Here is a 144,179-nt window from a genome sequence, read left to right on the forward strand (position 1 = left end):
GGCTTGGAGAGGGCCAAGGGGAACCACGTGGTGGGTGACAAGAAAACTGTGTGTGCCTTGGGCATGCATGAGGCACCCCTAGGGATTCTAGAAACACTGGGGGCTAATTACAGAGGGGAGGACATCCTGAGTGACCCAGTGAAAGTTAGATCACTTTTACTAATGTGATTGGATGCGAAGGGGCCGTCGGCCTGGGAGGACTGTTGTGGCCCCACCCCCAGCTTCTCTTTTCCTGGTTGACCTTCCCCAGCGTCCTCTGTTGTTCCCCAGAACCCCCCGTTCTGAGTTCCCTGACACTCTCGTTACTCCCTCTGGGAAACCACTCCAGGCTGCCAGCGCCAAAACCATTTGCTGAAAGAATTTTAAGAAGTACTAGGATTAATATGGACTAACATTCTTTTTTTTTGACCAGGTGAACTGAAGGCTTCCAGAGGCTGGAAGTGAGTTGCCCGAACCATATGTACACAGTCAGGGGAAGAGTCAGGGCTCCCCTGCAAGTCACCCGGCTCAGAGCCGGGCAGCAGGTTCTTGGCCATCACTGTCCTCCAGGAGGCATGGTGATGGGGATGAAGTGACCCTCAGTTTGCATGAGGTGAGCACTAGATGACCCAGGACACATATCTCTTTGATATTGTTTAATTTTAAGGACTCAGAAAGGATGGTGGAGAAACAAACAATAACTGGGTGTCTTCCAAATACCAAGCATTTAGTTACAGGATGGCATTTGTTCTCACAACAGCTGTGTTAGGGAGTCAGGTCCCTAACAGGCGTTAGTCTCGTCCCTAAATAGGCGAGACCCTACTTTACAGATGAGGACATGGAGGCTCAGAGAGGTGAAGTCATTTCCTAAGCCTTCCAGCTAGTAAGCTGAGGAACCACCAAACACATCCTGATGTCAGAAGCCCATGCTTTTCCCATGACATCATTTTTTTTTTTTTTTTTTTTTGCGGTACGCGGGCCTCCCACTGCTGTGGCCTCTCCCGTTGCGGAGCACAGGTTCCGGACGCGCAGCCTCAGCGGCCATGGCTCACGGGCCCAGCCGCTCCACAGCATGTGGGATCCTCCCGGACCGGGTCACGAACCCGCGTCCCCTGCATCGGCAGGCGGACTCCCAACCACTGCGCCACCAGGGAAGCCCTCCCATGACATCATTTTGTTGAGCGTTACTTGCGGCAACTTACCTTACAAAAGCGATGATTATTATTTTAAAAATTTTGAAGTAGATCATAAAGCATGCTTTGCAAACTGCACATTCCTCTCTTCCGCCATCCCCTTTCTGGGTGATATGCTCTTCCTTCCCTCCTGTCGTCTTGCCCACAGTTGAGAATACCTCCATTTGATGGTTTAGAATCTTGCTCTGGGTGTAAAATGATTGGAGTCTAAGGATATATTTGTTCTGGAAGAGAGGAGACAGGACAGCCTTTCTGTGTTGCCCGTCTCTCTTCCTGGAACCTCCACCCTCACCCATTTTCTTCTGCCTGGAGCAGTTATCTCTGGGTCCCCCTTAGCCTGCCCCCTGACGCTCCCCGTCTCTGAAGCAGCGGGCGGGCGGCCCCCGTGTCTGAGCCGGCCATCTCTCAGCGCGTTTGCGAGCGCGGTTATCTTTTATTTCTGGCATGTGCTGTTAACACAAGAGTGATCTCGACTTCAGAGATTATCACCTCTCATCTTTCATTCTCCCTTTTCTTCTCTCCTTTTTCTTCCTGCAAGATGATGAAATTACCAGACAAGCCCTCCCTTCCTCCAGCCTAGTCAGAGCTCAGAGATATTTACTTCTCGGGTAAACAGCTGTAATCTCCCTAACCAGACTTTATCTCACAGTTAAGTAAGTTAAATTCTTCTGGTCTAATCCCCCATGTGCTGTGGTTTTTGGAGTATAAAGCATTCGCAGTCTTTTGATATAACATGACAACACGGGACCACTGGATGTGATTAGGCAGCAGGCAGAGGTTTCCATGTAACCAAACGGGAAAAGAAGGGCCCCCTTGGCAAAACAGCTTTGGGCAGAAAAAAAAAAAAAAGCACGGAAAAGTTCATTTGCTCACGAGAGGAACGGAAGAGGGGCATATGGGTGTTTGCAGGGCCCGGACTGTCCCCAGTCATGCAAAAGCTTGGTGGACAGTGAAAATGGAGCCCACCCTTGTGTTTGTGCACTTCCATGCTGTCCCTAATCACGTGACGGCCACCGCGGCCGGGAGAAGACAGGAGAGGCGGACAGTCACTGAGCCTAAGCTTGGAGGTCACGCTGTTCCTAGTGAGAGACACAACACCTGCTCGCACCTCTAGGAAGCAATAGGAGGGCATTTTAAGAACAAAGGCTTAATCCGACTTGGGTCAAATCGTTGAAAGTTCTGGGGCGTGGGAGATGGTTAGGTGATAGGATAGTTAGACAGAAAGGTGTCTGAATGTGGATGGAGACCAAAGCCAGCCTGGGAGACTGGACAGGTCTTGTGTGTGTGGTTGGTGGTGCCGTGGCGGGGACAGAGGGTAGCAGAGCATCTCCGAACGTCGGCATCAGCAGAAGCCAAGGTTGGGAGAAGGAAGGCGCCGGGCGTGCGTGTGTCCGGCGGGCAGGCCTTTGACCGCGGGCCAGGTCTTCACGCCCAGAGGCGACCGTGGCTGCCGAGAAGATGCTCGGCAGCGCTTCCCGTTTCTATGCATAGATGCCATGCGTTGGCTTTCCTTTCCTGTCGACCTTCCAGTCAGTCCTAAATTCGGTTCCCGTTCTCTGCGTCCCCCTGCCTGCCAGTGCCACCGTGCTCTCAGCCAAGCTGTGACACTTCCCCAAGCACCGCCTGTGCATTTTGAAAGCCTGAGCCACACTGTGGGGTTCGGCTGCTCCTGCCACCCTCCCTTTGTGTACGTGCGTGTGAGAGAGAGTGTGTATTTTTGGCCTTAAAGCCCCATTAAAAAGAAGAAGAAAGGAAACTGCCAGGGCCCAGGTCTGAGAGGCAATGTGCAGAGCTTAAGAAGCTGCTCTATTGTCCCCACAGCAGGTGACACTTGGATGGAGGCAGATCCATCAGTCTGTTAGCTCCCCTCCGAGAGCAGCTCCAACACTCGGGTCAGGGTGCGGCGGGGGACTAAGGTGTCTCCCACCCTGTCCCCTGTTTGGGAGAAGACAGGGCCCCAGGCCACCTCTCCAGGGTCCCCTCTCCTTTCCCTCTGGGGGGCCTCGCCCTGCAGAGCCTTGGGAAGTGTGGTCCTCGTGTTTTCCTCTTCCTGCGCTGTCCCCCTCCCGGCAGCCAGGCCTGCTGGGGTCACCGCTGGATGGGGATCACGAACGGATGCCCAGGCCAAGCTGAACCTGGGACTTGCTCTCAAGGGTCCAAGGCACCACACCAGCTGCAGGAACACTTCTAGGCCACGTGTCCCGAATATGCTCCTTGTAGCCCCTCTGCTACCTGCGCCAGCTCTTCAGTCCCAGAGACTTTGGTCCTAAAATAAGTCTCCATCTCCGTGTTTGCCCCGTGCAGAAGCCCCTCGTTGCATTTTGTCAGACTATGGGTGTGTATGTATGTACGTGTATGTAAGTATAAATGAAAGAATGAAAAAAGAAAGGAAAGAAAGAAGGCAGAAAGAAAGAAAGAGAGAAAAGGAAGAAAGAAAGGCAGAAAGTGGGCTTCCCTAGTGGTGCAGTGGTTGAGAGTCCGCCTGCCGATGCAGGAGACACAGGTTCGTGCCCCGGTCCGGGAGGATCCCACATGCCGCGGAGCGGCTGGGCCCGTGAGCCATGGCCACTGAGGCTGCGCGTCCGGAGCCTGTGCTCCGCAACAGGAGAGGCCACAACAGTGAGAGGCCCGCGTACCAAAAAAAAAAAGAAAGGCAGAAAGGAAGAAAGAAGGAAAGAAAGGAAGGAAGAAAGAAAGAAAAGAAGAAAGAAGGAAGAAAAGAGAGAATCAAATAGAACCAAAGGTAAGGTGTTTGCTTTCAATACCTGCCACCAAAATACCAACCCCTGTGCCCCTGCCAACCAAAAAATTCATCTCTTCACCTCTTTTCCCCATTGGTCATTAGCGGGGAGGAGGGGGTAAGGCTGTGCCCTACCTCCTGAGTGTTTAATAAGACATTAGGCATGAATCCTCACTGGGGATTGTCATAGTCTCGGGGCAGCCGGTGGTAGCTGAGTCTGATGAGGCTGTGGGAGGAGGAGGAAGCTGGGGAGACCTGATGGGGAGGCTCTGAGCTGTCAAGGGGCCCTGGACACTGGCCTTCCAAGTGACGGAAGGGAAAGCAGGAGGACATGGGAGGACTCCGAGGAGGAGATGGGTCATTGAAGTCCAGTGCGGCCAAACCTCCAACTCTGGACCTGCTTCCCTGCCTCTTTCCACACTTGTCCTCACGGAGCAGACTTGGGCCGGGGCCCGTGGGGCGAGAGGGCAGAGTTCTGGGCAGGGCCCTGATCCTGCTGGGACCAGCCGAGCTGTCAGCAGGGCGAGTCCCATATCCCCATGTTGGGAGGATCGAGTGGCTCCTCTTCCCAAGGCGAGGCTGAGCATGTCTTACTCTGTGCTGTGGTTGCCTGGCCTCCTGCTGGAATTCCTGACCCTGGTTTGGAGCTGCCCTGTCTGCAGTGCGTCGTGACAGGATCCCTCACCCTGTACACTGGTTTTAAATGTGGTGAAACAAATGTCATAATTTTAAGACTCTAAGTGTCAACAGTCCCCAACAGACGAGGGTTCGATTTATGATTTTTGGACTTTATGATGGTACATAGTGATACATATTTAGTAGAAACCATACTTCAAATTTTGAATTTTGATCTTTTCCCTGCCTAACAATATACCCTGTGTCTTTTCTTGCGATACTGGGCTATGACAGCCACACCATCTCGGGGGTAAACAGCCAACACACATACAACAATTCTGCACCCAGATGACCGTAATGTTTTTCACTTTCAGTACAATAGTCAATCAATGACATGAGATATCCAACACTTTATTCTAAAACAGGCTTTGTGTTAGATGCTTTTGTCCAGGCTAATGGAAGTGTTCTGTTTAAGGTAGGCTAGGCTAACTCATGATGTTTGGTAGGTTAGGTGGATTAAATACATTTTCAATTTATGGTATTTTCAACTGACAATGGGTTGATTGGGATGTAACCCCATCGTAAGTCGAGGAAGGTCTGTAGTGAATACCGAAATGTCGTATATAGCCATTGAAATGATCCAGAATCAAGTGGAAGAATATTCATGGAGCTTTGGACATAGTGATGCCCGTCATGGGACTATGAATGGCCATAACAGTGGTACTGCTGATAGATATTGTTCATCGAGTGCCTTTTAAGTGCCTGGCGTGCTCCTGTATAATCCTGACAATAGCCCTTTATCGCCAACTGACAGTTAAGGAAATAGACTTAGAGGTTGAGTAGCTTGCCCAGGGCTATATAACTTGTGAAGAGGCAAAGCTGGGGTTCAGACTCAGCTCCAGGGCCAGGCTCCAGAGCCAGGAAATATGTGAGCATAGGAACGAAGTCAGTAGAGAAAGGTGTGGAAGTAGATGCTCAGATCTGTGGTCCCGCCTATACATCAATAGGAGGTGGTAAAGAAAGAAGGTCCATGAAAACTCCAGGGGTGACCGAAGTTTCTGGAAGGAGTTGAGGCCTGATCTGGATTTAGGTAAGCAGAGTATTAAGGTGTGTGAGTGAGCATGGGGTGTGTGAGAGTCAGTGAGGGGAAGAGGAAAAGAGGATGGCGGGTTGGTTTAGGAAGACAGCAGGAGCCGAGGCAGCAGATTAATGTGCTTAAATGCTAGCATCCCCACCCTTTCTCTGCATGGATTTGGGAAAATCAATAAACCCTTCTAAGCCCCGGTTGCTCATCAGTAAAGCAGGGATAATGATGGTAAGGACTGTGAGATAATTCATGCAAAGTATTCGATGTCTGGCACAGGCTAAATGCTTCATAAACGTCATCTGTAGTTGAAAATGTTCTTCCTCACTTGATCAACTCCTGGGTTTTTGTGTTATCTTAACTCTACCCCATTCTTTAGGGTCCTCCGGCCACAGAGTCATCAAGTCCAGTTGATTCTCTCTTCATAATATTTGTTCTTTCTTTTCTTTTCTCATGGCCATTACCGTATTCTAGGTCACTGTCGTGACATGTCCAACATACGGCAGCAGATTCCTGCTGGCTTCCTGCCTTCAGCCTTTCTCCACGCCAGTCGACCTGGTACATTAACACCAGATTGTTCCCCAAAACCACTGCTCTCTCTGGCTTCCCTTCCCGCTCAGAACCTTCCAGTGACTCACTCTCGCCTTTTGCTATTCAATCCAGACTTCTTAGCTGAATCACCTACTCCCTACTTTTCCATTTATTGGCCTGTTTCTCAATATGGTTGCTCTTATTGTCTCATAAGCATGCTAGGATCTTTCCCGTCAATGAGGCTTCATTCCTGTTTCCTCCTCCGGGCATAGAGCAAGTTCCCTACATATGAAATTTTAAGTTGCAAAATTTCAAAGATGTGAACATGTGTTTGCATATTCAATCACATAAGTTAATTCACATGTCTGGAGTACATTGTCACATGCATGCATCCTCTACAAGTGGTTGTGCTTTTGTGTACTTTACTGTACAGTACTGTATAGAGTACAGTATGCAGTATCTTTATTTTAAGCCCAGGATGTCCTAAAGCAAGAGTAAAAGCATTGGTATATAGCCGATTGTGTTAGTTGGGTACCTAGGCTAACTTTGCTGGACTTACGAACAAATTGGACTTAGGAACGCACTCTTGGAACTGAACTCGTTCGTATGTAGGGGACTTACTATATACCTCTTCCTCTCCTCCTAGCCAAGCACTCATCTTCCAGCCTGGCTCCTTTGAAAGCCACCTCCTGACCAGCCGAGCTCATGAGATCTCTCTCTTTGGTCGACACCTTTTGTACTCTCCCAGTGCCTTGCTTATTTGGCCAGAAGCTAATAATACACACTCATGAGAAATGGACAGTTTCCCCAGATGGGCTGCAAATCCTCCAGGGAAGGCCATTTCACTTCCTCTTCTATCCCCTGTGGCTCCCAGCACAGGCCAGGGCTGAGCCTAGAGAAGGCACTCCATACATTTAAAAATTAATTTTGTTGAAGAAAGGCAGTAGTGAGAATGCTGATAACGAAGAATAGAAGGTAGGAGAGAAAAGCCTCTTTTCTAGTAAAGTTGGGTGATTTTTGTGATGCAGCAGGAGCTGTGGTTTAGAGTGGCCAGTCACTCATACCCCTGGAAGCCAGCTGTTTCTTTCTCTTGTGTGTCGCTCTGGACCATCCTTATTATTTTCCAACTTTGCTTTCTGCCCTGGAAGCTGCTCTCTGCCCACATCTCCTCTCCTGGGATTCCTGGTAGAGCTCAAAGCCTTTGCAGAAGGCAAGCTGGGAGGGGATTGGTGCTTAGATGTAAGTCCTCTATTGCATACCCCACCCAGGGCCCCACTGGTGGTTCACAATTGGTTGGGAGTGTTTGTTTAATGTCTGAGCAGATGAGTCTAGAGTGTATGAATGAAAAATTGCACATATTGGAATACAATGCAAACCCTTTCACAATAATATGTGGCCATTTGCTGTATCCTGAATGACAAAAACAGCAATAATGGTGATAATCTGATGGGAAGAGCAGAGTGGGATGGATGATGGGTGGGACACCAGGGAACCGATTCTCCGCCCAGGGACTTGGGGTTTCAAGCCAGGCTTTCCATTTTTCTGGGTTTGTGCTCCATACCCAGCTGGCAAGACGCCTCCCTCTGATTCAAAGAGGGGAGAAGAATCCCTCACCCAGGGCTCTTGGGGACGTCAGACTGCTCCTTACGCAAGAGCCTCCTAATGAGTTAAGTGTAAATGAATCAGAAGCAGATGGATTGGATTGTTCTGGAAATACACCCGAGGTTTAAAAATTAAGGGAAAAAGCATTTGGCAAAAGGCATTTTGGGGTTTGCCAAGACCCAGAACATTTGAAAAACAGTTCAAGATTTCTTTTGCTTTTTCTTTTCTCCTTAGTTGTGAAACCCACAATGCTGCCTACAGGTGGTAGAAGGAGACGGCCCCATTCTTCAGACTGATGTTCCTCTTGCCGTGGGGGTGATGGACCCCGGACAGGAGGCACTGGCTACAGAAGCAGGGCCTGACTGTGTCCAGGGGCAAAGCCCCGCGCCCGCCTCTGTTGGCAGGGGAAGGAGGGCCCTTGGGCTTGCAGCTCCCAGCCTGGGCCTCGCCCTCCGTCCGGGCCTGCTCTGGGCTGTTCTCTATGGCGTGCCATGTGCCTGCCGCCTTTCTAAGACTTGACTCACCTTGTCCAAACATGGGGAAGCTCATTACATAAGGGAAGTGGTCTCCAATTTGCTAGGTGAGAAACTCTGGAAGTTAGCAAACGCTAATCCAATAAAATATAAAGTGAAATGTTTATTCTAGAAAAAACCCTTCAAACAATTTTTTTTTATTAGTCACATTTGGCACGGTTGAGCCTTTCCCTGGAGGGACCATCTTGCTGAGGGAAAAAGGAAACAAAGCAACGATCTCAGAGGAAAACTCAACCCAGCAGTTTCTAAATCTGCAACTGGCTGACTGTGTGATTGCACACAAGACAGCAAACCTCTCCATGTTTCGGTTGCCCAATAACCATCTTGCAAGGGTTTCTTTGATTAAGGGCGAATATATGAATCAAATAGGTTGGGGGCTGATTCATGCTGATAATGAATCCTAATGTTCCAGGAGCATTAGGTCTCTGGTGTAATCAACACACGGGCCACTTAGCAAATTCTAGCAGAGTTGTCCCCCGTCCCTCTTTCCCCCAGACACCTACCTGTGAAGTCTGACTCACCTGCACGCCTCTCAGAATTCTGTGCCTTGAAAGCGTGGTGACCTTGGCCCTTCCCCAGGTGGGATGGTGGGAGACACTGGGAGACAGTGGCTCTGTGACCTAGGGTCCTACCCCAAGATTTCTAATTACGTTTCGGGGTCACCCACGTCCAAGTAGAGCTGTCGTCGTGTATGGGCTTTGCCACAACCCTGCCTGGAAAAAGCAATATTGGAGTTTCTCTCTGGTCTTGCTGCTCTCACCCACCGCTTCTAACTGAGGCCCTGTGCTTTGGCGTGGTGAGAGGCTGGGAGCTGCAGGTCAGGCTGTGGGCAGAGTGGGGGCAGAGCACGACTGAACTCCGACCCTCCTCAGAGCCCCCACCCAACCTGTCTTTTCATCCGTTGTTCATTTACCTCTTCATCAGCTGTGTGGGTGCTGGATCTTAGCCTGACCTCCAGCGAAGATAGGTCTGTTCGCCCCTGTCCACGGTGACAATGACAATTGGCCATTGCATAAGTGGTTACCACTTACAGACAGCTTTCACATATATCATCTTGCCTCCTCTCAAAAACCCACAGCAAGTGCAGGGGCCCTCAGATCATCTGGTCACCATCTCATTACAGAGGGGACGTTCTTCCCAAGGTCCCACAGCCACTCAGAGGCCAGGCTTGGTTTAGAGCCTCTTCACTCCCCAGGCTTATACTTGAACTCACCTTGTTCTTGATCAGGATCTTTTTTTTTTTTTTTTAGCGGTTCGCGGGTCTCTCACTGTTGTGGCCTCTCCCGTTGCGGAGCACAGGCTCCGGACGCGAAGGCTCAGCGGCCATGGCTCACGGGCCCAGCCGCTCCGCGGCATGTGGGATCTTCCCGGACCAGGGCACGAACCCGTGTCCCCTGCATCAGCAGGCGGACTCTCAACCACTGCGCCACCAGGGAAGCCTCATCAGGATCTATTTTGTTCTGTGTCCTCCTGTTTCCATTACCGCATGTGGACTGTAAACTCCTTTGGGACAGGGATCATGTCTGGTACATCTCCATAGCTCGCATGGCAAGGGGCTGAGCGTCGTATGTGGAATCTGCTTAACACACATCCAGTGAACAGTGAAAAGTATTGAACTGGGTAGGACTAGATCACGGCGGACAGATTGGCATTGCGTTGCCTGATCTGAAAGAGCTACTCCGGGTCTCTGGGAGCCTCCCTGACTGTCGCGTGCCCTCCACCCTCACCCCCTTTAGTCCTGACACAGACTCCCTGACACCAGCTGTAGCATTATCACCCTTATTAGCACCACTCTCGCAGAGCCAGCTCCCAGCGTGGGCCAAGACATAGAAAAGAAGGTGTGAGCTTCTAGATATCCTTCCAGCCAAGGGAATATGAGGCAGAAGCTCCGGAATTGGAGGGCGGAAGCAGCCCATGTGGGGAGAGCAGGGACAGACCACGTGGTCTTTGAGCTGGAGCCTGGCCCTACCCCGAAGTGCTGGGTGACCTCAGCCCCGCTGCCTCTCGCTGAACGTGAGAACAAAGGTCCTCTCTGTCCTGCCTGCTTGCTCCTTAACCATATGAGTGAGAGGGCCAGTGAGGTCCCATTTTGAACTCCCAGGAGGAAAGGCAGTAGTAATAACGATATGTAGAGGGTCTGGCTTGTTGAGGCTGCCTTCAAACAGAAACTAGCTCACCCCTCGGGGCAGGTGGAGGCCACCTCTAGGAGCTGGGAGCCATTCTGGCTTTGGGGGTGCGGGAGGTATGGGGAAGGGCAAAGAACACGGTAGTTTCATGGACCCTCATTACCGTCCTTGGAATTCCTAGGTGTGTGGGAATGCTGATCAGGCCCGCTGCCTCCCCGGAGTTTCTTCCTCTCAGGGGAGAATTCTGGCTTCCCCATTTCTGACATGATGATTCAGAGCAAAAGTGGACTTGTCAGAGACAGGAAGGAAAGATAAGATAAAAATAAAAAGTTAGCCAGACTTATAAGTTTTTCTGGCCTAAGTTCCCCCTCTCCCTACCCCACAGCATTCACATTCTAGAAAGTCAAAATCCCACAGCAAAGCCAGGAACGGAGGGCCAGGCCACAGGCTCCAGGTCAAGGCCGGAGGGCAGTGGAGGAAGTGATTCAGTGCCCGGGGATGGAGGAGACCGCGGCCTGGGCCAGGATGCAGGGCTCCAGGCGGGGCGTCGGGCTCTGGGCGGGGCCTCAGCCTCAGTGCTGCTCGTGCACCCGCCCCCATCCACCCCAGAGGCAGGCAGCCGGGAGCCATGTGATTGATGGGCCCCAGCTTGAATGGAAAGTCCAGATTCCAGGGACACACAGCTTAAGAGGCAGGAGAAAACCCACCTCTCACATCTGCAACAAAATTAAACTAAATACATAAAATTTGTTAGTTTACAAATAGAACTGTTACTTGTTACTCGGAGTATTAACAATCTCCTTTTTTTGATTAAAAAAATGTATTTTTAATTAAAAAAATTTTTTTCCCGGTAATGCCCGTGAAAGACGTTTGTTTCAGTTGCCAACATTTCTGCAGAACTAATGTGGGTGGATTGTGACAGATATAATTTCTCCATCCTACAGTTTCATCAGCTTGAGTTCTGTTAAACTATACCCGCTGGGCTTAGCTCCTTTTAAAGTTTCCGCTTTGACAGGTAGATTTATTAGTCTTGAAATTTGTACAAATCAGATGTCACTCGTGGCAACTTGTCAAAATGTCAGTCTGGCGAGGCGGCATGAAAGGCTTTCTGGAGAAGGAGACAGCGGTGAGGCAGGCTTTAAAGAACTCCAGCGCGAGCTGAGGAAGGAATGGGGCCATGGCAGCTTCTTGATCCTGAGGTTTTACTTTATTGAATGTCTCGGGCTGGACAGCGGATGGGCCGTCCTATCCCGGGTCTCTGAGACCTCAAGGCTGACAGCCCCCGAATCATGGCTCCTGTCTATTGCAATGTCAAGTTTCTTTGCTTGTTATGTTCACTTAGTGGGAGAAGGCCAGGGGTGCCGGCGTGGGGAAGGAGAGTGAATCCAGGTCTTTTGGTTTCCAAGAATGCTGGCTGGGTCCGGGGCGATGGAGGGGTGTTTCGGGGTGGGCTCCCCTGGACGGAACTCAGCGCAGCCTCCTGGCTCATCAACCAAGATTTGAGTTCCACTGGGGAGAGAATGCAGCAAGAGGGAGAGGAAGGTCTCAGGTGGGAACTACAGGAGGGGACAACCCGGCACAGCCCCAGGGGACCCAGGGCCTCCCTTTCCCAGTCTACTGGCTTCCCAGACTGACTTGGTCCTGATCACTTAATCAAAGATCCCACACTCTGGTCACCTCCATCATTATCTTAGTTTGACACAGAGGGAAATGTTATTAATAGTCAGAAACGTATCTGAATATTTTTCCCCTGGGGCAGTGGGCAGGAGTGCTGTAGAAAGAACTCAGCCAGGGAGTCGGGTGGACGGGACATTCAGGGCTCTGAGAAGGTGCCCTCTTGATGTGAAGGCCAGGGGTGCCAGTATGGGGAAGGAGAGTGAATCCAGGTCTTTTGGTTTCCAAGAATGCAGGGCTCGTGCTGCTGCAGGGGAAATATAATTCTGGTGGGGGAAGCTCTTACTGGACGATTGCACCGTTTGCCCATCTGTTGGTCCGTGTGTCTGCCCCGGGATGTCGGAAGACACCCAAGAAAGCTGCAGTGCTCAGTATTCCTACCACCTCTCTCTCCCATTCACCGAGAGGTTCAGGTGGGCTTGACACTGATGTCTTCAGAGACATAAAGCAGCTCTGAGACCCACACCGGATAGCTGGGTCTTCTCTTACTCCCAAGCAGGGGGTTGGGGAACTGCCAGGCTGACCTCCTCACTGTCACCTTCCCATCTACCCCCACCCTTTCTGGTCCCTCGTTTGCCTCTGAACTGTGCTGTCTCAGCCTCGGGCCAGGCACGACTTGACTTGAGAAGTGTGAAGTGTGCTCTCTCCCGCCCCATCCCCTGCCTTCTCCCCGCTCCTCCTCATTTCTTTGCCTGTTGAATTATTGAAGGCTTTTTTCCTTCTGAGTTCCCAGAAACTCCTGCTCCAATGCAAATGCCTCTCTGAGGGAGGAGACACCTCCTTACTGGGGATGAGGTGACAATACTGCTGAAAGCAAGGAAGTATTCTGTGGGGGCCAGGATCAGGGAAGAGAAAGCACAGGCACCCAAGGGGACCTGCCCCAGCTCGTGATATTTTTGAGAGGCCGACCTGCTTGATGCACCCCTGTCCCGTTTCCAGAGCGGGGAGCCAGGCTTTTTAAAGAGAGACAGGCAGGCCAGGTAAGGGGAGGCCGGCAGGGAGCCCCGAGGACCCTTCCCGGCCTCTCACCTGCCTTGCTCTCTAGTGAACGGAAGGGGACTTCCACTTGGCCCTCTGATCCCCCAACAGCACAGGTGTTTGTGAGTGACCGAGTCCTTCTCTGTCAGCAGCGTGGAGTCCGAGGCGTCAGGTGGGGGATTTTCCTCTCGCTGGGCCCGGGGAGGTGTCCTGTCGGTATTCTTGCTGAAAAGGACAAGAATCGAGTCCACCGTTTATCTTTTCTGGTTGGCGCCTGGCGTGCTGAGGAACTGAGATTATCCCAGGTGAAAAATCTCAGACATTAAGAGGCACGATAATGATTACAGTCATGATGATATAATAACAGGGGTAGTTATCCTAATAATCCCGTAGGATGTATAGCCTGTCTTTCAAAGCACTCAAAACACTCTCGCGTCTGTGATCTCACATCCTTACAACCTGCTTCTGGGGGAGACGTGGGGTGGAAGAGGCTCTCTCAGCTACGTGGGGAAACCGAGGCACCTAGCTCATGCCATTCACTCTGGGCCCTTTAACTCAGCCACGTGACTCCTGGAAAAATGAATCTTTACGTTCGCTATCGCCCAATTATTTTGAGCTGCCATCCTGTCCCTGAGAGTGGAACACACACACACATACATCTGTGGCTTCCAACCCCCAAATGGGCCATTACTGAGAAGCGCTTCAGTTTACAGAGTTGAAAGACTTAATCACCAGCCTCCACCCCAGCCCTCTTTTCTCCAGTGCTGCGCGCCGGTTCCCTCATCAAAAGGGAACAGGGAAGAGGCAGATCTGAGGGTTTTCACAGGGGAAAACTCTTTAAAAGAAATCACTATGTGTCATAGTGCAGGGTGACTTCCTTTCATGTGGCAAATGCATTCTGGCAGCTCCCCGCTCCACATCAGATAGATCATTACAGTGGGGACGGGTGGGATGGGGGGAGTCTTCCCAGCCCCTCCTCCCAGGGCAGCTCGGCCCATCACAGGGAGGTGGGCTGGGGTCACTTTCAAAGGGCGAGCGTGGGGTCCTAAGGGGCTAATGAGTGGAGAACAGAGAAAAAGCGGTGGGTGCTCATTGCTCGCGGGAGTCCTGTGATCCTCTGTAGTCAACGTGTCTCCGCTTGGTAATTTTAGGGCAGGCAGCAGGGAGAGAGAACGCGGGCTGGGGGGAAAGATGAGGAGGCGGGGAAAGGCAGGGGAGAAGAAGGAAAAAAAAAAAAAACACCCCACCAGCCTGTCTGGCGTTAGTTCAGAAAGCTCTCCAACTCACACATCTGGTTCTTATATTTCAAAGTTAATTAGTCATATTGAGGCTGTCTGAAGATAAATTTATCATCCAGAAAAAACACAAACAGTTTGAAAAATGAAAGGAAGTGGGGTGACATGGCTTGACGTTTAAATAAATCATTTTAACATGATTAAAAAACTTGTCCTGTCTGACACCCAGCACTTGGGTACTTTGTAAAGAATTTTTGACAAAGACAAGTCCCTGTTTGGTATACAAAAGCCCTTGCCATTCAATTACTCAGAATAATCTTTGGCCAGTTACTTTTCTGAGGGACTTCTGGCGTGTGTGCCGGGCAGCCACAGCTGGGCCCTACTTTCTGGGGTGGTGGTAGGAAGTGTGGGGTAGCCAGTGGTTATTCCAGTTGGAAAAAAAAACTCAGACGTGAAGCGGTGGGTAACTGAAGAGTTTTTCTTTGGAGAGGAGTGAGGGTAAAGTGAATGCTTAATCCGGGCCTCTCTGATGGCTGTTGGGTTTGAGCAGGAAATCCTTGCCCGGCCCAAAGAGGAAAGATCCTCTTCAAATGTCTAGGCAGAGACTTCCAAGAACCAGATGTGTCCTGTTTCTTACACCTCCCAGGGCTCAGCTGACAGTTTCTGTGACAATGGAATTAGGAATCGGGGCTCTCTCTGGCCCGGCTATAGGAAGCAGTGGCCAGATGGGGGTGGTAACAGTCTAAATAGTGGTGAGTCTGCTGGTTGGTTTGTTGTAGGAGCAGGTGGAGGTGAGCTGGAGTCTGTACAAGCTGAGACACACCACCGTCCTCCTGTTCTTCCCACCCCGCCCCAGCTGTGCCAGTGAACCCAGTAAAGGTCGCTGGTTCCTGTTCTCCCTAATGACGGACAGCCCTTCCCAGCCCAGCTCAGCAGTGGGGACAGACATCTGGAGTGGTGGTGGTGGTAGAGACCCTGGTGGCATATGTGGGTATTTCTAACTGTGATGGAAGAGGGAGGCATATCCCAGGGCCTCCCCAAATCTGTCAAGGTAAATGGGCTCTTGGGAGATTTCGACGCTCCTTTTCATTTGCCCTTTGGTCGCGTGCTCCGTGCAGTTCCGGAGTGATATAATACAACCTGAAAGTTCTCTCCTATTAGCAATTGGGTCTCGTCAGTTTTGTTAATGGGATAACAAGAGGTGCCGGTTATGGTGCAAAAGTCTCATCGTGTTGGTAATTTTCACTGTAACATGTTAGCGATCTGTCACTATTTGTTTCCAGCAATACTGGCAAGAGTCTGCTTCCATCAGGATCTCTAAGGTTCTCTCCACACTCCCAGACTGTTGTTTCTTTCTCTGGCTGGGTAGCTTCCCTCCTCTGATCTGTCTCTGTCCCTCTCGCTGCGCCTTTGTTTCTGTCTTCCTGGTGCCACCTCCCTCCCCTCTGATAACCGAGGACAATGTATGTTTTGGAGGGAAACGCTGTCCCGGGGCAGCCCCTGCAAGGATAGAATTCCAGACCCGGAGGCCCCCAATGATCATAATCCCCCTCCTCTCATCTGTCAGATGGAGAAATCGAGGCCCAGAGAGGAGAAATAAGTTGTTCAAAATATCACCGTCAGTTTAACACAGTCAGAGCAAGGCCAGGCCTAGGACCCTGGTTTTTCAGGATTTCAAATCATGGTGCCTTTTACTATGTGATGAACAGTGTCCTATGAAAAATTGGTCAACCCCAGAAACCAACTTTCTTGCACGTGGGAAACTCATTCCGGTGAAGTTAAGCTCACGGAGAGGAAAAAGTCTCCTTCGCCCTCATAACGGGGCTTTCCTCATCTTGATCAGGATGGGACCTCAAACCAGGTAGTTTTCTGATGTGAGTCATCCTACCAGCTGAGATGCCCCAGTCTCGGGGTCCCCCGCTCTAAAATCAGGAAGGGAAGGCTCTCCTTAGCGAATCCTGGCCATCAGCTGGGTGGATGAAGCTTCCGGCCCCAGCGCTGGGCACCAGTGGTCCAGCACAGAAGCCCTGGCCACAGATAGCCTTTCCTGTGCTGGGTGAGATGCTCCTGCCTACCTCCAGGCCCTGCAGCCCTGCTGCAGCTCTCGGAGACCTTCACCTTGCCCTTGTGCGTCAGCTGGGGAGGGCAGGATGAACTACGGTTGGAGGCGTTCCTTTCCACAGCTGGTGCCTCGAGGCATGGAGGCTGAGAAAAGCCAGAAGCATCACCCTGTCGTGCAAAGATGCCAGATTTCCAGTCAGATGGACTAGGGTTTGAATCAAAGCTCTGCTACTTAGTAGCTGCGTGAGCATCCCAGATACAGAAACTGTCAGTCTCTGTTTCCTTACATGTAACATGAGGAGTCGTAATAGTTTGCCCATAGGTTTGTAGTGGGGAGTAGGGAACGTGTATGTCAAAGACCCAGAACTTTCCAAGGCACCTTGTAAGGCTGCCCCTTACTCAGTGTACAGGCAGGTGGCGTGGAGACTTACCTTGACCATCTTTTTTTTTTTTTTTTTTTTTTTTGCGGTACGCGGGTCTCTCACGGTTGTGGCCTCTCCCGTTGCGGAGCACAGGCTCCGGACGCGCAGGCTCAGCGGCCATGGCTCACGGGCCCAGCCGCTCCGTGGCATGTGGGATCCTCCTGGACCGGGGCACGAACCCGTGTCCCCTGCATCGGCAGGCGGACTCTCCACCACTGCGCCACCAGGGAAGCCCCGACCATCTTTTGAATTTGCTCGGATCAGGCTCACGGTGTCTGCATGTGTGAGGTTAAGTGGGGCTGGACCATTGAGGGAAGTGTTCTATTTCCAGGGTCAAGGAGGATTTTGAAGGCAGCGGGATCTAGAGCATCTGTTGAGTGGAGGGGAGAATGCTAACCGCTGAGTCACCAGGGGTGTCGATGTTTAGAGGAAAGAAGGAATATCCGAGTTTCTGTGGCAGGGAAAGAGGAAAAAGGAAAACAGAGGCTCTTGCTCGGGTGCTAGTGAGAGCTACTGGCTTGTGCCTATTCAGAACCTTCCCACAGATTGTCCAAAGCTTCTAAGGAAACCGCCAGCTGACTTTGAAATCTCAAAACAGTCTCATCATGCCGTGTTGAATCATGAACTCTGTTTAGGGTGGGGATGTGGCAGTGTCATGCTGGGAAGGGGGCGTGCGCTCCTCCGAGGGGCCTAAAGGGGATCAGAACCCTGGCTGGGCCACCCCTCCTCCTGCTGTCCTTAAGATGCTCTGGCTATGTGGTCTGCCTGCCTTGCCTGCCTGGTGCTTCCTTAGGAGTTAACAGATTGTGTGTGTGTGTGTGTGTGTGCAGGTGTACATGCGTGAATTTGCCTTTCCTATGATCCGGGTCTCTACTTAGAAAATGGGAGGTCAGGGGATTCACAGTGGGATCCATTTATAAAAAGCTAGGTCTGGGGCTTCCCTGGTGGCGCAGTGGTGGAGAGTCCGCCTGCCGATGCAGGGGACACGGGTTTGCGCCCCGGTCCGGGAAGATTCCACATGTCGCGGAGCGACTGGGCCCGTGAGCCATGGCCTCTGAGCCTGCGCGTCCGGAGCCTGTGCTCCACAACGGGAGAGGCCACAGCAGTGAGAGACCCCCGTACCACAAAAGAAAAAAAAAAAAAAAAGCTAGGTCTGGGCAGCCAGGCCCTGCAGACCTGCCCCTCTCTGGGGTCTCAGTTTCTCTCCGTAGCTCTAACCCGACCAGCTCATACTCATCTGGAAGGTCGCATCACGCCTGTCCCCTCCTTGGGGAGGTTTCCTGGACACAGTGGACTGTGTCTCTCAGTCCTTACTCTGCTTTTTGTTTTCCTTCTTAGATTTGATCAGAGTGGTAACCAGCTTGTTATTTATTTGGGTCCTCTCTGGAGAATGTAAGCCAGGTGAGGGCAGGGCCTTTGCCAGTCTGTTGGCCTCTGTCTTCCTGCTGCTAGAACACCTGGGATCCAAGGCCACACGTGCACGGGTGTACCTGTTGAGTCAATGAGGGAACCTGCACGGCGTGGACGTTAATGACTTCCTCTACCTGCCTCCCAGGGTTTGCGTAAGGGTCAGAGGACCGTGGCTGTGAAAGTAATTTGAAAAAGTTCAGAGAAATATGCCAAGTGTGAACCATTAACATCTGTCTCCTGCAGGAGGTAGACCACATTCCTTTGCTAAAATCTCTCAGCGGCCTTGAGGTGAGCCTGGCAGACCCTAGACACTTTCCAAGAACCTCACTCCCACCCCCACTGGGGTCCCTGAAGCGAGACCTCAGATCACAGAACAGTCCAGCTCAGCTTTACTCGTGTTCGCCCAGCGCCTGCTGCGTGGTGAAAGGTGCAGGAGCTCCCCGGGGCATAATTCCGCCTCTGTCCTCGGAAAACTCACAAGCAAGTGGGTGAGGCCAACCTGCAAACCAATAAATCCTCATGCAGGGACACGTGCCACAGCACAGGCAAGTTGAGGTACCCGTGTTGACCGGGGGAAGCAGTGATTAACCTCAAGCAGATGGGGAGATGATGGCAGGATCCCTTGGAAGACGAGGCCCCGCCCTCTGGGAACTTACACCTTGAGCCCGTGTGTCTGGACTCTGACCTTTCCCTGCCCCATCTCCACCCAGTTTTTAGACAGTTTTTCCTGATCAGTCCCAACACGAACTTTTAATCCCACAGATATACAGTGATTCTGCTTAGCCTTTGTGATATCGTAGATGTTTTACCCCCCAAGGATGCCTGCAGGGAATGCGTGCTCTTACCGCTCGCCTTTCTGTCCTCCCAGCCCGTTGGGAGGACCCCCGTCCTGCATGCCCTGATGACGTGGCAAGTCTTCCCTTCTGTTGACAGTCACCAAATATGCAGCCCTGGGACACACACAGGCCAGAGCTCAGTGCACCAGGGGGGCCTTCCTGGGGGCTTGGTGGCTGGTCTCTAGGTTTAAGGGTGCTCCTGGCTCCTTCTCCTCCTCTCCTGTGAGGCCATTTGGGCAGCCTCACCCATCATCACCCTGCCGGCTCCCCAGCATCCTTCTGTGTGGCCCTGACATGTCAGAATGCTCTCACTTCTGCCAAATCAATGTGGCCCCCACCCCGGCATGGCACGCAGGGTTGGGACTCCGCCGTCTCCTCTTAGCTGTCATCTTCCACGTGCCATCCCTCATCTGACCATTTCGGCATCACTGGCAGCCCGAGCCCACCCAACTGGGCACTGCTTGGCCCAGGACAGATGCCAGGCTGGGCCACGTGCTTCCTGTGTGCAGCTCTGGTCTCCAGACTGTCAGCCTCCTGCGGGTGAGGACTGCTTCCCATTCTTCTCTGCTTCTCCCTCCGCCTGAAGCAGCGGTCCTTGCGCACTTGTTAGTTGATTGGCCTATTGTTTCCTTCTCAGTCCAACTAGGGAAAGCAGGAATTTCTCCTTTTATAAGTCTTCTCATCGAATACAGGGCACTGAGTAGGGACTTAAAACATGTTTGTTGAATGAATTGAGTTAGAGAATGTTTTTGTTTCTTTTGGCACCATTTAGACAACATGGCACACTCAGGTCCTGGCATCCTGGAGCTTGACTTTGAGTGTCAAGTAGCTCCCAAGGCTTGAATCCATCACTGGCCTCTCAAAGTCACAATTTCTCAGGAGCTGAGCAGGGTACCAGCCAGGTGTCATTCTGTCACATGGTTGGTTTTCTCCTGGAGGAAGAGCCATCACATTTCAGCTCCATCATGGAACCAATTGTCATAAAGCAGTGCCTTCTAGATTCTGTCTTAGGTACTCTCGACAATGCTCTTTTGGGGGGCTCTTTTTTAGAGCCGCTTTGGGTTGGGTTGGATTAGCAGAGACATTTAGACACTCTGCTTTGCAAATTCCTGGAGAAATTACATCCCTGTCATATTTGAACACTCTGAAATAGGAAAGAATGACTTTATTGAGTGTCCCCTCCTCCCTCCTCCTAAATGTTTGAAGCTAACAAAATGTTTTCAAGCAATTTCTCGCCACTGGATTTGGTGAAACTCACTTCAAGTGTCTTTCCAGAGCCTTTCATAGAAAAGTAATTGTGTAATTAGCTATAAATTAGTAAAAATTATGCTAATTACTTCCAGGTGTGACATATTTTGTGCTTAAAAACAAGTAAGAGAAATAAAGGAGCTGTCACTGGGGTTCCCAAGTGAAGCTTGGCCCAGGCAGCTTGGCAGGCTGATGTGCACATTTACTTAATATTATTTTTTTAATTATGTAATTTCTGAATAAGTACAAACAGACCCGAGAACAAAAGTACAACAGACAAAACCCAAGGGTGGGTTCTTTTTGTGTGTGTGCTTAATTAAAAGGAGGCTCAGTAGAAGGCTTTTCAGGACTTTTCAAACTTCTAAGGGGAGACTGGAGGTGGTGGGATAGGGGGATGTCGGGGTCAAAGAGGTCGCTGGGGTTCCTGGGGTCTTGAAGCCAGAAGGGGTCTGATGGCCCCCTGGGGGTTTGCCCTCTTCACACCCCCTTCACCCTTTCAGTTCTGATTATCAAGGTGATGTGTACCATGGCCAAGACATGGCAGCTGTGATGTGCTAATGGCATTGCACGTCATTTGCATACGGCTCTTTTTTTAAAAAGATTGAGGTGACATTGATTTATCACGTTATGTAAGTTTCACGTGTACAACATTCTATTTTGACTTCTGAATGCACCACACTGTGCTCACCACCAAAACGTTTAGTTTCCAGCCCTTACCGTGCAGTTTCCCCCATTTTGCCCTCCCCAGCCCCCTTTCCCTCAAGTAACCACTGATCTGTTCTCTGTGTCTACGTTTTTGCATTTGTTTTGTTTGTTTGTTTATTTATTTAATATTCCACGTATGAGTAAAATCATACAGCATTTGTCTTTCTCTGTCCGACTTATTTCACTTAGCATAATACCCTCAAGATCTACCCATGTTGTTGCAGATGGCAAGCTTTCATCTTTTTTATGGCTGAGTAGTATTCCAGTGTGTGTGTGTGTGTGTGTGTGTGTGTGTGTGTGTGTGTACACCACATCTTCTTTATCCATTCATCTGTTGATAGGCACTTAGATCATCATTTCCATGTCTTGGCTATTGTAATTAATGCTGCAATGAATATAGGAGTGCATATATCTCATCAAATTAATGTTTTTATATTCTTTGGGTAAACACCCAGAAGTGGAATAGCTGGATCAGATGGCGGTTCTATTTTTACTTTGTTGAACCACCTCAGCACTGTCTTCCATAGTGGCTGCCGCACTTTACATTCCCACCAACAGTGTGCATTCAGCTCTTTATGTGGCACAATGCTTTACTGTATTGTTTTTTCTATCTTGTGAAGTATGTAGAACAGGTTTTCATAGCATACACAAAAGTCTGAAGGACCACATTCTCCTGGGATGAAGTCAAGGGAGAAAGGAGAAGGTGGGATCTCTTTCCTTCCTGTTTTTCTTCCATCCTTTTCCTCCTCCTCTTTCTTTTTAAATTCATTCCACTATGATTGGGACCGCTCTATGTGCACCCACTAGCAACGGTGGCAAGGTGTAAGCCAGTCAATCAGTCCATCTGGCAGTCAGACATGCTGGGTTCTGTGGTAGGTGCTGGGCATCCAGAGACCAATATCATGTCAAAGCTCACTGTTGGAGGAGACAGACATGAGGAAATACTTTGATGGAATATGGGCAGTCTCTGATTACGGTGACCCCAGGGCTTGGGATTTCTAAGGATAATGCCACTTTCAAACATTCCATCTCATTGTCTTTCCATGAGTACATGTGTGCTCATGATATGTTGTGTCCCCAGCTTTAATTTGAAGGACTTGGTCCCCAGGGCTGTCACAGAGGAACGTAGAAAGTGCTGTGGCTGGACGAGAATCATCCTCCAAGAGGACGGGCACTTCAGTTCGGTCTTCAAGGGTAAGCGGAAGTTTTCCAGGCAGAGAAGGAGGGAAAGGGAATTCTTTCTGTAGAGGTGATGGCTGAGAAGGACTTTGAAGGATGACTAAGAACTGGAAGAGGAGATGCTAGTTGGGGGGCTGGGGTGGGGCAGGAGGGACAAAAGCACAAAGACATCAGACAGTGTGATGTCTCTGGGCAAGTACAGGTGTTTTGGTGTCACTGGAGCATTAAGAGTGAGGAGAGCGGTAGAGAAAGGAGGCCGGGCTCAAGGAGAGCCTGGTTGGCTCTACCCTAGAGCGTGGACTTTGACATATAGGGAAGCCGCTGTAAGATAAAGTCCAGTGAGTGCATGGGGGTGTGTGTGTGTGTGTGTGTGACAGGGACAGAGGGAGATGAGCAGAGCCAAGGTCTTTCTGACCATAACGCTCATGTTCTCTGGCCTTCCCCAAGGAAAGCTGGTTCATATTTTCAAGAAGAGAAATTTAAAGACTGATGGGCCAGCTGGGCTTAGAGGCGAAGATCCCCCATCTCTCACTGGAGAGCAGGGACACCCCCTGGGAGAGACCTTGAAGGGATGTCCTGAGAGAGTGGCTTTCTGACCTGGTCTGCTGGTCACCCTGTGGTCTCCACTCACCATCACAGGCTGCAGACTGCCTCACACCTCCAGCCTCCAGCCCTACGCGTTTAAGTCAACAGATTCTCAAGGGGCAGCCGATCTGGGAGCTTACCAAGGACGCCCATTTAAGAGGAAAAGGAGGGCTTCCCTGGCGGCGCAGTGGTTGAGAGTCCGTCTGCCGATGCAGGGGACACGGGTTCGTGCCCCGGTCCAGGAAGATCCCACATGTCGCGGAGCGGCTGGGCCTGTGAGCCATGGCTGCTGAGCCTGCGCATCTAGAGCCTGTGCTCCGCAACGGGAGAGGCCACAACAGTGAGAGGCCCGTGTACCGCAAAAAAAAAAAAAAAAAAAAAAAAGAGGAAAAGGAATAAAAAGCACATGTGTTTTCTTCAACACTCTTGACGTTCTCACAACCTCCTTCTAAGTTTCTGTCTTTCTGATCTGCAGATTAAAAAAAAAACCTCACTGAAATATCTTTTTAAAACAGAAAGATATTTGGAATTATTATTGTTATTTTTTAACATCTTTATTGGAGTATAATTGCTTTACAATGGTGTGTTAGTTTCTGCTTTATAACAAAGTGAATCAGTTATACATATACATATGTTCCCATGTCACTTCCCTCTTGCATCTCCCTCCCACCCTCCCTATCCCACCCCTCTAGGTGGTCACAAAGCACTGAGCTGATCTCCCTGAGCTATGCGGCTGCTTCCCACTAGCTATCTATTTTACGTTTGGTAGTGTATATATGTCCATGCCACTCTCTCACTTTGTCATAGAAAGATAGAGAAATATTAAGGAAGTGTAGGAAAAACAAAGTAAAAAAACCCAAAACAAACAAACAAACAAACAAACACCCGAAACAACAATGACAGCAACAACCGCAAACAAAAAGGTGCAGGTCTGGAGGCAGGAAAGCCGGGTCACGTCCTGATTCTGACCCTCCTCATCTATCTCATGTGACTTGAGTCACTTTCCCATCCAGGCTTCAGATTCTGCATTTTTAAAACAAGAGGATTGAGCTAATTTATCTCAAAGTTCTTCCCAGCTCAGATCTGTAACCTCTGCATTTTTAAATTTTACTTTCAGTAGCAGCATGAGAAAACACCTTTATTTTTCCTTTTATTCTTAGCATACAGATGAAGATGGTAGTAGGGCTGAGTATTATGTGGGCTGGAGAGGGACTTTCTCACAGTTAGGCTGTGGGACATTTGAAAGTGTTAACCATCAAAAATACTTCCTTTCCTACATTTTCCATTTCCCCAGGGTCAGGGTATTTTTAATGAGGAACCCTAGGTTGTTGGATCAGGAGACATGTTTTGTTTGCTTCCTATAAAATGCAGCTTGTGTGTTGTCACTAGCCCTGACCTTGTGTAACCATGTTTATAGCATTAATGATGACAAGGATGCTGAGGATGATGGGAACTAGCATCTATTGAGTGCGTGCCTCTGTGGGTCAGACATTAGTCTAAGAGCTTTGTGTGTACTTCATCCTATGGGGTGGGTATCATTATTATGCCCATTTCACAGATGAGGGCATACACACCCAGGGAAGTTGTCACCAGGACTCCTTTTGTGCTGGGCTTGAGGAAGGCACATACATTCAGAATAGGATTCTTGTGGGTTCGATCCCTGCATTCCTGAGTCTCATGTCCCGGGCCAGCCACCTAGGGCTCTTGAGGATTCAATGAGACAATCTTTGTGACAAGTACTTTGCAGACTGTGATGTACCATACGCATGCAGACAGAAACCGACGAGAACCAGTGCCAGGGCACATGGGACTAATCTGGCCACAGTGGGCCAAGCCACCCCAGCAGGACGGCTGGAATCCCAGAGAAAGGCAGAGACACTGAGGCCAGGGTGGGGAGAGGATGTCTTGCGGGCGGAGCTGGGGCCTCTCTGCCTGAGGCTCCCTCCTCCTGTGGTGTGTGTGGCTGGCTCTCGGCCAGGCTCCAGGCAGCAAGGGTGGACCAGGCGCAATGCATACATCCGGCAGGAGGATGCTTCCTGGGGCAGGTGGCCTTCCTCCCAGGAGCTCCGTCTTGCCCTTTGATTCTTCCTGGCTTCTTTCCTTTTAGAACCAGGCATGGGGTCATTCTGCTTTCTCATTACCCAAGAGGTCAAGTCTAGCCACCTTGGCTGGCATGAAAGCCCTCCTCAGCTGGCCCTGCCCCAGGAATCTGGCCCCATTTCCTGCAGCTCACCCCCAGACACCTCCTTCTGCTCCAGTGCCCACTCTCCTTGGTGTTCCCAGTAGACTAGGCACAGCTGTCCCTTTGGTGTCTTGACTGACGCTGTCCCTTTCCTGAAATACTGGCTTCTCCCCACTCACCCCCAATGACAGCTGAAGTTCCACCTTTCAAGGCCTTTGCTTCAGGCCTTTCTGCCAAATGTGAGCTCTGAGAGCCCTTCATCTCCATCAGTCTAACTTGGCCATCTGGGTGTGGCTCTTCTGGAGGGCAAGGGACTGAAGGAGATTCAGCCCTTTTTCAGAAAAACACCCTTAAGCTTTGCATTTGAAATTTTGCTCATAGTGGGTTGACTGAGCTGCTTTTTGTAGGGAGAAAGAGGAACGGTGTGGACAACCTTGGCCTTCCTCCTAGATTTGTTTTGTGGGCAGGCTGGTTAAGTGTTCATCTGCCAGGATGCCCTGACTCTGGAGTTAGAAAGGGTTCTGTGCTTGCAGCCCTGGGGAGGGTTTGCAGTGGCACCAAAGCCCTGTTAACTCCAACTAGTGTCCCCAACTCCCTGGTCAGGGAGTCTGGCCTCAGCCAGATGAGAGATCTCTCCATACCTGCTATACAGGCCAACACCTCTTGTGATAACTCCCAGAAGAGAGAATTTGAAAGAAGTCAACTCATTCCAAAAATGCCTTTGTCAGTGTGTCTCTGTAGGGGTGGTCAAGACTGGCTGCATAGTGTGGGCGGCCCGGAGCCAAATGAAAACTGTGGCTCCTTATTCAACAATTATGAAGAATTTCAAGATGACAATGAGCAGAGCATCAGACCTACACGGGCCTTTCTGACTCCAGAGAGGTTGGGGGTTGTGCGGACATGCAAGTTGATGCCCATGAACCGGCTCTGCTGGCTTCTGTGCCTGGTGTGTTGGCTGGTGCTGCTGTCACAGGTGCAGGCGGTGGTGGTGGTGATGTGTGTTAATTTCTTCTTCTTTTTACTCAGCAATTTCCAAGTTAGGTAATAATATTAAGCATCTACCACATGACCAGCAGTATTTACAACACCATGAAGGTGGGGGATTCACAAAATCAGTAGAAGATACTGGCTCTCCCTTGAGAGATGTTTACAGTATTATCAAAGAGACAAGAGATATAAGCATTCCGTTCCCATTTATCTCCATCGGATGAAGAATCCAGGCTCAGAGAGGCTAATTGGCTTGCCAAAGTCACACAGCTACTCCAGGGCTCCAGTACTTTCTTTGTAGCCTCACCCACGAAACACTTAAAGAATTGGTCCACTTGGTGCAGAGTCCTAGGAGCCGTGTGAGGTCAGGGAAGCAGGGGCAACTGGTCAGGGTCATGGACTAGTCGGGGCCGACTTGGAGAGGAGGAAGGGTTTAGGTTGGGGGGAGGATGCAGTTGGGGGGGGGCGTTCTGCCATCAGGGAGGTGGGTCTGGCTCCATTGAAGGGGGCTGCGAGGTCAGGGGGCCCTCTTTGCTCACTCCTTTCCTTCCAAATGAGGTACCAGTTCTCTGGGGCCATCTCTCTCTTAATCCCAGTTCAGTGTGTTTCAAGCTGTTTGGACCACAACCCTCAGTAAGAAATTTTCAAGTGTGGCCCAGTACACACACATGTGTATGTGTGTGTGTGCATGTGCTTCTGTGTGTTTACTTACCTTTATGACTTCTGATGCAAGTGGATGTTTTCTATTATATTCTGTTATGTAATTAAAATCCAGATGATAGCACACCAAATTGAGGTGCTGCCCCAATTGGACTTTGGCTCCACGCTGCCATAATTACTAGATGGAGAATTCTTTTGCCCTCAAAGCCCGCACAGAAGGAAGGGCTATGTCTTCAGCTCTGAGAGCCTGTGGAACTCTCTCTCCCTCTCTCTCTCTCTCTCTCTCTCTCTCTCTCTCTCTCTCGATGCCTAAAGCTCATCCTGCTGGCATTCTGACCTTCCACCGCCCACCCACTGCCAGGATCTCAGACCCTCCTACCATGGGTTTAATTACATTTTTATGCAATTGCATTTTCTCTTCCCAGTATGAGGATGTACATCTTCCTCACGAGAAAACACCGTCCTAGAGGACGAGCAACACATAGCAGGTGGTAAAGACTCCTGAGCCCATTTCCCCAGCTCCTCTGAAGCCCAGCCCTGTGCCTTTCCTATAGCAGGCGTTCAGCAAGTGTTAAGAGGTTGAGAAATTGGTTGAGTATCTCAGAAAGATTTGGAAATTTTCTAAGGAGTTGAACGTGACATCAGCACTACTGGTTTAAAAGGCCTCTTGGCGGGGCAGGCATTTGATGGTTCCCCATGCAGGTTCTTGGAACGCCCCACCTTTTCAGCTGTTCTCCCTCTTCTCATGTTTTTCCTCTGACTCAGCTTTGCTTTCCAGCCTCAGGTACTTCTGGGGCTCATACCCCATTGCTTTTGACTGAGAGAAGCTGAATGGGATGGTGGCAAGTTTGATGAGACCCACACACTCTGGCTGGCCTGTTCCCTGAGCCAGACGGCAGAAACCCGCCAACAGTACCCGCTCACGTTACCCGCAGTGTGGGGAGAACACGGGCCTCAGTGTCAGGAAACTTCACTTCAGGAGTCCCCTTGCCTAGGTGAGTGACATTGGGGCCATGGCTTAGCTCCATGGTACTTCATTTCTCTTGCCTTGACATCCTCTTGCTTGTTGAGATGACCTCATTACCTAACACGTGGCAACGTTACCTGTTTGGCAGTTGAACGATACCCACCTGCATTTGTAACCTTTGTCTGCATAGCGGCTTCCCCTGCTCATCTTTGAACTGTGTGAATTGTTTTATGACCGACCCAATTGACTGGGGAGCTGAGTTATCCAAGGGTTATCCACCATTACTCAGCTCATAAGCAGTGGAGTTAGAATTCAAACTCAGATTTTCTCTTTCCAAAGTCTATATTCTTATCCTCACTATTTAATGTAATTATATCAGCCCATTAAGTTAATGCTTATTTCCTCCGGCCCAGCGGCGCCCTTAAAAGAGTGAACTTCTGTTGATGGAGGGAGGGTTGACTCGTGGTGGGGACAGGGAAGCAGTGGTCAGAGGAGGGAGAGAAAAGGAAGGCAGAGGGTGTGAGTGAAGAACCAAGTTTAGGAATCACAGGAAGCTCACGGTGGAAGGCTTCCTGGGTCGTTTCACTGCTGTTTCAGCTCCCTGGGTCCCAGGGCAGCAGCCATCAGATACGCCATCAGTGATTTTAATCAACAAACCAATGAACTGACTTTTACTTGGGGATTTTGAGGCTGACGCAGAAGACTCATTGCTGGCAAGCACTTTGCACTGAGGTCATTTTCCATGGCAGCACAGCCCCAGGCCACCAGCCCTTGCGTTTGGAATCAGAGGGGTGGGTGATGTTCTTTGCAGAGTCCGTGAGCCCCTGGTGGTTTTCATCTCATTGTCACATCAATGCAGAAGGGGAGTGGGTGGGGTCAGTGTTGGGATGGGGCCATCTTCTCTGATGACTCAGCCTCCTCCATGGGCCGTATCAGTCAATGACTTCTTTTCCTTTTTTCAGTTTCCAACCTGGTCTTTAAAACGTGATATGACATTCTTTGCTCTAATGAATAAGCCTTTGCGGTGGGGCGGGGGGTTGTTTTTAACCCTGCTCGCATTTTATAGATGAGGAGACTTGCGCTCAAAGAGAGACTGGGACACCCCACCCCCCCACCTCTTCTCTACAATGTCCTGAAGCCAGATTTGGATCTAAGTGTGCTGATTTCAGAGTCCACCATCATCGACTTTTCCTCAGGTGCCTCAGCTCTTAGAGAAAGGACCAGGTAAGGGAGAAATGTGAGTTACGGAGGCAGTCACAGGCTCCTACAGAGGACCTCAAATCCTGAGACCCTTGGCTCCTGGAAGGCAGGTCTATGTTGAAGCTTTTGGTTTCCTGTTCTCAGTACTTCCTCTGGAGGATTTCTCTCCAACAGGTGTAACTCAGTCACCTGCATAAGTGTTATTCAAAACTCTAAGACTTGGGGCTTCCCTGGTGGCGCAGTGGCTGCAAGTCCGCCTGCGGGTGCAGGGGACGCAGGTTTGTGCCCCGGTCCGGGAAGATCCCACATGCCGCGGAGCGGCTGGGCCCGTGAGCCATGGCCGCTGAGCCTGCATGTCCGGAGCCTGTGCTCCACAACAGGAGAGGCCACGGCAGTGAGAGGCCCACGTACCGCAAAAACAAAACAAAACAAAACAAAAAACAACTCTAAGACAGGGTCTGTAAAAGCAAACCAAATAATTCAGAGGTCTCCCTTTCCCCACCCCCTCTTTACCAGTAGCTACTGTTAATAGTTCTGTGTATGTGTCTTCCAGACGTTTTAAGCATGGATATGCTTATATGTATGCGTGTGTTATATATAAAATGCTTTTAATCATAAGCAGGATCATACTATACATATAATTCTGCAACTTGCTTTTACACTGAAGAACGTTTTATGGACATGCCTTCATGTTAGTATCCATGGTCCTGCCTCATTCTTTTTTTTTTTGTTGCGGCACGCGGGCCTCTCACTGTTGTGGCCTCTCTCGTTGCGGAGCACAGGCTCCGGATGCGCAGGCTCAGCGGCCATGGCTCACGGGCCCAGCCGCTCCGCGGCATGTGGGATCTTCCCGGACCGGGGCATGAACCCGTGTCCCCTGCATCGGCTGGCAGACTCTTAACCACTGCGCCACCAGGGAAGCCCTGCCTCATTCTTTTTAATGCATGCTTGGTATTAATATTTCATTTTATGGATGAACCAGTTTATTTAACCTATTACCAATGGGTGGACACTTAGGTTGATTCCAGCTTTTTTCTATTACAAACAGTGCTTTTGTGAGCATCCTTGTGTCGGTGGAGAAATTCATATAAATGAAATTTCTGGCCTGCAGGCTTCACGCATTTACAATTTTGATCGATATTGCCACATTGCTCTCTGAAGTGGTTGTCCCATTCACAACATCAATCTAAACATTGCTTTCTTTTTTTTTTTTTTCGTGTGTTCAGTAAATACTGTGGAAATTGGTCCTGACGGTTTAGTCAATTATTATTGTGATTCAACTCTCCTCTCTGCTACTCAGGGGTGAGTCCATCCCATTCTGGGGTGTTTGATTGGAATTCCGTTTCTGCTTTCACTGGCTGGGGGATTGTGGGAAGTTTGCTTGACATGAGCTGAGCCATGATTTCCTCTTGGAGATAACATGACCTCTCTTGAAGAATGGAGTTAGGGACATCATAAGTATTTTTTTTTAATTTAAAGTCTTTATTGAATTTGTTACAATATTGTTTCATTTTTTATGGTTTCTGGCCGCGAGGCATGTGACATCTTAACTCCCCAACCAGGGATGGAACCCACACTCTCTGCCCTGAAAGACAAGGTCTTAACCACTGTACCGCCAGGGAAGTCCCGACATCATGAGGATTTGTTGAGCTTCTTGTCCGAGGTCTGGCACAGAAGAGGTGTTCAAAGCATGCTGTCACTGTCCCCCACAAGCGTGGTCAACACCTGCCATCCCGCCCTAATGAGAGAGGTGGAGTGATTTGCCAAAGGACTCGGGGGGAAACCGAGGCACGGTTGTTAATTGTCTCTCTGTAGTGGCAGCATTAACACGCTTACCTGGAAGACTGCAAGTCTCTGCAGGACAGGGCCTTTGTTTTTTACTCCTTTGTACTCTCACAAGCCCTGAGCCCAGAGGAGTTAGACATTTGGGGTGGTGGTGAGCGACAGTTGTGACCGGGGACGATGTGTACCAGGAGGGGACCCTGTGGAGGCAGAATCCTTTTTAGAATCCACATCCATTAGGAGACCCAAATGATGCTTCTCACTTTTTCCTATTTAGTGAATTTCAGAAAGGAGCATCTGTGGGAATTGGAGGAAGGGAAAAAAAAAAACAAACCAAAAACCAGTCTGGGCCCAGAAAGCCCTTTTAGACATTGTTTTGGGGACATGATTGTGAAGCTGGGAGGAAGGGATCTGGATGCTGTTTGGGAAGATGTGTCGGTAATTTGCATTCAGGAGGGGATGCTGTGGCCCCCAAGTGGCCTCCCTGGATGTGCAGTGGGCGGAGCCCTCCTCCCGTTGGGCTGGTACGGGGAGGGCCACTGCTTTGCTCTTCCTGTGACTTTTGGACTTTCCTCTCTCTATTTTTGGAAAGGGCCTTGTGCTTAATTCCCTCCCCATTACCGCCTGTCCACTCCAAAGGCATCTGGTGTCAAGAACTCTATCTGAAAAGCTTGATCTGTGAAGTGGAGGGCTGTCAATCATGCCCCAGAACTGGCTGGCCCCGGTGGGGGAGGGGAGAGAGCAGGGCCGTGCCCTGGGGTGTGGAGTCACGTGGGCTGGGGGCCAGGTGACTGGAGTTGTGATCTCACTGCATCACATCTCTCCACGCCTCAGGCTTCCCTCCTGTTAAATGCGGTTAAAGTTGCCCTTGCCTCATCGTGAGGGAGTGACAAGGGCAGCTCAGATGTTTGACACCAGAGCAAGAGAAATCACAGGGAGGAAATTCCTCTGTCAGTAATTCAGGAAAGTGGGGTTGCATTCATGTTGCTCCTGGGTCCTCGGGGATTGCGAAGACGTGCCAAACTTATAATCTTCCATGCAGAGGTTGGAGCCTCCTGCCTGCCTGTGCCTAGTTTAATCACAGAGGGCTGAGTCCTAATTCCTGCCTTGCCTCTACTAGCTGTATGGTCTTGAGCAACTTACTTCAATTCTTTGGGCCAGATTTCCTCGTATATAAAATGGACATAACATTAGCACCCCCTTAGGTTGTGAGAGGATTCGCTATTATTATCTTTGGCTGCACGTGAAAATTCCATTTCAGGGAGATAGATACTTCTTGGCCTTCAGTCAAGTAGGCTATAGATTAGTATGCTACAGACCATGCTATATGCTATAGTATATTATGCTATATATGCTACAAACAATAAACTACGCAAATGTATGCTATGCATTGTGGAAACCCCTCTGTGGGCAGTGGGGAAGCTTCAGGAAAGGAAAGGTTTTTTTGGATGGCAGGAGGGTTTTCCAGACTATATTCCATCTGTTCCAGTCCATTGCGTTCCATCCTACGGCGTCAACACCATTCAATGCACTTTTACTCAGCACTTAGTGTGCCGAGTGAGGAAATCCAGTGACTTTCTCTGATTCAGCCTGGATCTGAGGGCAAGAGATAGTGACAGAAAGGGCAAATCAGAATCAAAGTCCTGCTGAAGAGCTTCTAAAGAAAAGAGTAATAAACTCTGAGCTCTGGCTTCTAACCCAGCCCATGTCTGGGCATGGCCCACATGCCTGGGTCCAGAGTTGAAAGAGAAGCCTGGTCTCTTAGCAACATGTTTATGTTGGTTTGGCTTTGAGATGAAAGTGAGGACATGATTTCCACTCCTGGGCAGCTGGGCCCGGAACATTGGAGAGAGATGAGGTTAATTGTTCCCTTTTTAAAATTGGCTAGGGTTCTTTTATTCCTACCTCAACTCTATTAAAAAAAAGATATAGGATTATGTATGTGTTACACACACACACACATTCACACCACACACACACACACACACACACACACCGATCCAGAGAAGAACAAATTAGCAAATTTCCTCACCAGGTCCTATCTATAGGTCTGTTGTGAAGCAGTGAAGACCCCTGTGGCTTGAATGACCGTGTCAGCACTACCAAGTGTTGATTGAGTTTTGGTCCCAGTAGTAAAAAGCATGTGTGAAATTCAAATACAGAATTTCAAACCCTTGAGTGCTTCCTGAGAGTCTCAATGGCTTTAATAACGGAAGGGCATCTCTTTGATGGCAAGTGGTTATCCTTCACAGTGCAAGCCCAAATTGGATCATAATTAATGAATTTGATATATGTTCCTCCTTGCCATGTATAGGAGCTGGCATTTTGTTCCTATTTACCTCCATCTCCATCACTTTATATTCCCCTCTACGAGGGGGGATGTTGCCACATTCAAATGAAAGCTTATATATTGGTAAGTTCTTCTCTAGCTTAGCGACCAGTTTGGAACAGTTTATTTCTCTCTTCTTCCTTCTCTTCCTCCCTTCCTCCTTCCTCCCTTCTAGTACCATTTGCAAATTTGGAAATATATGATGGTGTCCTAGAGCTGCTTAATATTGCTTAAATGCAAGAGTCCCTGGTATGAGGTGGAGAGGAGACTTGCCTTGTCCAAGTGTGTTCTCACCATTCTTTATTCTTGTTCTCTCCTTCTGTAGCATCTTTCTTCTCTGTTTTCTTCTTTTCTCAAAGGGTACCATAGGGGTTCTGGTAGCTGAACTGATGCCTAAAAAGGGCATTATGAATATAGACTTAGTCTTTCCTGTGCTGAGAAGCTGGGAGAGCCACTGTAGAACTTGATTCCTGTCTCTCCTTCATTTAGCAAATGTTTACTGAGTGCTCACCATGGCTGGTCACTACCCTCAACACCAGGACTAGGAAGACCAATAAGATATAGTCTTGGCCCTTTAGGAGTCTTTGCACCTAGCCTCATTTATCATTCTGTATCCTTACCCCATCCTTCGCCAGTGGGGTCCGCTTTCTCTCCTCCACACCTCACATTGACTTTGAGGCATCCCAAATGATTTGCTCATTTGCGGGATGGGCACACGTGCTCCTCTCAGCCTCCTTTGGATATGGCCAAAGTCACAAATCTGTGCCAGGGAGAGTAGGCTTCTCCCTAGACAGATGCCTCTGGACCAAATGTTTGTGTCCCCTCAAAATTCATATGTTGAAATCTTAACCCCCGGGATGATGGGATTAGGAGGTGGGGCCTTTGGGAGGTGATTAGGACATGAGGGCAGAACCCTCCTGATTAAGATTAGTGCCCTTATAAAAGAGATCCCTTCTGGGGACTGGTTTGCTATACTATGTATCCTAGGAGCTTTTTCTCTTCGGGAACTTGAGTTAGAATGAAAAAAAATCTCAAAATCTACACTTAAAAAAACAACAACACATCTTTTGGGAACTAAATAAATTTGAGGTTTATCTTTTATTTTTCCAAGTTTCCATATGAAACTAAGATGACATATAGTAAGAATTTTTGCCTCATCCCATGAGAGCCTAAAAGAGAGCATTAAATACTGTTGACAGACTGATTCTAGGGCTGGGGCAGGGAAACTACAAGATAAGCCTGCAGCACCTTGTAGCAGAAGTAAGGAAATGCTCAAAAAATAAAAAGATGAGACTGAGGAGCCATGACGATCGTATGCTATGTGGACATTAATGGAAAAACTGATGAATAATATCTGGGCTTCGTTAATAGTAATGTACCAACATTGGTTTCTTCATTTTGACAAATGTAGCATGGTAAGGTGGGATGTTAACAGTAGGGGAAACTGGGTACAGACACTATCTGTACTATCTTTCAACTTTTCTGTAAATCTAAAATTATTCAAAAATAAAATGTTTGGGGGCTTCCCTGGTGGCGCAGTGGTTGAGAATCTGCCTGCCGATGCAGGGGACACGGGTTCGAGAACTGGTCTGGGAAGATCCCACATGCCGCGGAGCAACTAGGCCCGTGAGCCACAACTACTGAGCCTGCATGTCTGGAGCTTGTGCTCCGCAACGAGAGAGGCCGCGACAGTGAGAGGCCCGCGCACTGCGATGAAGAGTGGCCCCCGCTCGCCGCAGCTAGAGAAAGCCCTCGCACAGAAACGAAGACCCAACACAGCCAAACAAAAAAACAGTTTATTTCCAAAAAAAAAAAAAAAAAAAAGAAGAGACCCCTTCTGCCATGTGAGGATATAGTGAGATGACAGTGGTCTATGAACTAGGAAGCGGGCCCTCACCAGACACCGAATCTACCAGCACCTTGACCTTGAACTTCCCAGACTCCAAGACGGTGAGAAGTTTGTGTTACAGAGTACCACCCAGTCTGTGGTACTCTGTCATAGCTGCCTGAAAGGACTAAGCCACACAAGTACGGAGAAGATAAAGGGCAGAGATGGCTCCTGCGGGTACCAAGTCAACAGTGGCCGTGCAGGAGTACTGACTTCCTGCCCGGGTGCTGGGGGGCAGGGAGGAGTCAAGGCTGCCACGCTGCCCCACTGCAGGGCCACGATTCACATCACTGTCTGTGCAGAAGGCACCCTTGCTTTAGGAAGGACATGGATGGGTGGGTTTCCTCCACCCATGGGAGGTCTGAAAGCCAGCACCACCCAGCTGTTCAGGCAGGTTAAATTAAGCTCAGAGGGGCTGGGCGTTCGCCAGGGTAACTGACCAGAGCAAGGGTTTCTAACTCAGATCACGGAACAGGTAGTAGTTATGGAGATGCTCTCAGTCCCAGAGGGCTTGGGTGTCTGCAGGTGGCCTGGCCATGCGAGTTTGGTGCCTGTGACCGAGTGAGGCCAAACCAGCAGGAGGAGGTCCTGGGCCTTACCTGTGGGAGCTGAAGCCAGACATCTCCTTATCCGGGATCGCTTGGGGCAGGGGCTGAAACTGTGAGGCACGCCTGGAACGTCAGCCTAGAGCTCTTTTCACAGAGGCAAAGGTGAGGCCGTGGGTGTGTAGTTGGTCGGGCCAGGGAACTCAGTGGCGGTTTGGCTCAGAGAGGCTGGTCAGTCTTCACCGTGCCCATTTCCTATGATTCCCAAATGACCAACACTCAGGTGTCTCCTGGGCCAACTGGGGGGGTGGTCCCTCCGCTACTAATCCCTTCCGGGCATCACTGATGTAGGTGATCAGGGATGAGGAAGGTGAACTCATGGTCACCTCTGGCCCCAGGCCACCCCTGTGGCGGGATGCAGGGGGGCTGCGCTCTCGCTGGGCTGCAGGCACTGCTCACCTCCCAGCTCTCGGGGTGTGTGACAGGCCGGCAGGCAGGGCTGCGGTAGCCTGTCTGGCGGCTGTGACAGGCCAGGTACCTGCCTGCCAGCCTCCTCCCGCGCCCGATGGGCTGCCTGTTAATTGGGGAGGCGTGAGGGAAGCCAGGCTGAGAGGCCCTGGCTGGGCTCTGAGCTCACACCCTTCATCAGAGTCAGGTTGTGGCCGGCCGCCTGTCACCTCCTCCGACAGGCAGGGGCCTGGTTGTGGGCTTCATGTTTGGACTTTTTATTTCAAAAATTTTCCCCCAAGAAAGGAAGAGTGGAAGAAGGCAGCCCGTAATTGGGCTTGGGAAAGTGATACTTGTCAGAGGAGGCGGGGTGGAGGCCTGGGGGAGAAGCAGCCGTTAGCACAAGTGTGTTCCACGTAGCGAGGAAAGGGGCTTTAGTCCTTTCCCAGGACCCTCCCTGGGCAGGGGGACAGCTCCCGGGGATGGAGTGTGTGGGTGCAGCCTGGGGGCTCTGGCTCTGCCTAGGATGGGGGGCAATCAGACCCCGGCAGAGGCTACCCTCTGGTCCAGATGGTAGACTCTAGAAAAAGCAGGAGGGGTGAGCAAAAGCAAGCATGTACTAAGGTCTGGGATAGAATGTGTCTTTCCCACTTACTCCCCGCCCCCGCCATATGAGTGTCAGAATCATAGTATGGCAGGGTCTAAGGGGTCCCAAGTTCACCCACCACAGCTCTCCAGGGCAACTGGACCAGAGGAGAAAGGGACTTGCTGAGGGTCACACCTCTAGTTAGAAGCAGGACCTCAGATCTTAATCTCAGGCTCAGAATGATGGCGGGGATGCTGACGGTGCTTTTTGACTTCTTTCTTTCCCAGCCAATACTGTTTCCAGCCCACAGATGTGACTAAAATCACATCCTTGGAGATTTATTCATTTAGACTCAAGCTTAGCTCACAATTATACAGCAGATTCTCCAGGGAGGGCTTATATATTAAGCTCCGTCAGTAATTTCTCCCTTAGCAAGAATGATAAGGGTGATAAAGATACTGGATACCGGGGGGCTAGTGTGTGTGTGTGTGTGTGTGTGTGTGTGTGTGTGTGTGTGTGCAGCTTGGAGGAGGAAAAGACTGATGAGAGGAAGAAGAGGGGGCACAAGGGGAGCCAAGCGGCCCCTCCACCTAATTTTATCTCCCGTGGGCAGGTGAGGCGTCCACTGCCGGCCACGTCCCCACCAAGGCAGCCCAGCCCTCCCGGCAGCTGCTGTCTTCTGGAGTCTGTGTGACAGAATGGGACCCGTGGGGAAAGCAGCCGCGGCAGCACCCAGCCCGTTTTGTACTCCGGCAGCTAATTAAAGCCAGAAAGGTAATTTATTGCTGAGGGAGAATGTGTGGGAGGTTTGGCTTAGTTGAAATGGCCCCCAAAGAGTTATGGAAAGCTAAAGTGGGTTTTCAGAAGCAAAAGTTAATTGCTCTTCACTTAGCATTTCAGTGTCATGTGGCTCTGAGTTACACACATGCTGAATGGAAGCTGTTACCTACACAGGGGGCCTGGGGGGAGGACACTGGGGGCAGGGATATCAGGTGGCTGGAGGTCCCCTGGCCGTGGAGCAAGGAGGCCACCCCTCTCCCCACCAGGGCTAATGCTTCACCTGCTCTGGAATCTCAGCCCCAGGTTGGGGCACGATGAGTAGACGGGAGAACGGCACTCCCTGAGCCTCAGAAGATGGGGTCAGGGGGTGGGGTCCCCGTTCTGTCCCGACAGCTCTGCGACTTGGCCGAGTGCCTTCCCCGTCTCTGAGTCTCAGTCTGTTCCCTCTGTTTAGCCGTCACCAGCGTACATGTTTACCTTTGGCATTCGGTCATTTCTTTGATTTCTTCCCTGGCTCTCATGGTGGAGGCCATTCCTGCCATGTGACCCATTTGGCATAGGGGAAGACTGAGGGATAGACAGTCCCAACAGAGGATAATGGAGGATGTGGGAGGGACTTGCCTTTTGTCTGAAAACTGATAGATTTGCCACCTAGAAATCAAAGCTTCTGGAGCCCTGAAATGTCTCCTGGACCTATGGGTGATGGCATTTGGGGGAGAGGGTTAAAAAGCATGAACCTGGGTCACTTCAGTCAGAAGGGGTGAAAAATTCTTTCGGTGAGAAAGGGGCCAGACAGCAATGTTGCAAAGCTGCCTTGCAGAGAGAGTGTTTGTATCTCAAGGCTGTTATTATCCGATCTGCAGGTATAACTGTGGATTAGATGATAAATATTTTAAATGACTTCTATTGCTTCTGTTTCAGAAGATGAGTTGAGAGGCCCCCACGTGATTTTCTTAGCTCCATTTTGGAGGGGAGGGTATCGGGCAGTGGTGGGGAAGGAGGGGTCCCACACTTAGGTTTTCAGTCCGAGGTGGTTTATAAATAGCAATGAAATACAGAGATATGATGGGGTCATGTCTCAGGTGGGTGTCGAATTCTCAAGTCAGTGGGCCTGGTGAATCCAGGAAAGTCCAAATTGTTTCTTTCTTTCTTTCTTTTTAATATTTATTTATTAGGTTGCGCCAGGTCTTAGTTGTGGCAGCGGGCTCCTTAGTTGTGGCATGTGAACTCTTAGTTGCGGCATGCGTGTGGGATCTAGTTCCCTGACCAGGGATAGAACCCGGGCCCCCTGCATTGGGAGTGCAGGGTCTTAACCACTGCACCACCAGGGAAGTCCCCCAAATTGTTTCTGAAAATTTCTATATGGCGGGTACCTCTCGTGGAAACTCAGAGGTAAAGGATTCTTCTTTAGTTTTTCTTGGCATCCCTACTCTGTCATCCTTTTCCTGGGAGTAAGTAAAGGGTCTAGTCTGGGTGGGAGAAGGCAGATGGTGATGGAGTGATTAGAGAAACTCCCCTCCTCTCCAGTATATTCCATTAAAGTCGTGTAGAGTAAACATGTATGTTTCACGGTTCACTCTGCTGTCCCACACCAGGACCTATAAAACCAGAGAGGAAAGTCTTTGGCCAAAGTGATGACATGAGCTCAGTGAGAATTTTTTTGAATAAATGAGTGAACAATAGTTTTTTAAAAAGTTTTGTCTCGGGCTCTCATTCCATGTCGTGGACAATGGCATTGTGTAGACACATCCTTTGTGGATGTGGTTGAGTACTGTGGTGCCTGGGGCTCAAGAACCAATTGAAAATGATTAACTCCCTGGAGACAAGCTGTGACACCCAACAGGAATGCTTTAGCACCTCCCACATGTAATATTAGGTCTCAGGAAGAAGTTATAGCAGGGTTAATCTGAGAGCATTGGAAATGAGGTTGAATTCCCCCCCCCACCCCGCACAATCTATCTAAAATCCCGATATTATTGAGCTTTCTTTTAAAGGCTTCCCTCTCTTTTATTCCAAAATGCTTCTGAGTCCAGGAGTGTTGGGTCAAACAGTCTTCACTTCTTTTCAGAATGAGTCAGACAGCTCAGAATGAGGTCAGAATCCCAGTAAAGCTCGGAATGGACTGAACGTCAGCCAAGGATGGTACTTAGGTCATGTTCTCATCAGCAAACCCACACTGCCTGGGGAGTCTATTGTTTAGCCAAGGGCCAAATTTCCAGTCTGGTATAGGCCTGGATACATGAGCTGAAGTGGCCTTGGATTTGGTGGATGTGTTTTTAGACCACAGACTGCATTTGGGAAAGTACCAAGTGCTAAGGAAACACAAGGCATTGTTCTTCACTTTCACGCCGACTGATTGTAAGTGGAAGAAGCATTTGCAAAACATGGTTGTCATTCCCTTTTCCTGGCTGGGGGATGGGAGAATTCTCTTTTTTTGCATCAGGTCCCAAAGCTATGCTTCTGGGTGAAACTAGAAGCTGGTGTGGCCAGTGATTCACTATCTCTCCCGCTCCATGACATACCTAGACCCGTCGGATTTACCAGGAAGGGACACGGGGCGTAGAGGAAGGAGCAGGGTCCTCCTTGGTGGGATGGGGTTGGGTAGTGCCGGCACACGGATGCCTCTGAAAAGAGTTTGGTTTCTGCCATGATGGAGCTGGGTGGGGGGGGAACGACATCATTTTCTTCTGGACGCAAATCCTAACACCTTGTTGGGATGGGATGAGGGTGGGAGCGAGAAGCGTTGTTTAGATGAAGGGAACAGAAAAGAGGGAAGAGAATTGGAGCTACTGATCGTTGTGGACTGTTAGTGGAAGAAAGTCTGCCATAGGGCAAGGGAAACATTATAAGTTAGCAAAGCTAAGAGTCTTTCAGAAAAAGGGATTTCTTTTTCAGTTTGTCTTAAAAAATTTTTTTTTTATTGAGATATAGTTGATTTACAATGTTGTGTTAGTTTCAGGTATACAGCAAAGTAATTGTTATATATATATATACACACACACACACACACATATATATATACACACACACACATATTCTTTTTTATATTCTTTTCCATTATAAGTTATTACAAGACATTGAGTTGAGTTCCCTGTGCTATACAGTAGGTCCTTGTTAGTTATCATTTTTTATGTAGTAGTGTGTATATGTTAATCCCAAACTCCTAATTTATGCCCTCCCCGCCCCCAGAAGGAGGGATTTTATTCTCCTGCAACACGGAGATTCCAGTTCAGTCATTCTAAATGATGTGTGACTCTTCTGTCCTTGACGACTTCTGGGGAGAATGTTCTAGAACCACATCTCTATAAACAATGTCCAGACTCAAAAGATTTTAAAACTTCACTCTACAGATGACTAAATGGAATCCTTTAGCCAGAGAGCAGACCAGCCAGGAGGGAACCCACCTCACAGTGGTGGCTCTTAAACCTTTTCACTCAGGTAAAGGCAGAGAGGGGCAGATGAGAGGCCCCAGGTATGTGATGGCCTGAAACATCCCAGGGAAATTGTCAAGTGTTTGAATTTTTGTGTTTGAACTGTCATCCACATTTTGTATGTTATATCAAAATACACCTGTGTTTTAATATGAAAACAATGTTTTAGCTTACCATTAGGAAAAACAGAGGTACAGGTACATTTCTTAGATATTTCTTTTTTAAAAAATATTTATTTATTTATTTTATATTGTGGGTCTTAGTTGTGGCACATGGGATCAGGATTCTCTCTAGTTGTGGCGCACGGGCTCAGTAGTTGCAGCACGTGGCCTTAGTTGCCCTGCAGCATGTGGGATCTTAGTTCCCCGACCGGGGATCAAACCAGCGTCCCCTGCACTGCAAGACGGATTCTTAACCACTGGACCACCAGGGAAGTCCCTCTTAGCTATTTCAATTAAAGGCAGCAACACGTCTGTGCTAAATCCTGTGTTTTGGACACTGAATTAGAAGGGTGGGTGGCGGCCTGTCACTGTCAGTGGCCAGATCATTTTGCTTTCTGAGAATCGATAAAAGTAGTTTCCAAAAAACTCAGAATTAAGGAGTCTCAGCGTGTTTCAAAATGCTATTAGCATTTTTTCCCCTGTGATGCTCATGGTTAGGGGGCTTTGAACATTCCACCCGTGAAATGGCACAAGAGTAGCTGCGGCTGCTCGACCACTGCACTGACAGAGCTGAAGAAGGGAATGATGGGGATCCAACCCCTGCTCGGCTCCGCAGTGGGATGCTGTCCTACCTTCCACAGGTCCCCATTGCCCCATATTCCTTGGAGCTTGGTTCACTTAATACGTGTCTTCCTAGCTCCATTGTTTCCCCTAGTCTGAGGCTTTACTCTCCCCACCCCTACTTCCCTAACCAGGGTAATCAGAGCAAATAGGGCTCAGACGCCCTACCACAAGGGAAGCCCTCTGTGAGCCGCCGCAGTGGGGGCTCCGCGGAGAGTCCGTGCTGGGCTCTCATCCTTGGGTGGATTTATCTTTGGAGAATGACCTTACCCAGCTTTGAGAAAGACGGCAGCCCGTCACTGCCCCACTGTGAAAAGACTCTAAGTGCAAGCTCTGCAGCAGCTACTGAGAGGAGCGAGGGGTGAAGAGAAGAAGGAAGAAAATCACAGACAGATGCTTCACCAGTGCCAGCGCCCTTGGTACAGGGAAAGAGCTGGCGATGGGTCTAGAAATACAGGCTGGTTGTATCTCCCTAACCCAGGGCTCCGGCACACAGTGCGGATGGCTTCTTCTTCTGTTTTTCTTCTTTCTCCCCCTCCCCTCCCCCTCCCCTCCCCTCTCCCCTCCCCTCCCCTCCCCTCCCCCTCCCCTCCCCTCTCCCCTCTCCCCTCTCCCCTCTCCTCTCCTCCCCCTCCCCCTCCCCTCCCCTCCCCTCCCCCTCCCCTCCCCTCTCCCCTCTCCCCTCCCCTCCCCTCCCCCTCTCCCCTCCTCTCCCTCCCCTCTCCCCTCTCCCTCTCCCCTCCCCTCCCCTCTCCCCTCCCCTCCCCTCCCCCCTCCACTCCCCCTCCCCTCTCCCCTCTCCCCTCTCCCCTCCCCTCCCCTCCCCTCCCCTCTCCCCTCTCCCCTCCCCTCTCCCTTCCACTCCCCCTCCCCCCTCCCCTCTCCCCTCCCCCCTCCCCTCCCCTCCCCTCCCTCCCCTCCCCCTCCCCCTCCCCCTCCCCCCTCCCCTCCCCTCCCCTCCCCTCCCCTCTCCCCTCTCCCCTCCCCTCTCCCTTCCACTCCCCCTCCCCTCTCCCCTCTCCCCTCTCCCCTCCCCTCTCCCCTCCCCTCCCCTCCCCTCCCCTCTCCCCTCTCCCCTCCCCTCTCCCTTCCACTCCCCCTCCCCCCTCCCCTCTCCCCTCCCCCTCCCCTCCCCTCCCCTCCCTCCCCTCCCCCTCCCCCTCCCCCTCCCCCCTCCCCTCCCCTCCCCTCCCCTCCCCTCTCCCCTCTCCCCTCCCCTCTCCCTTCCACTCCCCCTCCCCTCTCCCCTCTCCCCTCTCCCCTCCCCTCCCCCTCCCCTTCCCTTCTCCCTTCCCTTCCCTCCCTCCTCCTCCTCTTCTTCATCTTCTTTTTAAAAAAATTAATTAATTAATTAATTTGGCGGTGTTGGGTCTTCGTGCGCAGGCTTTCTCTAGTTTCACCGAGTGGGGGCTACTCTTTGTTGCCGCGTGCAGGCTTCTCACTGCGGTGGCTTCTCTTGTTGCCAAGCACGGGCTCTAGGTGTGCGGGCTTCAGTAGTCGTGGCACACGGGCTCAGTAGCTGCGGCTCACGGGCTTAGTTGCTCTGCAGCATGTGGGATCTTAGTTCCCCGACCAGGGCTCGAACCCGTGTCCCCTGCATTGGCAGGCGGATTCTTAACCACTGGACCACCAGGGAAGTCCCTCGTCTTCTTCCTCTTCGTCTTCTTTTTCCTCTTCCTCCTCCTCCTCTCCTTCCTCTCTCTCTCCCTGTGTCTCATTGTCCCAAGTGGCAAAGAGCCCACAAATAACTGAACTGTATTTGGAAATGGATCTGATGAGCCTTGTAATAGGAGAGAATCATCATTATTTCCCAAGAGTTCACATTCCCATAATATTTTTATTAGCAGCCTCTCTTCTAAATAAAGTTCAGTGGATTGATTTTGGTTGGGTTTTCTCATTTGAAACATTCCCTTAAATTATGACCGTGGATGTAGTCCCGTCATCACCACTGTTATTACTGTTATCAGCATCAGCGGCTCCTTTGTGATATTTATGTCACATTCAGAGAGCTCTCAAAGCACTTCAGGTATATTACCTCATTTGTCCTCATAGCATCCTTGGCAGGAAGGGAGGGGAACACATGAGAGCTAAACGGTGAGCACAAACCTCTCTGTGTGGACAGCCCCTCTCTGGGGTGTGGCCAGGAGGAAGTTCTCTGCCCTATCTTCTGTATAAGGTTGTCCCAGTAACAACGGGGGATTGGTTCCAGGACCCTCCGCAGATAGCAAAATCTGTGGACGCTCAAGTCCCTTATGTAAAGTGGAGGGGCACAGTCGGCCCTCCATAGCCATGGTTCCGTAGATTCAACCAACCGCGGAGGGCTGACTGCGTCCCTGTGCTTCAACCTGGAGCAGGGGGAGATTGCTCCAGGACAGGTTACAGCCACCTGGATGTAGACCTGAGAAGACTGGATAGCTCGGAGGACCCAGCTCAGGGTGAGACAGAGGGTACTCATTGCGGGGAGCTCTGGAGGAATGAGGGCAGGACTCTTGGGAATGGCCATGACCGCCTGGCCCTGACTTGCCTTAGCCCTCCTTTGGTATATGGGACAGTGTCTGCGGAGGACCCCAAGAACCCCACATCCTGAGAGTGACACCGTGGAACAGTGGAAAGACACTGGGATGGGGACCAGGAGACCTGAGTGTGAATCCTGGTTCTGCCACTGATCGATGAGCTTTGCTTCTTGGGCCAGTCCCTTAACTTCAGGTCCTCATTTATAAATGAAGGGGTATTCATGTCTCCTTTCTGGAGTTTTGTGAGGATTCTATAGGATAACCTCTACAGATGTGCTTAGCATGATGGAGGGGGCACTGGGGTGCGAGAGATGTCGATTCCATGTCTTCGTTTAATTTTCTCTCCTGGAAAAATCTAAACTGTTCAGTATGATTTTGAGAATGAAAAGGGAAAGATAGAGAACAACATTTGGATAGGGTTATCATCTGAATCAGTGCCTTGTCAGAAATCATGTATTTTCTTACTTACGTTGAGTAAAAGCTAGTAATCAGTAATTAGTGTATTTTGAGGCTGTGTTAGGAAAGAGCTGGACTCGAGGTCAGCCAGCCTGGGCTTCATGCCCCTCCGCCGCTGACCAGATGGAGGCCCTTGAGCAGATCTCTTGGCATTGCTGGGTCTCAGTGTCCTGATCTGTAAAATGAAGAGCTTGGAATAACAGGATCATGAAGTCACTGATGAGGGTCATAATTCTAGAATTTTACAAGAAGTGATTTTTAGGAAAGGAGCCAAATGATGAGTGTGAGCTTTGTCCCTTCCATCGTCTGTGCCATGGGAAGCCCCGCTGGTTCGCCCCAGGGTCGTTGTCAAGGACCCCGGGTGATTTGCTGTGGACACATAGGCCGGGAGGAAACTAATGACCTTTGGAAGGCTGGTTAGCAAGCTCGGGCTCTAAGAAGGCTGCTACTGCCTCAGACTCAGCACCGGCTTGTTGGTAAAGCCAGGTCTCCCTCCTCCCTATCTGCCGGCTTGGTAGTGCGGGGAAGAGAGGAATGCTGGCCCAGGACTGAGGCAGCAAGCATCCCCACACGCAGAGACCCAGCCGCTGGGAGTCCTCGGGGCTTGGGAGGGCTGCTGAGGGTGGATGCATGGCGCAGCGCCCCTGCCACTCTGCTGGCCACACCTCCAGGCAGGCACTGTCCCCTGAAAGTCTGTCATTAGCTGCTGTGCTAATCCCTGCTGGTCCTGTCTCTCAGCAGAACCTTACTTAGGGGCTGCCCAAGGCTAGCGCTCCTTCGGCATCATCTGAAGAAGCGGGGAAGAATCTTAGAGGAGGCACGGGTAGGGCATTTTCTCACGCAAGCTTCCCTGCACACAAATGCACCTAGGAAGAGTGTGAAACACACAGAAGACTTTCCCTGGCATGATTCACCCCATACCTTATTTTCTTTCTTGGGTTTATAAAACAAAACAAAGCCCAGCTGCCTTTTCTGTTTAATTCAATGATACTTACAAGGGCAGCTCATGACACTGGGTGCTGTGAGGCTCTCACGGTGAATATGATTCTGTCTCTGCTCCCCAGAGGCTCACTGCTTGGGTGAGGGGGTATACATACTGCATGATTATCGAGGATAACAAACAGCTGGGCAGAAGTGCTTTCGTAAAGTCACCAAATATTATGGAAAAAGAATTACAACTGGGAGTGTCAAGTCTTTTGTTGGGAGGTAGGTCTTGATTTGGACCCTAAATGATTGGTCAGGTTACAGTAAAAACCCAGTAGAGGGTGGGGAAGGGCATTAGGATAGAAGGAATAGTTCTAGGGAAAGCAGGGTGATGGGAAAGGGGTTGCCAGGAGAGATTCTTTTATTCACTTTGCAGTCCATCCTTGAGGACACACACACAAGGAGACGCTACAAAACCAGTGTCCCCATTCCGGGGTGGGGGAAAGGAAGTGCTGCTTGGTGTATATGCTTCCACGGGGTCTAGTGCCTCTTAGAATTTTCTGTTCTTAATTCAGATGGCTTCCTACTTTATCTGGACCAGGAGCACACAGATTCCTGGATCTGTGCACCTTTAATTTAGTTAGGGAAAAAACCCCCAAAAAAACAAGAATGGAAAACAAGCTCTCAACTGAAGTATGAATGGAAACTTTAAATGTAAACATCACCCTTTAATCAATTTTGAATACTCTTCCTCCTCCGGCAGTAATATACTTTGAAGTGGAGCTGGAAGAAGTAGCTCTTTCTGACTTTCGATGGCTGTACCCATGCCAGACATCACTAATCAAACCCGGCACACCTTCTCCCTGAGCAGGGCTTCTCCTAAGAGTGCCCTGGTGTTCCAGGCCACCGCTGCCAATCAGCTGGTTGTACTGCACCAGATGAATCTTATTTGCCTTTTTCTGTTTTAAAGTATTAAAACTTTACTGCTATCTTAAATACTAAGTGCATTTTTATGGAACCCAAGAACTGTCTGAAAGCAGGGAGAAATTTTTATAGCATCTAGTGTAGTAAGAATCCCAAAATATAAATGGAAGTTGCTGATGGGGCTATGAGATGAGGATAAAGGTATTTTCTGTCTTTTCTCCCAATCTCCCTGTAATGTAATGGTGTAAATATTAAATTCAAAGAGACAGAAAATAGGGGAGAAAGTATAATAAAATATACATAGAAAAATAACCCTTGACTGAGGTCAATGGTTCTCAACCTGGATGTACATCTGAGTCTCTTGCTTATTTATAATGCAGATTCCTGGGCCTCCTTTCAGATTAAATTAGAATTTCTGGTCTTGGAGCCTGGAAATCAGCGTGTCTACCAAACACTTTAAATAATTCTTCTGCAGGACACCTGAGACCATCCCACAAAGCTATGTTTGAGAGCTGGAAACTTAAATGATAGGAATTTTGGCCCTTGTCTATGTCATTAGGTGGTTGACAAAAAATACCATATTCATTTTCCATGGCTGAGCTACCTTAAATTCCATGGCATCCCAGGTGCTGAAAACAATAGTCATTTGGAAAATGGAAATGAAGTCTCAGTTTCCAAAGGGGTTGGTCATTTGGATGAGCATGGGTCATACTTTATGGAGATCAATTTTTGAGATATATTTGAATTATCATGCATCCATATTATCATTCAGGCTTGGTTTTAAGAGAAATTGGGAGAGAAGAAAGTAATTTATATTGACCAAGAAGACAGATCATCTTGAAATTTCTAGTTAAGGGGTCAGGGTTTGATTCTACTTGACTTTCTGAATGTTAGCATCGAAATAACAAATATCATATATTGTCCATCTATTCTGTACTGGACTCTTCACTAGGACTACATACACATCGTTGAATGTAGTCCTTAAAATAATCCTATGAAGAAGTTATTATTGTCCCCCAAAGAGGAATCTGAGGCTCAGAAAAGTTAAACAACTTGCCTTGAGTAACGCAGGATTTGGATATGAGTCTTGACCCTAAGGCTGTCTAACTCCAAGTCTTTTATTCTTATTTACAACACTCCACCTGCTGTTTCCAAGAAATATCCTGTTCTGTGAGATGCTGAAACACAAACCAAGAGCCCAAACCTCAGGTCAGAACTGAGAAGGGCCCTTCTTACTAAACCCAGTAATAGTGGTCTGTTAAACACTGGTATTGTCATTGGTTTCATCAGAAGTCATCAAGTTGAGTCCTAGTTCTTTGATTTGCCTCTTTTAGTATGAATAAAATTTGTTGAACCGTATTAGGATTGTTCTTATGCTCCAAATTCATATGTATGAAAAGTTAAAAGGCTATTCTTTACCATTGTTATTTTTAAAAAATAAAAGAACCACCAGTGGGTGCACCTCCTGTAGGGTGTATTCTGGGAAGTGCACGTGGAGAAGACACGCCCGGTGCTAAGTAGACTGACCCATCATCCAGGGTATGGATCAGTGGTCAAGAGATTTGCTTTCCAGGTGGCTCTGTTACCTTGGGCAGGTCATTTTTTCCCCCCAGTGGTCCTCAGTTTCCATGCAAATCTGTTGGACTAAAGCCCATAAAGGTCTCTTCTCCATTTAAACTGTCATGATTCTGGAAAAAGTGTCAGCCATTTAGCTGACAAAGAGATGGATGGGGCCTTGACAGGGGTGTCATCATGACTGTCCTCACCGGTCCAGGATGGGCAGAGGGTGGACAATGCTGGGGACCAGTCTTTGGAGTCTTCTCCTGTCCCCCTGACCTCTTTGGCCTGCTCCTTCCTGGGCCTGAAGCTGCCAGACTCTTCTCTCCTCTTGAGACAGTCCAAGTGGGTTCCAGTGCCATATTCTTCAATATTTCCTGTTGGGGTGAATTTCAATCCCAGATCTTCAAGCAAAAACTTAAGTAGCCCCCTTCCTGCGTAATTTCTTGTTCCTAGAAATACTGATCACCCATTCACATCCTGCCCCTCCAATGGGCTTAGAACCACCTTGGCTGCTTGGGTGACAGTGTGCCTATGTTATTCACAGGGATATGAAGCTGATGGGACCCTATTAAACTTCTAGTCCAACTCGTTTATTTCCTGGATGAGATCAAGGGCCCCAGGAGGAAAAATGACTCCACTCAAGCACACCTAGCCAGGTAGTGAAGGACTTGAAACCTTGTTTTCTAATTTATACTGCGAGTGTCATAATAAAACTGACCCCACAGAGCTTGTGTGAAGGTATGTAAATGAGATAACACATCCAAAGCACCTGAGCATAGTTCTTGGCACAGAGGACCATCTGGTACAAGTTGTTTCCTCCCTTCCTAGAACTCAGATCTCCCTGCTCATTATTCTCACATTCTCATAGATGTCCCGTGTGTTAGACTTTATTATTCCTTTCTTCCCCAGCACACCCAGGCGTGCAGAAGTAAGCTGAGCTGCCCGGTTTAATCGTTGCACTAATGGTGAAATCTGACTTGGCCCATGTTACATACCCAACGAATGTTTGGGATCGCTGCCTGCTAGAATCCATCCCTGCTGACTCCTAATCCAGTGCTCTTTCCATGATGCCTCCCTGACGGACACGCAGGCGGGGACCAGCTAAGGTGAAATGCTATGAATACCAGCCTGGTGACAGACATGTAAGAATACATGAGACCCCAGTAGATCTGAAGTCTGCCAGGGTCATTTTTTTTTTTATCAAGCATTTATCAAAGCTACTATGTGCCAGGGGCTCTGCTTACAGCTGAGATGAATATAAAAATGGATAGGATACAGGCCCTGACCTCAAGGAGCATTTGATTCGATCACAGAGACAGACTTAGACATAAAGAATTCAAATATAAGGCAGTTAGTAATCCATGAGTACTATGTCCTATATATACTGAAAGGAAGAACAGTGATGGGGGCCTCCCTTGTTGACATAGTGGGAGGGGGGTTGACATGGTGGGAGGGGCCGAGCTTGGATAGGGTGGCCCCAAATGTCTCCATCCAGCTGCGTGCACAGGACACCTGGGCAGAGAGACTCGACCACAGGGCCATACTGTGTGTCACGAGGAAAGTACCTGGGGGTCGCCAAAGACTCCAGCCTCTGAGCTCCTTGACCCTGACTGCTGAGGGACCACAGCTGGGTCACCGTCCTGTCTAAGCCTGACTTCTTGAGCAGTTTTGCAAAACGGGAGAATATCTCTTTTCTTGCTCTGAGCTTGATGGGGACTGGAGTGCTCATTTGGTGTAGACCTCTGCTTCTGGAAGGGACTGCTCTCAACTGTGCAGACAGGTAAGGATCTGCACACAGAGAACAAGAAAATGCCCTCTTTTTCTCTCCTCTCTGCTTTGGTGGGGGCAGGAGGGTGGCGGGAGGTGGGGCTCGAGGTGGGGGAGGGACGGTGAGGGGACTGGTAGGTCAGTGCTTGGCGAGGGAAGCTCGGTCACCCAGGGAAAATATGGCCTTGCTTTCCACTGGCAGATTCCCAGGGAAGCTCTAGCTGCTCCCCACCTGTCCTGTGCTCCCCCTCCCCGAGCTGCTGTCCCCGTGTGCACGGAGCAGGGAGGCGAAGATGAATTTCCCCCAACGGCATTACAGACAGTCATAAATAATGCTTTGCGCTTTGGTGACGGCACTTTCCATTAGAGCTGCCTGCGCTGGGCTGTCGTACCCCCAGTCTTCTGCCGGGGACTTGCAGTAAAATTTATCAGCGAGCTTTCTGCACCTAATAAATCATCCCCTCCGGGAGCCATCTGGCAGATAAGGCCAGAACCTACATACTCTGCAGAGGCGGAGTCGGAGAGAGAGCCCCCCTCGCTGGGGCCCCAGGCCCCGTGGAGGGGAACTGCCTCCTCCCCACCAAGCCGGGGCCTGTCACACTCTTCCTGGCTTTTCTCATCAGTCTCAGATTGGCGGCCCTGGTTACGCTGGCGGTTGCAACTCACAGAACCGTCCCCACTCTGGAGACAGGCCCCAGAGTCACCTCCTCCCGGGGCTCCCTACCTGTCCCCCCGACCACGTGTTCCGAAGGCCCTGGCGTCTGAGCCCAGGCAACAGCAGGGGTGCCCCAGGGCCAGGCAGGTGCTGGGATGGCCGTGACTCTGGCTTAACTGACATCTGGTTGTGATAAGAAACACAATGTCGCTTGGGTGAAAGACACCTAGAAGCATCTCCTCCTAATTCAGGGTAAACGTCCCATGGCTATCCCCAATTTCTCTGAGCAAAACTGCTGTGATATTAGCGTCTTCTTTGAAATATAGGTTCCTTCCATTAATATACAATAAGGGAGTTTCTCAAGCCAGTTGACCTGGAGGTAGATGCACAGATTAATGATCGCTGTTCCTTCCTTTAGGCGCTTACAGTCCCGTTGCAGAGACTGTTTTATAACCCATCTCAGGCACGGTGGTGGCAGGGCCCGCTCTCACTGGGAGACAGGATGTGATCCTGTGGGTGAGGAACGCGGGTGAGTTTGGCTTTCTGGTTTTGGAGTCCAGTGCCTAGCACGGTGCCTGGCACATGCGTATTGAGCGTACAGGATGGGATGTGGCAGCAGGCAAAGTCCCCGACACAGCCACCAACACGAAGTAGACGATGAGAATGAAACAATACACAGCAGCGTGGAAGCGGACCTCTCATCCCCCGCCCCCAGCAGAGGGGACTGCTCCTTAGGGACCAAAATCCTGTCCTGGGCCGGATGTATCCTGTATCCGGTGTCAGCTTGATCAAGGGATGCTCTGAGCCTCAGTGTCCTCAATTATAAATTCGTAGGGAAAGATGAGGTAATTTGGGGGGGTAATTTTTAATATCGTTGCTACTAGAATTTTTTTTTTCTTTTTTTTTTTGCGGTATGCAGGCCTCTCACTGTTGTGGCCTCTCCCGTTGCGGAGCACAGGCTCCGGACGCGCAGGCCCAGCGGCCATGGCTCACAGGCCCAGCCGCTCCGCGGCATGTGGGATCTTCCCGGACCGGGGCACGAACCCGTGTCCCCTGCATCGGCAGGCGGACTCTCAACCACTGCGCCACCAGGGAAGCCCTAGAATATTTTCTAATTTTTCCTTTGCCTGATTTTTTGAAAGGCAGGGAGCTGAATGGCAAAACCTGTCAGAACGCCTCTCTCTTCCTGCCCTACTTGACTGCTTCTCAAACAAGTAAGGCCGGTAGATGGGGGTCCCAGGCAGCTAGAGCCAAAATCCCCTGAATCCTTCCCGGGGGCTCCTTCTGCAGGAGGACACCTATCAGGCTGCCTCTGAAAACTGTGGACATACCCCGGGAAGACATTAAATGGAGTGTCCCAAAGATGCTTAACTTAGCTACGCATTTAATTTGGTGGTAATTGGAGTTTGCCAACAAAGATTTGCATGTAATCTGTGATTTCATTTTTCAATTAAAATTGTCTCCTTCCTCTGGATGGGAAGCGCTTGGCTTTTCTCCCCATCACGGCACTTTGCAAACACTAATCCTGCACTTCTCTGCGGGCTGGAGTGAGGGGAGGGGGCGGGTAGGACGAGGCCCAGAGGGGAGGTCAGGCCGGAGGGAAGGACCCTGCAGGAGAGGTGATGCTGGGGGCTGGGCTGATGGGAGACCAGGGGAGGGGGCGCCTCCTGCGTTCCCAGTGGGCCTGTCCAAGAAGCTCCAGCCCCGGACTTCCGGATCTCGGTTTCTAGGCGCAGGCAAGCATTAGGGGGTAGAAAGAAGTAGGAAGAGCCAACCAGTTCTCCATGGCCAAGGCCGTGTCAAGGAGCTGGGAACAATACTGAAGGTCCAGATATTGGGGGTCAGGGGGCTGGTTGACCTGAAGGAGATCTTCAGGCCATTTTTATGGCCTTTGATAAAGGCAAAAAAGCAACACAGCTCACTGGAGAAGACAACTGATAGGCACGTGTGTTTATAGGAGACACAGGCTCCCAGAGACCCCCCCAAGGGGGTATGGAGCCTGCAGGCTGTGGCTTCTGATGAACAGTTCGCAGGTATGGATTTTTCTTTTGCTGGCTCTGTGGCCTTGGGCTTAATTTCCTTGAGTCCCAGTTACCTCAACCTTCCAATGAGCAGATGAATACTTCCCTGAGTGGGGGCCAGAGGAGGCAGCCTGTTGGGGTGTGAGGGTCATCCCGAGGGCCCCATCTTCGTATACGCAGCGCCCTGCCCGGCGCCTGGCATGTGGTAAGAGGCCAGTAAAATCTGTTACAATGGAAAATCGGCCACATGAGATGGCGTGAGCATTTTGTAAATCCCGACGCCCCATTTTCGGCTCCCTGGCGGCCTTATTATTTGTGAAGGTGGGGTTAAGTATTTGACTCCAGGCTGGGCTAGTCCTGGGCTGCGCCCTGGGTGGGGAAGGTTCAAGTACAAGTGTTCTCCACGGGGTGCTTCTCTGGGAGTCTGGAGCTCTGGTGGCGATTGGCTGCTGGAGACCCAGGTCCTACAGGTGCCCCCTGTGGGCGGGGGGCTGCTTTCCAGGCCCGGGCCTAGCCCCTCCTTGGCGGGGCCAAGAATCACCAGTCTGCCTCGGGCTGGCAATTTCGAGATGATGGGACAGGACTTGAGAGGGTTTGCCACAAAGAGAGCTGGCCCGATGCTCATGAGAGGGCCAGCTGGGCTCTCGTAGCCCAGCTGGAGACAGGATTAAGAACTATTTTAAGAATTAGCAGCAATTTGGGCTGCAGCAGGGCACACCGCTTTGGGCAGAATTCTTCTCTCTGTCAGCGCAACTCTTTTTTTTTGGTCTGGTTTCTTTCAAGTAGAGATAATCCCTTCTACCTGGTCAGACAGCTGAACTGTTTTCATTTTTTTTTTCGAATTCCGTAATAAATCTGCCAACCCTGCGGGGCTCCAGCCAAGGGCTCTTGCTAGCTGCATCGACACAGGGTCTGGTAAAAATGGTGTAAAATGAAAGAGAAAAATGCATATTTCACACTTTGCCTGCTTTGGGTTATGGCGATTCTGAACTCATCCCCATTCCAAACAACTGACCTTCCCACAGAGTTCAAGTACCTTCTGCTGGTCTGGAGAAACCGTATCCCTGTCTCTCTCTCCCACTCTCCCCCCACCTGCCCCAAACAGGAACATTTGTCTGAGAGAGGCGGCAGGGCTGTTTGTAAGTTCACTACGCTGGTCCAGGGCTCTCCAGGAGGGAGGGGGCGTAAAAGACCCCAGTGCACATGGGTTGGAGAGTGAGCACACACTGCATCCCCCTCCTCCCCACACAGCCTGCATCGTCTCACTCTCCCGAGATGCAAATTTTTATTTATTTATTTATTTATTTATTTATTTTTTGCGGTACATGGGCCTCTCACTGTTGTGGCCTCTCCTGTTGCGGAGCACAGACTCCGGACGCGCAGGCTCAGCGGCCATGGCTCATGGGCCCAGCCGCTCCGCGGCATGTGGGATCTTCCCGGACCGGGGCACGAACCCGTGTTCCCTGCATCGGCAGGCGGACTCTCAACCACTGCGCCACCAGGGAAGCCCCCGAGATACATATTTATGTAGAATGTATGAACATGGGTTTTCCTTCTATTGAAGGCTGCCTTGTGTCCATTACAGATCATTTTCAACCACGACCAAATCTTTAACATCAGTGTGGTTGCCGCTCATTAGAAACAATCAACCTTTCCAACGTTACCCGCCTCTAGTCTCCTGTACAAATCTGCATACTGATCAGAATGGTCACTTTAGGCTCCCCAGACACGCCAAGTTTGTTCCCACCTCCTGGTCTTTACCGCACACAACTGTTCTGCATCGATTCTGCTTCTCTCTGTTCTGCCCAGCTCTGTCCTGTCTGCCTTCAAAGCCCACCTCCTCCTTGAAGCCCTTCCTGGAGCACCCCAGCCTGTAGTGCTCCATCTTCATTTGGGACTTGGTCAGTACCTAAAGCTCTTGTTACCCTCTCCCTTGGTCATCAATCATATGCTGCTCCTTTTAGACTTCTTTTTTTTCTGAAAAGCTATTGTCATTTTCCTGTATAACCATCATTTTCTTCTTTAACATTTTTATTCTCCAATTAGATGATAATGTCTTACCTATATTTCTATCTTTTCCAGAGCCAGACACATAGTAGGTGCCTAGTAAATGCTTGTCAAAAAAAAAAGAATGAATCAAAGTTCCCACATGGGGTGTGGGTGTGGCTTTGGTATGATCTTTCTTTTTTTTTTATTGAAGTTTAGTTGATTTACAATGTTGTGTTACTAGGAGTATGGAATTAAGAGGTACAAACTACTATGAATAAAATAAACAATAAGGATATATTGTACAGCACAGGGAAATATAGCCATTTTATGGTAATAACTTTCAGTGGAGTGTAATCTATAAAAAGTTTGAACCTCTGTGTTGTACAGTGAAACTAATATAATATTGTAAATCAAATATACTAAATACAAAAAAAATACCAAAAAAACAACGAATGAAAGTTCCCACATGGGGTGTGGGTGTGGCTCTGGTGTGATGGCTTTTTCTTTTTTTTAAATTGAAGTACAGTTGATTTACAGTGTTGTGTGAATTTCTGCTGTACAGCAAGGTGACTCAGTTATACATACATATATACATTCTTTTTTATATTCTTTTTTCTTTTTTTTTTTTTTTGCGGTACGCGGGCCTCTCACTGTTGTGGCCTCTCCCGTTGCGGAACACAGGCTCCGGATGCGCAGGCTCAGCGGCCATGGCTCACGGGCCCAGCCGCTCCGCAGCATGTGGGATCCTCCCGGACCGGGGCACGAACCCATGTCCCCTGCATCGGCAGGCGGACTCTCAACCACTGCACCACCAGGGAAGCCCTATTCTTTTCCATGATGGTTTATCACAGGATATTGAATATAGTTCCCTGTGCTCTACAGCAGGACCTTGTTTTTTATCCCTCTTATATATAATAGTTTGCTGGCTTTCTCTCTCTTGATTGCAAGACCATTCCCACCTCCAAGAGAAGGGAGAGTCTTGACTTGTGGGGATGCTGCCCATAAGATGTTTCCTCTTGTTTGGACGATGCTGGATGTTAGGTAGCTGTTGAGTGTCAGTAACAGCTCCAGAGCTCCCTGTACAGACCCTGAGATTCCCATGTCTATGATCACACAGACTATTGAAATTTTTATGGTAGTGAGAAAAACTAGTGCTTCTGACTGGGTCCTCTCCCTCTGAACCTTCCCCTCTCTTTACATCCCTGTATGCACCCCACATGTATTCTGTATTTAATTTAGAGCAGGGAGTTCCTTTGATTTTAATTCCATTTTCCTCTGAATGCACTGAGCGCTGCCCAGCCTGCCATCTTGCCTCTGCTTTGTTCTTCTCACCTCAAGGCCTCTTTGTGAATTTGTTTGATTTGTGGTTGTGGTTTGTAGCTGTCACGGATTTCTTTGTTGTTGTTGTTACCACGGCTGCTACTGTTTCCTTGCAGCTCGATTTTGAGCCGAGCGTTTGAGTAGTAAATATGGTGTACACCAACTCTGTTGGACATAATGGCATTTACGTGCTGAAGCTATTTCCAAAACCTATGATATGTGTATACAAACAGATCCACAGCAGGGCCCCTAGACTGGGGAGAACAGGCTCAATAAAACCCTCGTGATGGAGTATAAACAGGTGTCTGAGACTAGGGCTAGGCCAGGCGGTTCAGAACAAAACTACCTTCCACCCCCGCTGTTGGCTCTGAGCGGAATCTGAACCATAAATACTTTGCTTAACGCTGGGGGATGTAGGCGATATTTCTGTGATCATATTTATCCGCTACATGTTCACTTACATTCTTTCATGAATCTCACATTGAACTTCTCACTTTTCTCTTCACCCACCCTCAAAGGTTTTAAACCTTAATTGCCCTGGATTCTGGAATGGAAAAAAATGTGTCCAGAAACTATGGGCTTCTATATAGTAAAACTACTACCTAGTGCTAGCTGCCACCTAATGGTTACGGTTGGGGGGTGGGGGGTGCACCTACACTGTTAAACTTTTAAATTCCCTTTTATTTTGCTGCCCAAATCGAAATACTTTTGCTAATAGATAATTGCTCTTTTACTAAGAGAGAAGCTTTACCTATAAAAATGTATTTTGAAAACTTATTTTACACAGCGATGTTGTATCCATTGAAACTAACCTTTTACCCATAAAGCACTATTGTTTAGACATTAAAAAAAAAAAGAAACTATGGGCTTGGCCTATAAAATTGGCGGCCCTCTCTTCTCTTCCAAATGGCTGCTGGGTTGCAGGATCATATGTGGTGAACCGTTCTGAGCAGTGCTCCCAAGCTCCATCTTGGGGTCGGTCGTAGTAATCCTGCTGCAGAGCAGGAACTAGAGAGAGAGTTGGGAACATTCAGAGGGGAAGTTGGATTGCTCTTACCAGATGTGGCTCTGGCCTCCGAATTTGTGTGGTGTGGGTTTCCCTTGACTCTGCCCTCAGCTCTGGAGCTCTGAAGGCACCAGGCCCCACATCTGACATGTGTCCAGAAGTGCAGGCTGCCCACCGACCCCAGGGGAAGGTCTGGATCGCCCAGAGGTCAGGATCCATCACAAAGACGCCTGGGCTCTCTGAGCTGAAGGCCGTGTGACAAAGGCACGGGGATGGGTGTTACGGGTTGTTCTCCAACTTGTAAATGCCAAGCAGAAATCGTGTCGCAGTTCCTAAATGCCACATTTCGGTGTGTTTATTGCTTCCCCCCGCAACGGGGAAAGATGGTGAATGAACTAATAATTCAGGAGCCGAGAACATGTTTATTTGATTTTTAGAGCTTTAACAAATACAGTGTGTACAAAACCCGGTGCCAACAGCATGCATAATTCCTCCAGGAACAGGCCTGATAGAAACACAGAGCTTGTAGTGCTTCAAAACGGTAACCAATATTTACACATCTGAGTGACTAATTCTCTCCTCTGAGCCGGAGAACAATAGGCTGTAATAGTCAGGTACATTAACGCAGAGCGCGCCTGTCTGGTGACTTGGATATTTGACACGTAAACAAAGATGGGGGTGGGGAGAATGTAGGGGGGAGAAGTGGAGCCTTCTTATCTACCTGTGTAACCATATACCAAACAGCAGGTTACAAATGCGCTCAGAAAATGCTGACCCGATGCGGTTCTAGGGCCTCCCGTGCAGGATTGGCATGTGATTTGCGGCGCTGCGGGAGTTCTGTCGCTGACCTCATTAGCGGCGCGTTTCCTGGCTTGTTAGCATCATATTTGTGTAATTTACAGCACCTTCGTTTTTATGGAATGTGTTTCTTGTAGAGTGTAATGGCAGCAATATATTTAACCGATCGTCTTTAGGAATGCTTTTGCTGGAGGCGGCCTGCAGATATAAAGGGGCATTTTCTTCTCTCCTGCGTGGGCCTTTTCTTAAATTTTCTTTTTGGCTCGCTTGGCTGCCACGTGTGTGTGTGTGTGTGTGTGTGTGTGTTTTCCTGTGTGTGCGTATGTATGCACGTATAAATATAGGTGTGCAAATGCCTGGAAGCCATTAAAGGGGGCCCGCAGGTGTGATTCTTTCTTGAAGGATTAACTTGGCTCCCTGCTGTCTTCAAGGTCGGTGGACTGAGCAGACATTGAAGGAAGGCCTAGGTGCCTTGCTAGGAGAAGACGAATTTGCAAAATGGAATAGAGGGCCCAGGCAGATTAGCTACTGGGGAACGATTGTTTTTATTTTTTTAATTTATTTATTTTTTGGCTGTGTCACATGGCATGTGTGATCTTAGTTCCCCGACCAGGGCTCGAACCCGTGCGCCCTGCATTGGAAGCGCAGAATCTTGACCACTTGGACCGTCAGGGAAGTCCCCAGGGAATGATTTTTTTTTTAGGATGGTATAAAGATGCTAAATTAGGGTGAGTTTTCAAGTCTTCATGACCTCCTGGAGGCTTTTGTATAAAACAACAGGATGGAAAAATGCAAAGTGTATGTCATTCAGGGGCAGGTCCTCTCCCAAGCGAATTCTTACCTTAGGAAAAATTAAAGCATGTGGGCAGAGATGTGTACCTTGTTTTCCTCCCTGACCTGTGTCAAAAGAGAGAAATGGCTGGGACCAAATGTTTGAAGACCAAATGTGTCAACCTGGAGGTCGCTCAGGGGAGCCTGGGACCAGGAGCCAGGAGAAGTTACCCCAGTGTCTGCCCTGCTGATAACCATGACCTCAGGCAAATTGCTTTTCCAACTTAGGTCACAGCCTCCTCTACCAATCGAAGAGATTGGACTGGATCGTCTCTCTCTAGAGTTCGATGTTTCTAGGTTCCCCATCACTTGTCTAGTCTGTTCCTGAAGGCAGATAAAGCCAAGGCTGGGGTTCTCATCCACCAAATCATCCAAACTATGTTCTCGAGGGTTACCTGCAGTGACCCAGAAAAGGGAAACACAGCTCACCAGGAACTGTCAATGTGTCCCACTTACATCTTCTGACAGGGGGCAGACAGGGTGAATACACTAACAATTCAGAAACCGAGGACATGGTAGGGAGAGTTTGAGAGCTTTAGTAAAAACTGGCGCCAGAGGGTGTTCAGCTGCATATTTCCTTCCCATAATCACTTCTTGGCCTCAAAGAGAAACTGACCTCAGGGGCAAGATAAATAGGTAGGCCCTGGACTTTGTCAACCCAGGATAGAATCATAAGAAATTAAGTCTATTAATATGACCTGAGGCCCAGGGACAAAGTTTATCCAACTGGTCGGTCAGGTTAGGGTCCTTGGTATTTCCTCCCTCACTCCATTGGCTATACCTCTTCTCACTGATTTGTGAGGATTTGGGTTCTTGATTTTGCTTAATAGATATGTCCCTAAAATACCGGAGTGGCTAGAGTCTGCAGTAATAATAACTCAAAATGTTAAAAGTATTTAGAGGCAACATTTCCATGTAAGTTTCTATTCAAAATTTGACTACACCAGACTTACCGGCTATTTGCAGGTCCCTAGTGGTGAATCTTTTGGTAAAGAACAATAATTCTTTTGTAAAGTCTGATTTGAACTTAACTGAATCCTGAAACAGTCATTGAACACCCATTAAGGACTGAGGATTCAAACAAAAATTGTATAACCTTCCTGCCTTCAAGGGGCTTTTATTCTAACTTTCTAATAGGGATTTGCCTATCTTTTGTATATACATACTAATACGTATAATAAAATGTAGACACTTTCAACATCCAGCATCCACTAATTAGGGTGGCTTCAAAACTCTGAGAAATTTAGATCATTATTATAAATGTTTCTTCAAAAACTCTTATTAGTCGCGCTTGACTGAATTGGTGACCGGCTTGTCTAATGTGATGATAAAAAGGGATTGTGAACCTGGACTCAGATTAGTGGAACACCTGTGTGGTCACATCAAATCTTTCCCTTCTGTTAAAATAGAAGCCACATTCTTGTCCTTTTCTCTGCCTTCAGTTCTGCCACATTCTCCAGCTCATCCCATCATTTCTCACTTTCTTGTGATGTAGAACCATGACTTACATCCATGCTTTCCTTTACCTTTAGCATTTACGCATGTCCAAATCTCTTCCATCTTAAAAAATGCTGCCTCTCCTCTGCCATCATCTCTAGATTGGCTACCTCTTTCTTTCTCTTTCTAGCCACAACTTTCTGAACGTCCATGGTATGTCTAGTCATCACTTCCATTGCCTTGCAGTCCACTTGGGTATGGTTTCTGCTCTCCTCCATGCCCTTGACGCTCCTTCCCAAGGTCACCATTGAGCTCCAAGACACTAAGTCAAACAGATGCTTACCTTGAGTGCTTTCCCCCACCCACCCCAGCATTGCCCACGCTCCCTCTGGAACATCACAATCTCTTGGGGGCTGCTCACCTTTCTGGTTGCTTTATCACCTTGGGTTTTGGTACCTGACCCTCCTGTTGGGGTTCTTAGAGTTTTGACCAAGTCTCTGCTTTCTCACCCTGTTTTCTCTCTTTGCCGCAGCTTCAATAGACTTTTAGGTTCTGAGGACTCTCCAGCTCTTCTGAGACTCTATCCAACTTTCTACCAGACAGCTCCACTCGGCTACATGGCTGTAACAAACAGAATACACAATCCAGTGGCTCAGTTAAGATTGAAATTTATTTCTCTTTCACATCATAGTCCAGAGTTTCCAGCCATTCCAGGGAGGGCAGGTGGTTCCATGATGTTGACTTAGTTGTCTTTCTATCCTGTGACTTCACCGTAGAGGGTAACTGTCCTCTTCCACAGGGTGACAATGTCTCAAAAGCACTGTGACCCAGCAGGCAGGAAGGGGGAAGAGGAAGCGGAGGGCAACCAGCTTCCTTTTCAGAAAGTGAGACAGTGGTTATACGTGGCACTGACACACCCAACCCACGTGGCCATGCCTCGTTGCAAGCTAAGCTAAGGAATGTGGTTCTACATCCACCCACCATAGAATGATAAGAAATGAAGCAAATCAATTAACATGACCCGAGGTACAAGGACCAAGTTTATCCAAGTGACTGGTCAGATCAAGCTTCTTTGCACCTTCACCTCCCTCACCCCCAACCACCCGAGTGACTATTGGGAGGACAATTAGCAATGTCTGCCACAGGGACCTCAAACCTAACATCTCCAAGAGTCACCTTGTCATCTTCCCCTCACACCTGCTCCTTCTGCAATTTCCTCTCTCGGAAAGTATCATTGTCCGACCCAGTTGCTTCAACAAGAAACCAGGAATCATTCTTGAGTTCCCTCTTCTCTCGTTGACACACACCTAATCTTTAACTCTAGTCCTTTCTGTCTCTTAAATATTTTAGATCCAGACGCTTCTGTTTATCCCATTGCCACCAGCTTAGTGCAACAGACCATGATCTCTTCCTTGGACCATTGCAATAGGCTCTTAACTGGTCTTCAGATCTATTTCCCATTCCATATCAACATTCCATATGAAAATGGAAATATGATAATACTACTCTGGCTGAAAATCCTTCAGCAGCTTTTCATGAACCCTAATTTGTAATGTGCTCTAAGAGATCAAGCGTGATGTGACCTCTGCCAGTTGTCACCAGGCTGATCTCATGCTTCTCTGGGCTTGGTTCTCTCCAGTTCTGATATATGGGATTTATTTCAGCTCCTGAAATCAGCTATGCTACCCCTTGATTCTGGTCTTTCTAACGCACTGCTCTCTTTGTTGGAGCACTCCTGCTGCTCCTGTCCATGCTTGGCTAACTATTTCTCCTTGGAGCCCAGTTTGGGGATGATTTTCTCAGGGGGGCCTTCCTCCTTTCTGCTCGGGCCCTCTCCTTGTTCTGGGTTCCTATGGCACCTTGTAATTCTTTTTTCCTAACACGAACCAAACCAATAATTAAATGGCTAGTATCTGGGTGTGTGATTATGTTGTAAGCTCCAAGAAGGCTGGGCTACCTTTATTGGATGAGTAAAATTAATGAAAGTATTCGTCAAAAACATGCTATCTTCGGGGGCTTCCCTGGTGGCACAGTGGTTGAGAGTCCACCTGCCGAAGCAGGGGACATGGGTTCGTGCCCCAGTCTGGGAAGATCCCACATGCCGCGGAGCGGCTGGGCCCGTGAGCCATGGTCGCTGGGCCTGCGCGTTCGGAGCCTGTGCCCCGCAACGGGAGAGGCCACAGCGGTGAGAGGCCTGCATACCACACCAAAAAACAAAAAACAACATGCTATCTTCAAAGAATTCCTTTACTCCTTCACCCACTACTCCTCTATGCAAAGCCTCTGTGTAAGGATGTCCTGCTTGCCTATTGCAATAATGGTAACAGCAGCTTCTGCCGGTGAAAATTATTAGGAATGAAGTGAAGGAAACAAATAGCAATAAATATAAATGACACCGAATATTTAATTATAATAGTATTAGTTTACGTTTAGATACTATTTTATAATTTTAATGCTTTTGTTTATGTAACTTCATTTGAACCTTGCAAGACCCTGGTAGTTAGAGATGTCAGGTAAATTGTCCCCACTTTACAGGTGTGCAAATTGAGATTCTGTGAAGGTAAATGATTTAACTAGGGTCTTCCATTTAGAAAATAAAGGAGGCAGAGCTTGAGTCCAGACTCCTGGCTGCAGAGTCGGGAGCCCTGTCTGCTGTATCAGGCTGTGATGGAGATCATGAAACACAACTATTCATATCTCTAATTTCTTGGTCTGACATAAGCAGGCATTTGGTAATTGTTTGTTGAACAGATAAATGCATGAGTAGATATACCAGTAGGTCTGGCAATGTGGCTAAGATTTAACACCAACATGTAGGTCAAAAATTATGGGGTAATAAATAGGAACAATAGAACATGTTATGCTGTACAGGAGAAAAGTGGAGTCTGGCTGAGAGACTAGATAATTGCTTTTAAGTGAATTCAGCAATCACTTTGAATAACTATGTGGGTGTGGGAGGTCTGTATGTACTCCTCATGAATCTTAAACCCACTAATGACAGGCTTGAAAAAGGAAATTTTATTGTAGCTCAGAATTTGATTGAAATGCAAGATACAAAATGTATGAATAATACCCAGCTTCACTCTCTCCTAGGCACAAAGGGACCAGAGGGCTGTTGGCTCTTTCATTGGCTTCAGGGAGCTTTAAATATTCCTCTGTCCAGGTTCCATTCTCTCCCCCACCCCTCCGAGCCATCTAAATGTATTCTTGGATTGATAAATCATAATGGAAAAGAATATAAAAAAAGAATTGTATATGTATGTATAATTGAGTCACTTTGCTGTACACCAGGAACTCACAAAACACTGTAAATCAACTATACTTCAATTTTAAAAAATGTATTCTTGGGGGCTTCCCTGGTGGCTCAGTGGTTGAGAGTCCGCCTGCCGATGCAGGGGACATGGGTTCGTGCCCTGGTCCGGGAGGATCCCACATGCCTCAGAGCGGCTGGGCCCGTGAGCCATGGCCGCTGAGCCTGCGCATCCAGAGCCTGTGCTCCACAACGGGAGAGGCCACAACAGTGAGAGGCCCGCGTACTGCAAAAAAAAAAAAAATGTATTCTTGGATCAAATGCGTACCAGGTAGCTATTTACAGAACCTGTGCTCTAGGAGAACAGCTGGTGTGTCTTTCTCTGGCATTTTGGGATGGACGGCAGCTCCATTAGGGGGAGGTGCTTTTCCCAAGGCAAGACCTTAACTCTTGGCTAGTAAGAACTATCTTCAAGACCTATAATTCTGATGATTCCATAAGGGGAAGCATTTGCCTGATCTGAGGGTCTTGTATTATCTTTTGATTAGTTTTAGGGTTATCTCTAGGTATGTAAAACACCTAGGATAGTTCTTGGACATAATAGGTACTCAATAATTGGCGGTTATTGTGGAGATAAAGCAGCCAACTGCAAAGAAAGTAAAGAGACATGATGTTAAAACCCGGTGATGACACTTTTTAGGTGGCAAAATAAGTTTCTGATGGTGAGCAAGTTATTGAAACTTTCTGATCTTAAGTTTCTCCTCTGTAAAAAGAATAGTACTACTATGAGCCAGCTATTTCTTTTTTTTTCTTTTTTTTTATCAGGTTCTAGTAAATTCTTACATGTATCTTGCTTAAGTTTTTTTTTTTTTTAACAACTTTATTGGAGTATAATTGCTTTACAATGGTGTGTTAGTTTCTGCTTTATAACAAAGTGAATCAGTTATACAAATACATCTCTTCCCATATCCCTTCCCTCTTGCATCTCCCTCCCTCCCACCATCCCTATCCCACCCCTCCAGGCGGTCACAAAGCACCGATCTGATCTCCCTGTGCTATGTGGCTGCTTCCCACTAGAGCCAGGTATTTCTTATCATTATGACAACTTTGAATGCTCAGTTTATGGGTAAGTTAACTGAGGCTCATAGACATTAGGCAATTTGCACTGGGATGTGGTCATTTAGCCTGTGTCAAAGTGAACATTCAAACCCAGGCCTATCTAACACCTGATTATTTTTCCACTTCGTAACACTGTTCACGTAAAATAGAGATGCCAAAACCAGGAATCCTTGTAAAATTAGAGCCAGTGCATGGCATAAATTTGGCACTGAAAATAGTGTCTATTATTATTAATTACACCTCAGGTGATCAGCATAACCCTATAATATGTTCACATTAATCAGAGTTGGAAGAGCTTTGACATGTACTAACCATGAAGAGCCCCGGTTGAAATTCCCTGTTTGGCAGATGGTGGATGCGTAATAAATGCTTGTTGACATATTAAAGATCCAGTAATGTCTGCATTTATAGTTGAATTCTGTTCCTTCCTCATCCCCACCACAAACACTCCTGTTTCACCTTTGAAAGTTTGGGGAAGTTCTGTGAAATGCAGTACGACAAGGAGCTATGAGGGATGGCTTTATTGAAACAGTTGGCTTTTTTTCCCTCTCAAAATATATCGGGAGAGTTCTACCTCTGGTATGGCCAAGTAGGCTTCTATCAGACTAACCTTCTACAAACAGACAATAGCCATAAACCCTGGACAAAAACCAAAACAAAACAACAACAACAAAACCAGCCTCCTGAAGGCACAATTGACACTTGGAAGGAGGGAATAGTATGGGATAAGCCTCCCATTTATTATGGCCATTGGTTGCAGTCAGCGTCCCATGGGGCAACTAAAGCACCTACAGAAAACCTGAAGTCTTTATGGCCTAAAGAACTAGATGACAGAGTTTTGGGCAACCACAGCTGCTAAATATAAACTCCACTCAGATCTCTGGGTCAAGCATGCATGGGGTAGAGTCCAAGCAGCTCAGCTAAAAATAGCAGAACTGAACTGAGATTTGAGCTGCCACCCAAGAGATAGAATTTGCGATTTGAGTCCAACCAATTTTATTGCTTTAATTGTTATCATAACAGCAACAGTAATAGCAACTTACCACTCTTCAGCAGAATGTAACAAAATTCAGAGTACCCACAACAAGACATTCACAATATCCAGAATATAATCTGAAACCACTCAGCACAGAAAGAGCTATAAAAATGTGGCCGATTTTTCAAGAGAAAAATGCCATCAATGAAGACAGACATCTACTTGATCCAAATGTTGGAATTGGTAGATAAGGATTTGAAAGTAGTTATTATAACTATACTCATTACCTGAGAGAAAATATGCTTGAAATAAATGAAGAAATATAAAATATCAGTGGAAAAATTTAGAAAATTTAAAAAGGAACAAATAGAAGTAAAAAGTAAAATATCTGAAGTCATATTCATGGAATAGACTTAAAAACAGAATGGAGATAGAGAGTCAGTGAATTTGAAGACAGATCAATATAAATTATTCAATCTTAAGAACAGAGAGGAAAAAACAAAACAAAAGAGTGGAACTTCAGGTACCTGTGAGACATCAAAATATCTAACTTATTTTTGATTAGAGTTTCAAAAGAGGAGAGAGAACAGTGCAGAAGAAATATTTGAAGCAATAATGAGCAAATATATTCCAAATTCAATGAAAGACACATTGATACATTCAAGAATCTCAGCAAACCCCAAACAGAATAAATATGAAGAAAACCATGCCTTGGCCCATCATAGTCAAATTATGAAAAGCCAAAGGATTAAGAGAAAATCTTGAAAGCAGATAGAGAAAGAGGACTCATTATCTACAGGGAGACAGTGACTTGGTGAAGGCAAGAAAATAATGGAAGATCATCTTTAGAGTGGTTAAAAAACCCAACAAAATCCTGGCCACCCAAATTTATATTCACTGGCAATACCTTCCAAGAATGAAAGCTAAACAAAGGCATTTTTAGCTAAATGAGAATTAGGTGAGTTCATCACCTGCCGACCCACACTATACCAAATGCTTAAGGAAGTTCTTTAGATTGAAAGGAAATAACACCAGATGGAAAAGTGAATCTTCAGGAAGGAATGCAGGGCATAAAATGGTAAATAGCTGTCCAGCTAGGACCAAGCAGTTGCATCTGGAGTGCATCTCTGATTGGTTCTCATCCATTCAATGTGTGCAGAAGCCCTGCAATGTGCTTCCAGAACTGGTCCATAAGAAAACCTCCCATGGATAAACCTCTCCATGTTTTTTCCCTTTCAGACCTGATGTAGAAGAGTACAGGGAGTTAGAAGCCATGTATTGAAGGTGGTGGAGCCACAAGATGGAAGGATGCTGGGCCCCTCAATCACTGCTTGGAGGAGCAGGACCCCACACAATAGGGAGGCCATTCTAGACTTAGTCTAAGTGAGAAACAGACTGCTATTGTGTTGGGGCTATCATACCTTTTGCGAAGAGGTTGCGAAGAGGAACAGAGAAGTGGAGATCTCTCTGGTACAAGAAGACCCAGGTGCCAGGCATGAGAGAAAGAAGGGGAAGGAGGGATGGACTGCTGAGGATGGTGCAGGGGACGAATCTATCTGGGGTGAAGGGTGGGGATGAGGAGCATGAGGCCTGTGATGGCCAAGGCGCGGGGAGCCAGTCCGGAGGGCCTGGCAGAGAAGTTCCACATCAGACAAGGGATGGGGATGCTTCCCACGGCCGGCCCGGGAAGAGCACCTCTGAGCTTCTTTCCCAGCTGGACCAACTCCCACCTCCCGAGGGATGCTGGGGGTGGAGCCCCGCTGAGTGGTCCCTGGCTCCAGCCCCCCTTCCTGGAGCCTGGTCCAGCAGGTCAACACCTCCCAAGGATGGCCAGTGTAGCCTGCCTGGCCTTCTAGTCAGCTCGGCACACTTTCCTCCAGCTTCACTCAGCTCATCTTCCCTTTCAGTTCAGCTCAGCCGGTCTCCCAGTCCCGCCTCTGCTTCCAGGCCAGCATAGACCATCTCCCGAGGCAGGACGGAGGTTGGGGTTCAGGCGGCCTCCTCTCTGCCCCTGTTTCCCAGCAGAGCACTGCCTCTCCTGCTTCCAGTCCTCGGAATAGAGCCTGTCCAGCCTCCCCCGTCTCTCCCACGATTGGACCAGCCCATCACACACTCGGTAGTCTCCCGTTCCAATGGTCTCATTAGTTCAGTCCTGACCAAGAGAACTCAGAGCTTCATCCACGCCTCCTTGTTCCAGCTCACTCCTGCTCCACCACCTTGCTTTTGTTACCCAAAGCCTCTCTCTCTCTCTCTCCTCTCTCTCTCTCTCTGTCTCTCTATTTCCCCTTACAAATGGCTTTGCAGCAGCCCTGGGAGTGCACGGCAGCACCGATAATGTCTCCATGGTTCCTTGTTAGCTGCACTCTAAGCAGGAAAGTGACTTGGCTTGACAATGTAATTTACATCGCTATATAAAACTATCTGTGGAAGCCAAGCTAATTTGTGCCAGATTAGGCTATTTGTCTCAGCCACTGTCTAGCCGCACAATCTATCAGAGGGCTGTTTTCAAATATCGCTCTTCAAGCGTGCCCTTGAGAGGCAGAAATTGATTGGGATCTTAGGGAGCAAAATTACAGCGATAACTTAAAAGAAACAATAATTACTGAATCATACCAGTGTCAGCACTCTGCAAAACACGAAATAGCCATCAAACCCCAATCCAATATATTCCGAAGCGAATTTATTGAATGGAAAAAGCAGTTGAGTGAGGGTTTTTCGGCGCCCCCTCCCCTTCCCCTGTACATATGGTTATCTCGAAACCGCAAGTGAACGAGTCGATAACTCTTGTCATTGACTGCTCCATTTTCTCCGAGTCGGGGGCGATCCATTAGCTGCCTCCGCTGCACCGTCTCCCTCGCCTCCTCTCTCCTCTTCCATCGCCTCTATGCATTTGCTGGTCTCTGCTCTTCAAGCAAACAAACATGTATAACTAATCATTTGTTAAAATGCAGAGGGCCCCTCATAAATCTCCACAGCTGAAATACTTTAATGGGTAATTAATTGATCCTGTTCCAGAGGAGTAATAAGATAATAAATTAGACAATATTTCACTCAGTCGTGTCAGGCTCCTAGCTAATGGCACTGTAGGGCTCAGCTGAAGGATAATATATTAGCCAGAAATTAACTGCTAAGAGCTTTCTGCAGAGAAATCGGCTGACAAGTGAGTCACGCCGGACTGGGGTGGTGGCCATCTCGGTGAAAGTGAACCTGGGCTTGGGGGGCGGGGAAGGGGCGGGGTTATGTTCCAGACGCAAGAGAGCTTGACCGGGTAGTGCTGTCAGCACGCCCACTGACCTATGACCCTTTGTTGGCACTCCTGGTGGGTTCCTAGGAAGCTGTCAACTCATGTGCTTGTGAGCTCTTGAATAGTTTTCGCCCATGAGTCACTGGACTCCTTGAGTTTTCATGGGTTCTGCCCACTCTTGACCAGTATGGCCACAGAACACCCGTAGCCAGCGGCTCCATCAGCTCCTCCCCAAGCAAGTGTGCAGATACAGAATGAACCTTTGTGGGAAAGAGACCCACACTCTGTCACAAACAAGGGTTTCACAAAAATTAAGAAGGAAAAAGAGTAGGGAGAGAAGGCGTGAATTCCATTTTTTAATGGGTAGGAAATATTTCTTCCAGGGTGCGATGGAGAACAGCTCTTGGTTTTATTAAGGAAGTCAGGGAGGGTGATGACAATTAATAGCCAGGATAAGAACTTAGACTTGGAAGGTTGGGCGGGCCTTTGCTGGAGGACACGGGAAGTCAGTTTCCCCATATAGGAAGGGCATGGAGTAGGAGTGGGTGGTTGGAGGGGAACGTGGTGTATAGTGAAGCACTGGGGCTATAAGGTCATTGGAACTCTCGCCTGCTCTTTACTAGCTGTGTGACCTTGTCTAGGTTACTTCACTACTCTGAGCTTTGGTTTGCTCACCAGTAAAACAGTGGTAGGATGAATAAGTGAAATACACATGAGAAGCTTCTAGTTCTGTATCTCACCCCCAGGAGGTGCTGCCTTAATGTTGGTTATGATATGGTGGGCAGCGGGGAAGGTTATTATTGACAAGTGAAGCAGATGGCAGCCAAGGAAATGAGAGGAGCTGGCAGTGGGAGACAGTGGGCTGCCCCTCTGAGTCCAGAATAAGGACCATATCACCCCCACCCTAAGGAGGGTCCAAACTGGTGTGTGCTCACTTTCTGCCAGACCACTCCTGATTGCTATGGGAAATGTGGGTGGGTCCGTCTTCTGAGTCATGGTGAATATGGCAGTGTGGGTTGAAGGCATAACAGAGCTTGATTATTTAAATGAGAAAATGCAGGCAAAACACAGAGCCAATGCTGGTCATCGTGATCAGTGGTGGTGTTATCGAGTCCAAGCTCATACTGCTTGCTGCACGACAGGACCATAAATGGAGAGATGAGTCGTTAGGGCAAGGAATAGTGGCTTTATTTCAGAAAGCAAGCAGACCAAGAAGATGGTGGGCTAGTGTCCCAAAGAACTATCCTACTCGAGTTAGAATTCAGGCTTCTTTTCTGCAAAAAGGGAAGGGGGTGTGGTTGTTTGTTGCAGACTTCTTGGTGTCAGAATCCTTTGTTCTTGCAGCTGTCCAAGTAGGTTGGGTCACTGAAGTTCCTGTAAACCTCCAACAAGACAAACGTTATTCTCTGTTCTGCAACTTTTTACCAACAAGACAAATGTTATTCTCTGTTCTGCAACTTTTTATCTCTCTATGAATGGAAAAGTGTTATACCTTTAAAGGTCAGAGCCTTGAGAATGGGCTATCGTGTATATTTCAGGTTATTAGCAACATTCTTGTAGCAAAACCAATAGAACACAAAGGTTAAAGTAAAAGAAACAGATCCAGTATGGAGTCAGATTTGTTCTTCCCTATTACAGCCGTGGTATTGGTATCCCTTGCCTGGGTCTCCCTGCACTGCATCTACCTGGATGGTGATCAGCATGGGGAAGTGCTCAGAAGACAAGGCCTTGCATGGTCCCTAATGGGCTCAGGGCAGCTGGAACCCCCTTGGGCAGCCCCAGTGCTGTTCACCTTTGGAGGGAGGCGTTGGGCCTCTCCCAGGACCTAGAGCTTGGAGGGACACAGGCACAACAGGTTCAGCTGGAAACTGCACTCTGTGTAAACGCAGGCGTTTCCCCAGGTAGAAACGGCCGACTAAGTCAGCTCACAGGGCGAGAGTCCATTAACTGACATTTATTTTAAAAATAAACACGTGCTCATTCATTGTCTGCTCCTGTATGTGGAATGGCTTCCCGGCTTCTGGCAGCCAGTGCTCCACCCAGTTCCCTACCAAGGCCTAGTCCTTTGTACCTTTGACCTCAAGAGCTGGAAGAGAAGTTGATGTCACCTGGTCCACCCTCTGTTCCAGATGACTCATGCTGGGTCTGGGATTGCACGGGCCCAGGGAATGGCTGAACTTATTTCTGGGCTCAGTGGGACAGCATTTTAGATCCTTGGTGACCTTTATATGACCCTTAAGCCTGCTCTTTTTTTCAGGCCAAACTTGCCCAGTTCTGTGAACCATATGTGTGTGCCATTTCCCCTTGTTTTTATTGTGAAATAGAGCAAGTAACAAGAGAAGTACCCTGCACATACATTCAGCTTGATTAATAATTATCAAGCGAACACCCACAGATGGCTGAAACTTGGGTTACTGTCCCTGGTGCTACCACCCTAATCAGAACTCGCTCTCCCTCTGGAGTAAGTGCCCTGACTTCTGTGAAAACCATCTCCTCCCTTCTCGTCATAGAATTATAATTTATTCATTTATTTATTCCCAAACCCTAGGGTTTCGTTTTGCCAACTTGAAATCTTGACATGGAGGAAATCAGGCTGTATGTACTCTTTTGCTCCTTCATTATGTTGATGAGATTCACCCATGTGAATCTTGTTGCCATAGCTTGTTCATTTTTCTTGATATGTAGGTTGTATACGTTTTGTATGCGTCTATGGATATAATTTTATTGATCTACAATCATTTACTGATGATGCCAGTATATGGATATAGTGTAATTTACTCGTTTGTTCTGTCAAGGACAGACTTTTGAGTTGTTTCTGGTTTGGGGCCATGACACACAAACAGGGCAGCCATGGGCATTTATCTCAGGACACACGGGTATGTGTGTCACTGGGATACTGACCTAGAAGTGGAATGCTGCATCACAGGGCGGGCACATCTCCGACTTTACCCAACTAGTGTCCAAAATGATCGTCTTAGGTCACAACACAATCAAGAGGTGCACTTGTTCCTGTGGGGGACTCAAAGGTGGGTTGTGGGCATCCCCCTTCCAGAAATTCTTTCTGCCCAGCTCAGCCACTTTGGGGTTGGCCCCACACAGAACTGTCCTTGCCCTAGAACACACCCTCCCGGGACCACCCGGCTCTGACGACCATTGGGTGGGGACCAAAGGCGTGGCCAGGCTGATGGGCTCCACAGCCCTGTGTTAGAGCCTGGTCCCTCATAAACTCCTGCCACACCAGGCTCCAGCTCAGAGCAGCTTCCGGAGCACCCTGTCTGTGAGTGCGCCTACAGCTCTTCCTCCTTGCCAGCATCTCCTATCGGCAGACTTAAAATTTTGCCAATCTGGTCTCTTAAGGATCTCTCACTGTGCTTGCGGAGTGCATTTCCTCTGTTAAAATTTCAGAAATCAGATTTATTGAGGTGTAATCTACATACAATGAAGTCCCTCCCTGTGAAGTGTACAGTTGGATGACTGTTGACAACTGTATACCATCATGTATTCACAACCAAGACGTAGAGCGTTTCCACCACTTCAAAGTTCCCTCAGGCCTCTCTGTGGTCAGTTTGTCACCCCATCACCCACCCCATCACTCATCTCTTTCTGTCATTATAGGTTTGCCTTTTCCAGATATTCAGTACATGGAATCATCCGGAAGACTCTTTTTGTGTCTGGCTTCTTTTACTTAGCAGAATGCTTCTGAGATGAATTGTGCTGTTGGATGTATCAGTAGTTTGTTCCTTTTTACTGCTGCATAGTGTTCTGTTGTATGAATATATCCCAGTTGATCCAGTCTCCTGTTGAAAGGCATTTGGAATGTTGCTGGTTTGGGGAAATTACGAATAAAGCTGTTGAGATGTATTAGTACAAGTCTTTTTGTGGATGTAGGCTTTTATTTCTCTTGGACAAACATGTAGGAGTGGCACTGCTGGGTCGTAGGGTAGGTGTAATTTTGACTTTAGAAGAAACCACCGAGGAGTTTTGCATTGTGGTTTTTCCATTATACACTTTACATACCAGGGGTCTGTGAGAGTTCTGGTTGCTTCCCACCCTCGCCAACACTTGGTATATTCTGTCCTTTTAATCTGAGCTATTCTAGTGTGATGATATCGTATTTTAATTTATATATCCATGGTGGCCAATGGTGTTGAGCATCTTTTAACATGCTTATTGGTCATTTCTATGTTGACTTTGGTAAAGCTTCTGTTTAAATCTTTTACCTATTAAAAAATTTAGTTGTTTTCTTACAATGGAGTTGTTAAGTGTTGTTTGTATATTCTGGACAGATTCTTAACAGATATGTGTTTTGCAAATACTTTCTCCCAGTCCATGGCTAATATTTTATTCTCTTAAGAGTATCTTTTGGAGAGAAGCTTTTAATTTTGATGAAGTCCAGTTTATCAATTTTTTAATGGTTTCAGCTTTTTGTACCCTATCTAAAATATTTTTTTGCCTACCCGAAATCACAAAGATTCTTCTTATGTTTTGTTCTCGAGGTTTTATAGTTTTATCTTCTCATTGTGCATTAGTTTGTATTTGGCTGATTTCTAGTGAGAATGAGCACTTTTTCATAAGTTTGTTTGCCATATGACTTTCCTATTTTGTGAACAGTCTTTTGCCTATTTTTCTATAAAGTTGTCTTTATCTTATTGATCTGTAGGAATTTTTATATATTCTGGAGAGTGTCTTTTGTTAGGTTTATTCATTATTTATATCTCCCCCCACTCTGTGACCTGCATTTTCAGTACCTTTATGGTGTCATTTGATGAATAGAAGTCCTTAATATTAAGGGATTTGAATTTATGTTTTATTTCCTTTATGATTAGTGCTTTATGGCTCCCACTTAAGAAATTCTTTTCTACTCTGAGGTCACATTTTATTCTATATCAGAAGTTCTGAACTTTCTCAGTTCATGGTTCATTTTAATGTCTCAGTTATTTTTTCATGGTATGCTTAAGTCAAAAGAATACCCAACACTTCCATTTATTAGGTAGTTAGGTCCAAACAACTTACCAAGTGTTTATATTCTAGCTACTTTGTAGTCATTTGAAAAGATAATACACATATAAAGAAAAAATAATGTATTTTTCATTTTTAAATAATTGCAATCACTTACTAAGGGGATATGTGAGCCTGTTGGGCATTGCACAACTTCTCAAACCTCGGAATAAGGTTTCCTGTTTCATATTGATTTTTAGGGAGCATTTGCTTTTAATTACGGCAACTGTTGACAACCCAGATTGGCAAAGATATGATGCCACTGAAGGGACTGTAGCTTGATCTAATGTTGAAACCATCCAGAGCTGGTCATTTGTACAGTGTCAAGTATACCTGTGTTTCCCTCAAAAATGTAAATATCCCATGGCACCACTGTGAGTTTGATGCAGTGTCCTAGGGCACCTTTGTGAGTAGTTTGGGACGCACGGTTCCATATCTTGTTTGAAAATCTCTATTGTTTTGCTTTTCATAGTTAGGTCTTTAGTCCCTCCTGATTTGGTTTTTGTGTACGGTGTGAGTTAGAGATCCAATTCAACTTTTTCCAAATGGATACGCAGTTACCTCACATCATCTGTTGACAAATCCTGCCCAATGATCTGCAGTGGCACCTCTGTCTTAGGTCAAGCATCCATATACATGGAGGTCTCTTCTGTAGCATTATTATATTATCTTAATTGCTATAGATTTATAATGTCTTGCTGTCTGGTAGAGCTGGTTCTCCTACCTTTTATTCCTCTACTAGAGTATTTTGCTTAATCTTGGCCTTTTGCATCTCCATATGAATTTTAGAATCAACTTATCAAGTTCAAAAAAAAATCCTCTTGGAGTTTTTATTTCAATAGCACCAAATCTACAAAAAACAAAAACAAAAACACCGCCCCACACACAAACAAACAAACAAAAGCCCACAAAAAACTTTGGGGAGTATTTAAAACTTTATAGTAGTGAGCCTTATAGTTAATGAATATTGTATAACTCTGTTTATTTAGGTCTTCTTATATGTCTTTTAACAAAGTTTTATAATTCTCCCCATAAAGACTTATTTTTAGGTATTTTGTTGTAAATTGTATCTTTTAAAATCTGTCTTTCTAAATTTTTTCTTAATTTTTAATTAATTTTTTTATTGAGGTAAAGTTGATTTATGATATTATGTTAGTTTCAGGTATAAAACAAAGTGATCTGGTTATACATATATATGTATATACCTATATTCCTTTTTTCTTTTTCTTTTTTATCTTTTGTTGAAGTATAGTTGATTTACAGTGTTGTATTACTTTCTGCTGTACAGCAGAGTGATTCAGTTATACATGTATATATATTCTTTTTCATATTCTTTTTCTTCTTGATTATGTTTTTCAATTAGTATTTCTTGGAAGTGTATAAACTCTCATTCTTTTTAATGATTGCATTATACCTATCATCAAAGTTATATATTAACTTCTCTTTTCTTGGCTAACATTTAGGTTATTTCTAGTATTTTAAAAAAAATTTTTTGTTTGTTGTATTTACCATTAAGGAGCCATGTTTCAAAACACATTCTTGTTCACAAACATTTGCATCACACAAATGTGTATATTTAGGACAAATTCTTAGAAATGGGATTTCAGCTATTGATGGGTAATGCCAGATTGCCCTCCATTGAGTCCATACCTACATTCACTAACAATGTATGATGCACCTGTATTCACCGCTTGTTATAGTTTGAGCTGTTTTTTTTTAAATTGGGGTGTAGTTGCTTTACAATGTTGTGTTAGTTTCTGCTATATAGCAAAGTGAATCAGCTTATGTATATACATATCCCCTCTTTTTTGGATTTTCTTCCCATTTAGGTCACCACAGAGCACTGAGTAGAGTTCCCTGTGCTCTACAGCAGGTTCTCACTAGTTATGTATTTTATACATAGTAGTGTATATATGTCAATCCCAATCTCCCAATTCATCCCACCCTCCCTGTTGGTGTCCATATGTTTGTTCTCTATCTCTATTCCTTATTTATTTATTTTTTTTTACGGTACGCGGGCCTCTCACTGCCGTGGCCCCTCCCGTTGCGGAGCACAGGCTCTGGACACGCAGGCTCAGTGGCCATGGCTCACGGGCCCAGCCGCTCCAAGGCATGTGGGATCCTCCCAGACCGGGGCACGAACCCGTGTCCCCTGCATCGTCAGGCGGACTTTCAACCACTGCGCCACCAGGGAAGCCCCTCTATTCTTTTTTGATTCTTTTCCATTATAGTTATTACAAGATATTGAATATAGTTCCCTGTGCTATACAGTAAATCCTTGTTGTTTATCTATTTTATATATGGTATCAAAAAATTGTTTTTATAATTTCAAACTTACAGACAAGTTGTAAGAACTCCCATACATCTTGAAACCAGATTCCCCATTATTTACATTTTGCCCCGTTTGCTTTATCAAATAAAATACACACATATTTTAAAATATGTATGTGTGTATGTATATATACACATATACATAGAGCCAAAGATTATTGCATTAAGTTACAATCCAATGATAGTGTATTCACATTCTTGTGGTAGACATGAAAGTATGCTGCATAGATCCCCCTATCATTTTTTGAAGTGTATTGAGCCTTGATTTTTGGCCCTGTATATAGTCTATTTTGGTGAATGTTTTGTGTGGCCTTTGAAATATTATGCTGTCATTGAGTGGAGTGTTCTATAAATGAAAATTAGGTGAAGATGTTTGATAGTGTCGTTCAGATCTTCCATATTTTTATTATTTTGTTTAGTTGTTCTACAGTTAGGGAATGGTATGAACCTTCAATTATCATGACTATGTCTACTTCTTTCTTTATTTTGTCAGTCTTCACTTCATGTAGCTTGAAATTCTGTACTAAGTGCATAGAGATTTATGATTATCATGTCTTCCTGGTAATTTATCTTTTAATCATTATGAAAAATCACTCTATTTCTGGTAATGCTTCTTCTCTTGAAATCCATTCATTTGTTATTAATATAGCCTTTTCAGCTTCCTTATGATTCGTGTTTGCAATGGTATATCTTTTTCTGTCATCTTACTTTCAACCCATCTGTGTCTTTTGATTTAAAGTACATCTCTTATGCACAGCAGATAGTAGGATCTTGCTTTTAAAATCCAGTCTGACAATCTCTGCTTTTTAATTGGAGTGTTTAGTCAATTAACATGTAATGTAATTATTGATATGGTTTGATTTAGATCTACCATTTTGACACTTGTTTTCTATTTATCCCTTCTGCTTTTTCTTTCCTTTATTTCTCCTTTTTTGCTTTCCTCTGTGAAAATCAGTCAAATCTCCCTTCCTTCCTCCCTTCTTCCCTTCCTCTCTCCCTCCCTTATTCCCTTCCTCCTTCCCTTTCTTCCTGACTCCCTCCCCCAGCTTTATTTCTTTTGGATTCTTAAGATATACCATTTGCATTATTTTTTAGAGGTTTCTCTAAGGATTACAAAATGCGTCCTCAACTTATCAGAGTATCTTTAGAATTAATATTTTATCACTTCACATGAAATTTAAGGGTCTTGCAAGAATACAGGTCTACTAACTCTCTCTCCTGAATCCTTTGTGCTATTGATGTTTTATATATTACATCTATTTATGTTAAGAATTTTACAATAGAGTGTCATAATTTTTCTGAAACAATTATATGCCTTCAAAAGAAATTGAAAGAGAGAAACAGGATATAGTCTTTTATATTTGCCCACAGTAAACCGCTCAGTGCTTTTTATTCTTTCTTTCCAGTAAATCCAAATTTCCATCTGTTATCATTTCCCTCCAATCTGAAGAACTTCCTTTTGCATTTTTGTAGTTCAGGTTCATTGCTGATTACTTTTTTTTCAGTTTTTTTTGTTGTTGCTCTAAAAATGTCTGTATATCACCATCACTTTCAAAAATATATTTTCATTTGATATAGAATTCTGGGATAATTTTTTTTTTCATTTTGAACCTTTAAAGATGTCTTTCCATGGTCTTCCGGCTTTCAGTGTTTTTTATTTGAAACTCAGCCATAAGTCCTACTGTTAGTTCTCTGTATGTCATATATATGTGTGTATATATATATACACATATGTATACACACATATATATGAAATTTATTTTATTATTTTATTTTTTGGCTGCATCGGGTCTTAGTTGCAGCACGCAGGATCTTTGCTGAGGCATGAGGAAGCTTTCACTGCGGTGCGCGGACTCTTTATTGTGGCACGTGGGCTTCTCTCTATTTGTGGTGTGCAGGCTCCAGAGCACGTGGGCTCTGTAGTTTATGGCATGCAGCCTCTCTAGTTGAGGCCTGAGAGCTCAGTAGTTGTGGTGCGCAGGCTTAGTTGCCCTGCAGCATGTGGGATCTTAGTTCCCTGACCAAAGATCGAACCTGTGTCCCCTGCATTGTAAGGCGGATTGTTTACCACTGGACCACCAGGGAAGTCCCTCTGTATGTAATATATCATTTTCTTTTGATTACTTTCAAGATTATCTATTTATCACCAGTTTTCAACATTTTTACTGTAATTTACCTCTGGGTGATTTTTCACTCTATTTATCCTTCCTAGGATTTGCTGACCTCTTTAGATGTACAGGTTTGTTTTTCATGTGAGTTTGGAAAATTTTTGACTGTATGTCTCTAAATATTTATTCTTCCCCAGTCTTTCTCTCCTTGCCTTCTGGGACACTAATTACATGTTTATTAGACGTCTTGATATTGTCCTGAAGGTTACTGAGGTTCTGTTCCTTTCTCAAAAAGATTTTCTTTTTTTCCCTTCAGATTGGATGCTTTCTAACAATTTATCACTAAGCTCACTGACCTTATCTTCTCCTGTCTCCAGTATGCTGTTAAGGCTATCTAGTCATCTTTTCATTTCCAATATTGTAATTTTTAATTAAAAATTTTCCATTTGGTTCTTTTCTATAGTTTTTATTTCTCTACTGAGATTTCTATCTGTTTTTTTCTCATTATGGCATTAGCTACTTAAAGACTTTGAACATATTTATAATGGTTTCTTTAAGTTCTTGTCTGCTAATGCTAACATCTGGGTCATCTAGACATTGGTTTATGTAGACAATATTTTTCTTCCTTGACTCTAGGTCACATTTTTTTGTTTGTTTGTTTATTCTCACTCCCCCATCTAATAATTTTAAAAAATTGTAAACTAGACTTTGTTGATGATACATTGTAAAGACTTTGGATTCTGTTATCTTCCTTTGAAGAATGTTTATTTTTGTCCTAGCAAGTAGTTTACTTGGGCTGGGCTCAAAATCCAAACTGTTTCCCCCAAAGCAGGCAAGAGTTGAAATCCTGGCTCATTCTTTCAGCCTGACAGCTATTGTTTCCCATTGGTTTCCTTAGAATAGCTCCCATACATGTGCCATTCAAGGGTCAGTCAAGGATTTGGGTGGAATTATATGTAGATTTGGAGGATCTCCTTATACCTTACTTTTTCTTTTTTAAGATTTCTCCTCTTACTGTTCAGCTCCTCTGAAAGTTCATTTCCTGACTCCTGAAGCCAGTAAGTCAGAGGCTTTCTGTTTGACATCTAGATGTCTCATGCATTGTGGACAATAGAGTATCCTTGGGCAAAAACAGACCCAAGGGAGTTCCCTTCCTTCAAGATTTGACTCTTTTGGGGCTTCCCTGGTGGCGCAGTGGTTAAGAATCCGCCTGCCAATGCAGGGGACAGGGTTTTGAGCCCCGGTCCGGGAAGATCCCACATGCCGTGGGACAACTAAGCCCGTGTGCCACAACTACTGAGCCTGTGTTCTAGAGCTCGTGAGCCACAACTACTGAAGCCTGCGTGCCACAACTACTGAAGCCTGCGTGCCACAACTACTGAAGCCTGTGCACCTAGAGCCTGTGCTGTGCAACAAGAGAAGCCACTGCACTGAGAAGCCCATGCACCATAATGAAGAGTAGCCACCACTCTCCGTAAATAGAGAAAAACCCACAGAGAGCAGCGAAGACCCAACGCAGCCAAAAATAAATGAAGTAAAATAAATTTATTTTAAAAAATTTGACTCTTTTAAGCAGACTCACAGATTTAGAGAACAAACTAGTGGTTACTAGCGGAGGCAGGGAGGGGCAAGATAGGAGTGGGGGAGTGGGAGGTACAAACTATTGGGTATAAGATAGGCTCAATGATGTACTGTACAGCATGGGGAATAGAGCCAATATTTTGTAATAACTGTAAATGGAAAGTAACTTTAAAAATCATATATATATATATATATATATATATATATATATATATATATAAAATTTGACTATCGGTTTCTGATTGTTTTTGGTTGCCCTCTAGTACCCTCAAGTAGTTGGTTTAAAAAATATTGTATAAATATTATCTGTGAGAGTGTTAGTCCAATACAAATGGCTGTCTAATCTCAGAGTGGTTTTTATGATTGATTTTTGTATGTTGATCATATAGAGAGGGATTAAAATTTTTTGAATTAATTCTAAGAATTCACCTGTAGATTCTTCTAGACTTTTTATGTACACAGTTATTAGCTGCATATAGTGACACTACAGTTTCTTCTTTTCCATTCAATATCCCTTTTATTTCCATGTTTTACCTTACTGTATTGGATGGCACCTCTAGTACAATGTTGAAATAAAATGGTTATGAAAGAATCTTTTATTTGGTTCATATCTCAAAGGGAAAGTTTTCAAAGTCCAACCCTTAAGTACTATATTATATTATTTATATTTTTAAATAAACTCTTTAATAAATTACTTCTATTCCTTATGAATGGACATTAAATTTTATCAAGTACTTTTTTCTCTGTCTATTGAGATGTTTGAATGTTGTTTTCTTTAATATGATAATGTGTTGAATTACACTAATTGGTTTTCTAACATTTAATCAACTTTGCGTCCTTGGAATAAATCCAGTTTGGTAAGATTTATTATCCTTTTTAATATATTGCTTGATTCATTATACCTTTGTTTACAATGTTTGTATTCTAAACAAAACTTGTTTAGTATTTTGTTTAGAATGTTTGCATCTATGTGCATGAATGCAATAGAAGGATAATTTTTCTTGTGTGCTACCTTGTTGAGTTTGATATAAAGGTTATGCTAGCTTCATATAATGATTTAGGAAGAGGTTGTGTATGATTGGAATTATTTTTTCCTTGACTAATTCATTAAACCTGCTGATGAGACCATCTGGGTTTTTAGGCTACTTTGTAGAAAGATTTTTGATTTCTGCTTAAATTTATTTAATCGTCAGAACATACAGGTTTTCTATTTTTCTTGCATCCATTTTAGCAAGCTCTATATGTACCGGTTATTAAGCTGCTGCTTTTTCTTTCCAAGACACCCTTGTAGTTTCTGCTCTGTGATGCCAGTGCTAGCACTTGATCCTGCAAACAACCTTCCCCTTTTGTCATCTGGGTTCCTGTTAAGTTCTGCAGTAGGGAATTCTGGAAGGAGATTGGGATACAGGAGGAAAGAAGGGAGTTCCACTTTCTTATTTACTTCTGTATTATAAGCAGAGCTCAACAAGAGCATCTTACCTTGAAGGCAGCCTCACTGTGACCCTGCAGAGGTACCACCAGCAGCTGAGCAAGGTCAGCAGCCAACCTCTCCTGAGGTCTAAATCCCAGCTGTCTGAGTTCCTCTTACAAATGCAGGAGGAACCAGCAGCATCCAAGTATGCCCTCTTCTCAGTAGCATGAGCCCCAGCTTCTTGGGGGTCCTACATTAAGCTTCTAGTTCTGAAAACCTCAGCCTCTTTCCTCTTCTCCAGCCTTAGCTGTGTGAGCTGCTTCCTCCAGTTATTATCAATGTTTTCTTTTTCCTTTATCAGCCCTCCAGTACTTGCATGATCAATTAATTTCTTTCTGTTGATATATCTACCGTAGGCTATTTTCCTGATTGGACACTGGCTGGTATGATATTTGGTAATGGAAGTGGTCACAGGACCCTTAAAAAATGTCTGGGCCTGGTTTGTTTTTTTTCCTAGCCTTGAACACAATGCTGAAGTCCTTGCCAATGGCAAATGGGTTACTACTCATCCATAGCATGCAGTGGTAATATGATAAAATTGTCACCTATGGCTGGTTGTGATAAAGCACTTACTGCACCAGTGCCTTGGGGATTAAGTAGCTACTAGGCTTGATTAATATGATGATAATGGTAACTACAAGAACCCGGATGTGGAATAGCTTCTTCCAAGAGCACTGGCGAACTCACACATAGACAATGACAAAGTTAGACTCTCAGCTCAAATGTTCAGAAAACCATCATGCTTTTACAAACACCCTAGAAGAATCTCTTACCGTGTACAGGGTGAAAATTGATGAAAATCTTGATGAAAATCTTGATGAATCTTGATGAAAATCCACACAACTCGGAATTTAGTTGTGTGGGCTGTAGAATTATAAAGTAAGATGAAGTCATGGATCCACCAAGTTGCTACCTGGGTTGACTTGTTTGAAACTGAGATTTGAATTTCCAAGTCTCTTTAAGCCTCCCTTGTTAGAGGAAGCAGCCTGCTCTTCTAGGGCCAACAAGATCAGCTTTCCCTTTATTTCTAAGACCGGGTCATAACCTCACCTAGAGCGGGTGCCTTGCAAAAGATGCTTATTCTTCTCAAGTCTCCCAGCCCCCATCTCTGTTGTCTCTGTCTGACCTGAAAAAAATAGTTCGTACTCCAAAATAAATGCAAGGTGTTGCTAATTTATATCAGCATAAATCTGGTGGAACATGTATGCGATGGACAAGAAGAATGGAATAGAAAACTGGATCAAATCAAAATCATTATATAGGTGCACTTACCAGAGATGATGGATCTAATGTTAGAAGTGGCTCTGAAAATCAGTTTACTTGATTGGTGGCTGAAATTTTGAATGGCCTATATTCAGAGATGTTGAAGCATCATGTGGAAGATTGACTACAGATATTTGATGAGATAGGAATATGGGAATGGATTTATCAGATGTGAACTGCAGACCCTTCCTCCCACTCCCACTCTATCCCCCAAGAGACCCTAGACATTGCCTTTATTTCTTCCCTTTATTAAGGAGAGAAGCTGGGAAACGTATTAGTGGTTTGAGCACCAACATATTTGAAAAGTATTTTGATGGCTTCTTCTATACACATGAGGAGATGCAGCTACTAGATGTGCTGTCTGGTTTCCATGGAGATCCTGGAAAACGAGTGGCCAAGGAGTAGCTTTTAACTGCTAGAGACAAGGTAGACACAACTACTGTAAAGGGCAGGAGGGACAAAGAGGTAAACAGAATGAACTTCTGGGCTCTTTGGCCATGTCTAATTGATTACTGTGTTCTTAAGAATGAAGTAGATGGGAAGCCTACTAAAATACTACTTTCTCGGCGTAAAAAAAACGCTCTAGATCTGATGTCCAGGAACTTAATTTGACTGGACACAGTGGACAGTCTTAGCGTGTCCTACCTAGTGTTGAGGCATAAGCCAGATCACAGAGCCTGAGCCCCTTGGCTGATGGGGAGGCTGGCCCCCTTGAAGATGTGCAACCTGGCTGCACGCATACTCAGCTATGTGCAACCCTGCTGCAACCACATTCTGTAAATATTCCTCCAAGACTTCCCCAAAGGGGCCTTTGGCCACTTACTAAGTTTACTGTGCACTGCGGGGAAAGAAAATCTTCAGACATTTCAGGGACTTACTAGAAACTGAATTGGCTCTGAATTGACACTAGTAACTGGGTCCCCAAATGCTACTGTGATCCATTTGTCAAAGTGGGAACTTCTGGCGATCAGGTGATAAAGGAAGTTTGGGCATAAATCCATCTTACAGAGGGCTCAGAGGGCCCATGGACCCTCTGTAGTTTTCCTCTCTGTTCCTGAATATATACATGGAAGAGACACACTCAGGAATTTGGCTGAAATCCCGCATCGGCTTCCCGACCCTTGGAATGAGGGTTATTGTTTGCTGACTCTTTCCCTGTGGTTTAGTCTTGTCTCCCCAAATAAATGGTAACTTCTGAATATAGTAAATCTCACTTGGTTGGCTCTGTACGCCCAAATACTTGGGAGAGTGCTTTAGTATCAGGTACTCAATATGAACGCATTGATGGCAGTTTTGTGAAATCCAGTCAACATCTTGAAGTATTTAGGAGGTATATGGTTAACTTGTGGGGTGGATAGAAGAGAATATTCTAGAAAGGGGGGGAAATATTAGCTTTAGGAAAGGAAGGTAAGAGTTTTTGTTCTGATATTTGCTCTTCCAGGGTCTGAGTCAGGTTCAAAAAAACCATTTGTAGACACCTGCTCTAATACAAGACATGCTGTTTGTATTTACAGTTTAAATCTCATTTAATCTTTATGACATCACTGTGAAGTGGATTTTATTACCTCCCGTTTTTGTTTTTTTTTTTTTTTTTTTTTTTTTGCGGTACGCGGGCCTCTCACTGCTGTGACCTCTCCCGTTGCGGAGCACAGGCTCCGGACGCGCAGGCTCAGCGGCCATGGCTCACGGGCCCAGCCGCTCCGCGGCACGTGGGATCTTCCCAGACCAGGGCACGAACCCGTGTCTCCTGCATCGGCAGGCAGACTCTCAACCACTGCACCACCAGGGAAGCCCCTCCCGTTTTTAGAGTTGAGGAAACTGAGGCTCAGGAAGGTTAAGTAGCTGGTTCTGGCTCACTCCGGAAGTGGCAGGACAGGGGTCCAAACCCAGGTTTTCTGACTCGAAATATTAGGTGTTTTCCATTGTACACCAGTTGTTTCTTTGGCAGGCAATTTTGTCTTATTTTTCTTACACTACAGAATCTCACCTTTCTTAAGAAAAGTAAATACTTCTTGTCTCTTCAGCAATAATAATTTCAACAACAACCTGGACCTGGGGGGATGGGAAGGAGGAAGAAGCAACTACTGTTACTTTACACCCTGGGCCAAGTATTGACCTGAGGCCATTCCCTTTATAGTGTAAAGCCCACAAAGATAAGTAAGGAACATTTAAGCAGGACTTATGAAAGGAGTGAGTATAATAAAAGGGAGATAAATTGATAGGAAATTTGGTAATCTGCCTTGCAAGAAGTGGTTTGCCATTTGTTGCTTCAGGCTTTGCTCTTAGAATTTTTCCTTCATGCCTTTTGGCCTTTCTTCATGAGATGCTGGCAGCCCACTCTCATCACCTGGGAAGCTCATCCAAAAACTTACCACCCTGCTCCCACCCTGCCATAGGCCACCTCCAAGATGCGAAGCCAAGAAAACAATCAGGGACTTTTGGGTCCAGAAGGGCCTATGGAAGCCCAGAAGACCTGTGTCCCAACTGCTGTTTCCTGACTTAAGTCTTCCCTATTCCTTGATGATCTCTTGGAGGTGTGACCTTGAAGGCCCCATTCAGAAAAGCTATCTCAATATGACATGAGAAGTCCCACAACTCATGTGAAATCTACATGCACTTTGCAAAGGATGCAGCATTTTTTTTTTTTTTTTTTTTGGTACTTTGCCGCACTCTTTGTCCTGGTATTGTATAAGGGGAACTCTGTCGTTTCTTAGGATCAAGAGCATTGAAATGGCATAGTTTGACCAGATTCTTCTAGAGCATAAACTATTTCCTAAGACAGCTTGGGAGCTGTATTGACTTTTCAGGCCCATTAGCAATCCATTTCTGGCTTTGAAGCTTTAATATAATAGATTCAAAGTCAGGATACTCTTTGACTTTATAGTACATCAGTGGAACTCAGTGATGACCTTCCTTCAATGCCCCCGGCAGCCCCAAGGAACAGGCAAGGGAATGGGAAAAAGAAAAATATGGAAAATGGACTGTGAGAAAGATGAAGGGAAAAAAAGAGAGAAATGATAGGAATAAATAAATGACTAGCACTTAGTATAGCACAGGGATGTGTTCTTATTCTGGTTCTTACTCTGACAAGCTCAGTAAAGACAGAATTATACAGGATGTGAAAACACTGCAATAGGAAAAACAGAAAGTGAGGGGTGGGGCAGTGGCTGGTGGGTAAGGAAGATTTTTCTCGAAGTGTCATATCAGTTGGGTCTCAAAGAAAGGGAGAGTCATGTAAAAAGGGCAGAAGAGCCTCCAGGCAGGTGGAAAGGTGCAACAGTGCAAAGGCATGAGACTCTCATTTAATCTGAGATCCACATGTGGGTGACCTCCCACGTCCATGTCCATGTATGGTAGCATCCTGCACTTTGGCAGAGACCATTGGTGGCCCACCCAAGCATCTATTTTCCACTTACTCCTTAATAAGGTGTTCTCATGTTGAACCAGGCACATTTTTGTCCCTCCTGCCATGAGGTGTGGGCTAGTGACTAAGTGTTAGTCAGTGGGATGTAAGCAGAGGTATTTGTGGGACTTCTGAGAAGGCACCTTGAAAAGAGCTGACTCACTTGGAGGGTCCCCTTTTTGTTCTTCTGCCTTTCCTCCTTCTGGCCTGTAACACAGATGTGATGGCTAGAACCCCAAAGCCATCTGAGACCCTGGGATGGCCTTGAGGATGGAAGTCATTAGCTAGAATAGTGAAGCAGAAAGATTGAAACTTCTGTTTTGCTGAACATGGTATACATTGAACCAGAGCTGAATTTCTTGGGATAACAGGGTTTTAAAAGGCTGTACGAGACAGAGAAACAGAAAGCCCTTAGAAAACAGTTTGGGACCATCCACTGTTACTCCAGAATTCCCTGCGGAGGTCTCATGAAGTGGCTAACAGAATAAAATACTCAAGAAAACCAGATCTTTCCCTGGGAATATGGAGTAGGTAGAGAAGATTGTACAGTGAAGAAAAAAAGTTAAGAAAACTAAGCCAAAAAGCAAGTTCCTATAAAACACAGAGCTGAGATTTGAACACAGGTCTGACTCCAAAACCCATGCTTTCCATAGAAGATACTGGAGGAAGCCCACATTGCTTTGGAGGATGGGTGAGAGGTGGGATATCACAGTCAAATCAGTGTCTCAAGTCTTCCTAAATGGCATCAGAGGGACCTGGCTAAGTTTCAGAAACTGATTAATCTCTGGGAATTGCGAGCTCATTGCATAGGTCTATCCTGCATGGCTTTTGTTTGTGTGTTTTAGTGGTAGGATTTCACACTGGTTGTGTTCAAATAGCTCTTCCCTCAACCTCCCAATGAAGTTCTTTGGCCTTGATAGATTGACCCCTAAGTAATCTGGTGGAATCACAGAAGTCCTAAGAGTTTTCCTCAAAGCTTCCAAAAGCAGTAAAAGAGTGTCTTGTTAGAATATTTAGGAACTGATGTGTGGGCATGTGCTCACATGTGTGAGTGTGTATCAGTGTGTGATATCATATGAGAGAGAAAGAATCAAAGGGATTTAAAGGTCTGCTATGAAAATGGGAAGCCCTGGTCTGTAGTTTACTTCTTTAGAGGCAGGATTTGCTGGCTGCCACCCCAGCTTGCTAATGTCAGGTCCCACCAGCCCTGTGACTTCTTTGCCTTGAAGGAGAGCCTTGCCAGCACTCTGTCCTCATTATCTTCCTGATTCAAGGAAAAGACCAAGGAATCAGACCTGGAAGGCTATCCAAGAGCTACTGGCAACTCACTTTGCATTCATTCTTTCATTATTCCTGCTTCCATTCTCAGGGTGCTGGTGTTTAAATGTTCCCTTCTCAGGGAAACTTTCTTTGTCCGCCCTGAGATTTCCACCCTGACCTCCTGACACTGCTAATACCCTTCTGTCTATATTCTTCTCCGTAGCATGTGTCAATATTTGACATAAACATATGGGACATACTTACTTTATTGTCAAGATTCCCTTAACTCAAATGTTCCTACAGCTGAGGACAATGCCTGTCACATAGTAGGCACTCAATAAACATTTGTGGAATGAATAAGTGGATGAATGAATGAACATCCCAATAGATAGTTCTCAGCTATCTATTGGCAGAGGTATTGGTTAATTGCTATTTTATCAGGAACCTCTTTATGAGGCTTCAGAAGAGAAAAGAACTTGTGAATTCTACAAGAACATCCATGAGCATGTTGGAGAGTGAGAAGAGCCTGGAATCAGTGTCAAGAGACTTGGGTTTGTGTTCTGATCATGTAGAGAACTAGCTGAGGACCTTGAGTGCCTAATTTAATTCAGTGTTCCCTTGGCATTCACAGATTTATTGTTCATGGGCAATCTTGAAGGTCGATGGTGTGTAGTAATTTGAAATTTTTGTTGAAGGATGAACCTGAGTTTTCCTGAGTCTTGGACACACATTTCTGAATGAGGGTGGTTAGGCTAAAAACTAACAGGAACCAAATGGAACAGGTTTAAATATAAAAGTGGTTTAAGGAGAAAAGGGGTGTGTGACAGGTTACAACTGGATCTCAGGAAGACTAGTGAACCAAGGACAGAAAAGTTTTCCAGGTTCTCAAACAAAATCTGTTCCATGAGAATTAAGAATTGATCCCATGCTATCCTTTTTTCAGTGCAGGTTGACTGAGTGCATTTTATGAGTTCAGTGCTCCCCAAGAGGTAGTGAGTTATAAAAGGAAACGTCAGACTCTGTCTTTGCTCTCAAGGAGTTCTCTGGCTAGTTAAGAGACAAGACTTCCCCTCACACTGAACACCAAGAACATGTGGCAGACGGAGTTCACCGGTTCTGGAACTATTTCACATGATTGAGAGATCCCTGTGTCCTGGGATAAACTCAAGAAGGCTTCAACTAGGGGAAAATGCTTTATTTCTTTTTTTTCTTTCAGGAAGTGTAGAGTTTGCATCATAGATAGAAGGAAAGATGAGGAGGACAGAATGAACAAAGTGTTGGAGACGTAAATTATCTGGTAGTGGCAGTAAAGAATAGAAGGAGGGCAATGAGGAATTCTCACTAGAGGAAAAAACCCACTTTGGGCAGGAGTGAGAGAGAGGTTGTAGCCAGCTGAGGAAGGGCTTAAAAATGCCAGGCTGATCAGTTTACTCTTAATGGAGCAATACAGAGCCACTGTAGATCCTTTAAAATTTTTTTAAACGTTTAACGAAGTATTTCATTTATATAAACACACACACATGGTATAAAGGTGCTATATTATATAAGGTATAAAGAATGAAACAAAATCTGTGTACCCTTTATTCCACTTAAGAATTAGAGCACAACCAATACCCTTGAATCCCTTCTGTGTTCTCTTTCCCTGGAGTTATCTTCGGTATTCCCCAAGAGTGATCATTATTTGGAATTTTGTATTAATTATTCTCCTTGCCTTTGGGTTTAATTGTATTGCGTATATATTAAGCTTTATTTGATTTTTAACTTATCTATCTATCTAAACTTCTACTTTGTCATTTTGTGCTATTAATCTTGCTTTTTCTATGTTCCTCCCCCACCACCTCTTTATGCCTTGCCTTCTTTTGGATTGTTTGTTCTTAACTTTGTTTTCCCTCTACTAGTTTTGGAAATTACTCACTCTATATTCATTTAAAGATTAGCCTTTAAATTTTATTTTGTGCACTTAACAATCAAAAATATATTAGCATCTTAACCCCACTTCCCTCAGGAATGAGAATCTTGGAATGTTTTATCTCCCATCAACCCTATGCTCTTCAGGACTGCCCACATATTTTAGTTCTTGTTTTTAAGCACAAAAAAATGTTACTTTTATTTTATTTGTATAGCTTTGTATACATGCTATCATTTTCATTACTCACAATTCCTTTTTGCTTTGCAGGCTTTTCCCCTAGGATTCTTTTACTTCTTAAAGTAAGTCCTTTAGTGAGGATATCTTGGCAGTAAAAAATACTTCTTCTTTTTTTTTTTTATCTGAAAGCAACTTGAGATACAAATTTTCTGGATACTCTGTCCAAGGTTAACAGTTATTTTCTCCCAGCATAGTGAAGATATTATTCCATTATATGCTGACCTCCATTGTCACAAGTGAAGAGTCTGCCGCTGGTCTAATTCTTTCTTTCTCTTTCTTTCTTTCTTTCTTTCTTTCTGTATTTCCATTTTTGGTGATTAGTCTTTTCTTTTGGATATTTAAAAAGATGTTTTCATTGTCTTTGCTGTTCTGCAGTTTCACTACAAGGCGTATAGGCATGCATTTTATTTTATTTATACGGCTTTGTAAAGTTGTACTTCCTTTATGTATAGATTTATACCTTTCACAAATTCTGGAAAATTCTTAGTCATTATCTCTTTGAATATTGTCTCTCTTCCATTTTCTGTTTCTATAACGTTAGTTACACATGCTCTATGCCTTCTAATTTCATCTTTCATGTTTCTTGACCTCTCTTTCATTCATATTTTCCATCTCCTATCTCTCTATGCTAGGTTCTGCATAATTCATCAGCTCTCTTTCATTTCATTAATTTATTCTTCAGAGGTGCCTAATATGATGTTAAAACTTTCCTTTGAGCTTTTAATTTCAGTGATTGCATTTTTAATTTTAATTTAAAAATTCTTATTATTTTTGATTCTACTCTTTCACTTTGTTCATTTTCCCAATTTTCTCTCTTTTCTTCAAAAATTGCATCATTAGTTATATTACATTTACTCCCTGATAACTCAATAATCAAACTCGTTGGGGGGCATACATTTGTTATCTGTCATTTCTGCTGATGCTGCCTTATGGCAGCTCGTTTCTCCTTGTGTTTGATAACTTTTTACTTGAGCTCTTGTTTACTTGGACATAATCTGTGGGGTCCAGATTGAGGAATTTTATTCCAGACTGTGTGTATTTGCTTCTGTTTGGATTGAGGGCACTACCAAACTAGGATCACTTTAACTCAGTTTCTCAGCTTGAGGTTTCCCTTACATGTGGATAGTATGAATTCAACTCCTGACTTCCAGTGAGAACAGATCTAGGTTATGAATTCTACAGGAAGAGTAATTTTTATATATGATATATATATATTTTATATATGTATTTATATATGTATTTATGTATTTATATATGATGTATTTTTCTTTAGTTTTCCCTTTAAATGAGGATGTCGCTTTATATGGAGTTTAGCTACTCAACCTTGCAGGAGGCCAAGGCCTGGCCTCCCGTTTCCCATTCACATCAAGGCCACATGAATCTCTAAAACTCTAAGTTTTGGCATTTGCCCTCAGGACATCACTTACCCCTCTCGTCTCAGCTTATTCTGTGTTTGTGTAAGTAATGTATGTGGCCCTTGGAGACTTCCCTTTCTTGAAAACACATAAATACATTTAAAAGTGTGTTTGCCGTAATTTGTCCAGTACCTAAGTGTTAGGGTCAGAAGATATTTTTAGAATGCTTAGTCTGCCATGTTGCCAGAAGCAAAAGTGCCATTGTAGACTCTTTTGAAGGGAATTTAAAAAAAAAGTCCTGGACTAGGAGTCAGAAGACATCTTAGTTTAGTTTCCTGAATTCAAACCCTAGGAAGCAATGAGGGAGTGGGGAAAATGTGCTAGCCATGGGAGAAAACCCGACGAAGAGACATGAATCAATGGGTTACTGCTGTGGGCAACTGGCTTGCAATCCTGCCGAGACCCTCTGTGCATCCATGCAGAGTGCACCTCGGAATTATCTTCCTAAGGGATGAGAAAGTATAATAGTTATTCACAATTCACATCCCCCATCGGTGAGGGTTGCTCTTGAGGGTGTTACATGCCCAGCATTTCTGTCCTTCACAAATAGCTCAGCAAGCTCCCAGGGCACTAGAGAAAGCACTCAAGCAGCGAAGCAGAGAGATGTGGGCTCAGGTGGGACGCTATCAGTGCTCCTGGCAACTGTCCCCTGAGGTTGCAGGTCAACTCAGAAGAGGGGTAAGGAAATATGGGACAGGTCATCAACAGTGTCTGCTACAGAAGACTAGAATTCAAGGCTTATTTCCAGACCTAATTACATGTCTTCTGCAAAACACTGCAAAAATGACAAGAACTATGGTGTTTAAGGAAGATTAATACAAGAACAGTACAGAACAGGGGTTGGCAAACTGCAGCCTGTGAGCCAAATCCAGCCTGCCACCTGTCTTGTAAATAAAGTTTTATTAGAACACAGCCATGCCCATCATTTATATTTGTCTGTGACCGATTTTGTACCACAACGGCGTAGTTGAGTAATTGCATCAGAGACTCTATGGCCCACCAAGCCTAAAATATTTGCTATTTTGCCCTTTACAGAAGAGATTTGTTGGCCCTTGACTTAGAAGGATTAACTAGGGAGGACTCCATTGTTGGGGGGCAATCTGGGAACTGCCGTAGATTTCCAAACCTGAGATGTGAAGAGTCTTGACTAATGTCTATACCTAGTACCTAGTCTACACTTACATTTTGAATGGAGAACTCTTTGAATTTGGAGAACTACAGTGAAGGAATTTTACAAACGACTGCAGTGTCTTGAGTCTGAGAGACCCTGGGAGTGGTGGAATCGTCATTAAACAAGAGGAAGTTAAGACATTTTTGATAAGGTCAGGGAGACAGTGAGGGGAGGGGATGGCAATGAGTTTGTTTCAGTGAGAAATCTCAAGGGCCATTGAAATGTTTAGTTTCTGAGTCAAAATATAGCACTGAGGTGAAAGTTGGAACTGAGAAGTAATGACTGGGTTGCTCTTGGAACTATGGACAGTTCACTAGAGAGCTGGGGGGTAACACCCAGGTCAACCTGTGTCAGGGATTCTACCCTCAAACCCTATCGCTTCCCACTGTCTGTTTTGGGGGGGATCCAGATATGGTGAGTCTCCAGAGAGGAAGCTGTTCTGTTTTAGCTACTTCATGGTGTAATAGCAACAAGATCTGGGAGTCTCACATAAACTTGTTTTTTCCCAAGCTTCTGTGACTTGAGAACTCTCCATAGCACACAAGAATAGACAGGCAAAGGGAGGTACCCCCGATGCTGCCTTTGGTGTCTGAGGCCCATCCTAACACAGGCTGCTCCTCCTGTTCTTTAGGGGATGCTGTAGTGATGGATCACTTCCGGGACAAGATACCTGGCAGAAAGGCCCAAAGGATGTAGAAAATGTGGCCAGCTCTCAGAGTTCTGGCCCATCTTTATCAGTCACCGTCAAGAAAGTGGGTTCATTTTCTGATCCAGGGCTTTGAAAAATCAGGGCATCTTATTAGCATGACTAGTAAGTGGTGGGGTGTGGAAGGGACTTGAGAATGTGCCAATATTTCAAAATTGACAAATAGTTGTAAAGTGTAATTAAACAAAATAGCAGGCTTTGGGGGCTTTGCCTGATGTTTTTTAGATAGGGAGATATTTTATAGAGAAAGGACAGTAGACTATGGGAGAAGACCTGGATTTGAGTCCCAACTTTGGAATTTGCAACCTTAAGAAAGTGACTGTATCTGTTTGTTGCCAGTTTCCTTCTCTGTTAGGTTGTCAATGAAAAGTCAGATGACACATGTGAAAGGGCTCTGAAAATATAAAGTACCGTTCAAATTGTTGTAAGGATGAAGAAAAGGATGGTGAGTTGGAATAATCATTAACTGCTCTTCGAGCTTAGAACTGTGTGAGGCATTGGTCTGTTTCTTTCCATCCACATTCTCATCCAATTATTTATTGGACATAAATAATTTTCATATAATGCAGACATGAATAAATGCTAAGCAGAGGTGAACACAGAGGGAGCGGTGGTCGGTGCTGATGATGGGAATCTGAGACTTCAGATTTAGGGGCTGCAGGGGGAGGCCCAGGCTCCTCCTGGGGTGAGCCTGGAAAAGGGACCATCCCATCCGAGCATCCCTCTCCGCTTGCCCTTGGCTTCTCCTCACGCGCCCCTCCCCTACCCACGGAAGTGGCCTGGGACTAAACATCAGCCTAGGCAACACCAGAAGAGCTTTGCAGACGAGATTAAAAGCAAATCAAAGAAGAAAAATTGTGGCTCGGTTTATGTCTTCCTAATTAAAACCCCGCCAGTCTCCCTTCTTTTTCTTTCCAGCTAATGTTACACTAACGAGCTGAGTTTAGTGGCATTTATGTAGATAAAAGTCCCAATGATTGATCTCAATGGCTTGTTAAAATTAGTTTCAGTCCACCATATTGATTTAATTCCATTGCTTGAAAGTGCTAATTAATAATGATAATAAAAGTGTCCTGGCCCATTACTATCAGTGAGCCTGTGCGGGAGGTAGAGTGGGAGGGGAAGAGCTGCTGTTTTTAGTGTCACTCACTCTGTCGAAGGGTGGCCTTGGAAAGCTGGCAGAGGGGACAGGAGGCTGGGGATGGGCGCAGAAGGGGGTGTTTCTGCCTCGCTCTGGTAGATTCCTCCTGGTGGTGCTAGAGGATGCTCGGAGGGGTGAGAGGTTGCTGGATGCATGGGTCCTGAGGGAGCCATGCATCCAGCATTTTCTCTAAGGCTCTTGGTTCCCTCTAAAGCTAGTGGGGGACGTGGGGGCATGGTTAGCTGCTTGCCTGGTGGTTCCTGAAGGAGGTCAAGGGTTTAAACTTTAGACTGATCCAGAGGGTGATGAAGCTGGAGGGGACGGGGTCAGGGGTTTGCCGTTTAGATAATGATGAGCAGCTTCCGGGAATCTGAGCTCTGAACCTCAGCCACCCGGACCCCATGCTGCAGGGAGGGCAGGACAGGAGGGAGGGATTCGGGGCAAAAAGTCAATGGATGGTGAGTCTGATGGATGGGGAGGGAAGGAGGAACTTAGAGCGCAAAGAGGGAAAGGGTCCAGGAAAGTTGAGTTAAGAAGGGAGAGTTAGGGCTTCCCTGGTGGCGCAGTGGTTGAGAGTCCGCCTGCCGATGCAGGGGACACGGGTTCGTGCCCCGGTCCGGGAAGATCCCACATGCCGCGGAATGGCTGGGCCCGTGAGCCATGGCCGCTGAGCCTGCGCGTCCGGAGCCTGTGCTCCACAACGGGAGAGGCCACAGCAGTGAGAGGCCCGCGTACCGCAAAAAAAAAAAAAAAAAAAAAAAAAAGAAGGGAGAGTTAGAGGTCTCTCCTAAATTAATGAATCAATTTGGCTTTAAAGAAGTCTCCTTGCCTTTGATAAAGCCCTATGCCCCTGGGAAGGATTCTGCTGGCCCTTCCGGGGAGTAAGGTGTCGAGCTGAGGGAAGGGGGGTGCTGGCAAAGAAAACAGCGGCTGGAGGAATGAACAGCAGCTCCAGGACAGCAGCCAGGGTTTCCCAGGGCCGGTGGGAAGAACAGGGAGATGGAGGAAGGGCTCCTGCATGTGGCCAGCCTTCCCCACAACCCAGACCTTCTCAGTTCACTGCAGACCGCCTACCACCTCAACCTCTCTGCCCTCTGCCCCCAGCAAAGACTGCATCATGTAGAAGTCCAAGTTCCATGAACTGAATGCGGTTTGCATGTGGGAGCAGCTGGAGACCTGTAATTCTTCCTCTGCTGAACTCTATGACCATCAATGGTTCACGGTTCGCACTTTGAGAGCCAAGAAGGGAGTGAAAAGAGCTTTTAGGTCCCTGGAGATGTGGTGGAGAAAGTAGAATGAGAGAGATACAGGTTGAGGATTTGCAGCCTCTAGAAGTGAGGGGTCAGGGACCCATGGAAACAGCCCACAGAGCCCACGTGAGGGCCCAGCAACCAGAGGACCAAGAGAGGACTTAGTAACTAAGTCAGGTTTTGGATCAGCCAGTAGCTGCGCCTTCTCTGGGCTGGACTACTGGGTAGGAATAAACCTGTTTAAAGCAGAAGTGTGTAAGGGATGCAGCTGTGGGCTCTGGCGCTTCTGAGCATCATTGTCTTGAATGTAATATCCAAAGATCCATCTGATATACGTTTCTTCCTGGAGATGCTTTTTATCAAAAGACTTTATGAAGCACGCTCCCCGCTCCCAAAAAGATGAATTGAAAACTCACGCTATAGAATGCAAACTCTCTTTGATTTGGTCTATGGCTAACTCAATTATAGGCAATGATGACACAGTGTAGTTCTGATATTAATTACAATCCAACCTCATTAAGGAATTAACCAAACCATGTGTGGCTGGGGATGCAGAGGAGGGGATAGTTTTTATTATGATTTACCCTCTCTTTTTCTTTTTCCAGGTTACCCTATTTTTTTCCTCCTCCTGTGCTTTGTGCTGTACTTGGCCCCCGGTGGTTTGGGTTGCGATACCACGTTTCTTATATTAAGGTCCTTATTACTACCCAGAGAAGGTCCTCTGTCTCTGTTTATGCAATTCCTCCAGGTTCACTTAAGAATCTCTCTCAGCGATACCCCTTAGGAAGGGCGCTTCCTCCGATATGATCAGCCAAATGCCAACTACTGGCTTTACTTTATATGGGATTTCTATTTGAATGATCCTACTCTCTGTTTCTCAGTGCCTATTCCCTGCTTTCTGCTCCCGTATTCAGCAGAGGGCCCTGCACTGTGACAGGGTGAAGGGGTTTGAGCTCGACTCGTTTTGGGGGAAGAGTAACTTCCAGATTGCATCCAAGCTTAGAATAGATTTTTGCCTTTGGAGAAAATATGGGGATCCATATGCTTCTTTGTAACACTGTCAGGCACCCTCCCTGTTTCATCTCAGGGTGATTACTGTTAACTATTTCATACTCATGTTTGGATGGGGTAACAATGCAGTTGGCTGAAATGGGGATCCTGGTAGGGGTCTTCAAAGTAATCCATCCATTTCTCTGTGTTTAGGTAGAAGGCGTTATTTATGTTTTCTAGGGTCTGGAAATCCCATGGAATGTTGGAGAACGTAATGCATTCTCTCATCCTTTGGTACCTTCTACGGTTCCTTTCCATTTTGCCGTTTCATTTTTTTCCCTTTTCCTTTTCCTCTTACGTTTTTCACTTTTGCCGTCTTCTTCTGCAATCCTAGCTTACTCATCCTAGCTGAGGCTACATGAGAACGGTCAGGGTTTCCATATGGAGGACCACGGGAGGAAGAGTCAGCAGTAGGGCCAGCGGGGGCTTTCACCGGGAGGATGAAATGCACGCCGTGGTGGGGAACGTGCTTTCTTGTAGAGGCTTTAGGAATGGCAGCCCCCCACTCATCCCTCTTGGCCTGGCTTGGGCAGCAGCTGGGGACGAGGTGATTTCCAGTTGTGATTTTGGAATAGATGGTCATGGGTTATCCAGTCAGATGGATGGAGCACACAGCAAGGTGTTGCAGCTCAGAGTTCAGTTTGGAAGTCTGCTGGCCTCCAGCCTGGAAGTTAAGACTCTCTGACCATACTCAGTTGAGGACAGGGCGGACAGTGTCAGGTCCTGGGGGTGGAGGGCTGGGAGGGGACCAGGGAATTCCCATGGGGTTCAGGGACCATTCTATCCTCAGTCGGTAAATGCATGTTCCTGGCGCAGAGGCCAGTGGCAGGGCAGAGGGAGTTTCTGCAACAGCCAGAGAGAGAGAGGGAATGATTTAAAAATCTCATCCAATTTGGTTCATGAACGTGAACATTGGATTTGTCATCAGATCCATGGAGTAAATCCTGGGTGGAAAACTGGAAGCAGAGAAGGAGGTCAGGAACTTGATTAGTATGGAAGTGGAGGACAGGTAAGGAGCTGGGGATGGGTGCGGCTGGAGGAAAGATAGTCCAAGACTCTGTGTCCAGAGCCCAAAGGGTGGGGTTTGGGGGACGGCTGCACAGTGGGGTCAGCGTGAGCTGATGGCTTAGGGGTAAGGATCAATGGGTTGGGGTCCCCGACAGTTGAAGCCTATGGACCTCTGAAGTGAATCAGGCTGGAGCCCCAGTGTAGGATGAGCGTAGATGTCCCTGCAGCTCAGGGGCTGTGAGCACAGGGCTCAGGAGAATGCTGGGTATGGTTGGATGTGCAGGAGCATCCAGACACGGGGGGAGTCACTGGGGGAAGAGAAGAGAGCAGCTCAGGGTGCCAGCAACTGCAGCTGTGTAGGAGTGTCTGGAGCTGTCCTCCTGACTCAAGAGCCCATGGTGTCCATCCCTTCCCAGCTCCAAGTCCAGTGACATTACTTCAGGAGGTCGTTCACTTGAAATAAACCACGGTGAGAGTATTTATACCGCAGAAACCGGCAAATGCTACCAATCAGGGCTTTTCCCCCCCTGGAGAGCTGATTGCTAAACATTTACCTACTGGGAGGAGAACATCTTTGATGCCTCCTTAGTGTCAGGGGGCAGGGGTGTTCGGGTGGGCTTTGTTCTGTGCAGGTAGCTCAGAAATGACACAACCAGAGGCATGTCTGAATCTGTTTGAGGAGAGAGAGAAGCCGGAGAGAGGAGAGGGGCTGGCATGAGATCTGACAGCTTCAAAGGCTGTCACCAGAGGTGCTGCTAATGAAGGCTGATGAAAGTAACCGTCGGCAGCCCCACTTTTAGCATCTTGGCCAGTCGCCTTGCTCTGGGTGTGGCGTGTGGGCACTGTCACACGCTGCTGGGTAGTGAAAATGGATACAGGCTTGTTGAAAAACAAATTGGCACCTTGCACTGTGCACTTGAAACATGAATATCCTTTGACCCAGAAATTCTCCTCCTGGGAATCTGTCCTAAGAAATGAATCTTAAACACATTGCCATTGTTTTGGAAAACTTACACTGCAAAAAGATGTTAGTTGCAGCTTTATTTAGATTAGCAAAAAGTTGAAATTAACCTAAATGTCTAACTGTAGCAGAATGGTTAAGGAATCTAAGGCGTAACTTCTTAATAGATTATTATGCAGTGATTTAAAAGGATGTGAAGAAAGTTTAAGAAAAATATGGACATGCTTATGATAAGCAGAATACAAAGTTGTAGAGTAGCATTTTTGCAAAGTGTCTCTTTTGGATTATGACTCCAGTGTCAAATGTATTTGGGAAATGCTTGGTATCCCGTGCCCCTCTCAGGACTGCGTGCACATCAACACCGAGGGTTCTGGGAAGTTCTGTGGTTTAACCTTTTGCTTTTTGAACTTATTTCACCCCAGAGTCCTTAATCCAACCAACATCTATTACCAGCCTCAAGCATTAAGGCTCAGCAGAACAGAGTTTTGGGAAGTAGTGACACACTGAACAGTTATAATTACATTAAAGTGTCCATCAGAATACAGGGAAGAAAAAAAATGACAAAATGCAAGTAGGGACCAGGGTGGCAATGACTGTGAAAGATTTTTTTTAATCATTTTTTTTTGGTGTGTCTTTGCCAGAAATCCTTTAACATGCATATATTTTATTAAAGAACTGTATAAAAGCCTCTCGCCAAGCAAGTTTGTGTATTTCTGCAGTGGATGACATGTAAGATTCGGAATTTGTGCTTTCTGCATAGTGGATAAAATGTCCATATAATCCAGTGGGATATTTGATAAGTAAAGAATCTGATGGCTGCAATTTGTTATAGCACAATGACAGTCATAGTGTGAATGTGGATCTGGGATCAGTCTAGTTCTTCACCACTAAAAAGAAACAGTCTTAAAAAAATGAGCAAATACCTCCCTAATAGTTAAAGGTGTGCTAGCCACGATTAGAGCCTTTTCCACATATTGACTTATTTAATCCTCACAGCAACTCCAAAAGGTAGGTACTACACTTGTCCCCATTTTACAGATAAGTAAACAGAGCCACAAAGAGGTTAGGTGACCTGCGCATGGTTCCAAACCCTCTGTCTCCAGAAACCAGATTCTTCATCAATACCCAGAGCTTCCTGGTGCTGAGGGACCAGTGATGACACTGCATCAACAGACAGGATTTCACGGCTGCTGATTTAACTTAGACACAAAACCACTCCTGCTATGAGAGGGACGGGGGCCCTTTCCTCTTGGGTTGGTAAGCTGGGACCACGTAGGCCCTTCACTTCCTCTGGTCACATCCACAACTATGTGAAGATACAGACAAGAGGAATAAAGGGAGGATGAGTCTCCAGTTCTGGTCCCCAAGGGCCAGGAGCTACCCTGGCTCATGTAGCTCTTCCTATGGCCTCTGGGAAGGACCCTGCATCTTCCTTCTCATCCATCTTCCACCCCACTGACTTTAGTTTAAGATTTTTCTTTTAAAAGGTGTTAGGACATGATCGCGTGTCTCTCTGTGCTGATATTTTTGGATTTTTACTTCTTTGCTGAGTGCGGGTTTTCTCTAGCTGCAGCGAGTGGGGGCTACTCTTCATTGCGGTGCGTGGGCTTCTCATTGCAGTGGCTTCTCTTGTTGCGGAGCACGGGCTCTAGGCGCGCGGGCTTCAGTAGTTGTGGCATGTGGGCTCAGTAGTTGTGGCTTGCGGGCTCTAGAGCGCAGGCTCGGTAGTTGTGGCGCACGGGCTTAGTTGCTCCGCGGCATGTGGGATCTTCCCAGACCAGGGCTCGAACCCGTGTCGCCTGCGTTGGTAGGCAGATTCTTAACCACTGCACCACCAGGGAAGCCCAAAATATTCCAAAAATATTTTGGAATCCACCATAGGTGAGTTGCAATGCCCATATCGACTAAGTTTAGAGGCCTGTTTCAAATGGTCGAGACGCCCAGAGGCAGAGGGATGACCTTCCATTCTCTGTATTCCAGGGCATTTTGGATAGCAGGTCTCAGGGAGATCTGGCTGATGAGACTCACCATCTAGAATCCAATGCTCTCCTGGATGGGAGAGACAGAGGTGAGGAAACAGGAGAAAAGAAACCTGTTCTACACGGGTTTTAAAGCCAACCATTCCAAGGCGACATATTTGGGGTTAGCGTGTCCTTACCGCAGTGAGTCAAACCAGTTCCTTGCCCTTTTCTCCTCAGAGGACACAGAGAGGACCAGCTGGGCACCATTCTCTGAGAGTAAGAGCCTCTCATTGGCTTGAAACCCATTGTTGAATCAACTCAGCTCCACTCATCCCCTTCCTTCTAGACTTTTCTGCTCTGGATGAAATAATTCTGGGGCTTGAAGTCTTTTCACAGGTCTTGCTCTCTAGCCCTTTCTACCACTTCTCCTTCCACATTTCTCTTTAGCTGGTCAGCTCCAAACAAGATGGGATGCCCAGCTGGGGCTGGGTCCAGAGATGGATGGTCTGGTTGTTCCAGACCATCCATCTCTTTAGAGGGTTCCTTGCTGGACCAATGTTGTTTTACCCATATTTTCTCATCTAACTTTCATACTTACTGTTTTCAATAGACACATAACATGGTGGGCATAGTCCCAGCACACAGCAAAGCATTAGACCTTTTCTGCAATTCGCATCTACCTTGTTATTCACTCTGCTTGGGCTGGTCTATTCCTATGAGATTTTATTCTTTCATGCTTTATTCCATTTTTTAAATTCTTCCCCACTTATCTAAGGGTATCACTCCCCCACCCCTTCTGAGAGGTTTAAAACTTTACACTGACTACTCCTGAACTTCATTTGATCTGTTTTGCACCAAGTACCCAGTTTGTCAAATCAAACTTTATGTGAATTTAAAATGTGTCCCCTATTTATAGCTCCTGGGCCATTGATGAGTTTGATAAAGACCATTCGTAGAAAAGTCTTCCTGAGAACAAGACTTCTCTGCGAGCAACACAATATCCAAATTGTTGGGTTGAAAAGTAAAACGGGGCCCATGTCATGGTGATCCAGTGTCCTTAAAGAACAGTATTTCAAAGCTCCACTCCCCCCAACCCCCTGAGAAAAGAAAGCACGTTGAGAATTCAGGGCCACCAGTTCCTGGCGTGATGTCTGTGTGTGAAAACACTCTTGGTTTTGTCACCGCTTGGAGGGTCTGGCCTCGGTGCTGTTTTTTTATTGTCACTGTGATTTTTCAAAAAAAGAATACGGTTGAGGAAAGAGTCTAAAGAGCAATGGTTGTTGCTTTGGCCACTGGAAAAAAAGACAATGTTTTGATAAGTCCTTCATCTCTCAGGGATTTTGCTTGCCCAGCTATGTAATATATGTAACAGAGCTACCCTGGACAATTCCACAGGGACTCTGGGATGATCAAATAAGACTAAAATTAGTAAAATAAGACTAAAATTAGTAGAAGTACTAATACTAATCATGGTTAACAAAAGCCAATAGTCACGAGTGCTTGCCCTGTGCCAGGCACTGTGCGTTATGTTTTGAAGGCTCTGTGGTAGACCTAGAGTGATTATTTCTGGTAAATCTTGTGAGTTCCCATGGATTCCATCCGCTATTCTCTTTTTTTCTCTTACCAAGTCCCTTGGTTCTCCTTTAGGCATTTCTCCCTTCCAGTTCTTTCTGTCCCATCCGAGCAGAGCCCCTCCCCGCTGCTCACCGTAGCCATGGTTCTCTGGCCTCCTTGGCCTCAGACACTCCCTCGTCTGACCCTCCTGCAGGTGCCCCCAGACTGACCATCTGAAGATGCCACTTCCTGTAAACCAACCCCCTCTTCCCATTGAAAACTGATTCTGCGTCTCCCCATGACCTGGTCTGGTGTTCAGGAGTCTCCACATTCTGACTCCGAATGACCTTTCCAGCCTGTCTCTTCCTGCTTCTCCACGGCGATCCTCTGCCGTGGTGAGTTTGATTCCCTTACTGTCCTGGACGATGCTCTGTGTGGTCCTCCCTCCAGGACTGCGCCCACTGCCCTCCACCTGCTTCTGCTCCATGACCGCTACAAGTCCTGCCCCACGTTCAAAGGCCAGCCCAGGCTCCTGTTCCTACACTAAGTCTTCCCTGAGCACCTTTGCTGGCTCTCACCCTTTTGCACCATTAGTGATGCTCACATTGGCAGGTGCTCCATTTGCCATCTTTGATACTGTTGTTTTGTGCTGTTATTTATTTCCTCTCCTTTTTAAAACATTTGGGCATCTATATTCCTCCCTCAATGAGATTGTAAATTCTTTGATGGCAGGGGTCAGTTTGTGTGTGCGCATGCACATGCGCGCACGCATGTGTGTGTACGCATTTTTTCTCATAGTACCTAGTCCATAATAGATATGCAATGACTCTATAATTAATGATGGGATGACAACATATAAATGTATTGCCTCGCTCCCAAGGTATTAGCTTCCTTCTCAGATTTATAAAAATATGAATCTTCCTTATAGAGTGGGTGAGGGAGACTGAGGCACATGGGGAAGAGAGAGGGAGGAAGATGGACTCTAACAGAGTCTTGAATGGAAACTTGCATGAAACCCAGGACTTTGGTGCTCAGTCTGCAATTTTCTGGGGTTTCACTTAAAGAATTCAGCCCAGGATCCCCAGATCTTTGGGAGAAATAACCAATAGCAGAGTAGCTGGAGCATGCTGCCAAGAAAGTGAGTGGTACTCATTAGAGTTAGGAGCAATAATAACAATTATGATAATAATGATGATGGCGACGGCCATGATGCTGACGCTGATGCTTATGGTTACGATGACCATCTAATAATTAGTAGCCTCGACTGAGCCTGTCTCCCAGGTGGCAAATCCTCCACGGGGTCAGTAGGAATCTGTTTCCTTTTACTGTTGGGGGAGTTATCCTGCTATGCCACTGGCTATATTGCCAGGACCCCAGGCTCCCTAAGCCACGGGACGTGTCAGGAAGGCTGGCCAACAGCCTCCTGGCTGGCAGAGGGGAGGGAAGTCCCCTCCAGTCCCTTTAGTCTTGACTGAAAACACAGTGAGGGTCCCTGAGTTCTCCTATAAACGGTAATGATAACACAATTATCATGCAAAACAAAAATTAAGTTTAATGGTGCAAAGCCAGGGTGTACTGGAGAGGTAATTCATATTAATTACGTTTGGATTAAAAGCTTATTTCTTTTGTTAGCATCCGCAAGTAGAAACTTAGCTGTTAGAAAAAAAGTCTGCATATAATTACGGCCTCTTCTGGAGGAGAAGTGTTGGACTTAATGGAGCATCCCTGCTCTCTTCGAGCTCCTGGAGAATGGTAATATTTCATATTTTATGAAACACAGAAGAAATGAATTACAGGTTTAATGATAAGAACTACTTGGGCTCATAATGAAATCTGATTGGCCAGTTAATCCACCGAGACCCTCAGACGTGAACCATCCAAAAGGGGTAAAGATGATGAAAAATGAAACTAAATAGAAAAACCTTCACCCACAGCCTCTTTTGTGGAAGCTGGGGAAGCAAAGAGCAGGGGAGAAGCCCTGGGGCCTGGGGTAGAGGAGGAACATCACTTTCCCTGGGTTTGGGGAAAGCTGAAGGAGTGAAGGAATTTCCTTCCCGCCCCCACCCCCCACCCCCCGGTTTCCATGGAAATAAACCCGGGACACTTCCTGTGGGAAGAAAGGGACAGGACCAGAGGAAGGAAGGTGATTTCTCCTGGTGAGAAAGCTCCTGGGACCCCCAGCCGGGCCTTGCCCTAAACAAGAAAGACAAAGACAAATGAAGGCTAATTGGAGTTGGCTGAACTAATAACAGTTTTTGACACCCAGGAAATAGTTTGCTCGGGGAGTAAGGCCAAGGTCTCTGTTTCTCAGTTCAGGGCGCTAAGTTCTGGGCTTGAGGCACGTTCCCATGAGGGACTTGACACAAAGTCTTCCTGAAGGGCCAGCTTGGCCTCTGCCTCCCCCTCCTTGCTCTGCAACATCTTGGGAAATAAGCCCACCTCCACGGCTTTGAGCTTGGTGAAAGCTTTTCATTGTATTTGGAGAGGCAGCAGGGGCACAGCAGAAAGAATTTGGGTTTTGGATTCAGACAGGCCTGGGTTCCAGTTTTTGTTCCCATATTTATATGCCTGATGACCTTGGACAGAATACTTCCCCATCTCAGGTTCCTCATCTGCAAATGGTTATTGTAGGAAGCTTCAACGAGAATAAATACGTGTGAGAATTAAATATGCATAGGGCTGGAGACCCGTTAGAGGCTCAGAAAATGAGAACCATGACCATTGCTACTTCTACGGTTGCAAGTATGAGAAAAGCTTCTTGTCCTGGGCAAGGCCTGCAAATCAACACATGCCCACAAGCCCATGGGGAAATCAAAGAAATCACTTCATAAGAATTTAAATGATCTTGCAAGGTCTCTGAATCCTCAGGTCATTGCCAGTGCCATCGCCCTGCCAAGGCACGGTCTCCCTAGATTCCATACATGTAGGAAGTCCATGAAAGACTCATTTTTGAGGTCAGGAGGATGGAACAATGTGGACACTGGAGCTAAAGGAGGCTTCTGGCACATCAGGTCACCTGCTGTCCTCATCAACAAACTCCCCACTGGTGTTCACGGTAGCTGCTTCCTCTGGGGTGAAAAAGACGTGGGTATGGCATGACCGTGACAGCATGGAGAGGGAAGGGCACCCATGGTGCTAATTCCCCTGGATCTTTGCCATCTGGTCCTAATGCCTTCATTGAGGGAGATGGAAAAGTAAATTCCTGGAGCCCCATATTATCAGACAAGGCAGATCTCAGCTCAGGACACGGCACCATGCACCATGACATAGTGCTGTGCTCCAGGAATCTCTGAAAGGCCCCAAAGGGTCCTGTGGATTTCTGGGGAATGTTTGCAGAGCCCTGTGTCTCAGGCCCTCTGTGGTTCTGCACTTGTCCTGAGTCTCCTTGGAATGACCTTCACCCCCCTGCCTCGGTGGTCTCACAACAGCCCCTCCTGATGGTCCAAGCTGGAGGGATCTTGGGTATCACCTGGTCCTGCCCCCTCGCTGCACAAATGGGCAAGCAGATAAAACCCACAAACAATGCCCAGTGCAGGGCCTGCCATAGGCTGGTACTCAATAAATGATAGTTTTCTCTTTTATTTGAGTAACTTGCCCAAGATCCCATAATGGCCAGGCTTTTTATTATTTTTTAAGACTTTCTTTAGGGCAGTTTTAGGTTCACAGCAAAATTGAGAGGAAGGTACAAAGATTTCCCATGGACCCTCCGCCCCTGCACATGCACAGCTTCCCCATCATCAACATCCCCCACCAGAGCAGTACATGTGTTATAACTGGTAATCTACATTGACATGCTATTATCACCTGAAGTCCATAGTTTACATGACAGTTCACTCTTCGTGTTGTGCATTCTATTTGTTTGATTTCTTTGATTTCCCCATGGGTTTGGACAAATGTATAATGACATGTATTCATCATTATAGTATCACACAGAGTAGTTCCACTGCCCTAAAAATCCTCTGTACTCTGTATGTTCATCCTTCCCTGCCCCAACCCCTGGCAACCACTGATCATTTTACTGTCTCCTAGTTTTTTCTGTCCCAGAATGTCATATAGTTGGAATCATACAGTGTGTTGCCTTTTCAGATATTCTCTCACTTAGTAATATGCATCTAAGCCTCCTCTGTGTATTTTCATGGCTTGATAGCTCATTTCTTTTTAGTGCTGAGTAATATTCCATTGTCTGGATACCCCAGAGTTTATTGATCATTCACATACTAAAGGACATCTTGGTTGCTTCCAGGTTTTGGCATTTATGAATAAAGCTACTGTAAACATCCTGGGTTGTTTTGTGGACATAACTTTTCAACTCCTTTGGGTCAATACCAAAGAGCATGATTCCTGGATTGTATGGTCAGAGTATGTTTAGTTTTGTTAGAAACTACCAAACTCTCTTCCAAAATGGCTGTCCCATTCTGTATTCCCACCAGCAGTGAACAGGAGTTCCTGTTGCTCCACATCCTCACCATTATTTGGTGGTGTCAGTGTTCTGGATTAGGGCCATTCTCACAGGGGTGTAGTGTGTCTCATTGTGGTAGCTCCCAGTGTTTGAGCACCTAATGTGCCAAACAACATGCTGGTATTTTTATGTATACTGTCACATTTAATTCTCATCAGAACCCTTAAAGTAGGTATCATTTTTGATTTTACTGAAGTGGAAAGGAAGGCTCAAAGAAATTAACTCATCTGACCAGATAACTTGGGGTCTCCTGACTCCCGGTTTGGAATTCTCTCTACTCTACTACATAGCTTCAGGGTTGGGGACAACTGTTTTCTCTTATTTTTCAGTGTAAATAATTTACCAAAAGTCCTCTGATGCCTTCTCTAAGTGGACATTTGAATGTGCTGCCTTTGACTTTCCCCCTTGTTCATTAAACTACAGTTACACTAACCATAGTCTCTCCTAGTTCTTCCACATCCAGGGTAATACACCTTGCTCTTCCACCCCAGGGCTTTTGCACGGCATCCCCTCTGCCTGGCACACTCTTCCCTCCAGGTCCCTACATGGCCCCCTCCCTCAGTAAAGAAGCACCCAGCACCTCTCCTGTTACTTCCTGTGCAATGCTCTGCTTTACTCACTTCACATTACTTACCTCTATCTGAAATTTCCTTCAATGTTTAAGAATATAAACTCCAGGTTCTTCTTCCTCTGCTGTAGTCCGGAGAGGTTGCTGCCGACATGGGCAAGTTCATGAAACCCGGAAAGGTGGTGCTGGTCCTGGCCGGTCGCTACTCCGGACGCAAAGAGGTCATCGTAAAGAACATTGATGATGGCACCTCAGACCGACCCTACAGCCACGCTCTGGTGGCTGGAATTGATCGCTATCCCCGCAAAGTGACAGCTGCCATGGGCAAGAAGAAAATTGCCAAGAGGTCAAAGATCAAGTCTTTCGTGAAAGTTTATAATTATAATCACCTCATGGCTACAAGGTGCTCTGTGGATATCCCCTTGGACAAAACTGTTGTCAACAAAGATGTCTTCAGAGACCCTGCTCTCAAACGCAAGGCCCGACGAGAGGCCAAGGTCAAGTTTGAGGAGAGATACAAGACCGGCAAGAACAAATGGTTCTTTCAGAAGCTGCGGTTTTAGGTCTGTCTTGTTTCAGTCATTAAAAATACAAAAATACAAAAAAAAAAAAAAAAAAAAGAATATAAACTCCAGGAAGGCAAGGAGTATTTTTTTTTTTTGCAGTACGCAGGCCTCTCACTGTTGTGGCCTCTCCCGTTGCAGAGCACAGGCTCCAAACATGCAGGCTCAGTGGCCGTGGCTCACGGGTCCAGCCGCTCCGGGGCACGTGGGATCTTCCCAGACCAGGGCACGAACCCATGTTCCCTGCATCAGCAGGCGGACTCTCAACAACTGCGCCACCAGGGAAGCTCAAGGAGTATGTTTTGTTAACTGCCACGTCCATAGTGTTGAGATGAGGGCCCGGCATGGAGTAGAGACTCAATACATCTTTGCAGAAGGAATAAACGAAGCCCAGTTCTGTCTCCATGTCCATTGCCAGTTGGGCTTCCCTGTCCTCCTCTTGAATTAGTTCCTCTTCTTGCAGCTGCACAGCCCCCTGTGTGTGTAGGAGCTCACATCTTTGCACAGAGGGAAGTAACAAGCAGAATAACAGCACGTATTGTCACTCTGCCCTCCCTGCTTGCATGCCCAGTGGCTGGGGATGCCATCTTTGGCAGCAGTAAGAAGTGATGATCTGGCTTCCTGGGACAAATGCCCTGCTTTTTCGTTAAGGTCCGGGTGTTGGGAGGCTGCACTCTGGCTGAGGAGGGAAGAGGCAGGGCTGGCGGGCGCACACCCCACACTCTCCTCCAGCCCTCACTCTCTCCTGCTGCTGCCCAGGCAGCCTGTCTTGCTGCGATGTCAAGCAGCACACCTGAGGGTGGAGGTGCAGGGCCGGGACATAAGGGTGAGTGAGGACAAGGTCTACCTTGAAGAAGTGACCTTCATCTTCAGACTTCCTATGGGTCCTCAGATCACTGGATCAAGCGGTCACATTTCCACACGTGGAGACTTTCTGGTGCTGGTGGAGAAGGAGGGAGGGAAGCCTAGGAGCTTTGGCAGCTCTCAGTCCCCAGAGGATAACATCAGCCACATAGTCAAGGGCAGTATCGAATTTCGGGCTGGAGACAGACTCTTGGAGCCTGGCAGCCTGGGTTTGAATCCCAGCTCTGCGTCTTGCCAACCACGTGACCTTGGGCAAATCACCTGACCTTTCTGTGCTGGTTTCCCCATTTGTAAAAATGGCCTAAGAATAGAACTTACCTTGGGGTTTTTGGTAGGAATTAAATAAATTAATATTTCTAATGTGCTTAGAACAGTGACTGGCATGTGCTAAGTGCTATCTGACTATTTGTTAGTTAGCAAATAAGTAAACAAGTAAAAATTATCACCATTAGACCTCCCACAGGGATGCTATTATGCAGTTTATACAACACTCTCCCATATAGGATGTGATCTGATCCTGTCCCTGTAATGGTGGGGAATTTATTCTTTTCTTTCTTTTTTTTCTCTGTCAAATGAGGAAACGGATGGGAAGTGGATTTGTTTGTATTGAATGCCTAAGTTTGATAGGTCCCTTACATATTTCTTTAGTCTTTATAACAGCTGTGTAAAGTAAACATTATTATCCCCAGTTTATAGATTTGAAAATTGAGGCTCCACTTCTGAGTTCCATTCTAATAAAAGCAGGATCTGAGAAGGAAGGAAATCTGATATTCCCCCTCACCTCAGTCTGGCAGCTCCTCCCCTTGGGGTGTGTTGTGGGTGCACTGTCCATATTTATTTGTGTCTGTGGCAGAGCTGTCAATTTTGTTCACTTAACCTATCAAAAAAACTCAAGCAGTTAAATTCTTTTCCAACTACCAAGCTCTTGGAAAATGAGATGCACAAACAGAAGAAAGGAAACTCTCTTTAAGCACATTTATGATTTGCCTTTCTCAAAACAATGGGGCTCTTGCTGGCACAGCAATGCCTAGTCTGGCTTAATAAAGAGACTCATGCCTGGACCACAACGGGCAGTTCCTTGGCCATGACATCGTAGGGAAAGGCAAAAGAAGAGATGGCTTCAGTGGGTGAGGGAAGGTAAGACTGCAGAGGGGAGCTACCTCTCTGGCTACATGTGAGAAACCTCTGCCACAGATGACCAACACTCACTGAAAAATTACCAAACACTTGAGGAGAGCCATCAAAATGAGAGAGAGATGATAAAATAAGTTCTTACCTAAAAGGAAACGTAGATAATAGAGCCATCAGTACAGACCTTTAAAACAATTATATTTGATATCCTTAAGGAGACAAAAGAGGATGTTATATCAATGAAACAAGAACAGGAAATTATGAAACAAACACATTTTTTTAAACAAAAGACCATGATGAGAGCTTAGAAATGAACAAATGATTGCTGTTGAGCAGAATGGATATAGATAAATCACCAGGTGCTGGTTGCTGGGGTAGAAAGATGAACGAAAGCAGACATGTCTATGGACTCATTAACAAGAGAGATTTAAAACTGAATATGATGTTACCAGAGCCTGTGATGGATGGAGATGGGGTTTTACTTAATCAGGGAGATTAGAAAAAGCTTCCCCAAGGAAGCAACAACTGAGCTGAGATCTCAAGGATCAGTGGGATCTAAACAGGCAAAAAGGGAGGGTGAGAGTTCCCAGTGAAGGGAGCAGCCTTGCAGATGCACCAACAGAAGAGAATGAAAGCAGGCCAGGTGGGTGGGCCTGAGAGAGAGCAAGAGCCTTGGAGGAGCCACCGCTGGGGACAGGCAGAGTGGGTAGCAGATCATGCCAACAAGAAGCCATGTTAAGTCTGGACTTGAAGCAAACTTTAGTCAGGAAGGTAGGAAAAAATATCTTATGGTTAAAAGGGCTTGAAAACTCTTCTCCCATAGCCCAGTGTTCAGAATATTTTTGCTCAGAGAGAAAATGCAGCTTTCAGGTTTGAGAAGGAGAGTTGTACTATCACTAAGTTCACAGTCAGCATTTGGCTGAGCACAGGGGGAAGTGAAACCACCCACAAAAATCAGGTGACAGTAACATCGAGAGACGGGGCAACTGGTGATGACAGATGGGAATTAGATTACACTGAGGCTGGAGAGTCAAGTAGGTCATGTGTACGCTAGGGTCACACAGAGCCGGGCAGTGGGGAGAGGAAAGGAAAGCAACCTCAGAAAGAAGCAGATACAGTATGAGAAGGAGGGAGGGGGCGATCAAGGCAGACAAAGAGAGACAGACAGAGAGGGAAAGATAGATAGATGATACATGATAGATAGATAGATAGATAGATAAAGAGAGAGAGAGAGAGAGAAGGAGAAACACTTAGTTCATGATATCTTTCTCATACTCTGTTCCTGTGAAGCTTGCCCAGCTCCTTGAGTTTGCATGAACTTCCTTTTAAGGTTCTGCAAGTATTCTTACCACTAACCTCTATTTAATCTCCTGAGAAAAGAAAGAAAAATAAAGCTATTTCCTACTTAAAGTGAATAAGTCAAATCTGAGATTTATAATAGTGGTCGTCAAAGAAAGAGCTTGACAATCTCCCCTGACAGCAAGTGTAGGTGCAGAAGAAAATACTGCCTGGACGATACCCATCCCCTTAGGTGGTTAAGGGTAATCTTTAGGGAAAGAGAGGAACTGAAATCTGATAATCCCACAACATTTATAGTCAGTTGCATATCAATATGTCAGCTATTTTGCGTAGTGTTCGGTTTTTACTACAAAGTATAAGTTCAGTCATTATTGACAGGCTTTTAACATCTTCTTTATGAAGACACTAGAAGAACTTTTTGAAATGTTGCTATAGATAAGCATTTCTACATATCTACATAGAAATGAAATAAGAATGAGGCTTGCAACGTAGGAAGTCCTTGCTAAGACACAAGTGATATAAGAATTGGTCACTGTCTCAGGATTGGCTGGTTAGAATATGGGAGATGTGCTCTTGTTGAGCTCTTTACTATCTCTAAGGAAAGGCTAGCTCTGGGAGGAGCAGGCTCTTCCTGCTTTTTAAGATGTCAAAACATCATGAAATACAGAAAATCAAAACAATGATTAATATAGTTATGTAGAGATATTTCAGAAGGGTGTACCCAGATTGACTCCTAAAGTCAATATTTTGGAGACCAAGGTGGCAAAACCAGATGAGCCGTTCCTCATAAAGAATTCTGTCTTTATTGTATCAATCAGGGTCTTGTCAGGAAAACAGAAACCAACCTAGGTATTTCAAAAGAGGATATTTAATACAGGGCATAGATTACAAAGATCTTAGAAAATCAAAGAGCAAAAAAGGAGAGCTGAAGGTAAGTCAGAGATTAGATTTCCAGAACCTAAGATCATAGAGGGTGAATCACAGCTTCAGAAGCTGGAATATTAGAAGAAACAGTATCAGAGGAAGGAAGGAAAGAAAGGGGAGTGGGGTGTGGGGTGGGGAGAGAGAAAGAGAGAGAGACAGTAAATGGGAAACAAAGACATTTCCTCTCTCTTCATATCTTGATTTTCCTGTCAGTTTGGCAAAACCTAACAGGAAGCCCACAGCCAAAGGAACCTGGGAAATGTAGTTTGCAGACTTCCAGCCCCATTATCCTAGAGGGCAGTTGTGGGACTGAGAGATAATAAGCAAATACTTCCACACTTAAAGCTCAATTTTGTTTGGGTTCAGTTTTGTAAAGAGCTTCACGATGACTAATTATTATTATGAGGCTCTTATTCTAGTCTCAATGGGTCTTTCAAATAATCACTTCAACCCATGCTTTCCTCTAAATTAATCAGTAGTTTGACTAATCAGTGTGATTATTTAAGGCCAGGGTACTCTAAAAGAGGACACATACAAATAAGTTTTGAATTACTCCAATGAAAGAAAAACGCATGTGTACAAAGAGGTTTTTAGCAGTAAACCTTACTGTAGGAAAAGAAAAAACACCTGAAATCAATCTAAATGTTTAATAATACGTGATGAGCTAAGAGAATTTTAGTATATTATTTTGACTACTATGTAGCTATAACAAATAATAAATGTTGGCATTATGGAACAAAATTTATCCTTTCAACCAATATATATTGAGCGCCTAGTGGGTGCTGGGCACCGTAATTAATGATCGGCATAAAAAAGACAAATGGGGGCTTCCCTGGTGGCGCAGTGGTTGAGAGTCCGCCTGCCGATGCAGGGGACACGGGTTCGAGCCCCGGTCCGGGAAGATCCCACATGCCGCAGAGCGGCTGGGCTTGTGAGCCATGGCCGCTGAGCCTGCGCGTCCGGAGCCTGTGCTCTGCAACGGGAGAGGCCACAACAGTGAGAGGCCCGCGTACCGCAAAAAAAAAAAAAAAAAAAAAAAGACAAATGGGGCTTGGTTCCTTGTTCTTATGGTGCCTATAATCCCATGGAAGAGATGGCCTTATAAACATGAAACAGTGTTTACAAATTACATAAGAAATTAGAATGGCAAATTTTTATATATCCAAATTTTCTATAATGAACGTGTATTATATGTATAATAAAAGTAGTAAATTCTTGTAATACAGTTTTTTTTTTTTTTTTTTTTTTTGCGGTACGCAGGCCTCTCACCGCTGTGGCCTCTCCCGTTGCGGAGCACAGGCTCCGGACGCGCAGGCTCAGCAGCCATGGCTCACAGGCCCAGCCGCTCTGCGGCATTTGGGATCTTCCCAGACCGGAGCTCGAACCCGTGTCCCCTGCATTAGCAGGCGGACTCTCAACCACTGCGCCACCAGGGAAGCCCTGTAATACAGTTTTTTACAACTATGTAAAAAAATATATATAATTATTGGAAGAGAACACAAAACAGTGAAAATCGTTGTGTTAGGGTCATCCTACTGTGATGGTTAGTTTTGTACATTTACTTGGTCAGGTTCTCACATCTGGTGATTTCATCAAACACTAATGGTGGGGCTGCTGTGGAGGTATTCTGTAGATGTGATTAGCATCTAATATTATTTGAATTTACATAAAGGAGATGATCCTTGATAATGTGGGTGGGCCTCATCCAATCAGTTGAAGGCCTTAGGAGCAAAAACTGAGGTTTCCCAGAGAAGCTTTGCTTCAAAATTGTAGCATTGACCCCTGCCTGACTTTCCAGCCTGCTGGCCGGCCTTATAGATTTCAGACTTGCCAGCCTCCACAGTTGTGTGAACCAATTCCTTAAAATATACTTCTTTATTCCATATATATTTTTATTATTTATATTATTTAATATATATTCATATATGATATATTATTATATATATTATATATTATTTCATATATATATCTATGAGAAATGCACACACACACAAGTATCTCCCATTGGCTCTGTTTCTTTGGAGTACCTGGACTGATTCACCTACTAAACTTTTTTCTTTTAAACAGTCCTTAATTTAATGTTGGTTTTATCATGCATCATTTCTTTATAGCCTCTTCTGTCCTGACTGTAACTAGACTCCTCTTTGGTTATCTTTTCTCAGCCCTCCAAGAACTTCTACCTACAGTTGGTCCACAGATTCCCAAAGGCTGTACAGGCTCTAATGGAGGTGAAGGCTGGAATGTATTAGCTTGTGTGGTGTCTTTTTCCCTTTCGAACTGGTTGCCGGTCAGTGGGTCAATGCCAATGGCTGCTCTCAGTCTCAAGGCCAGAGCAGCTCCATGAACTCCTCTGTTGGCCCTTCCTTAGATCCCAGAGAGCTGTGCTCCCAGCAAGGAATGGGTGTCCATTAAGGATAGTCGTTTAGTCTGGCTAAGATTAGCACAGATGTCCCAGGAGCACTGGTGAGTGTGCTGCCTTTGGTGTTCTTTCATCTCCATCCTGCCTAAATGGGGATTGAAGAGTGACATCTAACTGTTCAGTTCTCCAGCCCAAAGCATAGTCTGTATTTCTTGAGAGGTACAGACACTGTTGAAAGGATACAGGCTCCGTGGACAAAACATTGGATTTCAGTCTCAACTCAACTACTTTCTGGCTGTGTGACTATATCCAGGTTGCTTAACCTCTCTGTGCCTCAGCTGTAAAGTGGGGATGCTAATTCAACCAAACCTGCAGGGTTGTGGTGAAGATATCAAATAGAATGTGAATTTTCTAGTGCATAGCAAGGGTCCCACAAATGGTAATTGCTATTTCTATATGCCTGAGCTTGAGGGTAGACTTTGGGAAAAGTTTTTGATGCATGTCAACCACCTAATAAGTAGAGACCGTGGTCCATCCCCACCTTCCAGATCTGACTGAGGATAAAGAAACCACTGTCAAAGCACACTGAACCCTCAAAAGAAACATGGATTTTATTGTCATTTAATGCTAACATGTTAGCAAAGATCATAGATTAATCAAGTCTACAAATAAGTAGGGAAAAATTTACCATCACCCAGAAATTTTGGTTTGCAAAATTTCCTCTTTAGCCCGAAGGTATGCAGACGGTAAATAAATAGCCTTCCCGCACACCCCTCTACTTGGTATCTTATTTATAATTAACTTGGGGAGGTGGGCAGGTATCTATTTGCACTACAACAACCACATTTTTCAAGGCCAAGGGCTCAACTTCAGTTAGCTTTCACGTACCTGCATGTGGATTATCCACCTGATGAAGCATCTTCCGGGAAGTTTTTAATCCAAAACAGGCTCTCTCCTAGCAGCCCCCTCCCTGCTCTCCTTCCCTCAGCCCTCACCCAGCTGATGTGTGCTTAGGAAATGCAAACTAATTTTAAAATTCGCTGGAGCAAAACACCATTAGAATGGTTAAGTCTGCTGCCAAAAATAAAATCAGCTAATGCATTTCATATATTTAGATTTCCAAAATTAAGTTGAAATGATGCTTTAGTTCATCCAAAGTTTGGGCTTTATACACATCACCCCATATCTCTGCTAATTGACCCTACTTTTTTTCTGGCAGCGATCAATTTGATTTTCTCGTAACCTTTTCCATACCCCAGGGTGATGTTTTTACTCTCTCATCCTGCCGAAGCGAGGTCACGAGCCCTGTTGAAGATGGTGGAGAAGAAACTCCTCTGTGTTGGGGAGAAGAAGACAACAGACAGAGCAGCTCTGTCTCAGCCAAGGCTCCTCCATTCTTTAGTCCCTCTACCAAGCCTGGCCAGACAGTGAGGGGCCCAGCTGGGGAAAGGGGACCCAGTAAAACCAGGGGCGGGCACCAAAAGAGATACAATCAAGGCTCCAAAGATGTGCTGCTGCCTTCAAAGAGCTCAGAGTCTCTTTGGAGAGACAAGATTAGCCTGGCAGTATAACACACATCATAGAATAAAATTAATTGCCAAATGGGGTGGCATAGACTCTAAGACGAAACTCCAGGGAGCGATCATCTGTGAGGACGGGATTTGTCTTCACGATGGAGGAAGCACCTGAGTTAGGAGCCGGCTAGATCGTGGGAAGGGGGGCGGGGTTTCTGGTGAAAGAGTCAATTGGAACAAATGTGTAGAAATGAGCAGGTGTAGACAAGAGAAGTCAGCCTATCTGAAAGAGCAGCACTGCAGAAGGGAGTTGTCGAAAATACAGGTGTGCTAAGACTCTCTCGGTTGCAAGCAACAGAAAACAATCTGATCTACCTTAAGAAAAAAGGGGAATTTATTTTAGGACTACAACGGAGTCTCCTGGGCCCTGAGACAAGAAGAGTCCAGCTCACCACAACTTGAACTTGGACATATTAATATAGTTTACGGTGTATTTTTATCTTTATAATTTTACTTCTCCATCTTTCCTAACTTATTTTTTATATTTCTTTAAATCTCAGGAAAGAGACCCATTTGGATAACACATTTTGTACCATTATATTTTCTTTCTTTCTCCTTCTGCTGACTAACTGGTATTTCCTACTCTTTTAATATATTAGGAAAATACCGCAAGCATCTTATCTTGTAGTCAACACAAGACTTCCTTTACATGGTATTGAAATCCAGCCTTTGTTTGAACAATTGAGAGCTCATTGCTTTGTAAGGCATCCCATTTCATTGTGAGCTGAGCTTGTTAACAAGTTGACTCTAAAATTATAATGATTTAATTGTAGGATCCCCGCTTGTTTATACTTTACATCAAAAGAGAGCTTTGAGTTTGTCACTCTTCTGCTCTAGCTCCCCAAATGGTGCCCGATCACCTTATAAATTTAGAAAAAAAAAGAAAAGAAAGGAAGGGAATTTGTTTTAAGGATTTGAGGGAGTCTCATGGGACCGAAGGACTCGCGGGTGCAAAGGAAAATCATACCAGGACCCAGGAGGCTCTTACTGTGCCTCCGGTCTCCACTTCTCTGAATCTGTTTTTGCATTCTTGGGGCAGATGATTGCTGCCCTCAGCATCTTTTCTAATTCCCTTGCAGCCTACTGGCTGTTATTCTGCCTCAATTCCAAATTCCTGGGAGGGAGAGAACCCAAGTGGTCTAGGTCTGGTCCAATCAATTATGATGGGGTGGGAGGGTTCACACAGCGCAAGAGAAAACAGGGCTGCTGGTGCCCCTCCTGGGGGTGTGGGTGTGTGTGTGGAGCAGCCCTAGAAAAGGAGGAAAGAATTGATCGGGTAAGTGAGTAAAATGGGCTAAGACAGGCCTCCTGCCATTCGATTTTTCCAGTCTTTGAGGAAAATCGCGTGAAAATATTTCAGTTGGCTGGGGTTCTAGGGGGTTACCTCACTTTCCGCGAATATTGAAAAATGCAGATTTTTAAAGCAGAGGAATTGAGTTGTGATCACTCACTTCATAAAAGGGATTATTCACTTTGGGGGAGATGTACCAGGATTCCTTTCCACTTCAAATGATATTTTTCCCATTATGCCTCTAATTATGCTCATCTTCTCTGTAATGCGTCTGCTTCCCTTGATCTGGGGACCTTCCTTCAATGAGATCCAGGATCCCTCCCCTGGCACCCTCAGTGCTGGCAGGACCTGGGAGGAAGTGATGCTCATGGCGTTTGGCCAATGGCTGCCCACTGGCTAGAGCGTGAGCTTCCCGAGGGCAGGGATAGGCCTTCGGCTCCTTTGTACCGGTCCAGTGTCTGACTCAGTGCTGGTCACCCGGCCATGCTGATGAAGACTTACTGAGCTGCATGAATAAAGCCAGTTTCCAGATATAAGCAATTCCTAGCCAAGGAGTAGCTGAAGGAAAATATAGCTTTATTGTAAGCAAGGGAAATAGGCATAAGTCCTTTCCTGCAAAAACATTATATATGGCACTGCTTCTTCTGGTTCTGCCAGCAGTCTCTTAGGGGCTGGATGACCCCAACTCCTGTTTAGTCTCAGGACATACTTGGACTTGATCCACCTCACACAGGGCCCCGAAACCTTATTTACATCCCCTTGCCAAAGGGGAGCCTTGTGCCAGTCAGACCCAGGTGCCACCACCTCCCTTTGGGAAAGACAGGAAGCTGCCTCTGGTCACCAGAGAGAAAAACCTCACCGCTTTCATGGAGGTCTTGAGGATGCTGGCTAGCAAGGAGGAGGACCGGCCACCGTCCACCTCCGGCCCCCATACTCAGCCCTCTAAACAGAGCCTGAGGTGAAAGTCTGTCCGGGGGACGGCCCACCCTGGCGAACTCCCTGCCTTGGATGTGAAGAAGGCGACAAATGAGACAAAATGAAAAATATAATGATGCATATTATATTAATCATCCTCCCTTTTTCTGACACCATAAATCTTCTCTTTAAACTCCTGGTGGTGATTGCATCATCTCCCTCTCTCCTCGAAACAGCACAGATTAAGATAAAGTGATGGTGCTGTGTCAAAGGGAGCTTTACTGCCACACTTGGGATATGAAGAGAGAGGTTAATTTATCATCACTGGGGAAACTGACAGAAGAGAGATCTACTACCGAAAGGGGGTTTAGCACAGGCCCAAGAAACTTCACACTATTTTTACCATCTGTCACATGCTCTAATAAAGCAGGGCAAAATATGAAGAAAGGAAAAATGAACTATCAAACACTGATGTAATGCAGCCCATAAATCTAATTTAATTACTTTGCATGGAGACAGGTCCTCGAGTCTGTGTGAATATACTGGATTTTCTTGGCAACTTAACAACTAAGTGTTTTAATAACATCACACTATAATTTATTCTGCTTGAAACACAAAACCCCTTTTGTGAGAGTTTCATTTTTGAGAACTGTTAATTTTTTCGGCTAATGTCAAAACTGGCATAAATTCACGTGTGAACTTGAAGCCTGACTGTGAAAAAGGCTTAGGTTACTGCCTGCCTTTTTATTGTTGGCACTTTACCCCTCTTCTGCATGCATTAGAAATAATTGGGCTTTGTTGATGACTTAGGTGAGGAGAGTTGTCTTGCAATTAGATTTTAATATAATGACAAATGGTGTGTGAGAGGGAAAGCTTTGTAAAATATAAAGAGGTAAGAAAATGCAATGGGAAAAACTAAATTCCTCATTTTCCAGAACAACAGCCAAACCCAAAGGGCAGTATTCTTGGAACCAGGCTGTCCCTGGGACCATGAGAATTTCACTCCGGAGGATGTAAGATCTCAGGGCTAAAAGGATGCTGGGAATGCAGGTCTGCCCTAGAGGGAGCCACTGGGAGCAGAAAATAAATCAAAAATAAAATTAATATTCATCGGGTGTCTTCCCGAATTTGGATGCAGTTACAGAAATTATTGTTAATAATGAAAGCCATATATCAAAGGTTATAAAATTCATCTGTGCTAGGACACTATTTTTTTAGGCTTTGTTCTGAACCATTAAAGATGACATATTGCATTTGTGTGCCTCTGTGTATAATAAGATACATTTAAGTATGATTCTAACCTAAACTGGCAATTTTGGCATTGAACCTGAGTTCTTAAATAGGGGCTGTGACACTACCGTCCAGAGGAGATTCGGCTGAACTCATCTGTTCTCTCATGACCTCACTGGTAGGGCAGGATGGATGGGTAATTAATTTGTTAGATCATAAGTGCTTCATGTTGGGAAAATAAAACTCTCAGTCTCTTGACAAATTCAATTGAAATATAATTTGGGGGGAAAAAAGGTAAAAAACCCCAAAACAACCTGTTCCCCTCAACTCCTCCCCACACCCCAGACTCTCACGTGAAAAGAAAACCAAAATGTCGAGATACATAATCTGATGGCGTTCATTTCTTTATGCCTTTAGCAACACTTAATAAATCCTTACTACATGGAAAACTCTGGAGGACGCAGTTTGGGGGCATTTGTAGTCTGGCAGCACAGATACATTAGACAGAAGAAAAATCTGTATTTACTACATTCTAAGAAACATAAACCTGGTGGGTGATATCAGTGGGTCCATGGCGAGGGCAGATATAGAGCTGGCCGTGGTATGGACTTTGGATAAAACAGAAATGATTCATCTGGAAAATTCTAACAAGTACCAAACCCATCAGGAAATGGGCCACATACGCGTATTGTTGAATATTTATTGAGTGTCACTGGTGTTTTGCTATATGTTAAATATCTAGATGGATTCAAGGGCCTTGAAGCCAGGAAACCAAGGTGCAAAGGTTTTCACAGAAGTGCTTTCAAATAAATTTCCCCTCATGCTTTTTTTTTTCTGAAGTTCACATTCCCCTGTTCAGACTTGGAAAACGCTCAATTCTTGTGGTTTCTTGTTCTGTGGAATTTGTGTGGGAGAAAAATGTACAACCTTGAACTCTGAATGAAGCTCAGTGTGAAGAGCGGTGGTTTTCAGCTGTGCTATTTCAAACGCTCTCATTGGTATTTTTAAGGACTTCCCACATATTCGGTTACTGACCTGGGGCCTGGAAAAGTGAACATTAAAAATTAAAAAAAAAAAAAAATCAAACTACCAGCATTTTTACTTATGAAATGACTTGGTTATAGGCCAACTATCCAACAGCCTTAAAATTAGTGTGCAAATTGAGAGTTTGAAGGGTTTCTTTTTTGGCATTTTGATTTCCTCATCTGAAAAATGGGGCTATTAATACCTACCTCCTGGGGTGATTGTGAGGTTTAAATGTGCCTACGTAGGTGAAGCATCCGGCGCGCTAAAATGATGGCTGCAATTATTATTTTATTATTATTATTTTGATTTTGCTCTCCCTCCTTCTCTTCCTCTGGCATTTCTAACAGTCCCCTCTCCCCTCCCCACCCGTTAAAGTACTTTCTTTGCAGACCTGCTGGAATCCACTTCATTCAGCCTCCCCCTTCTGGCCCAGCTGCAGACTGCAGCTACGTCACTTAAAAAATAAATACCTTCAAAATAGGGAATGTTAAAAAAAAAACATCAGGTGAACCCAGGGTGTTTTCTGGAAATGAACCTTATGAAGGACTCACTGGGCAGAAACAAAAAGAGCCCAAGCTCTGTGTGTGCTCCGCAGCAAAAGAAGAAACTGCAAAGGAGTCCAGGTTCTCAGAAGTCCAGGAAAGCCTTTCCAATCAAGGCGGGTGGGGATGGGGAGTATCCCAGCAGATAAAAGGCCAGCAAAATTTATAGTGCTGCCTCCTTTAATCGGTAACTGTTAGCCTAAGTGCCCTGACACAACGTGAACTTGACCTTTCCTATAAAACCGTGGTACATGCATGAACTCTCCGTGCCGCTCCGAGGCTCTTCATATTCTTCTTTTTTTTTTTTTTTTTTTTTTTTTTTTGCGGTACGCGGGCCTCTCACTGTTGTGGCCTCTCCCGTTGCGGAGCACAGGCTCCGGACGCGCAGGCTCAGCAGCCATGGCTCACGGGCCCAGCCGCTCCGCAGCATGTGGGATCTTCCTGGACCGGGGCACAAACCCGTGTCCCCTGCATTGGCAGGCAGACTCTCAACCACTGCGCCACCAGGGAAGCCCCATATTCTTCTTTTAACAGGTACCTTGCTGGTCAAGATGACAGATCATTTACATTAACAGATTTTGCGGGAACGCTGCAGGTCGTAGCTGGCAGTACATTAGCCCCAGGTGACCTGGGCAGCCAAGAGTGGGGACTTGAGAAGTCCAAACGGCCAACACCCCCGCGTGGTAGGAACAAAGTTTCAAGCAAGCGCCTTCAAACCACATTGGTCCCTGTTGTGGAACCGAGAGAGGCTGAGTGGATCTTAAAGACTTGTCTCCACACCTTCCCGGTTCCTTGTTAATATATGTTTGGTTCATTCATGTATTCATTTAGGCATCAAACATTTGGTGCATCCTTATTACGTGCCGAGCATTATGGCTGGTGCTGAGAATGCTAGGAAAGGGCAGACTGGCTCTGCCCTCAAGAAGCACTGAGTGGACGAAAGGACACGGACACAGACTCCCTAAACCACAATATGATGTAAAAACCACGAGATGATCGGAATCTGAGCAAAGATCTGCAGGAACGGAGGACACCCTTACAGAGGAACCGGGGAAGGTTTCTAAGGCTATCTTTGGAGCTGGGGATAGAAAGATGAGCAGTATTTGTCCCAGGTACAGCAGTGGGAGGAATGGCATTTCTGGCAGAGGGCACAGCATAAGCGGAGACTAGGAAGTGACCACTCGATAACTGATCCTGATGGCTTAGAGGCCCCCGTGGTCTGTGGTTTGCTGTTATGTAAGCTCACAGGCAAGGAGGAGGTGAATAAAAGGGCCAGTAACTCTCTAGCTGTCCGGTTGCCTAGACCTTGTTCTTCAAGTCCAAGGGTCCAAGGAACAGAGAGATTGAGAAGCTCTGTTGGGTTCTGCCCATCTGCACAAGCAATGGTTCCAGAAGGTCTTGTGAATGTCATCTGACTTCCAGAAAGGGACCCTGAAGATTGCTGGCCAAACTTGGCAGTGTCCATTCGGACAAGGAGGTGTTGGTTTTGATGTACCTGGAGGGCCTGAAAATCCCCACTCCTGGCCAATGCATTCCTGCGAACCAGAGCAAAGCACTTTGTTGAAGCATCATCACCTAGGTAACCCCGGGGAGAGGTCATGGTCACCACGGCCATTTACTGAACACTCCTCCTGGACCCACCACTGTTCTAAGTGCTCCACTAAGTCCTCATAACACACCAAGAGAGCAGGTCTATTATCACTTAACCATTTTACTAAGGAAGAAACTGGCACAGACGGGGGGGTGCCTTGCCCAAACTCACACAGCCAAGAAGGACCAGTGCATCGTTCTGACCAGCCCAGAGCTGTACTCTCAACCAACTTCCTACATCCACCCAAGAGAGTGAAGCAACCAGGACACACTTACTATGCTAGATGCTTCCTTTATGTACATCATCTCATGGTGTAATCAGCATGACAGCTCTGCGAGACAGGCATCATTTTGCAGATGTGGAAACTGAGGCTCCGAAAGATTAAGTAACTGATCGTCAAAGAGCCAGTAACTGATGAAAGTGGCATGTCAGCTTAGATGTGCCGGAACCTGAAAGCTGATGTCCTTTCCACTCTTGCATGCTGAATTTCCAAGAAAGAATCTCGGTAGCTGCTACATCTTTTCCTGCCATTCAAGGAGGTAGGCATTTCACTGAACAATTGCTCCCCTTGTGAATGACCATCCAGGAAACTCCTCTCTACTCCCTCTCTGGACTGCAAGGCTGATCTTTACTTCTAAGATGGTATATTCTGGATGCTGGTGATCTTTGCCCCGCCCCGGCCCAAATTTTTCCAAATAGGGTGAAGGCAAACTCCACGCAGTTTCTGTGGGTGGGAAGTGAGTCATATACAGGGGAACCTTATTTTAGTAGAACTCAAGAGCCAAAGTAAAGTAGAGTTGTTCATCTTTAGAGAAGGAATATTCGTAAGCTACTGATAAGTAGGCAGCTCCTATAGTGTGTTTAGACGGAGGATCAGCAAACATTTTCTGCAAGTGGCCAGATAGCAAATATTTCAGTCTTTGCCCAACTTATACATGTCTTGCACATAACGTCATGTGTCTCTGTCACAACTATTCCATCATGCATGGTAGCGCAAAAGCAGCCATGGATAATAAGTAGATGAAATAGCATGGCGATGTTCCAATAAACCCTTATTTATGGACGCTTGTATGTGAATTTCACATAATTTTCATGCACCACAAAATATTCTTCTTTGATATTGATATTTTCCAACTGCTAAAAAATGTGAGAACTAGCTCACAGGCCAGAACAAAAACTCACGGTGGACTGGGTTTGACCCGTGGGTTGTTGTTGCATGGTTTATTTTACAAAATTGTATTCTGTACTTGTTAGAAAATCGAGTGTGTAAATCAAAACACAAGAGGCATCTCTTATAAACCACTTAAACACTCATCTACATTTTTGGAAAATCAATGCCTCATTAATTGAGTCCTTTGAATACATTTGCACCCTGGAGCCCACAGAAGGAAAAAATCATACCCCGTTGAAGAGAAGTTGACACTTTCCCCACAAGACAGACTGAAGAGGGATTTACGGCGATGTCCGGGATGATGCTGACTGCTTGCCTCCAGGTTTTTTTTCTAGGGAAACATTCTGTTTGGAGTGTTCATGACTCTAGATAAAGTGTTGCCTGGCCAATCTTTAGACTGATTTGCAATATCCTCCTTCGTATCAAAGGCTTTGTCTTCTCATTAAGGACTTCACACTCATTTTCAAGGTTTTCCTCCATCTTTTTCAATCAAGATTGGAAAGGTGCCGGGACTTCTCTGGCAGTCCGGTGGTTAAGACTCTGCGCTCCCAATGCAGGGCACATGGGTTCGATCCCTGGTCGGGGAACTAAGATCCTGCACGCCACACCAGGCGGCCAAAAAAAAAAAAAGATTGGAAAGGTACCATTTCTGAAAGTCATTCAGTAGCTTTCAGGAGAGCTGCAGCAGCTCTTGGGACCCTGTCAAAGAAGAAACTACAGCAGCTGAAGGACTCTGGTCTTGAGATAGCTCAAAGAAAGAGCAAAGATTGGAACGTGGGAGAACTGTCCCTCTGAAGTCCTCCCCAGCAGTGCTTTCTCCCCTCCATTCTTTGGCTTACCGTGATGGCTGGCACTTTCTCTAGAATTCAGTGAACTGGAGCCCACATTCCATAGCAGTAGTTTTGCTGTCTCAGCATCGCCCCCCCAACTCCTCTCACCCCTCTTTAGCCACTAATTTCTTGTTAACTTAAAAGAAGGGAGAGGACAAGCCTTCTTGGTCTCTGCTGTCCCTGGTAAAGACTTGCCCATGTCTTGCTGATACGTGTAAGTGTTGAGGGAGAGACTTGGGCCCAGACGTGCCCCTCGAAGCACTGATCCTGGAGGACAAGGCTGGCACGGGGGCATGGGGGGCTGGCCATGGTGCTCTGGGATTCCGCCCACCCACCTCTTACCTGCGTGCCTCCTGCCCAAAGAGAAGACCCGCATCTCACTGGCCACAGGTGGAAGGGGTGACAAGGGGGCCTGCTCTCTCCGGCATCTGTCCTGCTATAGGAAACCCAATCTATGCCTTTCACGAGGATGGCAGCGCGGATTCATTTCTGCAAATCCCTCTCCTCTTCCCTCTGAGGGAGGGCTGGCCAGGGGATTGATCTCAGGTCAGAATTTGATTTTGGAACGGGAGCCTCTCTTTCTTCTGGGGCCCCCTGATCTCTCTGCCCTGAGGTGGACAGTGCTGAGGGACAGGCAGGTGGGGTCTGATGCACCAGGACCGAATGACGAAAGATTCGAGCCCCTGGGACAGACTCAGGGGTGTGGCTGACTCCCCCTGGTTTTGGGAGCCAAGCACATTGATGGGGGTGCGGTGGGGATACATGAAGCTCTAGATCCCGCTTACACGTGGGTTGGGTGAGATAGTTGGAGCAGAAAATAAGGGAGGAAAGAGCGCCTTTCGTCCCATCCCCTGCCCCAGTTGCCCCTGCCTCTCGCTGCCCAGGCCCTGCATGTTGCCTCTGTGTCTTCTCACTGCTAGACTCCGCCAAGGAGGGGGGCTCTTTCGGGCTGATCCCGTTTGTAGGAAAGTGGACTCCACCTTTGGGGTATGTTTTGAGAGGTGTCAGGAGGCTCCTGTATCAGTCAGTCAATAGCCCTGAAACACTGCATAACAACTACCCGAAACTCAGTGACATAAAGTAAACACTCACTGGTTCTCATGACTCTGCAGGTCAGCTGGAGGTGACTGGGACTGGGTGGATCTAAGCTGGGCTTTTGTGGGCCTGCTTGGTTCTGATCCATGCGTCTCTCATCTTCCTCATGGGACCAGTGGAGTAGCCTGGACACCTTCCTCGTATGGCAATGCCCAAAGTGCAAGGGCACAAGTGGAAATACTCAAGGTTCACTGGCCAAAACAAATTATGTGGCCAAACCCAAAGTCAAGAGGCTGGGAAACAGGACCTGCCCCATTGGGGGGTGGGGCAGGGCACTGCATCCTATATCACAAAGACCACCCACACGGTGGTGGATGCAGGATCAGGGCCTCCAGTATAATTGATCATATTCCCCCCTCGAAATATCTTCCCCCAAGTACCTGTGGCGTGGCTTAGAATCCCTGCTATTCAACTTACTCCTTTGCATTAAAATATTGTCTGCGGGCTTCCCTGGTGGCGCAGTGGTTGAGAGTCCGCCTGCCGATGCAGGGGACACGGGTTTGTGCCCCGGTCCGGGAAGATCCCACATGCCGCGCAGCGGCTGGGCCCCTGAGCCATGGCCGCTGAGCCTGCGCGTCCGGAGGCTGTGCTCCACAACGGGAGAGGCCACAACAGTGAGAGGCCCGCATACCGCAAACAAACAAACAAAAAATATTGTCTGCATAAGGCCCTAGTGAGGGGTAGAACATTTATGCCTAAAGCCTTAACTTCTCAGCAGCCTTAGGCAAGTAGTCAGCAGACACAGGGTTTCTGAGGGAGTGGTGGTCAGGACAGAGACATTCTGCAGGGCAGTTGGACCACACGAGGCCGGGTGGCTGGAGTCACCCTGCCCTGAACATTCCAGTCCTTTGCACCCGCCCACTCTTATTCTCATTCCCCTTGTTAGGAGAGAGCTACAGAAATCCTTCCTCTTCCAGAGAAACACAGATCATTGCAGGTGACTAGAAAATCCCTAGGTTGGAAACATTCAGAAAACAGGAGAAAACTTTGTATGAAACACATCCTCGGCTTTTCCATGATGTCAGAATGTTTGTCTCTTTTTGTTTTCTGTTTGGGCACATGGAACACGTGAGGACGGGTGGGCGGCTGCGTGAGAGTGTGGAGGTCTGTGTTTGTATGCGTGCGCTTGTGTTCATGTTTTTGCCAATATGCCTGTCTCAGTGACGCTCAAAAATCTGTCTTAGGCTGGGAACAGAAAGAGGTTTTCATTATTAGACAATATTATCACCAAATAGTTTTTTTTTTTTTAAATGTGAGTTAAGAGGATCAGACTCCTTCTGAATACAGTTAAAAAGAGGACTCTGTGTGTGTGTGTGTGTGTGTGTGTGTGCTGTGTGCTGTGTGCTGTGTGCCTTGTATTGGGGGTAGGGTGTAAATAGAGAGATGTCTTCACCCCACAACCTCTCGGGTTCTATTTCTGCTACTACCAAAATGAATTTGATAAATTAACTTAGAAATTATACAGTTGTAGAAAAACTGCACCTCTTAATTACATATGATTTCTAGTAGGTTCTCTCTATCTACGTATCCATCCATATGTAATTTTTAGTCTACTTAGTACCTTGTACTGCCGACCTTTTTATTTTTAACAGATGGGGGATGGGGAGGGAGGAGGGGCTGATGTTCTTTTGCTGGCTCTAAGGCAACGCATCCTCCTGTATTTAAATTTAGTTGTAGTTCATAGCTGGGTAGATTGGTTCCTGCTGAAGACACCACGCTCAATGCTATCCCCTAAAACACCTCAGAGCGTGTATGCATAAAGGAGATTGTAGATTAGGTTACCGGGAAAGGAAATGTACAAATGTACCTCTGCAAGAAGATGAACTGATGGTAGCAGCAAGTTGCTGATGAAGGCCGTTTGTGTAAGAGCAGGGCCCTGGCGCCCGGGGCCCATCTGTCTCTGCTGTCACTCTCTCCCTGGCTGCCTGTGCGGAAGGCAAGCAGCCCTGGGCTCCCCGTGTCTGTCTCCTGCCTCTATCTCCTCCTCCCTCCGTGGGAATCCTGTCCCCCTGGGCCCCAGAGGCATGAGCTCCAGTGGAGGGAAATTAGGAGGGAATGGATAAGGCTGATAAGGGTCCCCTTTCCAAATCCCTTTTGCTGTAACCCATCTTGGCCGCTGCTAACCTTTGGCCAACATAGCGACCCAAAGCCGCTCCCAGGAAATCAGTGTCTTCTCCCCCCACCTCCAGGAGCCTGGGATGTTAAGACCCACTCACAATTTGGGCCTTTGCAGGTTCCAGTTCCCTGATCTCGATACAGTGTTAAAGATGTACAAGGTACTCGTAAATATATAGCAACAGGGGTTGGCAGCTAAGAAGCAATTCTTTGCCCCTTCTGAATCTTCCCCTCTGGGTGCTACTCAGTTCTTTGGTTTTTCTCCTTCTTAAATCTCTCTCTCTCTCTCTCTCTCTCTCTCTCTCTATCCACACACACCGAAGTCTCATTCCACACCCCCCATCTCATCTCCCTCCTATTGAAAGTAACAATAACCAACCACTCCAAACCCTCTCCAAGGTAAAGCACACGAGTCCACCACTTATGCCATGTTCCATGTAATTATGAATTCTGTTCGATGGACAAATTACGATACAGTTGTGCTCGTGCTGAGTAGAGTGTGGAATTCACCTTTACCTTCTCAGCTAGGAAGTGGAAACACTGGAAAATATGTGGATACTTTACAGACATGAGGTGAAGTCCTATGGCTTTCACGGTTCTCTCTGAGGTGGATGTAACCTTTCCAATGATCAGGGTTACCAGCTAAATAGTGAATTTATTTTTACAGGAGAGTCACTGTCCTTATTCACTCCTCTAAGTTCAGTTGCTTATGAAGAGGACCCCTCTGTGATGCTGTGTGTGTTCAGGGAAGGATCTTCTCAAGGCTGATCTTCATCTGTTGTTTCTAGTTTTACTGGGTCCCCATCTCTGCAGTAAGATGTCATGGCATGAAAGGGCTCCAGGGCCATTTGGGAAACTGTGTTGCTGAGTGAACACTTCAGTTAGCTCAGTGGTCAGGAAGTCTGGGGCGGGACCAAGCTGACTGTGGGAGCGGGGCATGAATGGGTCCATGTTGGTTGCACTTCAGAAAGTCCCTGCCTTCGGAGAACACTGTCTTCCGGCAACAGCCCTATACTGGAGGCAACGACCTTTCTTTCTTTCTTTCTTTTTTTTTTTTTGCGGTACGCGGGCCTCTCACCGTTGTGGCCTCTCCCGCTGCAGAGCACAGGCTCCGGACGCGCAGGCCCAGCGGCCATAGCTCACGGGTCCAGCCGCTCCGCGGCATGTGGGATCCTCCCAGACCGGGGCACGAACCCGTGTCCCCCGCATTGGCAGACGGACTCTCAACCACTGCGCCACCAGGGAAGCCCTCTTTCTTTCTTTTTTTAAAATGTTTATATTATATTGGAGTATAGTTGATTTACAATGTTGTGTTAGTTTCAGGTGTATAGCAAAGTGATTTAGTTATACACATACATATACATATACATATATCTATTCTTTTTCAGATTCTTTTCCCATATAGGTTATTACAGGGTACTGAGTAGAGTTCCGCGTGCTATACAGCAGGTCCTTGTTGATTACCTGTTTTATATATAGTACTGTGCACCTGTTAATCCCCACCTCCTAATTTATCCCTCCCTCCACCTTTCCCCTTTGGTAACCGTAAGTTTGTTTTCTAAGTCTGTGAGTCTGTTTCTATTTTGTAAATAAGTTTATTTGTATAATTTCTTTAGATTCCACATACAAGTGATATCATATGATATTTGTCTTTCTCTGTCTGACTTACTTCACTTAGTATGACAATCTCTAGATCCATCCATGTTGCTGCAAATGGCATTACTTCATTCTTTTTTATGGCTGAGTAATATTCCATTGCATACATGTACCACATCTTCTTTATCCATTCATCTGTCGATGCACACTTAGGTTGCTTCCATGCCCTGGCTATTGTAAATAGTGCTGCAATGAACATCAGGGTGTTCAATGACCTTTCTTCAGCTTTGCAGATGGATAGACTGAGGCCTGGTTGTTGGGATGCAGGGGGGTCAGAAGGCCCTGTGCTCAGCCCTGTAGACAATGGAACCAGAAGCTCTGTTTCCAACCTGTGCTCCGGCCCCTGGACTCAGCAACCTGGGATCTGCACTCCTGCGGGTAAAAGCATCACAGGGGCTATGTTTGCTGTCATCTTAGTCCATTTATATATGTCTTTTATTTGAATGTGGGGCCTGCAAATCAACAACGGCTGCTCTTCCACAACCCGTGCGAGACTTCTTAGTTGTGGAACAGTACCCCAGAAAGCACACGCGAGCATCGGAGCTTGCGTGCACGCGCAACACACACACACACACACACACACGTGCGCGCGTGCACACACACACACACGCACAAGTTTTCATATTAGTTTCCTGAGTTCATGGATAAAGTCCAGAGCTGCCAAAGCTCCCACTACTTTGCCATGTCACACTAATAGCTTCCAGATCCCATCACATATTAAATTCATGCGGCTTCAGCGAAGCCATCTATTTAATGCAATTCGCTAAATGCCTGCGCAGCCCCGCTGACAGTGACATATTAGTTTTGCTGCCTTTTGCAATCTGATATCTCTGAATTTGCCACCGTACTAAAGATTTGATTAATGTGGTTCCATTTGGATGCAGTAATTGGCTGCGACTGTTGTAGAAAATAATCAGGCTTTCATTCCTTACAAGTGCACGGACATGCTAATGAGAGAGTGGGTTAATTAAGCCTGCGGCAGAAAGCGACAGTTACTGATGACTGTTATGACAAACCACCGACTCGGCATTTGGGAGCAGGACAGCAAATTTGCACTTTATGAAATTACAGGAAAACTAGGACATAAGGAATAAATAGTTACATCTGTTTGGTGAAAGGGTGGGGAGAAGAAAGAGGGGCTCAAGGGGAAGAGAAAAGAACAAGCGAAAGATGTTCTCGCCGAGAACAGGGCCCTGGTCACAGGATTCAGGAACCGGTGGCAGAGACCTCCTGTGCTTCAGTGGGTGCTGTGGATTGTCCTTGAGTGACAAGGGGCTGGCGGTACGGGACGCACCCCGTCCAGCACTTGTGTTAGGGACTTCCTGCAAAAGGACCAGCCGGTAGCTCAGTTGACTAGAAACAGAAAGAGATTCAGGGAAAGAGAGGGAGAGGTGAAGGGCACACATGCGCAGAGCCCTCTTACCTGGGGAGCGGGGCTCCCGGGAAGGTCACATGACTGTTCCCCCTTTCCTGAGAAGCTGGTCTGTACACATCCAGGGTGAATCAAATGACTGGTCTACTTATTTAGTCTTTCAACTCACTTTCTCTCCCCAAATGTATTCCTGCTTCTGGGTTTGACTCTCAGAGCCAAACCCCAGCTCCCTTCTTTGCACTGGGCGGGGTGTACTTCAGCTCTGCTAGCTCCCCTTGGTTCTCCGCTGTCCCTTTCTTTGTCTCTCTAAGCCATTTAGGTCTCAAGGGACTGAGCTTCCTGATCACCTTCTGGGGTTCTGCATGGTCCTTGCACGTACAAATATTTCATCTCTCCCTAGCCAGCTTGGGGGCCCCAGAATCTCTCTGCTCAAGCCTACCATCAACTTCTTTATTTCAATCTGCATTCATCATTTTTTTCACCAACCAATGATATTTATTGAGTACCTAATAGATATAAATCACTGTGCTGGGTATGAGGAGGAAACAAACATGAATCTAACTCGAGCCCTGCCTTTTGGGAGCTTCTAGACTGTAGGGGAGAAAAGCCACATATCCAAATCGCAAACAGTGATGAGTGCGATTAGAACAGAATACATGATGAACCTGTGGGAATTCAGCAGGAAGGAGATCACTTCTGTCCAGGCACACGGGACGCTTCATAGAAAAGGAGGCTGTGAACCCAGGCAGTGTCGGAAAGGGCATGGCAGGCAGGGAAACCAGCAAGAGCAAAGTGACTGTGATCCAGTGATGTGGTGTGTTTGGGGAGATGGAGCTGGTCAGTCATCTGGGGACAAATGGCAAAGAGTCTCAGTGTCCTGAAACAGTTCAGGTTTATTCTGCAAGTGATGGGACCTTATCAGAGATTTTTTGAGTCCGGAATGTCATAATCAGAGCTGTGCTTAAGAGAGATGCTTTTGAGAGCAGAGGTGTGGCGTAAGGCATCTGGTGGAGAGGCGTGGGGATAAATAGGAACGCAGAGGTCAGGGAGAAGGCCATCCTGGCCTTCAGAGAGTCTGAATGGGAGTGCACTGGAGTGGGGGCTGTGACTATGAACCCAAGTGGATCTTCTCAGTGTGGCAGGGCCACACTCTTAGGGCAGCTGCCCTTTTGGGCTTCTTTTGAGCTCAGAGCTGGGGTAAGAGGATTCCCGGGGGAAACTTCTGAGCAGAGCCAACTAATTATTACAGGTGAACTTTCCTCTGATGGCGAGCATCCTCTGATCCATGAGAAGGAGAATTTAAGTCGAAGACACAGCAACTCGTATCTGCTTCTGTGTTTAAGAAATGGGGCAGCAGAAGACTCACTAAGTTGTTGAAACCCATTCAATCCACAAAAATCCAGTTTATGGATGACAGTTCCAGGAACTCCACTGTGGCACCCTGGGAGGGCATCTATTCATTGGTCCGCTGTTCTTTTGGCGGTCAGGTCATCAACTCTCCCACCTCCCCATCACTACCCTCCCCAATCCCACCAAAACCAACAAACAAACAAACAATTTATACACATGAACTACATTGTCCAACACAGGTAGCTGCAAGGAAAGAAGGAAATTCTGTTTATTGAGGGCCTACTATGGCCAGCACCTTACGTACTTTATTTCTTATAATTCTTATTTTATGGATGAGGGTACTAGAACTCAGAGATGTAAAATAGAAGCCTAAGTTTGCATAACTAGTAAAGGGGCGGGCAGGGCCAGGTGTAAAAACTGGTTCTGTCTGATGCAAAACTGTGATCTTTCTCTTGACTATTGAGAATTCTTTTTATTACATGGAAACTTAGTAAACCGTAAATTTCTTGAGTTAAGACCCGCTTAGACTCAGGTGGAGCGTATGTTTATCCTCAAGCCCTGGCATGAGCCTGCCCTCACCCTGCCCACCTCTCATACCCTTCAGCACAACAAATATATGCTGTCCAAAGAGGTGCTTGGAAGCTCAAACCCATGATTTTGTAATGCGCCACGTTCTAGGTGCTTAACGTTGGTGGTCTACACGGTCGACATGTCTCTGACGAAGCTTATTGTAGTCATGTTTCCTGTGACTAAGCCACCCTTCTGGCAAAGAGCCCCAGAGAAAGGGGGAAAAGTACCAGCCAATCAGTCTCCAAGGAGAGCAGGTGCCTAAGGATTGGAGAAGCGTCCCTCTCCAATCATTGGGAAGCATCATCCCTCTTTTACCAGATTAGCTGAAGCCTCCCAGACCTGCCAGTCTCCATCTAGGGGAGATTCTGCAGCCTGGGCACCGGGGCCTACCTGCGTACCAGTGATTTAGACTAGAGGATTTCATGGTCTGAAAATGGCTTTAAAAAGTGGTTGGAGTTACGCAGAGCACATTTTCAACACTTAAATTGCCACCTTCATATTTTTTAGCATTTGCAATTTACCTTCGTACCATTTTTCTCTTGTTTCCCTCAGTACTTCCCCCACACCTTGGTTTTTCCTCTTGCTCTTTGGAAAGGCTCCAGGCTTCAGCATTTCCCTGGGCCCTGGAGCCACTCCCTCTGTTCTGCTGTTTTACCCTGTTTATGTATCCTGAGTTGAATCGTGTTCCCCTGAAACTTTGTGTCTGCCTGGAACCTCAGAATATGACTTTTTGGAAAACAGAGTCTTTGCAGGTGTGATTAGTTAGGATGAGGTCATACTGGGTGAGGGTGGCCCCCAAATCCAATGACTGGTGTCCTTAGAAGAAGAAGAGAGGACACAGAGACACACAGGGGAGGTGGCCATGTGAGGACAGAGGCAGAGATGGGGTGATGCGGCCACAAGCCAAGGTGTGCTGGGAGCCACCAGGAGTCGGAAAAGACAAGGAAGCATGTTTCCCTAGAGCCTTCAGAGAGAGCACTGATGCATGGACACCTTGACTTCAGGCTTCTGGCTTCTAGAGCTGGGAGAGAATACATTTCTGCTGTTTTAAGCCACTCAGTTTGTGGTCTTTTCTCCTGCAACCCTAGGAAGCTGACACACCCTCTCAGGTGACTTAGGGCTCTGACACCTCTTCTGAGTGGAAGCTCGGGCTTCACAGAGGAAACCCAGGCAGGTCTTTGTTATCTCCCTGCCCTGAGGCAGGAGCTTAGGGCTTTTTTGGCTTTAAGATCCATCCATTTCCAGCCAGTGGCTCATTTCTTGCTTCATTCTGTTCAGTTCCGCAGTCCAAGTTTACTCCCTTCCACAAGGCTGCAGATCTGATATCCTGGAGATAGCCCACTGGGAGCCGAGCTGCGCTGTGGATGTGAATTGAACACATTCTAAGTTCCCAGCCTCTTCATGACCTAGATGATCATTTATTCTCAGACAAAAACCATCCCCTCCACAAATGTTTGATCCTGACTTGGACTTCAGACTCCACTTCCCGTGTGTTGGGAACGGGTGGAGACGGGGAGATAGGTTGTGTTTTCGCCCAATCCCACCTCTTCCTCCTGCCCTCTGAATACCAGTGGGAGATGCTCTAGAAAGTTCTGCCTCATCCTCCAAAGACAAGGGGACCCCGACTCCTCTTTGCACCATCACACCTGCCTCTTTCACCAGGCATTCCCTCCTCCCGCCCTGTCCCCCTTGTTTAATTGTGATGGTCTCGCTCCTTGGGGCTGTCAGAGGGGGCTCTGCTCATTTCATACCTGACAGGACCTCTCCCAGAAACCCCGGAGGGAGACACCGTTAAAGTGTTTTATGCTGGGGGAGAGGTGGGTTTCTGTGCAATAAAACCCAAAGCCATTGAACAAGCCAGCTCCCAGGTAATTACTGGGACGGAGGAGATAGCTTCCATATGCCTGGTGGGCGCTCGCAGGCCAAACCTGCATCTGTTCCCTTTGTTCTGTCGGAGAACAGAGCCAGAAGGGGGTCTGACCTCCCGATAAACCCTCCACCAGAACCCTCTGCCGAGCTTCAGGGAGAAGAGGGGGCTGGGGGAGGTCAGAGGGCAGCAACATCTGGCAGAAGCGGGGGTCGGGGGTGGGGAGTGGGGTGAAGGGACGGGGAAAGGGATGGGGGCCGGGGCTGCGCCTCCATAATCAATAAAGCCAGCTACCAGAGGACATCAGAGAACCATTCATTAACGAGCTCGTTACGTGATTGATAGGCTTAATTTTCCTGTCAAATGCGGACTTCCCTTGTAAACATGTCAATTGGGGAAAGTTCAAGCTTGTCACTTGGATTTATGGCTGGAATAACATGTAGGTGGAAAAGAGAGGGCAGGTCCCTAGTGACCGCGCTGGCTGCTATGAGATGGTCAGGCCAGTGTATCCAGGTGCCTCCAAGGCCCTCGGCTTTTCTTCCTACAGCTGAGATAACAATCAGAGCCTCGCTTCTCACTGTCATCCTCCCAGGAATGAAGAAATGGTGAGCTCACTGCTGCCGTTCCCACCTCCGCAAGCGCTGTCCCCGCTGTCCCCGGGGTTATTCACTGAGTCACCTGGTTATCCCGAGGGACATCCCATTGTAGGAAGGACTCTCCCAAGCTGTGCTCTTAGAAGACAAATCCTCTCTTCCTCTCTGGTTCTCCTGGAAGATCAAGACTAAAGGAAAATAGTACTGAAAGCCCCAGTCGTGTGACACAAACAAGCCATCAGCTCCTCAGTGATCTGGAAAATTGCTGGTGACACTCGGGGGACAGGTTGGAGGGGAGGTGGGCACAGGGGGAGTGGCCCACTCAGAGCCAGTGGAGGGCCGGTGGAGGACCAGCTGCAGCCCGCAGCCTAATGGGTGGTCCTGTGGGGAGCCTCCGGTTAACGTGCCATGTTACATCAGCCAAGCACGGCCACGCTCCCCAGACGTAGAAGAAATACAGACACGAGACAAGTGAGCCTTTTGGATCATTGAAAATACGGTTCAAAATCCCCTAGCATCCATTAGGGCTATGACCGTGAAGTACTGGATATGGCAGAGAGGCTTCTCAGGACCTGGCCGTGGGCTGCTTTCACCAGCACGGTGATGGAATTTGGACCTGGAGATGGTCTGTCCTCTTTAGGGTTAAAATATACTTGGTCTTGTACGGTGGGCTTTCCTCGCTGGCCTGGCTGTGGACCACCCGAGGGCAGGGACCTCTGTCTCTCATGCCTGGGTATCTCCTACAACATCTGGGAGAGGGTCTGAGTGCAGACCCGCTGCTGCACCAGCCACAGATGGGCCCAGGAGCACACACCTTCGAGGCTGCACCTCATCAGCCCTCACAGCCTCTGCTCTGGGGCACCAGGAACTTCATCCCTGGGGCCCTCAGTGCATGGAGAGTTAGGGCGGAGGAGGGCCTGAGGGGGCAATTATCTCTAGGTATACAGGCTTGCTCCAGCAGCCCTTATCCAACTGGTGTGTGTGTGTGTGTGTGTGTGTGTGTGCGTGCGTGTGTGTGCTCAGCTTGGTTCTTACAAATGACAGGCCCTCTCTAGGCTTCCTGGCCTTTCATTTCATAATATATCATTATTGGTCTGGAAATGTGCTATGCCTGGAAACATATACCAGACTGCAGTTTTCTGTGGTGACACCAAACTTGTGAGGCTCTCAATCTTCAGGCAAGGAGTCAGGAGGAAGGCCTGGCTACTCTTTGATGTTCTCCTAATTCTTCTTTTCCCAGAGCTGAAAATTTGGTTTATGTGTATAGGCTTGCTTGCATTTGAATATTCTCGAAGTGGTACAGCAACAATAATGATAATAGTAACGGCAAAGCTATACCTTTTTTGAGCGCTTACCTTATAATACCGAGCTCTCTGATCAGGCCTCTGATTCTGTGACAAAACCACAGTTCCACCGAAGGCCACACCGGTGGTTGCAGGTGGAGACCGGCCGGTCTGCAGCCTCCAGAGACCAGGCTTGTTGATAACTCTGCTGCATTAGTACCTCAGAGAGTCCACGGCCACCTTAATTTTATGAAATTGCAACATGTTTGCTGTACTGGTCAGAAATCTGTATGTTTGTTTTCGTGGCAGGATCTCTGAGCACCTAGAGGCAAGGATTTTCTGAAATAGTTTTAGGTTCAGACCGACAGGTCTATTTTTCTTCCTTACCTAAGTGCTGGTGTATAATAGGAGCTATATTATGGCTCTAATGTTCTCTTGAATTGAGCCTCTCGAAAGGCTCCAGGACCCAGCTTGGACCAACAAAAGCCCTGTTGGAAAGGGTGTGAGGGGGGTTGGGAGGTCCACAGTCATGGAACCACCTCTTGGCAGGGACCCGACCCTCATTTGCCTTTAATGCGGTCAAGGCCGTTGAACCGAGGCCCAGAAAACTTCCTTCCAAATCCTATTGCATTCCAGCCTGTGATTATTAATTATTATTATTAAAGCAATCTCTCTTACTTATTGAGCACCTACTAAGTGCCAGAGACAGCCCAAGCTACTTTACAAATGCTCTGATCATCACAGTGACTCTACCCCGGAGGGACTCTTGTTACCTCTGTTTATAGATAAAGAAACTGAGGTTTAGAGAGTGGAAGGACCTTCGCCAGGGCGAGGAGGGAGAGGTCTGCTCACCTCTAGAGCCTTGTTCTCAGGCAGGCAGCTTCCCCAATTCTCTCCACTCTCCCAATCCTCTCATCCAGAACTCCTCTGCACAGTCCACTTTCAAAAGTGGCAGGGAGGGGCTTCCCTGGTGGCGCAGTGGTTGAGAGTCCGCCTGCCGATGCAGGGGACACGGGTTCGTGCCCCGGTCCGGGAGGATCCCACATGCCGCGGAGCGGCTGGGCTCGTGAGCCATGGCCGCTGAGCCTGCGCGTCCGGAGCCTGTGCTCCGCAACGGGAGAGGCCACAACAGTGAGAGGCCCAAGTACCACAAAAAAAAAAAAAAAAAAAAAAGTGGCAGGGAGACTGGAGCACAGCCTGCATGGCTACTTTCCGCCTGGTGTCCTCTTGTTTTCTGACCTGGTGTCTGGTGAGCATAGACAACAGATTCTTTGCACTGTGCTGGGACGGGAAGGACTGAAGTCTGTGCTTTGTCTGTGTGTAGCATCTGTGGCAAGCTCTTCCCAGGAAACTGAGGGATTCCTTCTATTCCAAGTGGTCAAGCCCAGAGGAAGCAGATATGCCTCATGAACGTGTTCCTTCAGCCTGTAAGAAGCAGCGAAAACTTCAGAGGCTTCCAGGCCCCTCAGCCTCCACCCATGACTCAGGTCTGCATCTCCCTGGAGCACTGGTCCTGCCCTGGGGGCCTGCTGATACCTGGATGTGGCAGTTTGTTTTAGGTACCAGCTTCCTCTCTCCTGGGACTGTTGGAGAAAGAAGCAAGAAGATGTGCCCTGTATTTTGGAAAACATATCTTTCAGCCCTGCTCAGCCCAAATGTCCTTGAACCCAGGCATTTTCATGGTAAAGAAGACTGATCAATGGCCCCATTTCCAAGAGACAGGGAGGTTCTTTAACTTGCAGGAAGCAAAAACCCTGTCTGGGCTGGAAAGTCCTGAGCTCCGGGCGCTGGCACTAGCCCCTGGGAACCAGCAAGTGAGATGAATTGGGAGCCTAGAGCAAAATATTTGGCTTCATGCAATTTAGTTTCTTTCTACTACTTGCTTAAAATTCTGCGGAACAATTAAATCTTAAAAGTGTCTCATGAATGCCTTGGGCTCCCTTTTCCTTCGGTTTTATTGATTGTATCTGATATCACTCACAAGAACAAGAATTTTTTTTTTTAAACATTTAATAAGACCGTTTGGTTGGAATCCAGAAAGAGAAAGTCCGCAAAGTGGGAAAGCATCTAAACCACGGCAGCTGGCTCAGCTCAGCAAGTAGAAAAGCTCACATCATCCTCGGGTTGTCTTTGATCAGGGTCTTGATGGGGACCAGTGAGGAAATAGCTCTGAATGAAGGCTGGGTGTTCCTGATGTGAGTATGTAGTGTATCCTTGGGGATAAGGCAGAAAATAAACACTCCAGGCAAAGAAAAAGGCTTAAGGACCCTTTAAGGAGACAGATGAGCGAAAACAAACGAATACAAGGATCTTCTCCTCTCTCCACCCAAGCAGCTTACTGAGGGCTGATTTACAGGTAACATTGTACTTGTAACTTTCTGTACCAGGTAATCAAACTGAGTGACTTAATGCCACATAACTCAGGTGTGAAGCAGTCACTGAAGGGAGAAAACCATCATAAGCAAGTATTTATTTCATTTTTTCTGATCCCCTCTTGGCAAGTGGCGTCCTCATTCTCTTTCCAAAGGCTTCTAGACATCTGAGCTGAGGAGGACCTGAGTGAATTAACAGCCTCAGGATGGCTGATGAAGCCCGGACGTGCTGCCTGAGCTTCTTTTTAAAAATCCAGGTGAAAAGGTGTTTGAGAATAATAAAATCTAAGAGCTGTCTCTTGTCTATCCTGGAAGATGGGCTACCTGCCCACAGCATGGAGGTGTCACAAGAAGCTTCTAACGCAAGGCCCCTGCCAAGATGGGTTTGACGATTTCTCAGCAAAAGGGGAAATGGAGGGGCGAGGAGGAGGTGGAGAAGGAATATGATTGCACTGGGCTTTGATGGCCTTGTGCTTTCAAGCCCCAAGAAAGAGGGATTTGAGCTGCAGCTCAATACAGAGCAGCGATCTCTGGTGGTAGTGGGGACGGGGGGCAGGGGGGCGTGGCACAGCTGCCTTTTATAGGTTTGGAATGAAAAATGTTTTTAATTAAGGAGTGGAATTGGGGCTTTTAGTCTCGCTATGTACTTGTCAAATCGGCTGGATGGGAATTGTGTTCTGACCTTTCACCCCCCACCTACTTTAACCAAAGGACTCGGGGAGAGTGCACAGGAGTCACGGGCATCTGAGAAGATCTGAGGCTGCCTGCGGGGTGACACATGCAGAACACACCCCGATGCAGGGAGCACCCCCATCCCATCGTGAGTGACTTACAGCGTGAATCCAGCTGCCTGGCTCGGGAAAGAAAAGTGGGTCTGCGTCACCACTGGCCTGGCTGTGAACAAGAAGGAGAGCTGTGAAGGCTAGGGGACCCAACAAAACTAGAGAAACAAACAAGAAAAATAAGGACAATAAAAATTTAGAAATTAAAAAAATTAAAAAGTGAAACAAAACTAGAAAGGTAATGATGCTCTGTGGCAGTATTCTCACTTGATACAAGCCCCCTCCATCTCCAAAGTACCCTCCCCACCCCAAGAAAAAAAAACCTGTAAACAGAAGGGGAATCATTCTGTGGAGGTGACAGTGCTCGTGGGAGATGCCCACAGACAGCAAGCTTTGGTAACATCTGTGTGAAATTTCAGGAACCAGCAAAGGAAAGGAGTGTCAGGAAGAAGCCACCCTTCTCTCCTGGTGATAAACTCGATGGTCTCCTGAACTCAGCTTCCGGAATTTTTCCCAATTTTTCTTTTTTTTTGAAAGCCTCTCAGTTATAAGGTGCTTCCATATGAGATGTGAGTCCTTCCCTAAATATTGGAAAGAGCCTCCTGGGAGTTAAGTCATGAGCTAGTAATCCTTTGGGCCAAAGCAGGAGAATAGCCCAAGCGCCATCGTTATGCCTTTCCAGGCACTAATATTCCACACATTTCTGTGGAATCTCTTTGGTTGACTCATCTTCCTTCGTGCAGAATTGGAAAATTCTGTTTCCATCCTTGAAGATCCAACGAGGGTCATGTTAATTCCTTTCTAGGCCCTAAGTAGTAACTACACCCCCTGCCCTTATAGGTTAATAAAAGCTGAAGAAAATTTTGATATGATATCAAATACCTGCATGCTGAAATTGCGCCCCTCCTGATTTCTAATTAAATTTTTGAATAAGTTCACCAAAGCCGAACTATTCCCTTTCCTGCCCTCTCCTTGCGTGCTCCCTCCCTCTCTCCTGTGTTTCTGCTTTGCTGGTTCCTTACACAAACGTTTAGCCCACATATCAGTACTAGTTGTTGGTTCAGTTCAAGTGTTACCTCCTCAGTAAGGGTTACGCTCTTGCTGGGCAGAAATAATCGCTCCTCTGCTGTGCCTGTGCGGTCCAGCCCTCCCTCCTCCCTCCTCCTCCCTCCCATCCTTCATTCACAATCTGGAGGGTGTAGCACTCATCCCTTGGTATCGCATTTAGCTCTCTATGTGTCTGCTCTGACCTGCCAGCTGCTTCAGGGCACAAATGCTACCCTTCTTTCTTTGTACCTCTACTGCTAGCACAGTTCCTGGCCCCTGGAAAATGCTCAATAAATGTTGAAAGGAACTGAATGCAGAACAGAGGAATGAAAAGAATCAGAGGCAAAGCGTGGTAGGTTTTTGGAGTCTTGGTGGAGAAAAGTGATGTTTGCTTGTGGACTAAAGATCTATTCTCTTTTTTAAAACAATAATTAATTAATTGAAGTATAGTTGATTACAATATTGTGTGAGTTTCAGGTATATAGCCAAGTGATTCAGTTATACAAAAGAATATATATATATATATTCTTTTTCAGATTATTTTCCATTATAGGTTATTACAGGATATTATACATAGTTTCCTGTGCTATACAGTAAATCCTTGTCATCTATGTATTTTATATATAGTCGTTTGTATCGGCTAATCCAAAATTCCTTCTCCTCCTTCCCCTTTGGTAACCACAAGTTTGTTTTCTATGTCTACGAGTCTGTTTTGTTTTATAAATAATTTCATGTGTATTATTTTTTTAGATTTCACATATAAGTGTTGTCATATAATATTTGTCTTTCTCTGTCTGGCTAACTTCACTTAGTATGATAATCTCCAGGTCCATCCGTGTTGCTGCAAATTTCATTCACTTTTATGGCTGAGTAGTATTTCATTGTGTATATGTATATATATATATATATATATACACACACACCACACTGGTGACCTATTCTTTTTTTTTTTTTGCGCGGGCCTCTCACCGTCCTGCTGCGGAGCACAGGCTCCAGACGCACAGGCTCAGCGGCCATGGCTCACGGGCGCAGCCACTCCGCGGCATGTGGGATCCTCCCAGACTGGGGCACGAACCCGCGTCCCCTGCATTGGCAGGCGGATTCCCAACCACTGCACCACCAGGGAAGCCCGTGGGGACTTATTCTTGATATTCTGCCACAGTTGAAGGCAAGGACGGTGTGATTGATCAGCTACACCCCCTCATATAAATTATTTATTATATCATATCATTGATACATACACATAGATGCTACATTGTTCACCATGCAGAAAGTTACTGAACAAGTTAAATTATACCAGTTTCATTTTCTTTGTTAGACTTACTGTTTCTCTTACGATTATGTGCTGAAAATTGTTGAATGATTTTTATCACATTTAGTATCAGGCATTGCATTACAGCTGACAGAAATAACTGCTAACATTTATTGAGCCCTCACTATGTGCCAGGCAGTCTTTTAAGCACTTTACATATATTAGCTTATTTACTTGATACAGCAAACCTATATGCAGCTCAAACATGATCTGTAATTGATGCTATTATCTTGCTTGGCTGCAAATAGAAATTTCATAATATCCTATAAGCATATGGTTAGCAATACAGTTGGGAATATGGGTAGAGAGACTGGACTATGGTGATTAAGTGAGAGTATTTATCTAATTCACACCAGCACAAATTCAGTTTGATGGCTTAAGAAAAAAGTGTTGACATTTGGATTCATAAACATTATAACTTGGGAGAAGAGGGGTCCAAGGTCATTGATGTGGTGTCGGTCTTGGGAAGAGCCTCAGCAAGAGAGCAGGAAAGGGAAGAAAGCCCGACGCTTTGTTGTCAGCATGTTCTACACATCTGATGGGAGGGAGCTTTAAGGACCCCATTGGTTCATCAGGCTGCGATGATGATCGTGGGTTTCTGAGTCTAAAGCATGAGAGGAGCTGTGACTTGCTGGGGTTCCCTTCTCTGCACTCCTGGAGAGATGCTTCCTTTGCCCCTTGCCTGTTATTTATTGGTGATAATTCTTGCTATTAAGTCAAAACATGGAGGTTGAAGGATTTATAGACTCAAGAAGGCTATGATGCCTCACTCTCCCTTCTTACAATTTGACACACAACGGGACCTTAATTCGCCTTTGTTGAGTGAATCGGCAGATTTCTCTCCAGCCTACACAGGCACCGTGATAGCAATTTGTGATCTTATTATGTTAGGTTCACACCCTATTAGTATTTATTTTAGTTAATATAATGCAATTAGAGTGTAATCATATCAGCAGCTTTCAGATCATGTCAAAAAAATAAAAGTTATTGAAATACCAGTGCTAATGTAAAGTGATGGAAAATAGCTAATGCGTGGAAATGTTTAGATTGAGTTAGGCATGGGGAGAAAGCTGGGCAGTGGGAGGCATGGGGGAATCAGATCTTTGGCTTCTGAGATCCCTGTTGACATGCTCAGGGCTCAGGGATGCCTCTTGCCTCTGCGTTCTTTCCCGGTTGGGGATGTGATCCTTTTACTTCTTATTCAGACAAAGTTCTCTTTGGGTGTATCCAAGAAGGTGGTCTTGAGGTTGATCATGGGAAGACAGAGATGGAGATCGAACTCCAACTTTTCTCTAAGTGGCTGTGTGACTTAGGCAAGCCTTCTACCTTCTCTGGGCCCTTAGTCCTCACCTGTAAGACAAGGAGGGTGTCCTAGGTAATAATAAGGTCCTCTGACTCTGTTAATTTAATGATGCTATCACTTCTCTGAGCCTAAGCTGAGCTAGGAAGCACATTAAGCTGATGCTATTTTTTTGTTTGGCTGGAGCAAAGCCCCAAGTGGCCCAGTGGCCACAGAAGACCAGCACTTCAGCACTGTGCAAACTGTTAGGTACCATTCCGTGCTTGCAGCCCTATCCTAGATCTTCTAGGACCTGGGTGGTGAAGTGTGGACAACTATTTCCTTCAGAGGGTGTTAAAGCTTTATAATGCCTGGGTTGGTCATAGTTTCTCATTCTGCAGCCCTTTCCTCAGCGCCTTGGCTGATCCTGATTTCCCCACCTGTTAAGGGGGTAGGTGGGGAATTTGGGCAGGTAGAAGATTCTGGAAAAGAAGCCAAGTGAAGAAGAAAAAGTAGTCTAAGAGCCAGATACCAATTTCCAATGGTCCTTTTGTTTTGGCAGCTCTGATTCTGGCTTCCGCACAGAAGGGTGCAGTGCCATCTGTGGGCTCTTTTCCAACTTTTGGATTCTTTTTTGGCTCTGACCATGACCACAAGAAGCTCATTGTTTGGTGCTTGTTAGCTATGGCACCGGTGGTGCAACTCTGAGGAAATAATTATCACTTATTTCTGAGAAGAAGCCTCCAGCTGGATCCGTGCTTGTAGTGGCGCATACATCTCGCAAAGAATTGTTATTTAAGCAATAATCCTTGAGAAACTGGTCGTTACCCACATTAAACGACTCAGCCCATTGCCAAGGATGGTTAACGCTCTAATAAACTGGTCATTAAATGCAGTAACAATGAATTTCTAGGGGATTATTGCTATTATAAACCTTAATCAATAGTTTATAACAGCAATAATGTGGTCCTTTCTCTTAACAGTAAGCAGGGCGGCTTGCGTCATCACCTTGAAAATGTTTCTGTGGTGGCTGGTGAGTCAGAGGGGAGGCCTTCTCAGTGCCGCTCACTCTTCAAGGTCACACCAGGGATGGCAAAGGACACCTTGGGGGCTCTTGACTGCCCTGGTCTGTTCTCTGGGGACCAGGTGTGGAGCAAGAAGAAAGGGATTCTCTTCCAGCCCCCATGGTCCTCCCCCATTACAGACACAGTGAGGCGCTGGGCGTGGGAATGCTTTGCTTGGATGTGCCCGGGCATGAGACTCAGGATGAGGATAGATTCAAGATGGGTCTCCTCGTGGATGGGTGGTGATTAGGAAGGAGAAATGACCACCTACTTAGGGGCGTGGAATCTGCTAACTTGTGATGTGCCTCCAGGTAAAAATCACATCACTTTCATGAGCCTCTGAAAGGTGGAGCTTGGAATCAATCATGTCCCAAGTCCCTCTCTGGTATAACACTCTGTGGTTCTTTTCATAATATTGGCATCTTATATTAGTTTACCATTATAGCGTAATAAGAATAATAACTTATGTAATCCTTGGTACTGTTCTTAGTTGTTTGCATTTATGAACTCATTGAATCCTTACAACAATCCTGCTTCTATTATCAAGGACTCTGAGGCCGAAGAGATTAAGAAACTTGTCTGAGTTTAGAGCTAACCCCAGGTGGAGCTGGGATTTCAACACAGAGAGTCAGAGTCTGTGTTCCTCCTTCTTACACTCTACCTTCTCTCTAGAAGTTCCCCTTCATTATTTAATTCAATCCTCACATCCTTTGAGGTAGGCTGGTTGGGGCTGCCATATTGGTTTTATAGATGAGTTAGCCAAGGCTTCTGCTTCTGGCTGTGTACGTGCCAGAGAGCTGTGCTGCGAGCTTCCAGACCAGGAACTTCTCTCTCCAATGATGTGGGCTGGGCACATCCTGATGCCAGACTCCTCATCACTGGGATCTCTTCCAACAAAAGGAAGGGAAAAGTTCATCCCCTCCCACATCGCTGGAAGCATGCCCCGGGAGACAGGAGGTCTGATTATTTTATCCAGCCTGACATTGCTTAGAATGCATGGGAAGATGGACCTGCAGTAGACTTTGGGAGCAAGAGTATTTGGGTATTTAAAATTTTTTCTTTATTATAGAAAATTGAAAGCATGTATTGAAGGAGAGTTTAATGAACCTCCATGTAACCATCGCCAGCTTGAGCCGTTATCAACACATGGTCTATCTTGTTTCATCCAACCAGCCTCTCACCCCTTCTCACTCTGGAGTATTTTGGAGTAAACCA

The 144,179-nt window shown here is 46.5% G+C and overlaps 1 protein-coding gene and 1 long non-coding RNA gene across 2 annotated transcripts; both read left to right on the forward strand.

Annotated features, from left to right (window-relative positions):
• The first annotated feature begins 2,734 nt into the window (after positions 1 to 2,734).
• On the forward strand, positions 2,735 to 8,302 carry LOC307068747. Its single transcript, XR_013811471.1, has 3 exons — positions 2,735 to 3,915; positions 5,535 to 5,617; positions 7,979 to 8,302. It is a non-coding gene; the product is annotated as an uncharacterized lncRNA (long non-coding RNA).
• Positions 8,303 to 37,019: 28,717 nt separating this feature from the next.
• On the forward strand, positions 37,020 to 106,532 carry LOC307068629 (large ribosomal subunit protein eL27-like). The gene is made up of 2 exons (XM_079726604.1): positions 37,020 to 37,083; positions 106,029 to 106,532. Exon 2 carries the CDS (start codon positions 106,050 to 106,052, stop codon positions 106,458 to 106,460), a length of 411 nt encoding a protein of 136 aa, XP_079582730.1. The 5' UTR covers positions 37,020 to 37,083; positions 106,029 to 106,049; the 3' UTR covers positions 106,461 to 106,532.
• The last annotated feature ends 37,647 nt before the right edge of the window (positions 106,533 to 144,179 follow it).

This window comes from Hyperoodon ampullatus (genome assembly GCF_949752795.1).
Source record: "Hyperoodon ampullatus genome assembly, chromosome: 20".
NCBI classification, from domain to species: domain Eukaryota; kingdom Metazoa; phylum Chordata; class Mammalia; order Artiodactyla; family Ziphiidae; genus Hyperoodon; species Hyperoodon ampullatus.

Bases quoted from the DNA above. Each gene is read 5' to 3' on its own strand.
- LOC307068629 (XM_079726604.1), top strand. From the start codon at position 106,050: ATGGGCAAGTTCATGAAACCCGGAAAGGTGGTGCTGGTCCTGGCCGGT.